This window comes from Apium graveolens, chromosome 4 (genome assembly GCF_009905375.1).
Source record: "Apium graveolens cultivar Ventura chromosome 4, ASM990537v1, whole genome shotgun sequence".
In the NCBI taxonomy this organism is placed as follows: Eukaryota; Viridiplantae; Streptophyta; class Magnoliopsida; order Apiales; family Apiaceae; genus Apium; species Apium graveolens.
Genome location: NC_133650.1, coordinates 98,501,630 through 98,645,808, shown reverse-complemented (window position 1 = coordinate 98,645,808; position 144,179 = coordinate 98,501,630). Strand labels below are relative to the sequence as shown.

Here is a 144,179-nt window from a genome sequence, read left to right as displayed (position 1 = left end):
TGTAGTTGGACTTGTACTTGAACTTGGGATTCCTCTTGAATCTGACATTGGAGAATCTCTTGACAATCAGGGCCATTGACTCATCTTCCAATTGCTCCAGTTCTTCCAAGGAATAAAAATCATCTCCTGATTGATTTGTAGTAGGAGGATCAAATTCCGCTACTATCACATTTTCTTCATCCTTGGAAGACTGTGCCATTCTTTCTGACTGTTGAGATTGTTGTTGTTGTTGTGGTTTTTGTTGTTGTTCTTCAGCTACTAGAGCAGTAGACGTGCTGACCACTCTTCCTTTCCCGTAGACTTCCTTCTGCTGAATCTGCTCCAACTCATAGGTTTTTAACACACCATAGAGCCTTTCCAAAGAAATCTCACTCATATCTCTTGCTTCTCTTATGGCAGTGATTCTATGTTCGAGATGAGTTGGCAGTGTTAAAAGGAACTTTTTGTTGACCTCCCTGATTGAATAGTATTTACCATTAATGTTCAGGTTGTTGATCAATGCATTGTACCTCTCAAACACTTCAGTGATTCCTTCTCCTGGATTGGATTTAAAGTATTCATACTCAGAGGTTAGGATTTCTAACTTGTTCTCCCTAACTTCCTCTGTGCCTTCATTAATTACCGCAATAGTTTCTCAGATGTGTTTGGAATCTTTACAGTTCATCACATGTCTATTCATCAAGGGATCAAGGGAATCAACTAAAATTAATTGAAGGCTAGCATCCAGGGAGGCTTCTTCTTTTTAAGCAGGAGAAAAAACCTCAGGATTCTTTACATAAGTTCTAGCTTTGGTAATCACCACATCATTTTCTATTACCTCTGGTTCAATAACCATCGGAATTTTTGGACCCTTCTTTAACACTTCCAGATATTTGGGATTTGCAACTTGTAAAAACAATAGCACCTTCTTCTTCCACATAACATAATTTTCTTTATCGAATAGTGGAATTTTAACGGTTCCAACTTTTTGTTTAGTCATTATGAATTTTTGAGTAAATAAAAATTTAAGGAGTGGAAGAATCACAAAAGTCTAGGATCTTGATTTGTTCGTTAATCAGTTGGCTCTGATACCAATTGTTAGGTCTCAATATGTTTGTAGAAGGGGGGTTGAATACAAACTATACCGTTTAATCAAATAAAATGCGGAATAAAAAAGTGAAACAAAATTCAAGTTAAATAAAACTATTATTAAACTTGAAAGGTGTTACAACAACGGTATCGTTTACAAGGGATTAATCTCAAATAAATTATTCCAAATCTAAAATAAATTCGATATGAACTTTTTCTATTTTTGAAATAAAAAGGATCAAATGCTAAAAGCAATTTGAGATTAAGTTCTAGGGATTTTGATCCGCTAGATAGTTACACAAGAACAAGAAAAGGATTTCTAGTGGTTTAGATTTAACAATGAATACTAGAAATTAATGATCTGAGAAATTGCAATAAGTTCTCTGTTGTTTTCTTGGTTCTGTGTTCTTCTGTATGTTTGATATTCAATGCACTGTCTGTTGAAAATCAGCTGCTACTTTTATATTAAATCAATCCTTGATTTAACTGGCAAGACAATCATGTTAGCTCAGCAAGACAATCCTTTTAACTCGTAGAACTTTCGGTAGGACAATCTATTAAACTGGCATGACTTTCGGCAAGACAATCTAAATGAACTGGCATGACTTTCGGTATGACTATTGATTATCATACCGATTGTCATACTAATACAAAAGATTGACTTGCTGAATTAATTTTGAATTTAAATTCAAAATCAATTCTGAAAAACCATAATATTAATTCAGAATTAATTAATCAATTAATCCAATTAATCAATAAATTAATCTTTGCAGATATAATTTATTTTCTTAATTAAATTATACGACTTAATTAATAAATAGAGAATTAATACTATTCTTGAACAACAACCATTCTTCTGACAATCTTCTGAAAATCATGAATCCATTTCACCACTTCAATGTTGACACTCGATGTACTGTCTGGTTCATGAATGACTAACTTCTGTGATGTTTCTTCATGTCTTGATTTTCTTCATATTAAATCCCTGTAATTAATTGATACCCTGACAAGATCTTTGTCACTTGATTAAATCCACAATCTTGATTTATATCACTGAGGCTTGATCAATTTCTTGAGCTTCTTCCAGTGAATTAAGTCCTCAAGTATGTAGATGAACAATGTTACTTAATTCTTTGATATATGTTACTTTGAGAGAATTCTCTGACGATAGAACCATTATTTACTTGTTACATCCTTATTTGAGTTGAGTTAAATCCTCGAATAAACAAATAGGCTATGACATATGCCTTTCAAGAAGCTGTCCCATTTGAATTTCAAGATAATGAATGATCTAGTCAAAAAGGACTTAGTTAGAGGAATGCCTCTAGTGGAATTCACAAGGGATGGGCTGTGTGATGCTTGTCAGAAAGGAAAGCAAAAGAAAGCATCATTCAGTAAGAAGCTTGAATCTGCAATTGATGAACCATTACAACTGCTACACATGGATCTTTTTGGACCAGTCAATGTATTGTCAATTTCAAGAAAAAGATATTGCCTAGTGATTGTAGATGATTTCTCAAAGTTTTCATGGACTTACTTTCTTGGATCAAAGGATGAAGCTAGTGAAATCATTATCAATCATATCAAGCAAGTCAACAATCATCCAGATTTCAAAGTAAGGAATATCAGGAGTGACAATGGAACTGAGTTCAAGAATTCAACCATGAAGCTGTTCTGTGAAGAAAATGGGATCATGCATGAGTTCTCAGCTCCAAGGACTCCACAACAAAATGGTGTGGTGGAAAGGAAGAACATATCACTAATTGAAGCTGCAAGAACAATGCTTGAAGAGTCAAAACTCCCAACATACTTTTGGGCTGAGGCTGTTAACTGTGCATGTTACACTCAGAATATTTCTCTAATTAATCAGGCAAAAGGCATGACTCCCTATCAATTGTTCAAGAGAAGAAAACCAACTTTAAACTTTCTGCATGTCTTTGGTTGCAAATGCTACATTCTAAGGAATCAACCTGATCGCAAAGGGAAGTTTGATGCAAAGGCTGATGAAGGAATATTTGTTGGTTATTCTGCTGGAAAATCATATAGGGTCTACAATCTAAGAACCAACATTGTCATGGAATTTGTGCATGTTGTGTTTGATGATAAAAAGATTGATGGACTAACAGATGAGGGGCATCATGAAGGACTCAAATTTGACAACATTGAGATATATTATGATGATAGTGAAGATGAGAATGATGGAGAAGGCACCTCGAAAAGAATTCAAAATCTGCCTTTGGATAATGCACAGAATGCTGCATCCGTTGAAAGTCATAATTCAGCTTCCGTTGATAGAAGCAATGCAGCATCCGTTGAAAGACAAAGTGCATCATCCGTTGAAGTTCATAATGAAGCATCCGTTGATCACAGTATGTCAATGGATAATCATTTCACTTCATCAGTTGATAGAACTCCCAATTCCTTTCAAAGGATCAGCAACTCAGGGGGAGTTTCAACCAATCAACATTCTATCTCACATCATGACAATACTGAGGCAACCTCATCTAGAGCTAATCTACCACCTCAAAGGAAATGGACCAAGAATCACGCTTTTGAACTGATCATTGGTGATGCTACATCTAAAGTGCAAACTAGAAGGGCTACTCAAGATGAATGTCTGTATAATAGCTTTCTATCACAGGAGGAACCTAAGAGAGTGGAAGAAGCTCTATTGGATCCAGATTGGATTTTAGCAATGCAAGAGGAGCTAAACCAATTTGAAAGGAACAAAGTATGGAAGCTGGTACCCAAGCCAAAGAACAAGAGTTCTATTGACACAAAATGGGTATTCAGAAATAAGATGGATGAAAATGGCATTGTCATAAGGAATAAAGCCAGATTTGTTGCTAAAGGCTATTCTCAACAAGTGGGAATAGATTTTGATGAGACATTTGCTCCAGTTGCCAGACTTGAAGCCATTAGAATCTTTCTAGCCTATGCAGCCCATGCCAATTTCAAGGTCTATCAAATGGATGTCAAGAGTGCATTTCTGAATGGGGAATTGGAGGAAGAAGTTTATGTAAGCCAACCTCCAGGATTTGAAGATCCAAATTTTCCAGACTATGTGTATTATCTGTTGAAAGCACTCTATGGACTAAAGCAAGCACCCAGAGCCTGGTATGAGACTTTGTCAAAATTTCTTCTAGATAATCACTTCACAAGAGGTACTGTTGACAAAACTCTTTTCTTTAGAAATGTTAATGGCTCTACTATACTTGTTCAAATTTATGTAGATGATATTATATTTGGTTCTACAGATGATAGGCTTTGTAAAAAGTTTGCTAAGTTAATGCAAAGTAAATATGAAATGAGCATGATGGGAGAGCTAACTTATTTTCTTGGTTTACAAGTTAAACAAGTTAGTGGTGGAATTTTCATTAGTCAAACTAAATATATTTATGACCTTTTAAAGAAATTTGACTTAATGGATTGTTCATCTGCAAAAACTCCTATGGCCACTGCCACCAAGCTTGAATTAAACAAGACTGAAAAGTCTGTGGATATTACAAGTTATAGAGGCATGCTTGGCTCACTTTTATATTTAACTGCTAGTAGACCTGATATAATGTTTTCTACATGTCTCTGTGCTAGATTTCAAGCTGACCCTAAAGAGTCTCACTTAGTGGCTATTAAAAGGATTTTCAGAAATCTCAAAGGGACTCCAAATCTAGGAATTTGGTACCCTAGAGAGTCTGGTTTTGATCTAATTGGCTACTCAGATGCAGATTATGCAGGTTGCAAAATAGACAGGAAAAGTACAACTGGCACCTGTCAATTTCTAGGGAATAAGCTTGTATCATGGTTCAGCAAGAAGCAAAATTTTGTTTCTACATCAACAGCTGAAGCTGAATACATTGCTGCTGGTAGTTGATGTGCACAAATACTATGGATGAGGAATCAACTATTTGACTATGGACTAACTGTTGACAAAATTCCTATATTCTGTGACAACACAAGTGCCATTGCCATTACTGAAAATCCAGTGGAGCATTCAAGAACCAAGCACATTGACATCAAGTACCACTTCATAAGGGAACATGCGATGAAAGGTACAGTGGAACTTCATTTTGTTCCAAGTGAAAAGCAGATTGCAGACATATTTACCAAGCCACTTGATGAATCAACATTCACAAGATTAGTAAGTGAGCTAGGTATGCTTAATTATTCATAAATTCATGTCCTCATTATAATTTGCATTGGAGCCTGAAATGAATTTGTTGCAAGAACAAAGTTGGCTTTAAGTAAAGATTATTCTATCAATGGATATTCCCTATCCGTTGAAAGCCAAAATTGTTCTATCAACGGATGTTCATTATCCGTTGAAAGACAAACACATTTCTGGTAATTTTATCCTTCAACGGATAAAAATTGTGTTAATCTTCAACGGATAACTATTTACCTCATCCGTTGAAGTGTCACATCAGTTACTTTAAGTGAGTCACAGCCGTTAATTCGTTTACTTAACCGTTGATACATATATACACAGTTGTATGTATTTGTATTAAAGGCAGTTTTCAGAATTTCTACAGTTTTCTTTGTTCTCAAACGGCTGTAATTTACTTAAAAGTATCATTTAATCATTTTATTTACGTTTTAATTTGAGAAAGTATAAAAGCCCCTTGAATTCTTATTTTCACTTTACGCTTTCTCGTAAGTTTTATTCTCTTTCTCTCCCAAAACTCTCAATCTTTCTCTGCAACCTCTACTCACAACAATGGCACCAGTAGTCAAGATTATGTCTCAGTCTGGATTTGTTTATGAAAAGAATAATTTCGTAGCTTTTGTGGAAAAGAATGAATCCCACTCAGATTATCACAAAATGATGGACTTCATCAAGAACTGCAAACTAAGCTATGCAATGCTGGAAGTTCCAACTATCTATTGTGAGGTAATTGAGGAGATTTGGACAACTGCAGAGTTCAATTCCACAGATATGACCATTGCTTTCTCTCTCAAAGGTAAGGATTACTGTATTAACTATGATGATAAACAGTCTTGCTTTAAGTTACCTGAGAATAATGCCATGACACCACACACTGATAATGATGTATCTGCTATGTTAGATTCCATAGGCTATTCTTTTGATTCTGCTAGTTTAGGGAGCATTAGAAGGAAGGGCCTTAGGAAAGAATGGAGTTTTCTTGGAGATGCCTTTATCAAGGTTTTCTCTGGGAAGATTAGCAATTTTGATGCCATAACTTCATCTCTTGTTAATATGCTCTATATGCTAGTTTCTGATAGGTACTTTAATTTTAGCAACTATGTCATGCTAGAATTAGGTTCCAGGTTAGGTAACAAAGCTAATAGACCTCATAACATCTACTATGCTAGATTCTTTATGTTATTGGCTAACCATGTTGCTGAAGGTTTGGTCATAACTAATGAGAGCAATAAACTCAAATGCTGGGCACAAGAGAAAAGGGTCCTTGCAAACATTATAAGAATTAACCTCAACAGCCAGGTGCCATTGGTATATTTGCCAATAATGAATGCACTTCAGGTAAGTGAGGTAAATACTTCTGCAACTCCTACTTCTTCCAACCCCATTTTTTCTTTGCCTTCTAGTGTGGCAATGGAATCTGTGTCTTTGTCCCAACAGATTCCTACCAAAGCCACCAAAACTACAATTCCAAAACACAAGTCAAAGAAAACCACCTATGTTGTTTCTCAAAAGACAACAAATGTAACCATAATCCCTGAAGGGAGTGAACAGGGTGTGAGTGGTGAGGGGAGGGTGAACATCAAGAAACCCCCCAGGATAAGGTGGGAGAGGTGAGTGGTACCCTAGCCAGCCAAGCCACAGTTTCTCAAAAGACTGTGGTGGTTTAAAAGGATTCAAACACATCCCTAGTTGCATCCTCCCAAAAGGATGCAGCTATTGAAAATAGTCCCCAACCAGGGACACAGAATAAAAGAGGGAGGGACACTGAAACCACACATTCACCTATCAAAGCCTTTTCAAGAAGGAAGAAGGCTAAAACCCTAGTTTCAACACAAGGGGCACACACTACACAGATACATCCACCTGTATCTTTTCCTTCTCAAATTCAGCTTGATGTGGCTCCAGCAAATGTGGAGTCACAGCCCCATTCTCTCATAATAGACACACATCAATCACCAAATTCTCCATCACCATCTCTGGATGTGGATATGATATTCACATCAATTCCTGATTCTCCCTCTTTAAAACTCAGGGAGGAGCCCCACTCAAATCCTGGTGATCATCATCTTTTAGATGATTTGTTGGATCATTAGCCAATTCTTTCAGACTTAGTTGAAGAATCTGTGTCACCTCACTTAAAATCAATTCACACAGATTCAACAATTATGTCGCTTTCAATATCTACCTCTTTTCCTTCTTCAACGAATATCTCTCATCCGTTGACAAGTGGTTGTTCTTCAACGGTTAAGCTTAACAGCAGTTATCTGTTGATATCATCAGTTTCTACTTTAACGGATACTCCCTATCTGTTGATGGTCTCTACATATATAACTGAATCTATTCCAAGTGTAGAAGACATGGTTACTGTACAATCACTTCTAGGATTGAGGGAAGGGATTGATAATTTGAGTGAGAGGCTGGGTTGCTCCCAGGAAAAAGGAGAGGTTGAGAGTCACAATATGCATGCTATTTCTTCCAGCATGGCAAAAGTGAGTGAGAGGAGTGCCACCTTAGTAGGTGAGGGTGAGGGTGTGAGGGTGTGTATGAGCCAGGGGGAGCCCCTGATGCAAGAATATAGAGAAAATGAGAGAAAAGCAGGTACAGAAGCTATAAGGGTGGATCCAGCCATTGCTAGTGAGTCAATGATTGGGGATGATGCTGAAAAGGGAAGATAATTTCAGCAACATTACAAAGCTGAAATTGATAACATTTCCTTGGATGCTGACACTTTTACTCATCATGTTTCAGCCTATCAACTGTTGGCTGCTCAGGGCAATGTGGAGGCAGAGCAGACTTTGAACATAGTGCACACTTCAGAATCTCTTCAAAGAGATAAAGCTGCTGTTAATAGGATGCCTTCTCAAGCTAGTGAGCCATATGAAGAATTTGAAGTAAATTCTAATGATGATGACTCTATTTCTTTGGATGGAAGCATGAACTTAGGGGGAGATGCAGGCCCAAGTTCTGTTCCAAATTTACCTGAATGGGCATGGACAAAGAAATCGACTCCAGGACAGTTTGGTGTAGCTTTGGTCAAGCAGGTTATGGCTATTCAAAAGGCCCTTCAGGACATTTCAGATGCTGGTACCAAGGTTATTCTTCAAGCTCATCTAGACTCTCTGCATCTCTTGCAGTTGTAGCACATCAGACATAATTTGAGTGTGGATGAACTTAAAAAGGATATTGCTGACTTGAAATCCTACAATTCTGAGAAGTTGGATTCAGTCATGCCTTATGGTACAATGCAAGATTTGTTGCTGAGATTGAGGAGAGAATCTGATGCTGACAAGAGGCTGGCCAAGTTGGAAAACAGAGTTCAAGTCATTGAAGACTCTGTGGTCACCATTCTTCAAAATTAACAATCTCAGAAAAGTCTACTATTGCAGCTGGCAAAAGCACAAGGCTTGACCCCTATCCTTGATGATAACAAAAAGGGGGAGAATAAAGGGGAAGGGGAAGGAGAGCCATCAACAAAAGTTCAAATATCTAAAGTGCTAGTTCCTGCCATCACCACTTCTCCAACACTTCAAATCAAAGGAAAGCTTGATGGAATTGATCTAATCCAGATAGCAGCAGCTGAGATGAAAGTCAAAGAGCAAAGGAGGAAAATTGATGAAAGGATGCAACAAATTTTTGGTTCTACAACTTCAAAATCACAATCTGTGAAGCATAACATAAAGGTGGAGCCAATCATTATGGAGCTCAAGCCAGTAAGGAGGAATAAGGTTGGAGAGACTTCTTCTAAGAATCTAAAACCTATGGTTCTCAAGCCCAACAACAGATCCAATAACGACTCTACAAAGAACCCTCTAAGCCTTGCTCAGTTGAAAGGAGTGGATTTTCCTCATCCAAAGCCTGATGAAAACAAGGTTTTTGGTGGTAATATCATGAAGCACAAGGAGACCAAGGATGTGGTTGAAAAAATGAACATGGCTATTATCTTTAGAGAGGGAAAGAGTATCTGTGTGATACAAGGACATCCCAAATTCTCAATAGCCAAGAGGGAAGAAGCCAGAAGGTTGAAGGAAGAAGCTAAAAAGCTAAAGGCTGACAAAAGAGCACAAGCAAAGCTTGAAAAATAGCTAAAGTCAAGTCAAGCTGAAGAAAAGAAAGAAATTGAAGACAAGGGTGAAGATGTAAGTATGGGGGACATGCTTAGTGATGATGTGGAAGAAAGAAGTAAGGAAAGAAAGGAATGGCAGAAAGGGAACAGAAAGAATGCCAATGCAAAAAGGAAGATTGTAGATGAAACTGAAGAAACCCAATCAAAATCCAAACCACTACCTTCTATTCCTGAACCCATTGTGCATGATCCCTTCATAAACATCCATGGTGAAACAATTACTCCTAAGGAGGAACCAATTGATTGGGACACCATCAAATTGCCCACTTTCTTAACCACTTCTCCACCATCAAAGAAATAGAAAAGAAAAATCAAATCAACACCTCCTCTAACCTCAATCAAATTCACTCAGAAGCCTAAGCCTAAGCCACAAGCCTCAAAGGATGATTATGTTCACATTTGTGACATAAAGGAATTTACAGACATTGAACTCTATCTGGATGAGCTGGAGGAAGTAAGGGGAATAGATGCCTACAGACAGCTTCCAGAAAGACTAGTGTTCAAATATAAAGGAAGTGGGGAAAGGACTTGGCCTCTTTATAGAATTCTGGATGAAGGCTATTCTACCTTGGTTAGAGTCTACTCAGCTATAAAAAGGGATTCTGGCTTTACCAGGACTGCCAAAACTGAGATTCTCAACAAGATTGCCAGCATAAGGAAAACTTGGTGGGAGCCCAATGCCTTGCCTAGAACATTACTCATCCCAGAGAGAGGAATTACAGTTCATAAATCACCTCATTGGTTGATGGAGTTCAGAGACAATAAAGGAGTCAGAAGATTTTTCAGACTTGAAGATCAACTCAAGATTTCCAGTAATGAAACTCTCAAGGATATGCAATCTAAGTTGGACATCAATGAAGAAGATGAAGCTGAATTCTACAGACAACTCCAACTTCAAATAGAGGAGAATGACAGGAGGCTAGGGAAGAAAACAAGGGATCAAAGGAAAAGAAATTAATCTACTCAGGCTAAAGGAGCACCCTTGGAAACAATGTAATTCTTCAATTCTATCTCAGTATACACATTTTTGCAGCACTTTTGAATTTCTACTTTATTTCAGTTCATATGTTTGATAAGTGTTTTGTTATCATCAAGTTAAACCCAAATTTATGCCTACAGTTCTAGTAGACATAAATAGGGGGGATTGTTAGGAATATGTGTATTAGGTTGATGATAAGTTAAACAAAATACTTAAGTAGAAATCTAGTGTTTGTAGCCTCAACGGATAAGACCATTTTGGCTATCCGTTGAAGGAGTAGCTTTACTTAGAAATAAGTTTAGTATTATAGCACATTTCATTCTCTGTATTTAAGTTGTAATTCTTAGATGTTGTGGGAAATTATCAGTCATGTTGACTACTAGTGGATATGCAAATAGGAGGGCTAATTGTAAATATTTCATGCCTTGTAATTTTGTATAAGTGAAGTAGTATCAACTGATATTAAAGGCCTTCAACGGATGAGAAACAAAGCTTCAACGGATGTCTCTAAAGCTTCAACGGATAACATCCATCAACGGATGAGTTCTTCAACGGATAAAGCTTCAACTGCTAATGCATCAACGGATAAAGCTTCAACGGATAAAGTCATCAACGGATGAAAGCTTCAATGGACTCTTAGTTCAATAGCAGTTGATAGTGACAATTCAGAAGCTGACAGAGGCACATGGGTTGACAGAGACAAACTGGAATGTGGCAGCCTCTAGGAGGAATCAAGAAAATGCAGCATTTCCATTCTGGTGCAAACTAGGAAGTATTCAAAGATTCACAGCTAAACCTAAATTGCATTGGATAGAGAAATAAAGAAGAAACATGTGAAGAATATTTTAATTGTATTTTACAGTTTTGTCTTCATTTGTAAACTTGGTGATATATAAACCAAGTAGCAGCTAGTAATTAGTGGTGAATTTTCCAGAGCTGTTTAGAAAAATCCAGAGAGAAAATCATCTAGTTTGTACTAGGATGCAGCTGTGATTTAATTCTTTGAATCACAGATTTTCTGAAATAACACATCTCTGGTGGAACAACAAATTCACCAGAAAAGTTTTTAAGTTCTTTGTGTTCTTTACATTTGTGTTTGAATATATATCTGTCTGTATTAGCTTCAAGCAATTCACACACATTTGTTCATTAAAACACTTAGCCTTAGAAACTGCTCAAAACTTGAAAAAGTTTTGAGATTTACATTTTACCCCCCTTCTGTAAATCTCATTGTTAGTCCATTGGGAATAACAAAGATCTTTAGCAACAAAGAGCCTAGAAATTTTATAGCAAAATATTCTTAATTTTAATATAAAATTAAGTGAGTTTTGAAAGGTTTGTGTTCACTGCTTTTGCTTGTTTAATTTCAGTATTAACACATCTCACTGTAAGATTTAATTTACTTTGTTCATAACCATAAACACTTCAAAAAAAGCATAAAAACACAAAAACACATTCACCCCCCCCCCCTCTGTGTGTAATTCATTACCTAACAAGTGGTATTAGATCAAAATCTGAAAATAAACAGATTCAAGATCTTGGAAGAATAAATACACAGAAAATCAGTAGCATCAAAATTCCTACTTTTGATAAAACTAACTACACTCTATGAAAGAAGAAAATGTTGTAGTTTATCAGGATGGCCAATCCATTATATATTCGGATTCTTAAAAATGGGCATTTCACTCCTATGGTTAGAATTGAGGAATCTACAGATGGAGACATGGTCATCCCAGCTCATTATGCTCCTAAAGATCCTTTAGAGTACACTGAGCCTGAAAAAGAAAAAGTCTCCCTGGACAGTGGCTTGCAGTTGATCCTAATAGAGTCACTTGATAATGTAATGTACAATAACATTGTCAACTGTGACACTGCTAAGCAGATCTGGGAAAAGATTGAAATACTCTGTGAAGGAAATGGGGAAGTTAGATCTAATCAAAGAAGGATACTGATTTCACAGTATGAGGGTTTCATGGCTAAGCCAAAAAAAGTATCACTGATGTGTTTGATATATTTAATAAGCTGATAAATGACTTACAGCTGCATGACAAAGACTATGAAGTTGAAGAAGTGAACTTGAAGTTTCTGCTTACACTCCCTGATCATTTGGAACAGAAAATTTCAGCAATCAGATAAGGGAAAGACTTGAGTAGAATAACTCTGGAAGTTCTATATGGAATCCTAAAAATATATGAATTAGAGATGATTCAAAGGAAAATATTAAGAGCTGGTCAAGGGCATGTTATAGATGGTTCAAGTGCTCTAATTGCTAATAAAAGCCAGACCTCTAATGATGACCTAAGATCCTATACTCCAGTTGCCTCAGCAAGTGAGCAAAGAAACAATAATTCACTAGAACAAGTCATACTTCAATTGGAAGAAAATGAGTTCTACACCCTGGACGAACTTGATGAGCTTGATCACTCAATGGCCTATCTGGAAAGAAAGTTCTCTAACATTAGAGTAAAGAAGCCAAGATTCTTCAAGGGTAAAGGACAATCATTCAACAAAGACAGCAGCTGGAAAGGAAAAGGGAAGTACACATCTGATAGCAAAAATGGTTACAAAACTGGATCGGTTGACAGATCAAAGGTAAGGTGCTATAATTGTGATGAGCTAGGCCATTTTGCTACAGAATACAGGAAACCCAAGAAAGTAAAGAAAGACAAAGCTTATATTAAACTGGAAGCAAAGTATGAAGCTCTTATGAAGAAACAACAAAGCAAAGCCTATATTGCAGAGGGAAAAAGTTGGGATGGTTCTGATAATGATGAAGATGAGGAAGTTGGAAACTATGCATTAATGGCCTTAGAGCAAGTAGAGTCATCCTCATCAAAATCACAGGTACCAACTCTCACCGCTATTGATTTAAATGTGAGTCAATATAAGGAAACTGTAAAAAAGATGAGCACAGAAATATTTCACATTCATACAAGTATGGTTGCTGCTAATGAAGAGGTTAGCAGACTGACAAAGATAAATGAGAAGATTGAAAATGAGAAACAAGAAACTGAGTTGTTGTTGGTAGAGCTTGAAGCTGTAAGACAAGAGAATGCATATCTAAAGAACAAGCTCAAGTGGGCAAGTGAGATTGAAGCAGTGTTAAGGGAGAATCTGGAAAAGAATGACGTCAAGTTAAAGTCCTTCAAGAATGCATCTGAGTTGATTGGACAATACCATGAGAAGAACAAGCCATGTGTAAATATTGATATTGGTCTTGATTATGATGCCTTGAACAGCAAAAAGAAAGATATAGGTGACAAAGGAAAAGCAACATAAAATGAAAATGTTCCAGCTATGCTGAAAAAGGTTGTTTCACCTATGTTCAAGGCATGTGAAGTTAACTTCTGTGAAGAATAGTTGATTATAAAGCAAGAAATTACTGATGAAGACAATGAGAAGAAAAATGCAGAAGCAACTCAATCTTCCAAAGCTGAAGAGAAGCTCATGGACAACCAAGGTTCCAAGACACTTGTTAAAGAAACAAAAGTTGCAGATACAAGAAAGAATAAGAAAAAAAGAAATGGGAAGATTGGGATAACCAAAAGCAACAATTTTGCTTATGTTGCAGATCCTCTAAGAAAGAAATGTGAGAAATGTGGATATATGAATCACCTAACTCACCTTTATAAAAAGGTTGTTAGCAAGCCAGTTGAAGGAGCCTGCAAATACAATAAAGCATATGCAAATGATCCCTACTCATTCTGTGACAAGTTTGATTGCATCCCTTGCAACTTGAAAGTGATGAAAAGCTGCCACAAGCTGAGAGTAGACCTCAAAAAAATAAAAATTGGGTCTACAACAGACAGGAAAAATGCACAACATTCAATGAATTCTATTTTATCTGAAACAACTCATTCTACTTCTGCTAAATCAGTTAATAAGAAGAAAGTGCCTAACACTGCTTGGGTTGCTAAACACACTTAAAACTCATTGTGTGCAGGGAAAAATGAAGAAAGTAATATGGATCATAGGCAGTGAATGTTCAAGACATATGACAGTTGATAAGGCTCTGCTATCACAATTTGAAGAGAAAGTTGGCCCCTTGGTGACCTTTGGAAACAACAACAAAGGATTCATAATGGGATATGGAAAGATTACTTCTGGAAATGTTGTCATTGATGATGTAGCCGGTCTTGAAGTAAATATTCTCAGTGTCAGCTAGTTTGCAGACAAAGGTTTTAAAGTTTTATTTGACAAAGAAGAATATATTTTCATCAGCAAGAAAACCAATTAAGTTGCTCTAAAAGGAGCAAGGAAATGAAGCTTGTTTATTACAGACTTGGACTCAACAAATGAGGATGTTATTTGTTGCTTCTACACCAAGGCATCTATAGAGCAAAGCAACCTATGGCATAAGAAACTCCCACATCTGAACATCAAGGCAATCAACACCTTGGTCAAGAAAGAGTTAGTAAGAGACATGCCAAAATTAGAGTTTGCTCAAAATGAAGTTTGTGAAGCTTGTCATAAAGGAAAAATGAAAAGATTAAGTCACAAGTCAAAAACTGTGAATTCCATAAGTGCACCATTGCAATATATTTACATGGACTTGTTTGGGCCAATAAATGTCTTATCAATTTCAAGGAATAAATATGCACTTGTGATGGTGGATGATTTCTCAAGATACACTTGGGTAGAATTTATGCACTCTAAAGATGAAACTCCACACATCATAAATGAGCACATCAAGAAGATAGAAAAATAGGCTGAAGATCATAATTGTGTAAAGAGATTGAGAAGTGATAATGGAACAGAATTCAGGAATGCAATATTGAGTAAATTCTGCAAAAGCAAAGGCATTGTTCAAGAATTCTCAGCTGCTAGAACACCTCAACAAAATGGGGTAGTTGAAAGAAAGAATAGAACATTGGTAGAAGCTGTTAGGACAATGTTGCAAGATGCCAAGTTGCCAACAAATTTTTGTGAAGAAGTTGTTAACACTGCATGCTATACTCAAAACAGATATCTCACTAACAAGGTACATGGGAAATCACCTTACACAGTCATGTCTAGGAGAAAGCCTACTATAAGGCATCTGTATGTGTTTGGGAGCAAGTGTTACATTTTGAAAGACAACTTTGAATATGTGGGAAAATTTGACTCAAAGGTTTTTGAAGCAATTTTTCTGGGATATTCATTGGAAAGAAATCCCTACAAGGTCTATTTAATTGATCAAAAGAAGATCATGAAAAACACATATGTGACTTTTGATGATGACAGGTGTCCAGACTTGGAATGTCTTGATGATAATGAAGCTAAAGCCCTTGCATTTGAAAACCTCAACATTAACAGTGATTCTGGTGAAGAAGATGAAGTCAATGCACAACATATGATGAATGAAAAGATTACTGATCAAGAAAATCATGGAAATGGAAGCTTATCTCAAACACCTGAATTTGATAGCACAAACTCAAGGGGAGAAAGAGAAGAAGGATTTACTAGTCATACCAATAATGAAGAAAATAATGAAGGCACAAGTCAACAAACTCACACAAGGAGGTGGGATAGAAGTCACACTAGAGAAGCAATTATTGGTGATCTAATTGCTGGTGTGAGAACTAGAAGTGCAACTGCTAATGAGTGCTTACATGCATGCTTTCTGTCTCAAGTAGAGCCTAAAAAACTGAAGAAGCTCTAATGGATCATGATTGGATATCTGCCATGCATGAGGAAATGAATCAGTTTGAAAGAAACAAAGTTTTGGAGTTAGTTTCTGTATCAAAGAACAGAAGTGTAATTGGAAAAAAATGGGTGTTTAGGAACAAGATGGATGAAAATGGTATAATTACCAGAAATAAGGCAAGGTTGGTTGCAAAAGGCTACTCATGGGAAGAAGGAATTGATTATGATGAAACTTTTGCTCCAGTTGCAAGACTTGAGGCAATAAGGATTTTTCTAGCATTTGTTGCACATTCAAATTTCAAAGTGTATCAAATGGATGTCAAAAGTGCCTTCCTTAATGGTGAGCTAAAAGAAGAAGTTTATGTGCAACAGCCACCTGGCTTTGAAGATCCAGAATTTCCAAATTTTGTGTACAAGTTACTAATGGCGATATATGGACTAAAGTAGGAACCTAGAGCTTGGTATGATACATTGTCAGAATTCCTACTTAAGCATGGTTTTACTAGAGGCACTATAGACAAGACTCTCTTCTACAAGAAGCATGGTGATGATATGATCCTAGTTCAGATTTATGTGGATGATATCATCTTTAGTTCTACAAATGAAAAGCTTTGCCAAAGATTCTCTAGGCTTATACAGAGTGAATATGAAATGAGTATGATAGGAGAATTAAGTTACTTTCTTGGACTTCAAGTCAATCAAAGAAGTGATGGAATCTTCATCAGCCAAACTAAGTATGTCAAAGATTTATTGAAAAGGTTTGGTATGGTTGATTGTTCACCTGCATCTACACTTATGTCTACAGCAACAAAGTTGGATGAAGATAAAAAGGGCAAAAGTGTAGATATTTCAAGCTATAGAGGGATGATTGGATCATTGCTTTACTTAACTGCAAGTAGACCAGACATCATGTTTGCTACATGTCTGTGTCCAAGATTTCAAGCCAATCCAAAAGAATCACATTTGATGGTTGTAAAGAGGATTTTCAGATACTTGAAGGGGGTTCCAAACTTGGGATTATGGTATTCTAAGGGAAATAGTTTTGAAGCTGTTGGCTACACAGATGCAGATTTTGCTAGATGCAGGGTTGACAGAAAGAGCACTAGTGGAAGCTATCAGTTTCTTGGACAAAGACTTGTATCATGGTATAGCAAGAAACAATAATTTGTGTCAATTTCCACAACTGAAGCTAAATATATAGCTGCTGGAAGTTGCTGTGCTCAAGTGCTTTGGATTAAAAATTAGCTAATGGACTATGGCCTCGTGTTACACAAAATTCCAATTATATGTGACAATACTAGTGCTATATCTATAGTGGTTAATCCAGTTAATCATTCTAGAACAAAGCACATTGACGTAAGGTACCATTTTATTAGAGAAAATGCCTCAAATGGTACCATTGAGCTTATTTTTGTTCCAACAGAAAAACAATTAGCTGATATTTTTACTAAGCATTTGGATGAAGCAACTTTTACTAGACTTGTAGGTGAAATTGGAATGCTTAATTCTTCATCCTAAGGCACGAACTCAGCTAATGTTTTGCAGAAGATTAATTTCTAGTAAATCAAAATTAATTTGATTTAATTGGAAATTACCTGAAATATGAATTATAAATATTTCAGAAATCTCTGCATATTTATTTTTTTTAAACAAAAATTCAGCTTGGAATTTTTCAAATTCTAAGAAAACTTTCTAGCTGTTAATTTACATTTTTAATATGTAAAATTAACACAAGGTAGAATTAAAATGAACATAAATATATAAAGAACTGAGTTCTCGATAAGTCTAACTGACTTATCGACAAGTCATTCTAAGACTTCTCAAGTGAGTCCTCGATAAGTCAATTTACTGACTTCTCGAGTGACTTCTCGATAAGCTTTATTATGACTTATCGATAAGTCATTGTAGAGTTCTCTAGTAGTGTTAACTCACATAGTTCTCTACAAGTATAAATTTTAGACTTATCAATAACTCAGAACTGAAATAATTTAATTTAATAAATTATTTTGGTAAAATACTTTTGGAAAGATTATTCTAATTTTACTTTGAATTTAATCAAATAAAAATTGGAAACAATTCAGTCCATTTTGGAAAAACTGGGTATTTATTTGACATCTCGATAATTTAATTTTTAGTTCTCTACAAGAATAAATAAAATGACTTATCGATATGTTTTTCACATCTCAAAATGACTTCTCGATAAGTATACCTCACGTCTATTTTTGACTTCTCGACAAGTCATTTGCTTTTACTATAAATACCCAGACATCTCGATACATACATATACTTACACTTTCGAGAACTCAAGTGACCTAGATTTTCAATCCAAAAACGATTTCTCTCTCGTTAACACTCCTTTCTCACTAATTTTTCTTACCCACTAAACTTCATACTCATAACAATGGCAGCCAACAATATTGTACCCTTCATCCCAAAGGAAACTAACTTCCTTGCATTCTTAGATGCAAACCAAGCACCTGAAACTTTCCAATGTTTTGTCAAGTTCTTGTCTGAGACCTACTTTGTAGGGGCTTTTACTGCTAATCCAGTGCTTTACTTGGATGTGTTAGGAGACTTTTGGAACACAGCAGTAACAAGGATGATTGTGCATTAAAACCAGGATGTATCAATTGTAATAAACTGCACAATCAAGGGCCAACAGGTGGAGATCTTTGATGATGATGTCAATATGGCATTAGGAATCCCTACTGACAAGCTGGTGGAGGCTCCAACTCATGATGAGCTGTATGAATTCATGGACTTCATCAATTACTCTGAGAAGATCAATCTATTAATCATGAACAAGAAGTACCTGAGGAGAGAATGGTCCTTCCTGTTTGATTCAGTGATAAGGGCTTTCACTTGCAGGAAGTCAGGATTTGACAACATATCTAGTGTTGTCCAGAAGCTGGTCTACACAATGGCTCACAACAAACAGATCAATGTAGGACACTACATACTGGAGGAATTGAGCACCGGGCTAACAATGCCATTGGAGTCAAGAGGTAAGGAAATTTTTCTTCTTATATTTATTATGTCTACGTTAAATCATAAAGTCAATGACATACATAAGCTTGAAGGAGTAAATATGTCATTAATTGGCAACTGTAAGCAAGTGTCCAAGATTCTATTTGGATCACTTCTTACTAAGAATAAGGTTCTAATGGGTCTTAAGTTAACACCTTTCATGATTGAAAGATTTAAGACATACCCTTATTTTATGCCAGACATGAGAACTAGTGCAAGCCAACCTAGTGCAACAATGGTTCTTGAGACTGTGGAATCACAAACACAGGCACACCCACAGGAACCTACCCATGTTGAGCCTATTTCTTCACAACCATTAGCATCTAGGAAACCAACCACTTCATCCTCTCAAATGGGTGAAGTGAGTAAAAAGAAGAGAAATGAGATAACCTTAACTGTTATGAATATGAATGAGAGTGGTGAGGAACAAACAGAAGCTGAGTCACCATTGGTCAAGAGAACAAAGAAGAGTAAGAAATCTGAGCTGACCACCAAACCACCTCCTCTCCTCCCAAAAGGATGCAGTTTTAAAAATGGGGCCTAAACAGACTCTATAAGCATCCTCTCAACAGGGTGTTTCTATTGAAAGAGCATTGCACACACAGTGAGAGCACATCTATTGAAGCTTCCTCATCCATTCAGGGGGAGTTGCCAACACTCACTACCGAACAACAATTCTTAATCTCCAAAATTTCTTTTTTCACATACAACACTTAAATCAATTCCTCAAGTGCAAGCTCATTCAAGTGACTTGGTTCAAGAAACCTTGCTCACCACCCAGACACTACAATCAGATGGTGAAAGGCTACTAGCTGGGGTAGACCTTGATGACACCATCAAAATCATGGGGTATTTATCAGTTTTTACTGAAGACGTCATGGATGTTACAAATGCACCTTCATGTACAAATCAGCCTTCACAGGCTGTTAGGTTTGAGGGTAGTACTCCTGATGGGGAGCTATCTAAATATATCTAATTCAATTGGAGGATCCTATTACAGGAACAACTCCCCTCAAAACCCTAGCTGAGATTGCCTTGACAATTGAAACTTGGAGTACAATTGTCAATGACCCTACCATGGGAGATGCAAGTTTATCACATTCAGGTGACAGTGCTTTGCAAGAAGCACAAGGGTTTGAGACTGGTGCACATGACAGTAACTCAGTCAAATCCCCTCCAATTCAATTGGAGGTACCCACAACTAGTGTGGAACAACAACTTGTCATAACCATAGAGCAATCTATGAGTAAAACTCTGACTTATGTCACATGTGGTTCTGATCCTTCATAACAACCATATACCTCACAACCTCAACAACCACACCCTCTCTCCACCTGGCTCCAAGAAGCTGCACCTCAATCAAATCTTGAAGAGTTCAGGGTGGATCAGCTTGCAGGACTTGCATAAATTTCCCAACAGTTGCTGACATCAGATATGTCTAACCAGGACTATCAAACCATTATGCTCTCCTATCAAATAGATGTCCAAGAAAAACAAGACAAAATTGTTAATGAAACTGAACAAGATGGTGTTAGTCGCTAAACACGCGGTAATAATACACACAAGTATACGAGTTCTCAAGTTGTATAGAATCGTTTCTAGTTCATTCCCACATAGACTGTATTGGTTAACTAATTAATTCACGCACTTAAGCAACAATGTATGGTTATTATTCAATGCCAAGGGGATAACAATTTAAGGTTGTTTATAGCTAAGATTTAAACTAATAATTATAACTACTAGATTAATATTGACTGAACTAATATATATGATAAACATGAGATTCTAACTTCATTAAATACTTCATTCAATAGCCTTATTGTTCTTAACCTTAGCATGCAATGGTGATGACACTAATCAGATAACAGAAATTTGATAAACGCCAACTTTCGTTGCACGAATACCATACTACCAGACATTCACAAAATAGATAGAAGTTGAATAGACACCAATTATATTGAGACCCTATATGTCTATAGAATTTGACAACATAATGGTTTAAGCACAAGTTATCTATCTTAATTACACAGGGCAAGTAAGATGGTTAAAATTACCTACGAATCATGCATAACAAATACATGAACCTATGTTAGCATGGCAAGTTTTAATCCTTAAATTCACTTTAGCTTCATTAAGAATTAACACACTATCTTATAATAAGACGAATACGCACAACCAATACTATGATATCATACAATCACACTAAGGCATCGAAACAGTTTAACTAAAGAAATCTATAAATAAATCCGCTAGAACCCCACGATAACGATTAGCCCATAATTGGACTCATCATCAACGTGGGTTCCGATGAAAGCATGGTATAATAAACATAGTCTTTATAACGAATAAGTACAACATAAGAGTATAGGTTCAACAAAACAAGAAACGAGCATCCAAAATTACAACTCAAAACAAAGATTCACAAGAATAAACTAGATCGTCTTTGCCTTTGTTGATTCGTGCTATAAGTCTCTTGTTGTCTTCTCCTTAGCTCTGAAGTATCTCTCGCTTGATTAGTTATTAAAAATGACCTAGAGTTGTTTATATAGTAGCCCTGATCAGCATAGAACCCCAGAAAATCAGTCTTCTATTCAAAACAGGATTTCTGCAGCCCGACCTGGCGCGGCCGCGCGCTTGATCAGCGCAGGTGCGCTGGCTCTCTAAAGTTCTGGCGTGGGCGCGCGCTTGATTAGCGCGGGCGTGCTGGGCTTCTGCCAAAAATTATTTCTTTTCTTTTTCCTTTTCTTGCAGCCTCGAGCCGGACTTCGTGAGCTTTTATTCCGACACCATCTAGACACTATATTAGCACCAAAATAATGCTAATTCACCTGATTCATAGATTAATGCCTGAAATGCAAAAAACACTAGAAAACACGTTAAAACACTTAACAACCTGAGTACAAACGCATCAATTCAAAGCTTATTAGAGCATTATAAAGTGTCATAAATGCCACTCAACATACCCCCAAACTTGAATCGATGTTTGTCCTCAAGCATAAACAGACTCAAAGAACAAGAAATAAAAATGCATGAATGCAACTAATATGAATGCAACGATCCCCATAGAATAACTAAACTAATCAACAAGCAACATCTCAGCAAATGTAATTATTCACATTAAGATCAATCAAATCTCACAAATAAACCTACAAACCAGAGACGTGTGTGTGTGTGTGTGTGTGCAAATGCTTACAAATGTACTATCGCAACTAGATCGACAATCATGACTCACTACTTATCAAAATAATCGCAAGCTTATAAATAGAATAAAATCTAGACTCAAAATAACTTATAACACTTCAATTCTTATATCGGAGCTTAACATGGATTCATGCTTTTATTCATAATAAAATAACACAAGTATACTTATTTTATCGTGCAATGAATGAGGTCCACAAAAGACTTATACATTAGTACCCATGTAGCGAGCGTTAGGTTAGCGGATCCCAGACTATAAAAGCCTTAGGTCACTAGGCACAAAATCCCCTAAGAACTTAATAACTCGAGTACTAAAGAGCCCACTCGTGATCAATTATACATAACACTTATTCTTTCTTTCTTTTTTCTTTTTTTCTTTTTTAAACTAATCTCTAAATGAGTGTGTTTCGCTCCATCTCATTCAACCCTAGACTACTCATATAAATATGAGCCGGCTACTAGCCATTTGACACCTAGCCACACAACTAGCAATGAAATCCAATTTTCTCCAATTTTTAAATATTTATGTCTTTTATTATTAAGAGAATATCCTAAATTCTAAATATAAGCAAGTGATTAACCTCGACAAACAAACAAACCATGATCATGATCTAGCACTCTAGCAACCTATAAGACTTAGTAAAATACAAGTGTCTCTAGCATGCAAATCAATCCAATAAGACTCAACATTACTAAATACGACATCACTACACTCACATCAATATCATCAATTAATTGGAAAATTATCTAAGGGATCATGTTATAATGCACTGCATGAACTATATGAACAAACTAACATCAAAACTATCAAAAATTAAAAAAAAAACTACATGGAAAAATATGCAATTATATTATCTAAACTATCATGAAATATGCAACTATATGAGACTCACACAAAACTATATTCCTTCAACTACTACCCCCAAACTTAAAATATTCACTGTCCTCAGTGAAGGTAATAGTAAGGAATCAGGCATACCTACTGTGAATCGGAATCCTCACCCTCAACGGGTGGAGTGTCAGGCATGTCTGGAGGCGGATACACTGAGTCCTCACAAAATACTAACCACTGGATGTCAACTCTGGTGGCTCTAAAAGCCGTCCCAAGTGCCTGGGTGAGATCGTGCGCAAACCGACTATGGATGTCGTGCATAGCATCCATCCTCCTTGTGAGACGCCTATACTGCGTCGAACTCAAACTAGCTCCCATCTCTGCTCCTGCTGCGATGAACCAGCCTCCTCTCCATACTGAGCTCTCTAAGCTGCTCGACGTGCATGCTGAGAACTTCCCACCGTAGCTGTTTCCATAGGCACACCACTTGGCAGATGATCATATGAATACCCAAGCCCCTTAGGATCGGGCTTCCCTCCATACCACTCCTGCATGCTCAACAGTGTAGAACTGTCGATAGGAGCACTGGGAATCTGAAGCTGCTCATGTGCGGGCCAATGAACACCAATTGCCACGCACAATTTCATCACAACGGACGCATACTGAATAGCACCTATAGTACCTCCTCTCAAAAATCTTAAAATCCCCTGATATATCACCATCCCCAAATCAATGTAATCACCCTGAAGAATACCATATAGCAGACGAGCATGCTCCACAGTAATCTCATACACATGCGAAGATAGCATGATGTTAGCACAAATAAACGAGTTCCAAGCTCGTGCAAACCTGTTCATGCACGAGGCAGGGAACGTGGAGTAATCAGTAGTGCCCATCTTGAACTTCCAATGAGTATCAGGCACACGGAGTAGTAACGATGAGATCCAAATCAAAGTCCTCTGGAGTCTTATCGTTCCAAGTGTCTTGACCCACCTTCCTTGTAGGCTGCTCAATCACCATCCTGATAGCTTCATCACTGTACTCTACAGTTCTCCCCCTCACCATCGTGAAACCATTCTTCTCCGCCTTGGCGTTCGTATAGAACTCTAGCACAATACTCATGGGCACAGCAGCGGGAGCCTCACAAAAAGGTACCCAGCCCATCTCAAGAATCATCTCCAATAGCTTACCATCCTTCCCTGATGGCAGAAATCCCTGCTCCTTAGCAATAGGCTTCGAAAGCAGCCTTGTGTACTCCTCCTCAGCCTCAGCAGTAGAAAACCTGGGCCTCATACCACCTGCAGATGAAGAATTGGTGCTGCTGCTTCCAACTTATGTTCTTTATCTCTTGGGTGCCATCGGGATTGCAGAAGAGAGAATAAAAGCTTAAGTGTTAGAGAGAATTTGTGTTTAGAGTTTGTGATATGGTGGAGACGTTGTGTATAAGTGTATATATTTATAGGTGGAGAGGTGTGAATTCTATAAGGAATAGAAGTGGGAATTCATTGCGGGAATCGTGGGAATAATGGAATTGATTAGGAGAGGGAATTATGGATGTGGAAGAGTAAAAATCGGGTTGGAATTGATTTTTGGAGTAAAAGTCTTTACCTTATAAAACTGCTGAAATAAAAAAAATCGAATAGGACCCGGCGCGGGCGCGCGCTAGGACAGCGCGGGCGTGCTCACTCTCTGGAAAACTGGCGCGGGCGCGCGCTAGATCAGTGCGGGCGCACTTGGTTACTGGAAAAACTGCGCGGCCACGCGCTTGATCAACGCGGATGCGCCCAGCTTCTGTAGTTGGCCCTGAATTTTTTCCTTTTTCTGATTTTTTTTGTGTTTTTTCTCCTTTCTTCTTGCTTCTTCTACCTCTAATGTACAACATACTTGGGTTGCCTCCCAAGAAGCGCTTCTTTTATGTCGCTAGCTCGACGTAGAATCTTGAGATCAAATGGATAATAAAACGGCACTAACCACCTCACAGTTTGCCGTGTCACCATAGTAATGCTTTAACCTCTGACCATTTACCTTGAATGCTTGGCCCGGATCATTCTCAAAAATTTCCACCGCTCTATGTGGAAACGCAGTTTTGATTATGAAGGGCCCTGACCACCTTGACTTCAACTTTCCGGGAAAAAGATGGAGACGAGAGTTGAACAAAAGAACTTATTGCCCTGGCACGAATGATTTAAGCACTAGACCCCTATCATGCCACCTCTTGACTTTGTTGTTCTCATAAGCTTAAGTCGAAATTCATCGAAATCATTCAATTAAAGCATCCTCTTCTTTCCAATCGCATCCAAGTCAAGATTCAATTTCTTCAAAGCCCAATATGCTTTATGCTCGAGCTCCACAGGTAAATGACACCTTTTACCATAAACCAACTGAAATGACGACATTCCCAATGGAGTCTTATATGCTGTTCTATACGCCCAAACAGCTTCATCAAACTTCAAAGACCAATCTTTCCTCGATGGACACACCACTTTCTCTAAAATATGCTTGATCTCTCTGTTAGATACCTCAGCTTGACCATTTGCTGAGGATGATAAGCCGTAGCAATGCGATGATTCACATTATACCTTTTCATCATAGCAGTGAACTTGCGATTGCAAAAATGCGACCCCTCATCACTGATTATGACTCTTGGAGTTATAAACCTTGTGAATATCTTCTTGTGAAGAAAATTAAGCACCACTTTCGCATCATTCGTTGGCAACGCCTTAACTTCAACCCATTTCGACACGTAATCAACCACCAACAAGATATACTGATTATTACAAGATGAGACAAATGGCCCCATGAAGTCAATTCCCCAAACATCGAAGACCTCAACCTCTAGAAGCACATTAAGAGGCATCTCATCCTTCTTAGACATATTACCCACACATTGACATCGATCACATTTCAAAATAAATTGATGAGCATCTTTAAACAATATCGGCCAAAAGAAACCTGCTTAAAGAACATGAGCTATTGTCTTTTCTCCACCATATTGTCCTTCATAAGCCATTGAGTGGCAATCTCGCAAGACCCCCCCCCCCGTTTCGCTGTAAGGAATACATCTCCTGATGAATTGGTCAGCTTCTTGGCGAAAAAGAAATGGCACATCCCACATATACCATTTTACTTCAAGTAGAAACTTCTTCCTTTGAGCATAAGATAAGTCGGGAGGCATGATATTACTCATAAGGTAGTTCACAATATCTGCAAACCACGGTTCTTCTTCTTACACTCCAAACAGCTGCTCATCGGGAAAAGATTCATTTATCAATGTCCTATCCAATGAAGTAGCATTAGGATTCTCTAAACGCGAGAGATGATCAGCGACTTGATTTTCAGTCTCTTTTATGTCCTTGATCTCTAGTTCAAATTCTTGGAGCAAAAGAACCCATCTAATCAATCTAGGCTTCGAGTCTTTCTTTGAGACGAGATATTGAATTACAGCGTGATCAGTGAAAACTGTCACCTTAGTCTCAAGTAGATAAGATCGAAATTTCTCAAAACCATAGACAATAGCCAAAAGTTCTTTCTTCGTAGTAGTATAATTCAGTTGAGCACCATTTAGGGTCTTACTAGCATAGTAGACCACATGAAATATGTTGTTCTTCCTCTGCCCAAGAATGCTCCAACTGCGTAGTCACTTGCATCGCACATCATCTCAAAAGGTTCATTCCAATCAGGTGCAGTTATGAACGGGGCCGTGATTAAACTCTTCTTCAATATCTCAAAAGCTGCAAGGCACTCGTCATCAAATTTGAAAGGAACATCTTTCTCTAACAGACTGCACAATGGCTTTGAAATTTTCGAGAAGTCTTTGATGAAATGCCTGTAGAAACTCGCATTTCCAAGAAAACTGCGAATTCCCTTAACAGAAATAAGTGGAGGAAGATTCTCAATGACCCCCACTTTGGCCTTGTCCACCTCTAGACCCTTACGAGAAACCTTGTGCCCGAGAATAATGCCCTGACGCACCATAAAGTGACATTTCTCCCAATTGAGAACCAGATTGGTCTCAACACACCTTTTGAGAACATGTCCAAGATTTTGCAAGCATTCATCAAAAGAATCGCCAAAGACTGAGAAGTCATCCATGAACATCTCCACATTCTGGCCAATCATGTCCGAAAAGATGGTCATCACACATCTATGAAATGTGATTTGTGCACCACATAGACCAAATGAAAATCGTCTGAAGGCAAAAGTACCAAATGGAAAAGTGAAGGTAGTTTTCTCTTGATCTTCTGGAGCGATACAAATCTGATTGTAACCCGAATAGCCATCCAGAAGACAATAGTACTCATGACCGGCCAACATGTCAAGCATCTGATCAATGAAGGGCAAAGGGAAGTGATCCTTTCTAGTGGCTTTGTTTAGCTTCCTATAATCCATGCAAACTCTCCACCCCGTGACTGTTCTAGTAGGAATAAGCTTATTCTTCTCATTTGCTACCACAGTAATACCACCTTTCTTTGGCATACAATGAATCGAGCTTACCCATAAACTGTCAGATATAGGGTAGATGATCCATGCATCTAGCCACTTAAGAATTTCCTTCTTCACCACTTCCTTCATGATTGGATTAAGTCTTCTTTATTGTTCAACGGTAGGCTTGCTACCTTCCTCTAGTAGAATTTTATGCATGCAGTAAGAAGGGCTGATGTTAGTCCCTTAACAATATAGCAAGAATTACAGAAGGGGGTTGAATGGAATTCTTGAACCTTTTCTCGAAATAAAAATGTTCAACTCGAATATAGATATAAGTGTTTTGTTTAGCACAATACGGAATAGAAACTTAATTGAATCAAAATATAAGTAATTAAAAACAAGATTCTTTAAAAACTTTCTGGTGGATTTAAACCATTCCACCAGAGATATATATTATATATCGAGAGGACTCTGTGTGCAAGAATGTTCACAGCTGCTTACAAATTGAACTACTGAGAATACAGGGAAATGCTAAGGATTCTGCTTACAAAGATTTCTCTATTTTTATATATCAGCTCACTCTACTTTTTATTTGCTACGTTCTTGGTTTATATATTACTAAGATTACAAAGTCAAAAAGACCGAATAAATATAAAAACTATCAGTCTTAAGCTTTGCTACTTTTCGTCTTTCATTACCCAGTTAATGGGCTTCCACAGTAGATTTGTATACATCTCGATGGCTGTGCTCAGTTTTCATTGTTCAACTGCTGTTTGAATTCTTTATATGATCATCTGTTGGACTTTATGAATATCCGTTGGATATATGATCATCCGTCAACTTTCTGAACATCCATTGATGGCTTCATTGATCATCCGTCGACTGCTATATTAAACATCCGTTGATAGTCATTTGATCATCCATCGATGGCTTTGTTAATCATCCGTCGGTAGCTATTTTGGCACTTGACTTCATTTCACTTATGCAGAATTACAAGACATCATTTATATACAATTAATCAACCTATTCTGCATATCTAGTTAAAGTCAACATGACTTAAAGGCTACTACAGAATCTATACAAAGATGTATACAGAACTGTGCTACAGACTCATCATTACATAAGCTACTCACTCGATGGATAATAAGTTAACATCCATCGGGACTATAATGAGTTATCCGTCGGGACTATAATTCTTATCCGTCGAGTGCTACATTATTTCACTAAGTAAAATCTACTTAGATGTTTTGTTTATGAAATCATCAAGTACACAACATATGCACAACAATCTCCCCCAATTTATGTCTACTGGAATTGTAGCCATAAATTAAGAGATACTTGATGATAACAAAACATCCTAAACATACAGCTTTAAAGATAACTAGATAATACTGAAAGTGCTTACTCTAGCCTGAGCAGATTTTTCTAGTTTCTTGAAGGTCTGGATCTTCTTCCAAGCTTCCTGTTGTTTTCATCAATCTGATTTTGGAGCTGCCTGTGGAATTCCAGTTCATCAGATTCTGAGAGATCTAGCTTTTCTTGCATTTCCAAGAGAGTCTCATTGCTAGAGATACTCAATTGGTCTTCTAACCTGAAGAATCTTCTCACACCTTTGTCATCTATGAACTCCATCAGCCAGTAGGGCCTTAGATGCACTCTTATCCCTGTGTATGGGATGATTAGAGTCTTTGGGAGTGCATCTTTAACTCTAATACTCCTTAGTTCTTCAATCTTCTTCAATACTAGTCTTCTTGCAGTTACATTGAACCCAAAGTTCTTCTTGAAGGATGAATAAACTTTAATCAGTACAGCTTGGCTTTCTTGAAGAATCCTGTGAAGTGGCCACACAATCTCCTTTCCTCCTTTGTACTTGAACACTAACCTTTCAGGTAGGTTTCTGTATGCATCAATTCTCCTCACTTCATCTAGTTCATCCAGATAGAGGTTTAGATCAGAAAATTCCTTGATGTCACACAAGTACAAGTACTCTCCCCTGTTGACTTTGGTTGAGCTTTAACTACTGATTTGGATTTGAGAGGTGACAGCTTCACTTTCTTGACTACCCTTGACTTTGTCCTTTTTGGCTTGCTAAGGATTGGTAAACTGAAGTCAGGAATTGGTATTTTATCCCACTCTATGGGCTCATCCTTGGGCACAATAGGTTCACCATGAATATTCATGTAGAGATCCACCACCCTTATATCTTCAAATACCACAGAGGGCTTTGATGCTTGAGTTGAAGCTGGTGTGGGTACCTTAGGAAATTGATCTTCCAATTCTTTGTCAACAATATCCAGTTTTCTTTTTGTTCTTCTAGCCAATTCTTTCTTTCTTGGAGATTTCTTCTGTTCTTCAATTTTCTTCTTTGATTCAGCAGCTTCAGACGGTTGAGAGGGAATTTGTTGAGATGAATTCACAGCCTGTAGCTTAGTCAAGATAGCAATCTGCTCTTTCTTTTATTTAGTCTTCTTTGCTTCTAGAGCATCTTGCTTCTTTTCCTGCTTTAATCTGGCTTTTTCTTCTCTCTTTGCTTGAGCAAATTGTGGATGTCCAGCTACCACACAAATTTCCTATCCATTTCTGAATATCTTAGCAATTCTCCTTTTTGAAGTTGAATCAATTGGATCTTTATAGAAGACAATTGATCTTGACAGAAGCTTCTTCTCATCAGGCTTGGGTGTCTCATACACAGTGTCCAAGGGGTTCTTCAAAGATGATTTTGGATAGTTTTCCCTTGATTTAAGAATTATTTCAGCCTTTGTAGACTTGATGCAGGAAGATTGTCCTCTTTCCAGATAATTCATGCTCATCTCATTCACACTGATTTGCTTGACTTGAGAGTGATGGATGGCTGACTTAACTGGCTCCTTGACAAGTTCAAACTTTTTCTATATCACCTCATCAATCTTATCCTAGTTGATGAAACTCAACTTTCCTTTCTCAGCAACTTTCAAATTTGCTGCTGCTGCTTTAATTTGATTTATACCATCTGCAACTGGTGGCTTGGAGACAGTAATTGAAGGTACAATTACTTTGCTGATTTGAACTTGAAGTTTCTCCCCCTCACTTGGTCCTTTCTCCCCCTCACTTGGTTCTCTCTCCCCTTTTTTATTATCATCAAGTTGAGGAGTTAGGCCTTGTGCTTTAGCCAGTTGCATAAGAAGATTTGTCTGAGACTGTTGATTTTGAAGAAGGGTGGCAACTGAATTCTCAATAACTTGAACTCTATCTTCCAACTTGGCTAGCTTCTTTTCAGAATCTGATTCTCTCCTCTGTCTCAATAATAGATCCTGCATGGTACCATATGGCATGACTGAATCCAGCTTCTCAGAATTGTATGTCTTCAAGTCAGCTATATCCTTTTTGAGTTCATCCACACTCAGATTATGTCTTAATTGTTGTATCTTCATGAGATGTAGAGAGTCTAGGTGAGCTTGAAGAATAGCCTTGGTACCAGCATCCGAAGTTTCCTGAAGGGCCTTTTGAATAGCCATAACCTGCTTGACCAGAGAGACACCAAATTGTCCTGGTGTGGATTCCTTTGTCCATGCCCATTTAGGTAAATTTGGAACAGAACTTAGGCCTTCATCTCCCCCTAAGTTCATGCTTCCATCTAAAGAAACAGAGTCATCATCATTAGAATTTACTTCAAATTCTTCAGATGGCTCACCAGCTTGAGAAGGCATCCTATTGACAGCAGCTTTATCTCTTTGAAGAGATTCTGAAGTGTGTACTAAGTTCAAAGTCTGTTCTGCCTCCACATTGCCCTGAGCAGCCAACAATTGATAGGCTGACACAGGGTGAGTAAAAGTGTCAGCATCCAAGGAAATGTTATCAATTACAGCTTTATAATATTGCTGAAATTGTCTTTCCTTTTCCGCATCATCCACAATCATTGACTCACTAGCAATGGTTGGATCCACCCTTATAGCTTCTGTACCTGCTTTTCTCTCATAATCTCTCTTTTGTCGCATCAGGGTCTCACCCTGGCTCCCCACCCTCACGCCCTCACCTTCACCTACTAAGGTGGGACTCCTCTCACTCACTTTTGCCAATCCTGAATAAATGGATTGCTGATTTTCACACTTTTCCTCTCCTTTTGTCTGGGAGCAACCCAGCCTCTCACTCAATACACTCTCCTCTCTCAGTTCTAAGAGTGGTTGTACAACCACTAAATCTTCTGTACTTGAAATAATTGAAGTTTGAAGTTGTGCAGAGATACTCGACGGATAAGTGATATCCGTCGAGTGAGTGGTAATGCTATCCGACGGATAACTGCTGTTAGGCTTATCCGTCGGGATACAATCACTACTCGACGGATGAGCAATATCCATCGAGAAAGTAGAAATGAATGAGGTGGGAAGAGAAACTATTGTTGACTCTGTGTTGATTGAAGATATTTGGGGCACAGATGTCACAATAGAATTTGAAAGAATTGGCAAGTGAGCCAACAAATCATCTAAAAGATGATGCTCACTTGCACTAGATTTTGGCTTCCCCAACAGAGTTAAAGAAGGGGAATCAGGAATTGAAGTGTTTATCATATCCACTTCCAGAGAGTTTGTTGGTGAGTATGGTGTTTCAGATGCTTCTATTATTAGAGATTTTGGCTGTGACTCCACATTTATTGGAGCCACATCAAACTGAATTTGAGAGAGTGCAGGGACTGTGTCTTTAGCACCAGTTTGCACTGTGTGTGTGCCCTGTGCATCCCCAGAGGTTTTAGATTTCTTCTTTCTTGTGTAAGTTTGGGGTGAGCTTGTGTCCCTAACCCTTTTGGCCTGTGCTCTTGGCTGAGAGCTTTGTTCAATAACTGCATCCTTTTGGGAGGATGTAGCTAGAAGTAAGCTTTTATCCTTTTTAAGCACTGCAGTTTGTTGGGAAATTGCAGTGTGGTTAGGCTGGGATTCACTCAACTCTCCATCCTTATTCTTGGGGTTTCTTTGATGTTCACCCCTTCCATCACCTGACTTTCCCTCCTTCACACTCCCCTCTTTTGCTTTTGTGGATTTTTCAACTGGTATCTTTTGAGAGATACCAGAGGGGGTTTTCTTTGATTTAGATTTGGAAATTATAGAGGGTTTGGAGGCTTTGGTAGGCAACTGTTTGGTCATTGGCACAGTTTCCATAGCTACTCCTGAAGTCAAAGAAATAGTGGAGGTTGGAATAGTTGTAGGGATGGATGAACTTACCTCACTTACCTGAGGTGCCTGCATTACAGGAAAATAGAACATTGGCACATCCCTGTGATGGTTGGCTCTGCTCAAATCTGCAATGAGTCTTCTCTCTTGAACCCAACAAGCCAGTTTATTGTTTGGGTTCTCAAGCACAATCTCTTAACATGGATGGTTAGCCAATAACATGAAAAATCTAGCATAGTACACATTCTTTCCTCTTTTAGCTAACTCACCTAGTTTAAAACCTAACTCAAACAAGACAAGGTCACTGAAATTATAAAATTTATCTGTAACTAGCATGTATAGCATGTTAAGCATGGAAATATTCACTGAATCAAAATTACTGACTTTTCCAGAGAAAACTTTAGTAACCACTTCACACAAGAAACTCCACTCCTTCCTAAGACCCAATCTCCTAATATCACTTAGTTTAGTAGTAGGAAGTGTATGGTGCATGGAATTAAGCATATTGATAATATCAGTGTCATTGTGTGGTGAAGTCACATTATTATCAGGAATTTTGAAACATGCTTTTATTACATCATTATTGATACAGAACTCATTACCTTTGATGGTTAGAGTGATGGTCTTGTCAGCAGAGTTGTAAATAGCAGTGATCCACATCTCTTCAACAACTTCACAGAAGATTGTGGGTGACTCCAGCATGGCATAATTTACCTTATAATTCTTCACAAAGTCCATCATCTTGTGATAGTCCTCTGATTGCTGAATACCCTTATTGACCAAAGCAGTGAAGTTGTTCTTCTCATAAATGAACCCAGTTTGAGATATAATCTTTACTACAGGTGACATTGTTAGAGAATGAAAGCTTGAAGAGAAGGAGAATATTTGCTTGAGAGAGAATGAAATAAAAGAAGTTGAATTTGAGAATGATAAAAGAAAACAATTGCTATGAAATAAGGTTTTATACTATCTCAAAAATAACTGATAAAAATAATAAAGTAAAGTAAATTAACCAATAGAAATTGCCTAAAATAGCCGTTTAAAAATAAACTGTAAAAATTCCACCCATTATCCGTCGTGTAATGCTTACAAACTATAAGTATACTCGATGGATATTGTTCAGGAAATTAACGGCTGAGATTTAGCCAATTCGACGGATGAGGATAAACTGATATCCGTCGAGATATAAAGTATCCAGAAAATAATTGACTTTTATTAGCAATTAGTATATCGACGGATGACTAAGCTCGATGGATAAGGGTCATCCGTCGAGATGCAAATTTTTGACTTAGCCAAAATTTCATCCAAGATTTAAAGATCAACTAAATTTCTGGCTGCATTACAACTTGCAAAATAACTCAGATAAATTTAAGAGTAATTAAGCATACCTAACTCACTTACCAACCTTGAAAAGGTGGATTCATCCAGTGGCTTGGTAAGGATATCTGCAAGTTGCTTCTCACTTGGAACAAAATGTAATTCCACAGTACCATTCATCACATGTTCCCTTATGAAATGGTACTTGATGTCTATGTGCTTTGTCCTTGAATGTTGCACTGGATTTTCAATGATGGCAATTGCACTTGTGTTATCACAGAAAATAGGAATCCTTTCAACTTACAAACCATAGTCTAGCAATTGATTTTTCATCCATAAAATATGTGCACAGCAACTGCCAGCAGCAATATATTCAGCTTCAGTTGTAGAAGTAGAAACTGAATTTTGCTTTTTTACTGAACCAGGACACAAGCTTGTTTCCTAAAAATTGACAAGTTCATGTTGTGCTCTTTTTATCAATTCTACAACCTGCATAATCTGCATCTGAATAACCAGTTAGATCAAAACCAGAATCTCTAGGGTACCAAATGCCAAGTTTTGGTGTTCCCTTGAGATATCTGAAAATTCTCTTAATAGCTATCAAGTGAGATTCTCTAGGATCATCCTGAAATCTAGCACATAAACATGTAGCAAACATTATATCTGGTCTACTAGCTGTTAAGTACAGAAGTGAGCCAACCATACCTCTATAACTTGAAATATCCACAGACTTTTCAGTAGTGTTCAGTTCAAGCTTAGTTGCAGTGGTCATGGGAGTTTTTGCAGATGTGCAATCCATTAGATCAAACTTCTTTAAAAGATCAAAAATATATTTAGTTTGACTAATGAATATTCCATCACTAACTTGCTTAACTTGCAAACCAAGAAAGTAAGTTAGTTCTCCCATCATACTCATTTCATACTTACTTTGCATCAATTTGGCAAACTTTTTGCAAAGTTTCTCATCTGTAGAGCCAAAGATAATATCATCTACATAAATTTGAACAAGTATACTAGAGCTATTAACATTTCTGAAAAATAAAGTTTTATTTACAGTACCTCTTGTGAAATGATTTTCCAAAAGGAACTTTGATAAAGTATCATACCAGGCTCTAGGTGCTTGCTTCAGTCCATAAAGTGCTTTCAGAAGATAATAGACATATTCTGGAAAATTTGGATCTTCAAAACCAGGAGGTTAACTAACATACACTTCTTCCTCCAAATCTCCATTCAGAAAGGCACTTTTGACATCCATTTGATAGACTTTGAAATTGGCATGGGCTGTATAGGCTAAGAAGATTCTGATGGCTTCAAGTCTTGCAACAGGAGCAAAAGTTTCATCAAAATCTATTCTTTCTTGCTGACAATAACCCTTAGCAACCAATCTAGCTTTATTCTTGATTACTATGCCATTTTCATCCATCTTGTTTCTGAATACCCACTTGGTGTCTATTGGATTCTTTCCTTTAGGCTTGGGTACCAGCTTCCATACTTTATTCCTTTAAAATTGGTTTAGCTTCTCCTACATAGCTAAAATCCAATCAGGATCCAACAAAGCTTTTTCTACCTTCTTTGGTTCTTCCTTTGATAGAAAGCTGATGTACAGACATTCTTCCTGAGTTGCTCTTCTTGTTTGAACTCTAGAAGAAACATCACCAATGATAAGCTCAAAGGGGTGATCTTTTGTCCATTTCCTTTGTTGAAGTAGATTAGCTCTAGATGAAGAGATCTCATGATTGTCTTGATGTGTGATTGAGTTTTGATTGCTAGAAACTCCCCCTGAGTTTGTGGATCTTTGATTTGAGAAAGGAGAATTTTCTATAGGTGATCTGTCTTGACCTCTTGCTCCTTTTGATAACCCGACAGATGGTGAATTTTGAGTACCGACGGATGAGGCAGGTTGTCTTCCGACGGATAACACAGATTGCCTTCCGACGGATGAAGCATTATGCAACTCGACGGATGTTGAGTTTTGTGCTTCATTGGTGGTAGATTTGTCTGCATTATCCTTAGACACTGTTTCTTGATCACTCTCATCATCACTTTCATTACTAACCATCTCCACATTGTCGAATTTGAGGCTCTCATGGTAATCTCCATCTTTTAGTCCTTCAATCTTTTTATCTTCAAACACAACATGTATAGATTCCACAACAATGTTGGTTCTTAGATTGTAGACTCTATATGCTTTACCAACAGTATATCCAACAAAAATTCCTTCATCTGCTTTAGCATCAAACTTCCCATTTTGATCAGTTTGATTTCTCAGGATATAGCATTTGCAACCAAAGACATGAAGAAAGTTTAGAGTTGGCTTCTTGTTCTTGAACAATTGATAGGGAGTCATGCATCTTGCTTGATTAATCAGAGAAATGTTCTAAGTGTAGCATGCAGTATTTATAGCTTCAGCCCAGAAATATGTTGGTAGTTTAGATTCTTCAAGCATTGTCCTTGCAGCTTCAATAAGTGATTTGTTCTTCCTTTCCACTACTCCATTCTGTTGTGGAGTCCTTGCTGCTGAAAACTCATGCAGTATCCCATTTTCTTCACAAAATGCTCTCATGACAGAATTCTTAAACTCGGTTCCATTGTCACTCCTGATTCTTCTAACTTTGAAATCAGGATGATTGTTGACTTGCCTTATGTGATTGATGATGATTTCACTAGCCTCATCTTTAGACTTTAGAAAATATGTCCAAGAGAACTTTGAGAAATCATCTACAATTACTAGGCAAAATCTTTTCCTTGAGATGGACAATACATTGACTGGTCCAAACAAATCCATGTGAAGCAGTTGTAAAGGCTCTTCAATTGCTGAATCAAGTTTCTTCCTGAATGATGCTTTAATCTGCTTCCCTTTTTGGCAGGCATCACACAGTCCATCCTTTGAAAACTCCACTAGAGGAATACCTCTTACCAATTCTTTCTTTACCAGTTCATTCATGGTCTTGAAGTTTAAATGAGATAGCTTCTTGTGTCATAGCCAACTTTTATCCTGACTTGCTTTACTGAGAAGACAAGTTACAGATTCTGCTTTAGTTGAGTTGAAATTAGCTAGGTACACATTTCCTCTTCTCACACCAGTGAGAACCACTTTGTTGCTTTGATTATTAGTCACAACACAGGCTTCTTTGTTGAAGGTTACTGAATTGCCTTTGTCACAAAGCTGGCTGATACTCAACAGATTGTGTTTGAGACCATCCACTAAGGTAACCTCCTCAATGATGACATTGTCCTTTGAAATCAAGCCATATCCCACAGTATAACCCTTGCTGTCATCTCCAAAAGTAATACTTGGGCCAGCTCTCTCCTTAAACTCTGTGAGTAGGGTAAAATCATCAGCCATGTGTCTTGAACAACCACTATCCAAGTACCAAAGATTCCTTTTGTTTCCCTGCACACATCAAAATCAAATCAAGTTGATTTTGGTACCCAAGTTTCCTTGGGTCCTGCCTTGTTAGCTTTCTTCTTCTGTTTCTTAGGTCTTAACTCATTTGACTTAGGAATTTCAGATTCTTCCTTAGTCATTTGGGTTGGACCTTTGAAACCATTTAATGCAACAGAATTATCATGCATATTATGGCTAACAGGAAATGGCATGCTTGGTGTAAACATGTTATTCCAGTAAGGCATGCTAAATGGCCTTTGAGGCATACTGTATGCAGCATAATATGGATTAGGTGCAAATGGCATATTAGCAAACTGTGCATTCATGTTCTGTGTAGGCATAGCATTAACAGGCATGGGAGGCATTGCATTCATGTTAGGAAATTTAGACTGAACAGACATGGGAGTAGGCATGGCAGATTTGCAATTAACAGACAAATGATTTACACTACCACACTTAACACAGATTTTTCTAGGAGCATATTTATCAGGTGTGTAGTTATTGTGTTTGTTAATCCCTACTTTACCATTCCTGTTGTTTTTCCTTTTAGTCTATGTTTTTATCTCAGTTTTCTCAAGTCTGTCACTTAACTGTTTGACAGTCATGTGACCAACATTAGCCCTTTTTCCTTTCTTAACTTGACTTAACTCTCCTAAAACAAAGTTCTTGGAAACAGACCCATACTTCTCATTCAGCTTGATTAGTTTGGCTTTGCTAATGGGCTTGCTCACAGCCGACGGATGAGGATTTTCATCTTTCGATGGATAACACTTTTTGTTATCCGACGGATAGTCCTCATCATCCGTTGAGTCTACATCTATCAGCAAACCATCTACCAAATTAGGTTCTAGTTTCTCTTTGCTCTTTTTCCAGGGTTCATCACAAAAAGACTCAATTCCTTGAACTTTGGTGATTTGAGCATGGACATCCCTGGATGTTTTCCATGCTTTAATCACCTCTTGTTCACACTCGAGCTGCTTCTTTAAAATCTCTTCCTTTTTCAAGGACTCAGTTAATTCCTCCTTGGCAATCTTACACTCAATTCTTAGTTTCTCAAAATCAACAAACTGAGACTTAAGCACATTATTCCTTTAACTTAAAAACAAGTTGTTTTCTTTGATTTTAGCATTTTCTTTAGTAAGAGACTTAAGTGTAACACGCAAATGATATAATTCTGTAGACATGTCATTTATGGCATCATTACACTCAGCTTTAGATAAATGTGCAAGGTTTGTAGTAATTACCTGATTGCTTGAGGAACTTGTCTCTGTTTCATCAGACTTGGCCATTAGGGCTAGATTGACATAGCTGGCATCTTCATCTTCATCCAAACCATCTGCTGCCCAGTCATTCTCTTGTGTAATAAAATCCCTTTCCTTTTGTTTGAGTAGATCAAAGTATTTTTGCTTATAATCCACAGACTCAAACCTTTTCTTACTGGAATCTGACTTTCTACACTCATTTGCAAAATGCCCTGCCAAGCCACATTTGAAATATTTGAATTTTGACTTATCCACCATGTTTCTATTTGGCTTGGCTGCTCCAAAGTTCTTCTTAAACTTGAGCTTGGCAAATCTCCTGGAAAGAAATGCTAGGTGCTCATCAATGTCCTCCATGTCATCTTGGCTCAATGAATCTTCACTATCTACTGCAAGCCCCTTGCCCTTGCTCTCACAGACCTTAGAAGTTGACTCAACAACTTCCATCTTCACTTCCTTCTCCTTTTCCAAATCAGCAACTAGTGCAATGGATCCTCCTTTCTTCTTTCCTCTCTCCATCCTTTCATCCTGCTCTATCTCAAGCTCACAGGTCTTCAGGATGCCATACAGTCTCTCCAAAGTAAACTCTTTATAATCTTGTGAGTTTCTTAATGAGACTGTCATTGGTTTCCATTCCTTTGGAAGAGATCTAAGGAATTTCAGATTAGAGTCTTTAGTCTGATAGACTCTCCCATGTAACTTAAGAGCATTTAGTAGTTTTTGAAATCTACTAAAAATGTCAGTGAGTGACTCACTTTCCTCATTGTGAAAATGCTCATATTGCTGAATCAAGAGCTGCATCTTATTTTCTCTAACTTGCTCAGTGCCATCACAGATTATCTGTATAGTATCCCAGACTTCCTTGGCAGTTTTGTAATTGATAATGTTGTCAAACATGCCTGCATCAACTCCATTGAACAGAATGTTCATGGCCTTTTTATCCTTCCTGACTTGTTCAATGTCAGGATCAGACCATTCGTGCTTTGGCTTGAGAACTGATGGCTCGTTTCCTGTTACAGCTCTCATTGGAACATGAGGGCCTCTTTCTATGCAGTCCACATAGGCCTCATCTTGAGAAAGCATATGAAGATGCATCATTACCTTCCAATGATGGTAATTATCTTTATCTAGAAAAGGAATCTTGACTCCAACGTCTTTCTTGTTCATCTTGCTGAATTTTTTTGATCTTTAAACTCTTTGTAGATTAAGAGCTTGCTCTGATACCAATTGTTAGTCCCTTAAAAATATAGCAAGAATTACAGAAGGGGGTTTGAATGGAATTCTTGAACCTTTTTCTCGAAATAAAAATGTTCAACTCGAATATAGATATAAGTGTTTTGATTAGCACAATGCGGAATAGAAACTTAATTGAATCAAAATATAAGTAATTAAAAACAAGAGTCTTTAAAAACTTTCTGGTGGATTTAAACAATTCCACCAGAGATATATATTATATATCGAGAGGACTCTGTGTGCAAGAATGCTCACAGCTGCTTACAAATTGAACTACTGAGAATACAGGGAAATGCTAAGGATTCTGCTTACAAAGATTTCTCTATTTTTATATCTCAGCTCACTCTACTTTTTATTTGCTACATTTTTTGTTTATATATTACTAAGATTACAAAGTCAAAAAGACCGAATAAATATAAAAACTATCAGTCTTAAGCTTTGCTACTTTTCATCCTCTATTACCCAGTTAATGGGCTTCCACAGTAGATTTGTATACATCTCGACGGCTGTGCTCAGTTTTCACTGTTCAACTGCGTTTGAATTCTTTATATGATCATCCGTTGGGATTTATGAATATCTGTTGGATATATGATCATCCGTCGACTTTCTGAACATCCGCTGATGGCTTCATTGATCATCCGTCGACTGTTATATTAAACATCCGTTGATAGTCATTTGATCATCCGTCGATGGCTTTGTTAATCATCCGTCGGTAGCTATTTTGGCACTTAACTTCATTTCACTTATGCAGAATTACAAGACATCATTTATATACAATTAATCAACCTATTCTGCATATCTTTTAAAGTCAACATGACTTAAAGGCTACTACAGAATCTATACAAAGATGTATACAGAACTGTGCTACAGACTCATTATTACATAAGCTACTCACTCGATGGATAATAAGTTAACATCCATCGGGACTATAATGAGTTATCCGTCGGGACTATAATTCTTATCCGTCGAGTGCTACATTATTTCACTAAGTAAAATCTACTTAGATGTTTTGTTTATGAAATCATCAAGTACACAACATATGCACAACAACTGATTCCCTTAATATCTGTTATAGTCCATCCAATTGCCAATTTGAACTCTCTTATAATCCTCAGAAGCTTTTCCTCATCACTACCTGAAAGGTCAGATGCAATAATAACAGGAAGAGTAGATGCATCACCTAAAAATGCATACCTCAAATGCTCAGGTAAAGGCTTAAGCTCAAGAGTGGGAGTTTCCTTAATAGATGGCTTGAGGCGTTTAGGAGCTTTGTTCAATTCCTCAATTCCAAGAGATTCAAAAGGCATATCAATCTTCCTTTTCCAGGGAGAAGCATTTAAATATTGCAATTATTCTTCACCTTCGTCATCTTCACTATCCGAATTCCCCAACAAGGCTTTCTCTAAGGCATCAGACCTTAGCAATTGATCAAGTTCCGATGTGACCACCGAATCGACCAACTCCACTTTTAAGCATTCCTTATTATCAGTAGGAAATATCATAGCATTGAACATATTAAAAGTAACATCCTGATCCAGAACTCGCATTGTGAGCTCACCCTTCAGCACATCTATCAAGGTTCGGCCAGTCACCAAGAAAGGTCTCCACAAGATTATGGGAATCTTCTTATCCTCCTCGAAATCAAGAATGACGAAATCGGCAGGGAAGATGAGTTTATCAACCTTGACCAAGATATCCTCCACAATACCTCGTGGATATGTAATAGAACGGTCGGCCAATTGTAAGGTCATATAAGTCGGTTTGGGATCAGGTAAGTCCAACTGCTTGAAGATTGACAAAGGCATCAGATTGATGCTAGCTCCCAAGTCATATAAGCATCTTCAAAAGACACTTTTCCAATAGTACATGGAATAGTGAAGCTTCCAGGATCCTTAAGCTTTGAAGGTAATTTCTATTGCAGCACAACACTGCATTCCTCCATAAGAGCGATAGTCTCTAAATCATCTAGCTTCACTTTCTGAGAGAGAATACCTTTCATAAAATTTGCATAACTAAACATCTGCTCAAGAGCCTCAGTGAAAGGTATATTGATATGAAGTTTCTTGAACACCTCCAGAAACTTTTCAAATTGCTTGTCCAGCTTCTTCTTCTGCAGCCATTTAGGAAAAGGCGATGGAGGATAGATCTATTTATCCCCTGTATTACCCTCAGGCGGAGTGTGCTCAACAGTAGTCTTCCTTGGTTCCACTTCTTCATCCTACTTCTCTACTTCTTTCCCAGCCCCAACTTTTTCAGTCAACTCTTGAGTTTATTTGGGATCCGCAACCTTTCCAGACCTTAAAGTGATTGCATTTACCTGCTCCTTAGCTTCCCTCTTTCCTGCCAATTCAGTGTCACTAGGTAGTGTACCAGGCTGACGATTTAGCAAGGCGTTGGCAATTTGCCCATTTTGATTTTTCAAGGTCTTCATTGAAACAGATTGACTCTTGCACATAAGCTTCAACTCCTCTAATTTAGATTTTTCATTAGCTTGTTGCAGCTGAAGTTGCTGTCTAGGTGCATGTTGCGGTTGCTGAAAACCAGGGGGTTGTACTGCTTAGCTGGATATTACTGATAAGGTTGTTGAACCGCATTCTGAGCATTGCTCCAACTGAAATTAGGATGATTGCGGTTGTTGGGATGATAGGTGGCTGGCATTGGTTGCTGCGATCGCTGGAAGTTGCTCACAAACTGAGCTGATACACTAGAAATTGCGCACTGATCAGTCTCAAGGGGGCTAGCACAAAGCTCACAGACACTAGCGATTTGATTAACTCCATAGTTAGCCAAAGTGTCCACCATCGTCAAAGCCTTAAGTTGGGCAGTAATAGTAGTTGCTGCGTCCAACTCTAAAATTCCTGCGACTTTTCCTTGAGTCGGTCTTTGGGAAGGATTCTGGTACTCATTAGCAGTCATCAGTTCAATAAGTTCATAAGCCTCATCGTAGCTCTTAGCCCACAAGGCTCCTCCTGATGCTGCATCAAGTATGGGTCTAGAAGTAGCACCCAATCCATTATCGAAGCAGTTAATAATCATCCAATCAGGCATACCATGGTGTGGACACTTCCTTAGTATCTCCTTATATCGATCCCAAGCCTCATACAGAGATTCCCCAGTTTGCTGAGCAAATTGAGTAAGAGCATTTCTGATTGCAGCAGTCTTTGCCATAGAGAAGAATTTAGTGAGAAACTTTTGGGCAAGATCTTCCCAAGTGGTGATAGACCCTGCTGGTAGAGAATGTAACCAACACTTAGCTTTGTCCCTCAGAGAGAATGGGAAAAGTCACAGCTTGAGAACATCTTCAGTCACATCATTGAATTTGAAAGTGTCGCAAATCTCGATGAAATCCCTGATGTGCATGATGGGGTCTCCAGTAGGAGAACCCCCAAACTGAAATGAGTTCTGTATCATCTGAATCGTGCTTGACTTAATATCGAAAGTGTTAGCCCTGATGGCTGGTCTGATGATGCTTGACTGAATGTCATTAATCTTAGGCTGAGAATAGTCCATCAAAGCCTTTGGATTTTCTGCTTGATCACCCATCTCTACTAAAGTTGGCTTTTCAACTTTTTCTTCTTCTTCTACCTTCTTTTCTTCCTCGAAAACTTCCCTTCGAACCACCACTTCTTCCTCAGCTTTATCCAGTATTCTCTTACGAGTATGCGAATGCGTATGCATACACCCTCGCTAGAGTACCTGAAATAAGACAAGGAAACAGATAAGTAACAATGTCCGAGTCAATGAACTTTAACGACCACTGATGGAAAGCACATAAACTATAAATTAACATTGCAGTCCCCGGCAGCGGCGCCAAAAACTTGTTAGTCGCTAAACACGCGCTAATAATACACACAAGTATACGAGTTCGCAAGTTGTATAGAATCTTTTCTAGTTCGTTCCCACATAGATTGTATTGGTTAACTAATTAATTCACGCACTTAAGCAACAATGTATGGTCATTATTCAATGCTAAGACGATAACAATTTGAGGTTGTTTATAGCTAAGATTTAAACTAATAATTATAACTACGAGATTAATATTGACTGAATTAATATATATGACAAATATGGGATTCTAATTTCATTAAATACTTTATTCAATAGCCTTATTGTTCTTTGCCTTAGCATGCAATGGTGATGACACTAATCAGATAACACGAAACTGATAAACGCCAACTTTCATCGCACGAATACCATACTACCGGACATCCACAAAATAGATAGAAGCTGAATAGACACCAATTATATTGAGACCCTATATGTCTATAGAATTGACAACATAACGGTTTAAGCACAAGTTATATATCTTGATTACACAGGGCAAGTAAGATGGTTAAAATTACCTATGAATCATGCATAACAAATACATGAACCTATGCTAGCATGGCAAGTTCTAAATCCTTAAATTCACTTTCGCTTCATTAAGAATTAACACACTATCTTATAAGTTCGCGACGCTCATAAGACGAATACGCACAACCAATACTAGGATATCATACAATCACCACATACTAAGGCATCGAAATAATTTAACTAAATAAATCCATAAATAAATCCGCTAGAACCCCACGATAACGATTAGCCCATAATCGGACTCATCATCAACTTGGGTTCCGATGAAAGCATGGTATAATAAACGTAGTCTTTATAACAAATAAATAATATAGTATAACACAAGAGTATAGGTTCAACAAAATAAGAAACGAGCATCCAAAATTACAACTCAAAACAAAGATTCACAGGAATAAACTAGATCGTCTTCGCCTTTCTTGATTCGTGCTATAAGTCTATTGTCGTGTTCTCCTTAGCTCTGAAGTGTCTCTCGTTTGGTTAGTTATTAAAAACGACCTAGAGTTGTTTATATAGTAGCACTGATCAGCATAGAACCCCAGAAAATCAGTCTTCTATTCAAAACAGGAATTCTGCATCCCGAACTGGCGCGGCCGCGCGCTTGATCAGCACGGGCTGAAGTTCTGGCGCGAGCGCGCGCTTGATCAGCGCGGGCGCGCTGGGCTTCTGCCAAAAATTATTTCTTTTCTTTTTCCTTTTCTTGCAGCCTCGAGCCGGACTTTGCGAGCTTTTATTCCGACACCACCTAGACACTATATTAGTACCAAAATAATGCTATTTCACCTGATTCACATATTAATGCCTGAAATGCAAAAAACACTAGAAAATACGTTTAAATACTTAACAACCTAAGTACAAACACATTAATTTAAAGCTTATTAAAGCATTATAAAGTGTCATAAATGTCACTCAACAGATGGCAACTGTGATGCTTGGCCGAATATGGACTACAATCGGGAGATGGAGGGTGTTTTAGCTAAGTTCAGGGAAGATTATTTGACTATTCTGGGCAACAATGCTAAAGCACTGACTCCCAGTGAAGTCTATGATACAATTAATGAAGTTTACAAGGCTCGACTTAAAGCTTTCCATCTCTTTTGATATGCACTAGAACTCAAATTGGTTGGTCATGAAGACAAAATCAGGAAACTGGTAAAAGAGAAGATTGATGAGATCATACCATCACAAGTCAAGATCACTTCTAAGTTCAAACACTTTGCTGATCAAATGGCAAGGATGTATCTGACTACTATTGAAAAGGAGGTCAAAAATCTAAAACAATCCTTTATTGCTCTTCATGATGTGGTCCAACAGCAAATCACTAATTCAAATGATGCAAAGATCAAGTTGGACTAGCTTCACCAATCAAGATATGAGCCTTCTGCATTGCTTATGGATGGCATCAAACAAGCTGTGGAAATAACTTTTGGCTCCTCCACTTCTACAAGTTCACATAAGCCTATCTCAACTTCTACAAATCTTCAAATTCAATCTCTTCAACAACAAGTCTCAGACTTGCAGACTTCCAATATCTCTCTCAATGCTCAAGTTCAAGCCTTGACTTCTCTAGTTAAGAGTCAACAATCAGATATCCAGACCCTGGTGGACTCTCACAAGCATCTCCAAATGTAGAATTTTGTTGCTTTGGGGGCCATCATGGGGAAGCTCAACATACCACTGCCATTTCTACCTGAACAAATAAGGCCATAATTACCAACTCCCCTACTCATGCCTGTCACCAAGACTAAGAGGGAGATTGAGGCTAGGATTCAACAATCTAGGGATGCTAAAGCAAAATCTAAAGAGTCTATTCAGGTTGGTCAAAGCTCTTCTCAAGTTGATGTTGGAAAAGAAAGACTTCTAAAGGCTGCAGAAGGACCAAATCAAGATCATGATTTTAGTGAACTTCTTGCAGTATTAAGAATGTCTCTTCAAAACAACTATGTGACCTACAAAAATAGCTTTGGCCAAGAACATCAACTTTATCAGGGCAGTGGTTGTGAAAATTGATGACTTCTTGGAGAAAATGATTGTTGTAAACATTAATGATGGTGGTGTGGACAGGTGTCTTCAGGTGACTCTTTCAAATCTTCAAACCTTAAGAGCATCTAAACTGGATGTAATGATTGACAGAGTGAATCCAGTTATTCCAGAAGACATTCAACTTCTCCATGAGCTCAAAAAGGCATATATAACAGCTTTTCCTGAAGCCTATCTATATTCAAACAAAGTAGTAGTCTATACATGTCCAACAACCAATCAAGCAAGACACCTCTTTGTTTCTAAACACTATGTGAGATCAAATATGAGGCTGATCATAACTTTGCAGTCTGATCTAAAGTACAAAAGGAATAAGAAGCATGAGGATGTTAAGATGATAAAGATCTTGCTGACACCATGTTGCCAAACACTCAATACAACCTAAGAAATGACAAGGATGATGATGAGCAGAAGGATGACAAATAAAAACCTTCTGGCTCAAATCCAAGTCAATGTTCTAAAGCAACTGGCAGCAAGGACAACAAGCAAGAAGAGAAAAAGGAGGATGAGAAGAAGGATGGTGACAAGAAAAGGAGAGGAGAAAGGAGAAGCAAGCAAATGCATGATGGCTTAGAACTATAACAAACCCTAAAAATCCAAACAACTCTAGCTCAACCTTCAAAGCCAACAAACTCAATCACCAAAACACCTCTAACCTCTAAGCCAAAATTCCTATACAAACAAACTGCTAACACCTTCCTAAAAATACCTATCACCTCAAGCCAAGCATCTCTTAAGAAAATCACAAACTTACCTTATGACAAGCCTTCACTCAAAACTCACTACAAGACTGTTAAGAGAAAACCTAAGAAAGCTAAGGATACTGAAAAAGTACAAGTTACTGAAAGGACCATATGGAATTATTTCAAGCAGAATGATTTTCTACCCTTGAATTGGTGCATCTCAGCTGAAGATTATTTTCAACAACTAGCTGAGGAAATAGTTAGAGTCTGAGTTGTATCTTTAAGGGAAGTAAGAATCTACTATAAAGATAGATCCTTCACATTTCTAGGCTGCAGCTTAATGGACTCTCTCTCTCCCACAGAAATCAAGAGAGTGATAAGTTTACTGAAGGATAAGGATACTGCTACAAGAGCATGGAGATCTATATTGGCTGAGTGGTTGATTGAAAAGGAGGAAAGAAGTCCAAGGAATGAAGCTGAATATGAGGTGAGGATAAGGAAGTATTATGAGGAGATTGAAATGTACATGAAAAGATCAGAAGAACTCAAGGCAAAAGGAATAAGCAGAATCTCTAAGGATGGAAAGTTTCTAAACATTAAAGATGGCAAGTTCATAAGATTTAGGATTGATTTGCTAAATAGTTATCCAAATCCAGACATACTTATACTTATAGAAGCTCTAAGTGGGACACCTATCATAGAAGAACTTGAAATTCTTGTTTAGTTAAGGGATCTCATTAGAGAAGAAGTAGAAGCAAAAACAGTCTTTACCTGATGCTTGTAACTATTTAAACTTTGTAAATCTCCTAATGTATAAAGGTTGTAATTGTGTCAATTTTTATGTATTAATCTTATTTTCTATTATAAGTTGGGGTTAGTCTTGTTAACAGGCATGAATTTGTGTTAAGCAATCTTCTCATAAATTGGGAGAGATTATTGTGCAAGACATGCCTGTACTATAACAAGACTAAGTCAAATTGACAACCCTAAGTAAGTTGTATTGTAATCTTAGTTTGTATTTTGTATTGTAACATTTAAAGTCTGTAAAAATTTCAAAGAGCAGACTAGAGTCTTTTTCTTTAAACAGTATCAAGCCTAAGAATTATATCTAGAAGAAGATCAAGAAGATCATGCCACAGAAGAATTATGAAGAAGCTTGGAGTTGAATAAATCTGTTTTGAGAAAAATATTCTAAGTCAAGATCTCTACAAGTTATAGATTTAGTGTTATAGAGAAGTCATTAGAGAACTCCAGAATGACTTATAGAGAAGTCAGAAAAGCTACTAAAGAACTCAGATATATCGACAAGCCAAATTGAAGACATGAAGATTGGAGATATCGACAAGTCATTTCTTCACTAGAGAACTCGGAGTTATCGACAAGTCAAATATCACTAGAGAACTCTGAGATATCGACAAGTCAAATATCACTAGAGAACTCTGAGATATCGACAAGTCAAATATCACTAGAGAATTCTGAGATATCGAAAAGTCAAATATCACTAGAGAACTCTGAGATATCGACAAGTCAAATATCACTAGAGAACTCTGAGTTATCGACAAGTCAGTTAGACATTAGAGAACTCAGAGATATCTATAAGCCAAAGTGAAGACATGAAGTGGAGAGATCTCGACAAGCTAAATTCTCTTATAGAGAATTTAGATACCTTTACAAGTCAAAGCAACTATAGAGTAATGAGAGATCTCGATAAGCAAATATACTTATCGAGATGTCAAGTTATCTATATATCAAACTAGAGATCTTGAGGTAAAACTCAAAGTACAAAATGCAGACCAGTTCAATATCCAAGATTAACAATCAACAAGCAATCCACTCAGTTGGATTGACAAGTCTACAAAAGGCAGTTTGAGGCGTGCAAGATCAAGGGTTAAGATTAACTGAAAAAGGAAGATCAAAGTTAACAAAGTATGCAAAGATATGCTAAGCTAGAAGTGGAAGATATGTTTTTTTCTAAAATGGAATGATTAGTGACAGTTTACTAAAGTGAATAGCATCTCTTATTACACACTGTGTAAACCAGTAGTTAACTATCATATAAAGTTAAAACTAGTCCTTTGTTAGAAGTAACAATTTAGATAAGAAAATCTTGTATTCTCTCAAAGAAGAAGCTAAGCTCTTTAGCAAAAAAGAGCCTGGAAATTTTGTAGCAAAACATTCTTAATTTTAATATAAAATTAAGTGAGTTTTGAAAGATTTGTGTTCACTGATTTTGCTTGTTTAATTTCAGTATTAACACATCTCACTGCAAGATTTAATTTACTTTGTTCATAACCATAAACACTTCAAGAAAAGCATAAAAAACACAAAAACATATACACCTCACCTTTGTGTGTAATTCATTATCTAACAAGCACATATGTGACTTTTGATGATGACAAGTGTCCAGGCTTGGAATGCCTTGATGAAGATGAAGCAGAAGCCCTAAAGTTTAAAAATCTCAACATTGATAGTGATTCTGATGGTGAAGCTGAGATCAACACAAACAACAAAATGAATAAAGAGTTAGTTGAGCAAGTGAATCATGAGAATGGAAGCTCATCTCAAATACATGAATTTGATAGCACAAACTCAGAGGGAGAAAGAGTAGAAAGTTCTGCAAGTCATGCCAATGGTGGAGAAGATGCAGAAAACATAAATCAACAAACTCACACCATAAAATGGGATAGGAGTCACACAAGAGATGCAATTATTGGTGATCCCAATATTGGAGTGAGGACTAGAAGTGCAACTGTAAATGAATGTCTACATGCTTGCTTTCTGTCACAAATTGAACCCAAGAAAACCGAAGAAGCTCTACTTGATCGTGATTGGATATCTGCTATGCGGGAAGAGCTAAATCAATATAAAAGAAATAAGGTTTGGAAGTTGGTTCATGCACCAAAGAACGGAAACATAATTGGAACTAAATGGGTGTTCAGGAACAAAATGGATGAAAATGGGATTGTCACAAGGAAAAAATCAAGGTTGGTTGCAAAAGGCTACTCACAGGAAGAAGGAAATGATTATGATGGGACTTTTTCTCCAGTTGCAAGACTTGAAGCAATAAGGATCTTTCTTGCATTTACTGCATATTCCAATTTCAAAGTGTATCAAATGGATGTAAAGAGTGCATTCCTCAATGGTGAGCTGGAAGAAGAAGTTTATGTGCAACAACTACCTGGCTTTGAAGATCATTTATTTCCATATTTTGTTTATCAACTTCTAAAGGCTCTCTATGGACTAAAGAAAGCACCTAGAGCCTGGTATGATACATTTTCAGAATTTCTGCTAAAATATGGATTCACTATAAAATTGACAAGACTTTATTCTACAAGAAATATAGTGATGATATGATCTTAGTTCAAATCTATGTCTATGATATCATTTTTGGTTTCACTAATGAAAAGTTATGCCAAAGATTCTCTAAACTCATACAGAGTGAATATGAAATGAGTATGATGGGTGAATTAATTACTTTCTTGGACTTCAAGCCAGTCAAAGAAGTGATGAAATCTTCATTAGCCAAACCAAGTATGTTAAAGATCTATTAAAGAAGTTTGGTATGGTTGATTATTCACCTGCATCTACACATATTTCTACAGTTACCAAGTTGGATGAAGATAAGAAAGAAAAAAGTGTAAACATTTCAGGTTATAGAGGAATGATTGGATCTTTGTCGTATTTGACTGCTAGTAGACCAGACATCATGTTTGCAACATGATTCATTTGATGGTTGTGAAGAGAATTTTCAGATACTTAAAGGGGGCATCAAACTTGGGATTATGGTATCCTAAGGGAACTGGATTTGAAGTTGTTGGATTCACAGATGCAGATTTTGTTGGATGCAGGGTTGACATGAAGAGTACTAGTGGAAGCTGTCAATTTCTTGGACAAAGACTTGTATCCCGGTATAGCAAGAAATAACAATCTGTGTCAACTTCCAAAGCTGAGGCTGATTACATAGTTGCTGGAAGTTGTTGTGCTCAAGTGCTTTGGATTAGAAATCAGATAATGGACTATGGCCTAGTGTTACACAAAATTCCAATTATGTTTGACAATACTAGTGCTATTTCTATTGTGGCTAATCCAGTTAATCATTCTAGAACAAAACACATTGATGTAAGGTACCATTTTATTAGAGAACATGCTACAAATGGTACTACTGAGCTTATTTTTGTTCCAACACAAAAACAATTAGCTGACATTTTTACTAAATCTTTGGATGAAGTAACTTTCAACAGACTTGTTAGTGAAATTGGAATGTTAAATTCTTCATCCTAAAAGCAAGAACTCAGCTAATATGTTGCAGCAGATTAATTTCTAGTGAATCAAAGTTAATTTGATTTATTTTGAAATTAACTAGAATACGAGTTATAAATATTTCAGAATTCTGTGTATATTTATTTTTCAAAATTCAAAACTTAGCTTAAAATTTTTCAAATTCTAAGAAATCTATCTAACTGATAATTCACATTTTCAATATATGAAATTAGCATAAGGCAGAATTAAATAGTTCAAAAGTATATAGAGAACTGAGTTCTCGATAAGTCTAATTAACTTCTCGACAAGTCTTTTTGAGACTTATCGATAAGTCATTTTCCTGACTTCTCGAAGGACTTCTTGACAAGCCTTATTATCACTTCTCGACAAGTCATTGTAGAGATCTCGATATATGTTAATTCATAGAGTTCTCTACAAGAATATTTTAGACTTCTCGATAACTTAGAATTGGAATAATTTAACTTAATAAATTATTTTAATAAAATACTTTTGATATAAAATCGTTTTAATTTTAATTTGATTTATTCAAATAAAAATTGGAAAATTCAGTCTATTCAAGACAAACTAAGTATTTATTTGACATCTCGATAAGTCACTATCTAGTTCTCGATAAGAGTCGGGAAAGTGACATATCGACATGTATCTATTCTCACACGTGACTTCTCGATAAGCAAATCCCAAACATTTATTTCTACTTCTCAACAAGTCATTTACCTTTTACTATAAATATCCAGACATCTCGACATACACCTCTTTACGCCTTCAAGATCTCAAAGTGACCTAATTTCTGCAAATCCAAACCGTTTTCTCTCATTTCAAACTCTTTCTCACTCAAATCTCTTACCCACTCAAATTCAAACACTTAACATGGCATTAAACACAGTTAGAGCTTTTATCCCAAAGTAGGGCACAAACTACCTTGCATTTACAGATATTAACCAAGCTCTTGATAGCTTCAAGAGCTTTGTGAAGTTCCTTTCTGAAACATACTTTGCATGTGCTCTAACTACAAATCCAATTATGTATTTGGATGTTCTCAGTGATTTCTGGAACTAAGCTTTGATGAGGACAACAGTGCATGAGAATCAAGCTATATCCATGATGGTTAACTGCTCCATTCAAGGACAACATGTGGAGTTTTCTGAGAATGATGTCAATTTGGCTTTGGGCATCCCTATTGACAACCTGGTGGAGGTCGACCCAACTTAATAAGAGCTAGTTGAGTTCTTCATCAATACAGTGAGAAGATCAACTTGGCAAGCTTGAATAAGAAGTATTTGAGGAGGGAATGGTTTTTCCTATTTGACTCAATTGTGAGGGGCTTCTCCTGCAAGAAGACAGGGTATGAGAACATTTCAAGTGTTGTTCAGAAGCTGGCGTTCTCCATGGCTCACAACAGATACCTCAATATAGGACTTCTAATAATGGAGGAACTTAGCACCAGGCTCATAATGCCTTTGGCATCAAGAGGTAAGGAAATATTTATTTCTAGATTTATAATGTTTGCTTTAAATCATAAAGTGCAAGATATTCATCCACTTCATGGTATAGATAGGACAAAACTAGGCAACTGTAAACAAGTGTCCAAAATTTTATTTGGCTCACTCATTACAAAGGACAAGGTACCTGTAAGTCTTAAAATCACTCCATTTATGTTGGAGAGATTCAATACTTACCCTTACCCTATGCCTGATATGAGATCAAATGTTCAATCTAGTACAATTATGGCTCATATGCCTGTGGAAGAATAATCACAGGGAACACCAACAAGGGCCTTCCCAAACTGAAACCCTTCCTTCTTTACCATTAGAAGCTAGGAAACCAACCACTTCATCATCTCAAAAGGGTGAAGTGAGTAAAAAGAAGAGAAAGCATGCACCCCTAACTGTTATTAATGAGAGTGGTGAGGATCAAATACCTATTGAGTCTATCTTGATCAAGAAACCAAAGAAGGCAAAGAAATCCGAGTTGGCCATTCATTTGGCTACCTCTACATCCTCTCAAAATGATGTAGTTGAAAAAGAGGGAATGAAACAGACTCTAGAGATATCCTCTCAACAGGGTGTCTCTATTGAACAAAGCACTCTCCCTAGTGCACCTTGTAAAGAGTTTACACCACCACTTGAACACATTCAAGTGTATGAAAGAAGAAACAAGGATGACACACACTCTGAGAGCATATCTTTTGAAGCCCCCTAATCTATTCAGGGGAGCTGCCAACACTCACTTCTGAAATTACAAATCTTGTATCTAAAATTTATCCTACATACAATGAAACACTTGAATCTAATTCTCAAATGTTGCCAAAATTAAGTGACATGGTATAAGAAATTGTGCTCACCACCCATGAACCACATCTAGTTGGTGAGAGGCTATACTCTGGGATCAACCTTGATGACACCAACAAAAATACAGGGGTTTTATCAGTTTTAACTGAAAACCCCGTGGTTGTCACAAATGCACCTTCATGTGCAGATCAATCTTCACAGATTGATAGGTTTTAGGGTAGTACTTCTGAGGGGAGCTATCTAAATCCTCTCCAATTTAATTGGAGGTTCCTCATGTAGGGACAACTCCCCTCAAAACACTAGATGAGATTGCTCTGTCAATTGAAGCTAGGAGTCCAATTGCCCATGATCCAACCATAAGGGACACAGAAATTCCAGATGTTGATTGCTATTCTGATGACGGTATCACTCATTTTCTAAGGTTGAATTGTATTAGATTTAATTATTACCTTTTCACTGAATACCAATTCATTATTTCATATTTCTTAGAGAATCAAGATAATGTTCCGTGGGAATATGATACAAACAATACTGGAGGAAGTAAAGGTAAAAATTTAGAATTTAATACATAAACAATACCGGAGGAAGATAATGTTCCTCGTATTTAAGATTTAATATTGTGGAGTTGTACTCATAAGTTTCCTCATTTTGTAGTGGCCTCAGAATATGCATCGTTAGGGCCTCCAAATGTCAAGTGTTCTACATGTGAAGCTTGGATGTGGAAGGAAGAACGTGTTAACAAATACTGCACCAAAAGAATTCTCCATATGTTGTGGAAAGGGTGAAATTCAACTACCAAAGGAAAAACCTACTCCAAGCTACATCTGGAAGTTGTTGAATGATAAAAGAACAGAAGCATATTTTATGGATTGCATTCGTATGTATAACAGCTTATTTGCCTTCACTTCAATGGGGTAGGGTTGATCATTCTGTCAACTGTGGTGGTGGCCTTATGTCTACCGTTTAAATGACCAGAATCACCATCTTTTTGGTTCACTTATCCCGGATAAAGGGCAACCTCCAAAATTCTGTCAACTTTATATTTATGATATTGCCAATGAGACAAATAATCGCCTGAGATGGATTAATGTGCAAGATGGAAAAAAGTAGAAGCTGATATTATTCAAGGATTAACGAAGATGTTGGATGAAACCAATTAACTGGTGCATGAATTTAGGACTTAAAGAGATTATTTTAACCAAGATCAAGTCACTGAACTTGAAATTACTTTGAAGATATCACGTTTTGACAACGGTCGCGAGAATCACATTGTACCAGCTGATGATCTTGCTGGGATAATGGTTGGTGACCTTGATAAAAATTATGGTACCAGGGATATTTTTATTCATTCTCATGAAAATGGCTTGCAAAGAATATCTGACGTTCATAAAAAATTAATGACATTACGGTACCCACTTTTGTTCCCGCATGGCGATGATGGATTTCATGTCCACCTAAAGTACGGTCATCTAGGCAAGAAGAAATCGAGAAATAGACAACTCATATCAATGAAAGAGTATTATTCATATAAGTTTCAAGTCCATCTAAATGAAGGTATATACTTTCACTTTAAGATTCTTGTATTAGTAATTTAAATGTATGTCAGATTGTTATTGTGAACCAAATATTTATGCAATCTATTCTCCACTTTACAATATATGAATGATTGTTACTGTAACCCAATATTTTTTTATGAACAGGTATGACTCCCCGTCAAGGTGGATGGTTGTACCAACAATATATTGTAGATGCATTCTCCACAATTGAACAAGTATAAATATATATAACTACTAAATGAATAAGTTTATTGAATTATTATTATTATGATTCCATTAATAAGAATTATTTTTCTAGGTTGGAGATGGTGATAAATTCCCTCCCATTCTCACTGAATTTTAAAAGAAGATATATAACATCACAATATGTTTAACCAAAGAAAATGTGAAAGAAGGATCACATGTGTATAGTGCATCAAGAATCTTGGGACCTCAAGAGATGTCAGCGACCAATTCCCCCACTATTCAGGGGTTTTCACTCCGATTCAATAATTGATGAGCAAGATACAATCATAAAGTTCTGTGAATAATCAATTGAAGGGGTACTAACATATCTGTGTAATTTTTTAAGACACAATATCTCAGATAAATACTTAATTTACTTATAATACTATATTCTCCAGCCTTTCGGAACATCTTTTCATCTGGATAACATATCACATATGAGGAATGAAAGTGAGGCAATGGGGTCATAAAAGATCAGACATTGCAAATTCAATTATATTAACTCTGTGATTTTATGTGTTGTACTTGCAGACACTATGCTTATTTTCCTTGTGTTTATGTAATTCTCTAATGTCACTTTCGATAATTCTAAATTAACTATCCCTCCAAAAAAAAATGGAAAGTTATCCCAAATAAAATATAACATAAATAATTAACCATCACACAAAACACAAATACTTTGACAAATTATATCAGTCAAGTAGTTAAATGACATCCTTAATGATTACTTTCAAACGTCACTTAATTAACTAAACAAATAAAAACTACCAGGAATATTAGTTCCAAGAAATAACATAAAGACAAGGAAAGTCATACTCCTTTAATTGATCACGATAACTACCCGCAATATTTTCACACGAAAACGCGTATAGGATGCATCAATCCAAGTGAAGCAACAACGGTCACCAACTTTCAGCTGCAGGTCATCACAGAACTTCATCCAACCGCCCAGAATTGCAGTCCGATTGCCCTGCTTACGCTTTCAGATCTTTAACTCCCAGCAACAATCAGCTTTAAAAACTTTAATCTTCTCTTTCTTCCTCCACAAGATCATAAGATTATTATAATTAACTGAAATGTCCTGCATTATAAAATAAATTCAACTGTTTAAAAAATAACTAAAAAATTGGATGAATGAGATTGCTTAACAAAATTAAAGGAATGTACCACTCCATAAAAATACTCTAACATGTGGAAATTCTGCATTTTAATTGCAAATTTTGAGGGATAATAAAGAGAAAATGATAACTGCCCTGCTTCATAATTTCACACATTTAGCAATAATCCGTCTCAGAGATAAAACAAATAATTTAATATTAAACATATGTATTAACTTACTTGCTGCAAGAACAGAAGGAGGATCAAGAACTATCTCAACATTTGTACTATCATAAAAACTTAACCTAAAAGTCCTTCCAACATCATAGGTGAAAAGCAGCATGTCAAATGACCTAAAATTTAATCCTAAACCACCGCATATATTATTGAAACCCATGAGATTATATTTCAAATTATCATAATAACCAAGGTATTCCACCTCATTGCTAACACATATGTCACAAAACCCGACATTCGTCTGCCAAACCTTTCGATAAAAGGGGCAGGAGATCTGTACAAAAAATAATATACATGTCACATAAGATGCCAAAATAACGAAACGATGACAACATTTTCATATGAAACTAATCACTTCATCAACGATTTCTTCAGCAATTAAAACATACTTCAAACATTTCCATCCTCCTTTATAACTCCTCACTAAGACAAACAATAATAGATTTCAAAGGCACAAATAATTTAAACAAATACCTATTCTCAGTAACCGTATATATTTAAATATTTAATATACAGTTTCATCTCACCGATTGATGGACTCCGATTTTGAGATGCATACACAATGCTTGAATATCGAATCTCAACACCGTCACAACTAATAATGAAAACCTTAAATTTTATATTAGACACGTACTCGAAAACAAGCACTTCACATCCGTTCAAGCGATGATCAACAAACAAATCAATAATGCCACCAAGTTTACAATTAGACTGATCAAATGTGACATACAATTTGTACCCATTCCTAATTTTAAGCATCCAGTTTTGTGGAATACGATCTCCATGCGTAATCACGAAACGAGTGGGAACTACCTGTATTTCAAATTTAACCAAATAATCGATTTAATCCACTATTAAAATCAATTTAAACACACGATATTAGGTACGACAAGTTAAAAACTTACTAATTCATTCGATAAGCAATCATCTGTTCCAAGGTACTTCACAAAAATGGGCACATCACCAGAAAAATCTATTAAAGAGTTATTCTGAAAGAGAACACTTTTATGATTTAGGGATTTCAGGCTTAATTTGGTAATAGTGGAACTTTGACTTTTGAGAGTTAAACTCTCCCTCCTACAAATTAAGTACTCCACCAAATCGGTGAAATGACACTGACTACCAAGTATTATGTCTATATATATATATATCTATAAAAATACAGTTACAAAAGCAAACAAAATTAATGCTTTCAATGCATTAAAAAATTATTTTACGTTTCTTATTATTGGAACAAAATTATTTGGTATTCCAAAATAGGCCCCCTTCACATTAATGATCTTCACAACCGTTATGACAATAATTAACAAAAGCTAAATATATTTAAATAAAATAAATAATAAAAAAAAATTCATTACGAATAATATGATACAAGACCCGCGCCGTGGGCACACCGCACACAGACTAGTTTATTATAACAGTTGTTGCACTTTGACAATCATCATCTATTTTATACTATATATCAGTATTCCAGAAATCGGCGTATTAGCCGATAAATCGGCCGAAATATCGGCTAGAATCAAGTTGCCGACATAATTCTCCAAAATCGCTTCATTATACGTATAGTTGAAGTCGGTCAAAATTCGGGTTAAGAATCGGGAAAATCGGGTCAACTTTTATACATACAAGGAATCTCATAAACACAACATTACACAAGTTCTTTCAGCTTAATAATTTAGGGTGTGATTTAATGAGAAATTAAAAAGAGAAAGAGAAGAAGATTAAAACTTTAGACAGTGAAACATAACTTTCGATTGAAAATATGACGACAAAGACAAAGGAGTAATGAAGGGAAGGGATGGAAAGGCACGAGGGAGAAGAGAGATGACGTGATATAAAGAGTCTAAAACTCATGTTTTTTTAATTGGAAAGAGTGAAAGACACATATAACAAGGTTGTACTGTACTACTATTACTGGTGTACAACTGAGAAGTACAACTGAGAAGTACAACAGAGGTAGTACAATTATTTTAACAACCTAGTAAAAAAAATCACATGGACCATTAGCTTCTTGTCCATATCCCTATAAGGCCCAATTGAGTTTAGTATTAAAATATGTGACCCAACATATATTTAATACATATATATATATATTTGAAAATTTTATTAAAATATATCCGATTTCATATTCCGAAAAATCCCGATTTCTGATAAATCATAAATCGATAGCTGAACCGATTTAGTCCGATTTCCGATTTCTAAAACAGTGCTATATATATATTAGAGATTTTATAATAACCGATTTAGTCTGATTTCCGATTTCTGAAACACTGCTATATATATATATATATATATATATATATATTAAAGATTTTATAATAATAACGAATAAAATGAAAAGGAAAGAAAAGAAAAGAGTGAAAAGGGAATTAGAAAGTGGGCGAGCGATCCAGATAGATGAAATGGATCAAAGCCAACCAGCCCAAATACAGAGTACTCATGGGCCGCCAATGTACATTTAGAGTGAGGTTCTTTTAAAGTTAAAGGCTAGGGTTTCACAGTTCCTCCATTTGTGTTTTTGCAGCGGAGCCGCGTTTTCTCTCCACAACGCAAGATGGTGCGCCTCGCCATCTCTCTCTCCCTTGCTCGCCATCTCTCTCTCTCTCGCCATCTCTCTCTCTCTCTCGATTTGTGTTAACTAACAGACTGATTATGTATTTGATTTGACACAGCCGTCACACAAGACATTCATCATCAAGAAGAAGCTGGCGAAGAAGATGAGGCAGAACCGTCCCATTCCTCACTGGATCCGTATGCGTACTGACAACACCATCAGGTTATACACACACATATATATCTCTCATTAAAATTGCTATAATTATATTGAATTTTAATCGTTTCATTTTATTTATATTTTAGTATATATGTATATATTTATATATGTTATTGTAATTTAATTGTTGTATGTGATTTGTTTATTTATGATGTTCGGTGTACAGGTACAATGCTAAGCGCAGACACTGGCGCAGAACCAAGCTAGGGTTTTAGAGAGGATGCTGCTGCTTTAAGGAGTATTTGCATCTGCTCGCTGGTGTATTATTATTTTACTTGCACTTATGTTTAATTTTGAGATTGTAGTAGCGAATTGACTCGGTATTTGTTACTTTTTGTTTGTTATAACTAGGGTTTTATTATCCTTGTTGTAAACAATTGTGATGATTGATATGCAGTGTCTTAGACTTAATTTTATGTTTCCATGATAAATGACTGTCAAATTTACCTTAATTTGCTTTGCTCTGTCTCGTTGTCTCATTATTAATGTACTTTTAAGTTCAGAGTAGTGTTTAAGCTCTTTCACACATTCCAAATTTCATCAATACTTAATTGACTCCTGTGGTTGTTGTAATGTCTAACATTGTTAAGCAAAGCCTAGGTAATATATAGTGTGAAGTTTAGACTCCTTGAAAGAGATGCACTAAAAGGATTCTTGTGTTTGTTTTTTTAATTAATGATCTGCTCTTTCATTTGAAGTTTGTAATGTTTTCTTGACACTCAAGTTCAATCTGTTGTATTGATTGAGTTTTTAGTACATGTGGTAAACATCTTTGGAGCTTTGATGTAAAGTGATTTAGAATCTGTTTGCCGAGTAATAATATATTGTCTTTTCAAAGTTTTAGAAGTGTTAAATTGCAAATTCATTCACCAGTGTTGATCAGTGACACTAGTGACACTATGTTTTGATTACAGTTTGATATAAGTAGGTGATTTATATTACATTTTTTTCCTAGTGAAAATATATCACAGCCTCTGCATGCCAGAGTTGATATAAGCATAATTCAGTAAGAGTGCCTCCATTAATCCCAGATAAGCTTAAAACTGGTGCTTAATCTGATTCATAGGAGGCCAATATGAATTCTTATGGAAGTTTCGCTGATAACTCCTTCCTTATCTTTTATTCCCTAGAAGGTGTTTACTAGTAGCTCTCCATACATGTCATCTGTAATCTATATATAATCTATTTATAAAACTTAGCAAAAGAAGTTTCTTCATACATTTCATTGGTAATCTATATATGTAATCTTTTTATAGAACTTAGAATTAGCAAAAGAAAGCTCTTCATACTAGTATTCAGATGTTGTGTTCACTTCAAAAATGTTTTTTGGTTAGTGGCTTTCTTCTACACCCTAATTTTTCTTTTATGATGTTCTGCACTGTACCAACTACGAAGGGGGTTTGCTGGGGAAGAAAGTTACTTGGACATTTGTCTATTCATTTGGATGTAAAAGTTGCATTCTTTTGCTATTTGATATTCACCACCATAATCTTTTCTAGATCTCATATTAATTATACAGATATATATATGGCTTGCTTCTGTATTCTGTCCTTTTTTTCATTATTTTGAGACTGTAAATAGTTTTTAAGTAATTTTTGCAATTGATTTTGGTTCAAGGTTGGGTAAGCCTAGACAAAGAGGCCAAGTTATTCACTTGCATGTAGTTGAGCCAGTTCTGTGGGTAGTTTATTTCCAACATAGTTTCTAATAAGAGATTTATTTAGCTGGTCTCATGTTTTTTGAACATACTTACATAGTGGAAGGGGGAAAATAAGTATTTGTAAGAGCTAGGGATATTTTAATGTGGACTTGAACCTGACGAATTATATGTGCCTTTTGGGCTATATGGGCCTCTTGTGCCTTATCGTATTGTAGAAGGATCTTTAGCACAATTAGTGAATATATATAGCAAATAGACCTTGGGTGCGCTTTAATTGCGGACACTGTTGAGATTCAAATAATGTATTTTGATATTAATTCGCAAAATGAACATATATACATTTCACTGAAGTTAATAAATTTTTTAATAAATTTTAGTGTATTTAATCTGAAGCTATTAGTAGACTGGACTCGTTTAAATCATTGAATTACAATTTCCTGTGATGCAAATTATTACTTTACACTGTCGATTTCATCTAGTGAATTAGGTAGAAGCACTTGGCTTAGATTAAGCTCGAAATATTATCACATATTCATCTAAGGAAATAGGTGGTCAACCTACGGCATAGTGCTATCATACATTGTATTAGTGCAACTCCAATGAATCATCTCCCTTGCCTATAATATGTATATATGAGGACAGTTTTAGGGGTTTTACTTCAAAATTTCTCCAACCATTACTCCCTTGCCTAAAATTTTTAGGTGAGAGGAAATGAAACCCCTTGTTTAGAGGGGCGAGAAAAGCAAGCCCCTAAAATATCACATTGTCGCTAATTTCCTATAATACAACTTATATTTACTCCAATCCTCACAATTTTTACATATATTACTTAAAAAATATTCAATATATATTATTTTTTAAATTATAAGGGATTGATATTGATATTGGTAATCTCATTGAAGTAAAATAACTTTTTGATCCCGTATATTTTAGGTAATCTATTATAATTTTTATATTTTAGGGGTTCAAAATAGGGAACCCCGTTAGAATTGCTCCCCATAAGAGTTGCTCTTAGTATTTGTAATGTAATATTCCAAGAAATGAAGCAACTACTGTACTCCAATTTACCAGCAGGTCTAGCTCCATGTTTTCATGAATGTGTTCATAATCCAATAGTTAAAATGTACATAACGGGAATTATACCATCCATTTGTTTCTAAATTTTTAATAACTAATTCAGTATCACACACTAAATGCTTACATTATCTGCAATACAGAAAAATACCCTGCTTCTGCTTCAGTTAACATTTCAGCGAGCTATAATTTAGAGCAACTCAGGTGCATAGTTATAGTTGGTCTTGAAGGTATAGCTATAATATATGACCAAAGCAAAAAAATTCTACTCCAATACTTGGTTATATTTGGTTTTATAAATGCATAAATGAAAATTCTACTCCAATGTATAATTATACTTGGTCTTATAAATGTATAAATAGATAGTTAGTTTAAATATTAAGACTAAAGATATTTATAGCTGTTTTTGCCGCATCATGAAATAAGTGAATTGTATGTTGGTTTGTTTTAAATGGAATTCAAGAGAGAGACAAAATTTTATTAAATTTAGAAATATTTGGTTATAAAATAAAATTAACATTGGTGTTAATTTTTTTTTCAATATCAAAATACATTTTTGGTCACAAATCATAGAAATAATTATAGTCATTTTAATTTTAGTATTGGACTTGTTATTACATAATACATCCCCAGTGTCGTAATTCGAAATTTCTATGGTAAAAAATCTCTAGTTTTTATTTATTAATAATGTTTTAAATGAAGTATAGGCTATTGTTGATGAATAAGATAGGGGCTAGACCCTAGGTAAATAAACTTGTACTGCACTTGGAAAAAATGAAGTTGACATATTTAGTTGTATAAAGTGAAAGTCAGTCAGCGCTATCATATTTTCACATGTGCATGTCAACGTCGGAATTCCGGTTAACGTTAAACAAGTAGGTTGAGGTGCCGTTCTAAGAAATTTCATTTTCGATGAGCAAGAGTGATAATGAGAGTTTATTTCAAAACATATTAGACTCTCTTTTTTTAATCTTGTTTATCATTTTATAGTCTTATGTTTTAAACGGCTTCTTATTGTTAGTGGGCTCTCAACAAAGAACCATATCAAAATCCCTAATTTCTTGTGAGTTGCCGTTGTAATATTCTGGGATCTTTATTATCATCATATATTTAATATTTATACGTAAGTTGTGTTATTTATTTCAAATGTGTTCTCAGAATTTGTTCTTAATAATTTTGTTTTAATTTGTAGACGTTTATGCATGTATAGGTCACATTTCATGATGACAAAAGTTATGAAGTATATACATGGCAAATATAATCAAAAACTACCAATTTATACGGACAAAAGATACGACCCGACCCGGTTGCAATGTTCAAATTTAGCTTAACTGACAATGATCAATATTCAAGTACTTGTACAGAGCACACATTTAATAATTACTTGTACGAAGAAAGAAATTCAGGTCAAGTAGAACCTAATTTCTAACGGCAAAAATGAATTAATTGTGCAATATTGGAAGCAGTACATTAAAGTGATGATATTGAATTTATTCAACTTGTCGAGCGTGCTGCCTTGCAAGACACCTAAGAATCAATGGAGATTAAAGCAAATCGTACGTACACCCTCAATAGTCTTCTTTGCGCTACCAAACACAGTGATGTTTGGTGGCTTATCGCGCAATTGATAGGCTTGCATAGGGTCCGGAGATTTATTAGTTAAGAATTTGTCCCCATAAATTTGAGCTGCGTAATTTTTTGAATCAAATTTTGATATTAATATATATTATATACGGGAACAAATTTCTGGGGGTTATTATTACCAATTTCTGGGGGTTATTATTATGGATCGTTTGTATATCTACACAACCCTAAAGAGGGAAGGCGAGGGAAGGTGCATGCATTTTCGTATTAATTAATATGGTTATTTTTTGCATGTAGTAAGCAATAGACAAAATCAAATTCATTATTTTAAATGAAATCATCTCTATAACCTCATACTAATTATACATCATAATCTCAGAAAACATTATTTTATAATGCTATCATACACAATCAGATTTAAATCAGAATATTTTACCTCTTACAATAGCTTTCTGGTCACCGGAAGTCTCAACTCACCCTTGCCCTATTATCCATAACGCTCTCCAGGCTCCTTTGGATATTCTTTGGCTGGATGCAGGAGTCCTCACACGGTCTCTTCCATATCGCTATTCTTCAAGATATTATTTTTCTGAACCAATTCTGATTGTATATAATACTTATAAAATAATCTGTTTCTATTATTATGATATATTCCTAGTAGAGTTTATAGAGAGTGAAGAAGCTTAGCCAGACATATTCAGAGAGAAAGAGAGAATTGAACTTCAGAAATTTTCAGATATCTTTTCCATTTCATGTCTGGACTTATTTATAGTAGTCTTTCTATATGGTTACAGATTACCGGAATAACCGGTTTCTTTTACATAATTACTAATAATTCAGGAATCTTTTCTTTTCTTTGTCTGCCATTTCTTCTTTTGTCGTCTCTTCATATTTTCTTCATCTTTATCTTTTGTGTCTGTCATGATATCTTGCAGGATCTGTCATCTTTTTCCAGGGAATCTGCTTTTTCTTTTCTTCTTTCTTCATCTTTGTCTGCCATGATATTTTTGGAATCTCCTGGTAATATAACTTTTTGGTTTTCACCATTCAATTTGCAGTGTTCTGGTGTATTACACCATTTTTGTATTATGCAAAGGGATCAGAATTCATCCCTTTGTTATCATCTTTTAGACTGATAATAGGTCTCTTTCGAGGACCTGTTATTCTTTGATAATATTCAGTAGTATGTTTTGCATGATTATATTTCAGGTTTTCTATTTTATCAAGCATTATCTCTAATGCCATAGTTCCTGAATTTTGTGTAATATTATCATAATATAAGGTTATTATACTTTCGGTGAAACCTCCACCATGGCTTTCAGAAATAATTATAGCTTTCCGAGCTCGTAGTATATCTTGTATTTTGGACCTGAGGGTAGCTAGTCCAATGGCTCGTTTTTCACATAACCATTCCTGGAATTTGTTAATATCACAGGGATTTGGCAATTTCAAGCTTTTGGTTTCTCCCACAATATCTGCCATATTCCTTCCCAATTTAAATAGTTGACATATTATTATGGGTTTTCCAACTAGATCGGTTGATGCATCAAAAACTTGTATTCCATATGAGCCTGCTCCCATTTCCCGTATCATAGCTTCCACGGATTTGACAATTATACTTGGTAGCTTTGATATACAATACATGGTTTCATTTGTTAAGATCTTGTCAACAAAACCATGTATAAACAGGTTATAGACTATGTCAGGTTTTGCATTTTCACAACAAATATATCTGGGATATTTTGTAGATTTTGTCAGTCTGCAAACATCAGGGTTAGATTTATAATCATAATATTTCATCATTTGCTCATATGTTTTCACTATCTCAGGTGAGTGTTTCAGCCTATCACTCATTGATAAATTTGACAGAGTAGTTGATATGTTGGTTGAAGGTGATGGCATGGTTACAAGCTTTGATGAAAATGTTATAGGTTTTATTGTAGGGATTGCAACTGAAGCTTGTAGAGTTGTTTTGTCTTTTATAGCTTCCATAATTTGTTTCAGAAAATGTTGGTTCTCCTGAATCAGGGTTTCTATCTCCTTTTGGAGTTTGGTGATTTTATCATTATTGGTTGAGATATGAGAAGTGACATCAGTGATATATTTCTCAAAATTTTCCATATCCTGCTAAGAGCAACAAACAATTAAATTTTCCCTTTACAAAAACAAAATGCATGACATTCAATGGTATTTAATTTTCTAATAATTGATATTAATAATTCATCAATATACCTTCTATTAGGAGTGAAATAATAACCAATGTGTTTTTCTATTTCTAGAAATCCTTTGTATGCTTCTTCTAGTTTTTCTGTATTATTTTCATCTAATCCTTCAAGAGCAAAATTTTTTATAAATTCTACAGCTTCTGAAGTAGTAGTCCATATTATTAAAGATCCCGATATGATTTTCCATGGTTGAGCTTGTCTTCTTGTATATTCTATTTTCATTGTTTATTTTCTCTACTAAGATAGTCAGCTAACACATTTTTTGTTCCTGATATATTTTTTATTACAAAATCATAACAACAGAAAAAAGATTGCCATTTTCTTCTTTTATTTAATTCTGGTAATAATTCTATTTTATTAGTAATAAAGGCTTTTACTTGAGTATTATCTGTTCTTACTACAAATTTAACAGGTAATAAATGATAATGAAACTTTTTAATCCCATATTTTACAGCTAATAGTTCTTTTTCATTTATGTGGTAGTTTGATTCATTAGGTTTCCAAGTTCCTCCTGCATATCCACATATATGTGTATTTTCTTTATCTATGTCATCCTTCTCATATGCTATTAGGACTGCTCCCCATCCTATATCACTAGCATCAGTATATAATTCTAAATGATCTGTTTCTATGGGTATTCTATGTTTTGGTAAATCTTTCACCTTTTCCTTAAGAATTTTTATACAATTTTCATGTTCTTTTGTCCATCCAAAAGGTTTATTTTTTGTTAGTTCCTGTAATGGTTTTCTTAATTTAGGTAAGTCTTTAATATGATCTGAGGCATAATTTATTATTCCTAAAAATTGTTGTACCTCTTTTTTATTTTCTAATTTGTCCTTAAAATTTACAATCTTTGTTACTATATGGTCTTGTAATTGTATACCTTCTTTATCTATTTTGTATCCTAAATATTCTATCTTATTCTTAAATATTTCAGATTTCTTTTCAGACAGTAATATTCCATGCTGGTCTATTGTTTTTATAAATTGCTCTAAATGTTTTATATGTTCTTCTAGAGTTTCACTATATATTAATATATCGTCTACATATACTATACATAAATCTTTTAATTTCCTAAAGATTTGGTCCATTCTTCGTTGAAATATTTGTGGCGCATTTTTTAATCCAAAGGGTAATACTATCCATTCATAATGTCCTTGCGGAGCACTAAAGGCTGTTAAAGGTCTTGATTCTTTGGTTAATTTTATTTGCCAAAATCCACTTTTACAATCAAATTTACTAAACCATTTCTTATTTCCTAGTCTATTTATAAGATTTCTTTTGTATGGTAAGAAATATCCATCAAATATAGTTTTCTTATTTAATTCTCTATAGTCTATTACCATACGGGCTTTTCCCCTTTTCTGTTCATTATGTTTTATTACAAGGAAAGCCGGGCTACTATGTGGACTTTTACTTTCTTGTATTAATTTTAGTTTTAATAATTCATTGATTTGATTATCAAATTCTTTTTGGTCTGAAGGGCTATACCTTATAGGTTTAGATCTTATTATATCATTAGGGTTTAATAATTTTATTTCAGCATATATCTTTTCCTTATCCCATAACCTCATAGGATTTTCTCCGAAGTTGGATTTTAATAAATTATTATATTTTTTAGTTAATTCTTGTAGATTATTATTTCTTTCTATTTTTAGATTGTTTATTCTTATAGTATTTATAGTACTTATTGGCATAATTCTTTTTAATACTATCCACTTATTACACGGAGTTTGTAATGATAGGGTATTTGAAGTTACTATATGTGTTTTAAAATAATCTAAAAAGTTATTTCCTAATAATATAGATTGCTTCATCTTATTCTGATATACAATAGGTAAACTGAATAATGTTTTATTTAGCTTTATTCTCATGTTTTTTGCTATTACATCTAATTCCTTCTTTTGTTCATTAAATCCTGATACCCTAGTTCTATGTGCATTAGATTTTTCCCATCTATATGAAGCTAAAACTTCCTTTTTTACTAGACATAGATCTGCTCCACTATCTATAAATATTTTTTGTTTTAGGAATTTATATTTTTTATATTCTACATCTGCTTCTATGTATATTGCTACCATTCCTCCCAATTGCTTTCACTAGATGATTCATAATTTATAAAGTTTATTTCATTATCAGTTTCACTAATATAAAACTCTTCATATTCATACCATCTATTGTCATCTTCTTTAATTTGTTCTATATCCATTATGAATTGTGATGTATTTATATATTTTACTTTCTTTTCTTTCAGTTTAGGACATTTATTAGCATAATGTCCTTTTTCATTACAATTCCAACATTTACATTCACTTATATCTTTCTTTTTAAAAGGTTTTCTTCTAAACTTTCTCTTATTTTTGTATCTTCTCCTATTTTCTGGTGTATTTCTAAATTTCCTAAATCTTTTTCTCTTATATCTGTTGTATTTATAAGGATAATTATTTCTATTTTGTTTGCTTCTGTACTTATCATATGATTTTTTCTTATTATACCTCTTCTTATAGTTCCTATAGGGTTTTTTATCTTCACATCCAAATACTAATCTTCTTTCAGTGAATCCACATATTTCTCTTAATCCTAGTTTTTTATCCTTTTTAACCTTCTGTTGTACCCTATATTCTTCACATTTTCTCATTAGATATCCTCTTAGTACTCTTATTCTTTCACCCAGAGTGTTCTCACGAGGTTCTAACTTATTATATTCCTTAGTTATCTCAGTATTATAAGGTTCTGGTAAATGATCATAATATAATTGTTGATATATATGTCCTTCTTCGGGTAAGAATCTAGCTTCATAAAAGAATTTAGTAAAACTTATAGTATATTCTGGTAACTTGTTAATTTTACAGCATTTCATGTTATTTAGATTCATTATTATTTCTATTTTTCTTTCTATTAAAACTTGGTCTCTAGCTACTATCCAAGGTTCTCCTAAGAATTCTCTTTTTAATATCATATCAAATATTTGTAACATTGATTTCCAATCCGTTGCATACCTTAGTACTTCAGTTTTTAACTGATATTCTATGGATTCTATCCAATATGCTACCTTTCCAATTAACGTTTTTGAGATCAAGTTATAAGTATATTCTAACTCATCTGTATGAGTAGAATTCATTAATGCTATATACATTCCTAAATTCCAATCAGTAATTCTCCTGCTAATTTCTTGTTCTTCATATACATTATCTAAGTCTAAAAAGTATCCATTCAAGTTTACGCCTTGTGACATTGATCCTATAAATTCTTTAAATTCATTATGTTGTCCTATTGGTATGTGTTTTGGTATCGTGTTCCTATATCTTGTTATAACTTCCATATTATGGTCGGTTACTTCTTCTTCTGGGTAGTTATCCATTTCCTCATTTTTTATTCCTTCAGTTTCTATATCAGTATAATTATCTTTATCTTCTTGGTCACTATTCGATTCTTGTTTTATTACTGCATTTACATTTTTCATTCTTTCTAAAGCTTCTATTATATTTTTATTTTCTATTTCCATTTCAGAATTTTCCTCATAACTACTGTTATATTCTTCTATTATATTCACCGTTTTTCCTAAATTATCTTGTTCCAATTCACTAGTACTTGTATTATTATTTGTAGATACAGTACTAGAAACTTCACTTGTATCTTCTTTTTTTCCTTTTAACTTATTTAATTGCCTTTTCAATATTTCTATTTCTTTTTTATTTTCTTCTGTTTTTTCATTTAATTCCTTTTTTGTTTGTCTTAAATCTCTTTTTACATCTTTTAGTTCCTTTTTAGTTTCTTTATATTTATTTTTATATTTTTTATATTTTTCTAACCATTCTTCATTAGTATTTAATCGTAATTTTTTATTCTCCGTCCTTATTTCTTCTATTTCTTCCTTTTGTTGTTCTAATTTTGACTTTAAATATTTTATCACAGTTGTATCAATCTTAAACTCAGCTTTGCTTTCACTAGTTGTTTCCTTTTTTAATGGTTCATACTTATATTTTTCTCTTTCTAAAATTTCTTTTCCGTGATTCTTTAAAAATGTTATCACGTTATATTCTTTTTGTTCTTTAGTTCCCATTAGAACTTTCCTTTTTTACTAAGTTGTCCCAAATTATCTAATACCTTTCCTATTGGTTCAGATATATTAGGTTTCATTTTACTTATATCTATCATCATTGGCTCATTAACTCTTCTCCATGCATTTATGGCTTTTAGTTCTGGCTTATTTGTAATTTCTTTTTCTGGTATAATTTTTTGTTTTCCTTCTTCTAATTTTATTAACTTGTCTAGTATCATTTTTAAAGTAGGTATTTCAGAATTATTCCATAAGCTTGTTAACTCTTCTCTTATTATTTGTCTCAAATTTTCTTGATTATCTTGTTTTTCTACCAATCTCATTATTGCATTTAGTTTTTCCTTAACTATTATTTCTTCCCATAAATTTTTTATAAATTCTGAGTCTGACATTTTATTATTTGTTGATTCGCCTCTTCCAACCATTTCCAACATCTATCCAATATTTACTAGTATTTTTACTCTGTTCTTCTAATTTCTTAATATCATTTTCTAACTTTGTTTGTCTTTCCTTATATTCTAAATATTTTATTTGTGAATCTTTTCGCTTTCTAACATACTCTGTATTTTCTTTAACTTTTCTTTCTTATTCCTTAATTTTTCTTGTATATTCATAGTTTTTCTATAAATCTTTCTTTTCCTTGATCCACTATCTTTATTCCATTATTATTAATTTTATAATTTATCATTTTTAAGAAGTCGCTTCCTAATAATAATTCACTCGAACTATCATATTCTATTACTCCTATATTTATATTATATTCCAAGTCTAATATTTTAAACTTTAAATTAGTACATTTAGTAATAAATATTTCTCTATCATTTTCTGCATATCTGTAAGTCTGAGGTTCTATCCACTTACAATTTTCTTCATTTACCTTGCTTATATGAATAAAACTTTTGGTAGCTCCTGTATTAATTTCTGCTATACAGTCTCTTGTTATTGTTTCGTCAAATATTATTATTTTTATTTTCAAACTATCAGTATCTATTTTTATTAAATCTATCTTTCTACTCGTCATACTCATTGATCTAATTAATCTTATAGGATTTTGTTCTTTTCTAAAACTTAATCTAGATCCTTCTAATATTGGTTTAATTCTTTGCCTTGGAATCATTTGTCTATTACTAAAATCTATTGTAATTTCTTCTGGGATTGTTATTTGAGATTCTTCTTTATGTTCAATTTTTTCTAATATATCATTATATAACTTTGGTACTATTATTCCTAATTCCGTTTGTTTCTTTACGTGATGGTTTCCAGTCATAGCATAAACCATTTTGGTTTCTATACTAATAACTTTACTTCCTTTTTGCATTTTTATTCCATCTAACTTATAGTATAATGTTAAAGATCTTTCTTTATTTTCATCCCTTAGTGATATACTAAAATCGGGTTGTATTATAAATTTTAATTTCTGATATATCAAGTTTCCTTTTATTACTGCTATTAATGAATCTTGTATATTTCCTATTATTCTATCATCCAATACATATATCTGTATAGGAGTATCGATATTTTTCTGAAAATATGCTTTTATTGTAAATTCTATTGCTCCAAAATATATGTTTTTTAGTTTATTTGCTTCCTTTTGTTTTAATTTGGATAATTCTCTTTTTATTAATCCATCTGTTATTAAATTTATTCTTGTTTTTCCATTTATTGTATCTATATCTATTACATTCTCATGTTTTTGGGCTATATACCTAACTTCCTTATTTCTTTCAAAATATGATGTCTTGAATATCTTTTTTATTGTTAATTCTTCTGTTTCACTTTGAATTTGATTATATATATCTGGTTTAAAACTTAGGGTTTGTGATGTTCCTCCTTCGTATTCATCCATTTGATAATACATATCTTGTTTTTCACTTATTTCTTCTAATGACATTTTATCCATCTGTATTTTATCCAGTTATATTATTTGTTAAAATTATTCTTTTAAGTCCTTGTATTCTTAGTTTATCATTTCTAAATGTTATTATCATATTTCCAAGTTGTTGGTAAATTCTCATAATTTCTTCGTTATTCTCTCTTGTCCATGTTATTTTATTTTTTCTTTTGAGTAATTTTTCCAGATCTATTTCTAATTTTTCTTGATTTTTTATTAATTGCTTTAGTTTTCTATTATTTCTAGTTATTGCATTTGGATCTGTCCAATTCATTTTTTAATTTTTTGTTTTAAATCGTCTATTAATCTATATTGTTCAGTTAATACTTCTTTTAAGTCTTTTATTTCGATTTCTAAATTAGTTTCTTTAATAAATTTTCCTCGTTTTAATAAAAGTTTTTCTTCCTCTAGTCTCCTAATTTTTTCATCTCTTTCTTCCAACATTGTTTGTAATATAGCTATAATATCTAATTTTTCATTTATTATTTGCATGCTTATCTTACAACTTTCAATATGTTGATTTATTAGCCTATTATATGTTGGTTCTTTATCAGCTATATACTGAATTGATCGTATCCTTAAATCTTCCATAAGTCAGATTAATTGTCTTTATAAAATTTTCTTACACATCTGTTGTGTTACTTTGTTTTCTACCATAAATAAAATTAATAGAGTTGCTATTATTTTAGATTTATATCTTTTATTCTTTTCTCTATTTATTCTTGTCGGAGGTCTCATTTAACTATCAAATTTTATTTCCTTTTTACTATTCATTAGTTACTATTCACTGTTTACTATTCACGGCTACTTTTGCTACAGTGTTTTACTGTTCATTTTCCGCCTATTACTAGCTCTGATACCATTTTCTGGGGGTTATTATTACCAATTTCTGGGGGTTATTATTATGGATCGTTTGTATATCTACACAACCCTAAAGAGGGAAGGCGAGGGAAGGTGCATGCATTTTCGTATTAATTAATATGGTTATTTTTTGCATGTAGTAAGCAATAGACAAAATCAAATTCATTATTTTAAATGAAATCATCTCTATAACCATAGAGATGATAACAAAGGGATGAATTCTGATCCCTTTGCATAATACAAAAATGGTGTAATACACCAGAACACTGCAAATTGAATGGTGAAAACCAAAAAGTTATATTACCAGGAGATTCCAAAAATATCATGGCAGACAAAGATGAAGAAAGAAGAAAAGAAAAAGCAGATTCCCTGGAAAAAGATGACAGATCCTGCAAGATATCATGGCAGACACAAAAGATAAAGATGAAGAAAATATGAAGAGACGACAAAAGAAGAAATGACAGACAAAGAAAAGAAAAGATTCCTGAATTATTAGTAATTATGTAAAAGAAACCGGTTATCCCGGTAATCTGTAACCATATAGAAAGACTACTATAAATAAGTCCAGACATGAAATGGAAAAGATATCTGAAAATTTCTGAAGTTCAATTCTCTCTTTCTCTCTGAATATGTCTGGCTAAACTTCTTCACTCTCTATAAACTCTACTAGGAATATATCATAATAATAGAAACAGATTATTTTATAAGTATTATATACAATCAGAATTGGTTCAGAAAAATAATATCTTGAAGAATAGCGATATGGAAGAGACCGTGTGAGGACTCCTGCATCCAGCCAAAGAATATCCAAAGGAGCCTGGAGAGCGTTATGGATAATAGGGCAAGGGTGAGTTGAGACTTCCGGTGACCAGAAAGCTATTGTAAGAGGTAAAATATTCTGATTTAAATCTGATTGTGTATGATAGCATTATAAAATAATGTTTTCTGAGATTATGATGTATAATTAGTATGAGGTTATAGAGATGATTTCATTTAAAATAATGAATTTGATTTTGTCTATTGCTTACTACATGCAAAAAATAACCATATTAATTAATACGAAAATGCATGCACCTTCCCTCGCCTTCCCTCTTTAGGGTTGTGTAGATATACAAACGATCCATAATAATAACCCCCAGAAATTGGTAATAATAACCCCCAGAAATTTTTGATATTAATATATATTATATACGGGAACAAATCATCCCAAATTATCAAGTTACCACAATATTACGTCGTAACCAATTTGATAGATATCGCACAACTAATTTTACAAACCTAGATAAGTGTTTACACGTAGGAATCGTTGTCGTCCCAATGCAATATATACACAAAGTAGTGAAATGACATCAATTCGAAAACTCCGTTGAGCCGGTCGAGTAAGTTGAAAACGAGTATTCGGATATTACTCGGTTTTTGAAGACACTTAACTGAACGATTTACGAGTTTAGAACCTTGCAATTTATACAAGACTGCTCAAGTCCTGATTGCCTCTCTACTTTGAAGTACCAAACAACTAAATAATTAGCTTCACGAACAAAGGTACATATACGACATTGTTGAAATAGAGATATCTAGCATCCACCCTCTAATTTCAGCTTTGCCCCAGATGACATTTATTTCCTTTGGCATTCGTTTTCTCTAAACAAGAACGAAATTTTCACACCACAAACAACCCGAAGAACAATTTGGCAATATGCAAGGACACCAAGGAATTATTGCAGGGACGATAACATTATAATGATAAAAAGTTAAAAGAGTAGTTGTTGCTACAAGAAGCAGCCAAGAAATGATGCCTAACAATGAATCAAGAACAAAAGTAGATGATTGTAAGTCCTTGCTACCCATGCTAACTATTATTCTACTTTTGACAATGGTCTGTGTTGTGTACAGGAGTAGGTGTTGATACTAACAACCAATTCTATCATCACTCTTATGTCAATACCCCTGGACCATCTCATCATGTGGAACATGTATATTTGCCTACACACATCCATGTTTTTGTAACTTCAGCTACAGCACCTTCATTCACTACTTATTATGTACATTTTTGGGAAACTGGGGATCTCAATTATTTACTGCACAGGGGATCTTATAATGTGCCGTGTTGTGAATTAGCATTTGATTGTTATTCAGTAGATCAAGTTTTGCATCTTAGCCAACAAAGGGTTGTGCAAGTGTTGAGCTCTTATCATCAAATGCAAATTACGGGGTTTTAAAGTCCAGACCAAAAAATCCTCTCAAGTTCTCTTAATCTTGCAATACTGATGACTCCACAATAGCTAATAGTAAAAAAAACATGCTAATACACACTTGAATGACACGGGAAGCAAAAAACAAAATCTCCATGTGCACTACATGACTTAAAAACTTAAAAGTCCAAGGATCCAAGCCAACCACTTGGGTGTATGGAATTATATATTTGTCATAGACTTTTCACCAATCTTAATGATCTATACTACAAAAGAAGAAATCTAGTTAAGCCAAGTGCATTATGAATCATATGTAAACAGATACCACTACACCATGCCAAATAAGTTTCCATTCATACACGCAAAGGCACAAAATAGCAAAAGGTGTAATGTCATAGGGAATGCATAAATAATAAAAATTGGCCAAAAGTCCATCAGTTGATGTGTTTTAAAGCCATAAACAAGGCAATAAATTTGAATGCAACTTGGCTACTAAGTTTTCCTCGCCACATGATCTTGCTCAATGCAGAAAGCACATCAATATCTATAATGTGTGTTTTTATTAGTTGATAAATCCGGGTCTTCAACCTTTAAAGTAGGTTTCTTTAGTTTTTGGCAAGTTACTTTAAATGTCGGTTTCCTTAACCTCAAGATAGATGTATAAAATTATTCATATCCCTCTCTTTGGTTGATAACAAAGAGGGGATGGAATTTAAAACTATACATCTTATAGAATGAATCCCTAAAATCAATGGAACTACCACTTTCTAGCTTATAGCTAGTTTGGTGGTTACACAATCTTGAGTCCCTTTTAGAGCTCTAATTAAGCAATCTAAAGGAGAAGTGCATTATATGTCAACATCTGAATAATTGCATACCTAAAAGGATAAAGAATTAAGAGTAAGATCCTTCTGAATGGGATTAGTTAGTTAGCAATTAGCATGTTAGAAAATAATAATATGGGTTAATGCACATGTATGGTGAATTAGTGATCTAGTGGGACATCATGTGCCTATCATGGCTGCCTGTTGGGGCACCACATTCTTGAAACATAGTGCCAAGAAGATGGCTAATTGCAAATTTGCAATAGCATTTAGTTTTAGTTGGTCACTTTAGCCAGTTTCATAGGAACTAAGAAGTAAGAATCTATCGACAATGTGACCACCTAACTTTTTCCACATGCCTACACAACCCTCTATTCTCTACATCCTTTCAACCTTAACTTTATAATCAAAATTGAAAGTGTTGTAGTTATTTATGTTGATATTACGAATAATTTATGTATTCTGCGGTATACTTCATACAACTACAAGAATGAATATGATTGCCATATACAACCTAATTGCATCTATATAGATATAGTTATTCAAACAAGCAGACATCATCCTGATACCTTGTCTTTTGAAAAATTATTCATTTTGTGAATGCTGACCAAATCAATGTACTCATTCGCACCAGGACCTTGAAGTTTTAGCTTATAGTTTGAAAAATTATTCATATTGGTGAATACTGACCAATGTACTCATTAGCACCAGGATCTTGAATTTTAGCTAATAATACCAGGTTCTTCACATTATTAGAAATAAACAAGAAGAAAGGAAGAACAAGCACATGCACGATATCCCGTATACGTAAATATGATTCTAGATGCATAGACTGTTAAGTCTTTTTTAAATATCATGCAAGCAAATTTACCAGATTTTTATAAATTACATAAAACCACATAATAATATAGATTTGTCCTAGGTACAGCACCATATGAAACTGAGCAAAGAAAAGGAACTGGGACAAGAGGTGTATTAGTACTGCAACCTACCAAATAAATCAAGGTAGGTAGACCTCAACTTGACTTCTTGATAATCTAATATTTATCTATATATCAAGGGAAGTTTTATAGTCTAAACTAAGGAGAGTTATAATCTAACGTCTAACTGACTTGAATGTGCTCAATCATTAAACAATCAGGATATAATACAATCCAAACTACACACTAACATGCCACCAGCCACATGCTTTGAAAGTAGAGTATTACTTATCAATAAACACATCTTATGTGAGATAGGCTAATAAATCCAGAAGTAGAGATGCATGTTGTATACAGAGAGAGACAGGGTACTAAGTACTGTAAATATACTAATATATAGGGCTCTAGCAGTAAAATCTATTTTAGTTACATAAAAACTGTCATAAGTGAAAAGAGTAAGGGGTGATTGAATATCCCAATATCCACATAGAAAATTGACTGGCTACAAGTGGCAGACAGTTCTTGACATTGTCTAATGTGGTGGGGAGTCTTGTGTTGTAAATTATATAACACATGCAAGCAGTACCAGCACTCCATGATAGTATATATGCAGGTTTATTTGAAAATATAATAAATATATACAGCATGCATTATTATTGTTATTATTTGTTTTCAGAATTTCAAGCAGAAAGAAAGCAGTTCTTAGTTCATGGATTCAAAAAACTTTTTTCCATCAATTTCCATTATCCACTACTGCTTGAAAAAACAATTTTTCTCCTTACTGTGAAGAAGTCAGAATTACTTCAATTGTGTAAATACATATAATCGACAAATGCAAGAAAACCAAATAGTATTTGGATTGTCATTACAAAACGACCTAGCAAAAATCATTGCTAAAGTAAAAATAGATTTTATTCAAACTCGAATCACTTACAACTTATGAAGGAAGATATTAGCTGTAACTTAGACATATCATCTCTTCATGTATCACTTGTGGAGAATGGAACACTGATACAGCTGTGAACTTGAATTGAAATGTGACACCAGACATGAACTTGAATATCGTAGGTCCTGGGCAGTCCCACCTGCGATGTTTTGTAATGAAGTTATATATATACTCACATAGACATGTCTTCAATATATCAAGTCATGTTTCCCATGCATAATTTTATTAAACAAGTTAAATAGCAATTTATGCCCTAAACAACTGCTCCTCAATTTACCTTGCCCAAGTGCAAGGAGACCTTTCGCCAACTTGAGTTATTGATCAACTAGGGCACTAACGGGATAAGCATCTCCCTATCATGCTTACTGGAAACCCTATTATGTTTTAGATGTTGGACTCAAACGCTTATGGTCCATTATCTCATGTACTTCGAGACCATAGAGATATACTAATATAACAAGATGTTAAAATCAATCACATAAAGGCTTTGCATCATGTTGCAAAGACATTGGTCCATACCACATTTTATTGAAATTAAATTAAGATTAGCGATGACATAGAACTGATACAGAGATGCCAAAGGAAAACACGTGACTAACCCGTGAATTTGCCTACAATAACAAACTGCTAATTCCATCATCTACACTACTTCCAAGTACTTGAATTAGTGCTAGTCTAATGTGATGAATTGCCAAAATCTATAAAGGATGAGATATATATGAATCACATTGTCTCCGGAAAGTGTGCCATAATGTGAAAAAATATAAATTATGCGAGTAATGTACATATTATTGGGTTTCCCTGGCATGTTAAATGACAAACAACATGATTTTCAGCCACAACACACCAGAAACAAGACCCATAACAGAATTATTCTTTCATTAGATTCTTTTTCATTTTCCTTCTAGCTTCACCATTTAGGAGGGTAGTAGTACTATTTTGGAAGTGGCTTAAGGCATGAAATGAACCTTCATTATACTAATAAAACAGTCTGACCACCTTTTAAACATTTTCATTGTTCTTGAGGCTAGTACTGTAATTAGAGAAAAATTGAGCAGCTACAGACTACAGTCAGTCAGTTAACACAGAATACACAGAGGCATAATTGGTTGATATGCATAAAGACGAAAAGAAGCTACCAGGTAAAGAGTACCAACCAGAACATACCATAAATACAGGAAAAGTAACTTAGTAGAGCAAATTTAGACATAAGCAAAGAAAAGAATCATAATACATTTACTGAATATATAACAATTACTCATTTCTAAAGATCATGACAATACTTGTAAGCAACCCCTTTTCCAAAAAAAGTTGACAAAATAATTCAAACTATCAAGACATTCAGTCTCTTGTCCATGATTTGTTAAGGGAAAGATGACTCTAGCCAACTAGATGCAGTGGTTGAACTCTTAACCTATAGCCAACTAGGGTTGGTGCACTGGTTGAGCTCTTGACACCCTTGCGGGAGGTCAAGAGTTTGATTCTCGGAGAGTGTGTGCGCAATTAATTAGGAGAAAAAAGGAAAGATGACTATCTGAGAATCTAGTAAAGAGGGTTAGTTTTGTAATTTTGTCAAGTCAATAGTTAAAAGAGGACTTTAGACTCTGCATCCTTGCCAGTACATAATCCACCTTCCTAATTCTTGCAACCTCTGACAAGCTCCACATGGTTATGTAGAGAGGTCCAGAGCCCACCCACATTTTATTGTCTAAATGAAAGTGGGAGGGAAAATGACTGTGTAGATCTGACCCACAATTCACACTATATCTGGCCCACCAATCTCAATCTTTCAAATGCTTAAAAGATTGTCCCTACTGCATCACCCATAATTAAAATAATTTTAGCCAAATTCCCCTCTCTGCAAATTGATTGCCTATATATTACACAACATCTCCTCCATAGCTCTAGTCCCTAGCAGCCTTTACTTGAGAGAGCCAAAAACAAGAACCATTATTCTCTATTTCTTTTGTGAGAAACTCAATCTCTATCATTTCTAGACTCTGCAGAATCTACCAGCAGTTGGTACTTACAGTTTCATTTAAGCAGAGAAGGTGAATTACATAGAGTTACTGACTGGAGCTGGGTCCAATTTTTTTTTCTTTCTCTATTGCTCAGTCCATGAGGTGAAAAGAATTCGAAAAAAAACTTTAAACAAATAATCCCAGTACCACCATCTCTTTCTTCTTCCTCTCACAAAATCATCTGGACGTGGATGATATAATTTCTACGTTTCAATTGTGATATTAGCTGGAGATACAAACATGTCTTCAAAGCTTCTACGTTCAGTAACAGATGAAAAGGCAGATATACAGAAACAAATTGGATGCATGAATGGAATTTTTCAGCTCTTTGGAAGAGCTACTAGCAACAACCACAAAAGGCTTCCTCCAGGTATTTTCCTATCATGCCAGTCGGTTCATCTAGATACGTGATACACAAGAAAAATGACATATCAATGGTTCATAAAAATTACAGAATTATTGTACACTATTTCATTTGCATAAGACATCTTAATTCTAAGCATGAATCAAACCAAGATTAAAAAAAGAGACCAACCGCTTAATAAAGTTCGTAAACATTCTCTCTGATCGATGTCTTCTGTAACAGGGTCTTATTTCTGTTATATCACAATAGCTTGAGAGTTTGTGTTATGTGTAAACTGCTAAACAATTATGTAGGGTAGACAATCTAATAAGGGCAGCCTCAGAATACAATTAACGCTGGAAACTATACCAATTTTCCAGATATTGTTACATTCTGATTAGCTAGATTTAAGATTTAAAAGAAAGATCTATCCTGCAAATTCAAAAAAGAGTACTATATTCAGATTTGTGATTTGAATTGTTTGTTGAAAATTAGGTCGCATATAAAATCAACAAGAATCTACCCTACTAAGGTATTATATAAAGGTCTCCTATTTAAAATCATCTCCTTGTTATCAACATGGTTTACTTCTAGGCCCCTGTTCCAGATTTTGCTTGTAAAATCCATAATGTCTTGCTAAAGTGACTATGCATGCATATAATGACCGAACAAATTTAAGATTAGTGCAGCATGAATTATAATCATCACGAGCTTGTGTACCAAAAAAGTTGCAGATTTAAGAAATTTATTCATTTTCTTAGGCACATGTCAAAGTAACAATACTGAAATGGAGCAAAACTGTACGAAGCAGGAATCTCTGGTATTATATACAACTTTTAAGACATTATTTATTTTCCAAATTTAGTTTGTTCTACTTGCTAAACATGATTTGAATGTTTTAATTAAGTGTATCTTAACTTACAGAAAAACATCCCAGCGCAGTTCAGGAGAGAGAAGTTAATGACCACTGTGGAATTATCAAGAACCTCCTGTTCATCCTCATGTTCATCCTCAACATTCTCATCAGCTGATTGTAATAAAAATTGTCAATCAGAACCATCATCATCGTGCCACAGCAATTTAGCGGAAATGACATATCTGGTCTCACCTCCAAAACAACCAAACTCCTCTTTGCAGTTGTCTCGGCAATCTGTAGATCTTCGTGACATAGTTAAGGAGTCCATGTACAAACAATCCCCTCGATTATCAGTCAAAACCAACACAAAAGATGAAAAGGCATATGAAGCCATCAAACAAAAAGATTCTCCACGCCCCCTGCAGCAGCACAAACATGTTCAATCCGAAGTTGACAGACGTGATGTATCGCTTCGAGTTCTGGGGAAGCTTCGGGATGGATCATGGAACGCCAACGAAGAGCGGTTTAGTGCTTTACCATTGGCATCACGAGACGGTCCAAGGTACTCTTATGATGAAACAAAATCACGAGATAAGTTGAAATCAGCCACAAAGTTCAAAGAGCTTCCAAGGCTATCACTGGACAGCAGAGAACGCTCTCCCATAATTTCTTCTTCCGAATATAAGAGAAACCAATTGTCCAGGAACGACGAGGCAGCTAGGATTCCAACCCAAATTCTAACCGAGAACCAAGAACCAGGAAGTAACAAAAAACCATCTGCTATTGTAGCAAGGCTGATGGGTTTTGAACCTATTGCAGACTCGGTTCCAAAAGAAGGTCAAGTGATAGAAGTGAAAGCCTGCCTGCTTAGAGATTCTGAAACCATATCACCATCATTAAAAGTTTGTGCTGGGAACAGGAATAATAATGGTTCAGGATCACCAAATATCAACTGCAAGAAGTCTATGTCCCCAAGATTGAAAAATGACAGCTCATTCAGTGATTCAACCTCCGCTTTAACGTATTCAGTAGAACAAAATCCAAGGACACAAACAGTCAACAATCAAGGCTCTCAGAGACAATCAATGAATTACCAAGCAGCATCTATAGAGCATCCACTAGCATCTCCATCTGTTTATAGTGAAATCAAGAAAAGGCTGAGCGAACTTGAATTCAGAAAAGCTGGGAAGGATTTCAGAGCTCTTAAACAGACAATTGAAGCAATGGAAAAGACAAGAGAGGGACTAGACAGCAACAAGTATGAAAAGAAAAATCCAAATTCTGAGCCATGTACAAGTCAAAGCAGCTCAAACGACAGCTTAAATCAGGCATCTACACTGCGAAGGAAATGTAACAGCCCGGTTTCACCCACAAATACTTCTCCAAAAAATCGTGGAACCCAAATTGTAAAACGGAAGCCTGCTAAAGCTACTGACAACACTGTAATTCCAACTGACGATAAATCATGTATCCAGAAGACATTGTCTGGAGACAATGATGAAAACACAAAAAACTTTGTTGAAAGGAGATCACCAAGAAAAATCAGTCCCAGAAACAATAATTGCAGAGACTCTTCTAGTTGGCCTCCACCTTATCTAGTGGAAAAGAAAATTGCTGAACCTGCAAAATTATTGCAGCATCCAAAGGCATCTCAAAGGACAGGTAGAGAAAACCATGCCAACTTTATGAAGAGCTCTCGTAATATAAGCCCACCAGTGCAACAGAAAAAGCATGGGATGGGGAAGCTGCCTGCTTTTACCACACAATTATCTGACATGAAAATGTCTAGAAGACAACCAAATAAGCTGCCAACAGAATCAAGCTTCCCAACAAGAAGACAGGGGCAAAAATTTGCCAATCCACAGAGCAGAGATGACCAAATAAGCGAGAAGAATATGAATCACAGAAATGGTAGAGGCGGTATACAATCACAAAATGTTATCGAGTTGGATGTCCAGATAGACAGAGAAAGCAGAGGCACTTACCCTACCAAGGAGATTACCAGCCCTTACACACCAAAGGACCCTAATAATAAAGTAAGTAATCCTAGGGTGCCGATAAATGCAAGCCCAATGGTGTTGTACACATGTTACAATTTGAGAATTTGTAAATATCGTGCTGCAACGCATTAGTTAGAACTGTCATTTAGGATTTTTAAATATAAGTACCTTAAGTAATTCTTTAAGTGTTCCGATAATATCAAACCTGTTTGTTAACAGTTTAATCTTCTTCTGACAGAAAACTACCCCCAAGTATGCTGAAGAGAGACTGACTGCTGAACTAACAGCTCCAATGGAGCAACCGAGTCCAGTCTCGGTTCTTGATATAACATTCTATGAAGAAGACGCTCCATCTCCTGTTAAGAAGATATCAAGTGCTTTACAAGGTTAGTTTTGTTTCGAACATACTTTGTGGTATCTTTCTTAGGTTCACATTCCGGAATATATTTTTTCACCTTTACATATAATGATTGACGCTAGAGATGATTACATTAGGATAATTATAAGCAAGAACATACAAGATTTTTTATAAACTACACATTGTTGTATACTTGTATTACTGCATAAAATACTTTCCCTGTAAGAACGAGTAAAGTTTCGAGATGTCTTAGTGAATACTTTGGGAACTTTTCTTGTTTAATTCTTCTTGTTCATACAAATTAGTATAAGAGTTTAAAACCAATATTCATTTAAATATTAAGATACCACAAAGTATGTTCGAAACAGATATATTAAGATAAATATTTAAATATATTTAGGTATGTTGCAAATATATTTAAATATTAAGATACCACAAAGTGTTCCTCCGGAATACACAGGTAAATATTAAGTATGTATCTTTCATCAGCTATTTTTACCTGTGTATTCCGGAGGAACACTTGCAGGTTTCAGTATACCTGTTTTTAAGGTGCTGTATTACCTTCTATACTTCAACATATTATTTAAGTCTTATTAGCAAGGATTTCTCGTGACAATAAATAATAAATTGCAATTGTTATTCTTATTACTTACATCCTCTATCTAAATAAACATGAGATTAAATTTAGCATATACATTAAGAGCTGGGTTTAACTCTAGCGATAATCAACTTGTGTCTAATAATGTGTATTTTTTTGGCAAGCAAATAATGCGTATTTACTTGTTACACTACAAATAGTGGTTCCCTAAATAATACATACTCCCGTGCTTTAGAAAGCAGCAATTATTTCAACCTGTCATAGGATGCAATGCTAACACTATTTTATAATGCAGATAATGAAAATTCAAATGGAGATGAATATGAGTTGAGTAACAGCAGAGGCTTTACAAATGATCAAAGAATGTTAAATGATGTTGTTCACTTGGTTCATGAACTTGGAATACTGAATTCAAGTCGAGTTATTGCTGTCACAAATCACAGTGAATCTCTTGTAAATCCAGATCACAAATACATTGCTGAGATTTTGTTGTCAACAGGTTTGCTAAGAGATCTAGGCTCCAGCACGACAACTATTCAGATCAATCCAGCAGGGCTTTCAGTAAATCCTGAATTGTATCATGTTCTGGAGCAAGACACTGAGCTTGCACTTGAATCCTTGAACGAGAAGAGTGTAAAGTCAAAAACAAGGGAGAAAGTGCAGAGGAAACTAGTCTTTGACGCTGTCAGTGAGATACTTTTGGAAGGTTCAGCTGACTTCAGGAGTATCCAAAACAAGTTGGGAGAAAGAACAATGACCGGAGAAAAGTTTCTGGAGGAATTGTGCACAAAACTGGATCAACAACAACCTACTCCGAAAGACAGCCTATACGACATAGATGATGAATTGACAGGCATCTTAAGGTTTGATATAATGAATCAAAGAAGAAATTGGAAATGTTATAGCAGCCAACTTCCAGAACTAGTGTTAGATTTAGAGAGAATGATCTTCAAAGACCTGATTGGCGAGATTGTGAGTGGGGAAGCATTTTCTTAACTAGTACATCCAGGACAAGACGGCAGGGAAACAGTTTTCGCCTAGCATTTCAGAATCTGCTCCTGTGTTTATTCATTGTTAATTATCCTAACCACCCTCTCCTACCAAGAGAAAGTAGAATGAAATATAACAAACAATATTTATAAATTATATTAGACCTATTTCTTTATGTTTTACAGACTAGGTACACAAAATACATAGATGAGATCATAGCTTTGTATCTCAAGGACCTCCTCAAGGGTTAACATATAATAACAGAAATTTATTTTATTAAGAGTTTCGAGCTTTTCTGTGATCTTCATTTCCAACCTTTCCGGACTCTTAACTTCAGCTCAACTACCCAGGTCGAACACTCGACATTATAAGAGCAAGTCCAATGCATAGCTATAGTTGGTCTTATAGCTATAGTATATGACCAAAATGAAAAAAATCTCTCCAATGCATAGCTATAATTGATCTTATAAATGCACTAATGGATAGTTGGTCCTATATTTAGGATCAAAGATAGCTATAACTATTCTTGCCATATCATTAAATAACTACAAATGAAATGTTGTTGGTTTGCTTTAAATGAAATTAGGAGAGAAAGACAAAACTTCATTAAATGTGGAAATATTTGGTTGTAAAATAGAAATAGTATTGGAGTTGAAATCTTATTTTAGCACCAAAATACACTTTTTGATCTTATATTATAGTAATAGCTATAGTCATTTTAGCTTTAGCATTGAACTTGGTCTAACAAGGGTATGGACACTCGAGAGTACTTGATATTCGATCAAAAGCATACAAAATTTCAAATATTGTTAACTCCAACACTTAGACACGTATCACCACTCCAAAGTTGAAGCTGAACGAGTTACATAGTTTGCAACATTCATCTTTCTTTCAAATAGTGAAACACGATCCCTGGGTGTTTGTACTTTGTACTAAAGGTAACAAAATTCTTACATATTCTAAAGCAAACAAATGTAAGGAATATTATAAAAATACATTCCCCTAAAAAATCTTTTGGAAAACAAACAGAGCCTTAAGTTTCAAATGGTCATATACATCAGGGTGTAAGCGGTTGGGATCAGATCGATTTTGGGTAAAAATCGAACCAAACCGCAAAAAGCGGTTTTAGAATATTGTCATCCGTGCGGTTGCGGTTGCGAATTTGCGGTTATTGCGAATTAGATAGCCAATATGGATTTGACAAAGCCAAAAGAAGCTTGAATTAGATACTGAGATTAAACAGCATATATTATCGAGCATGAAAAATAATATGAAAGATTAAAACAACTTAAAATCAATATTAAATACACCAGAATCGATATACATACCGGGACCAGGCTTCTTCTCTTCCAATTGAGCTTTCATTGCTAATTTATATACTAAAGTTTTATTGCTAGTTTGAAAGAACCCAAAGTCTCATTTACGGGCTACCAAAAATTTAACACTTATTTGCTGTAAATATATATAACCATTAAATAAAACCAAGCTATTTTATTTTTTCAGAACTCCACCTTTTTTCTCATTACGATATGCATTTTTCAATTAAGAGGGGTATTAAAAAAAATTACTATCGCCAACACTAAAAAGTAACAACTCACTTTTTTGATAATTTTTTTGAAACACGTACAATTACTCTTCAAATTATGTTATTTCTTGTTTTTAACTTACGAGTGTCATTTCATTATTTACAATTTTTATATATCATCAATTATACTATTCCGTTACTCATACAACACCAGTCAAACGTTAAATTTATGCTCCGTAAAAGTTTGGACTCGAGCCCGAACTATTTAGTCAAACTCGAACTCGAGTCATGTAGTTTTCACTGTTCACCTCAGCTCTGCTTATTTACTACCCTAATAAAAATGGCAAGGGGAAATTGCCCTTTCCTTTTAATTGCTCACCAGTCGGCCTTCATGAAAACCATTGCCATCTCATTTTATTTTGTTCTGAAACTCTGAAGAGCAAATCATTGATATAGTTCAGAGTGCATTTAAACCGAGGCAATTCAAATGCACTTGGAAGTCTGAGCTAATGAATATTTTACCTTGCCTTCAATTGAGCTACCAGATTACATAATCATTCAAATTAAACTGCGGAGGATTAGTGTTTTTCCAATGTGTAAGCAATAAAAGAAGAATATTTATAGAGGCTTCATGACAACTTAAATAAGTACAATCTTGACCCCTATGAGTCTATCACGCATAGGTACCACCATAGTAACCCACAGCACCCAGGTGGTTAGCAGTATACAAGGCTTTAACCGGACAACAATCTTTAATGGAACATTATGGTTATTTTAAACCATTTAAACACTGGTTTAATGTATTTAGTCCTAAACCCCAAGAAAAAAGAAAAATTACACAATTGACACCAGTCAAAAGTCACAAACCTGCAGAAAATTACGTACACAACTGACACCAATTAAAAGTTATATAAACCACAAGAAACATTATCACACGATTCATACCATCAATTGACAATTCTACTCCAATTTAACAAGGGATATGCGGGCGAAAATTCGCTACGCATAATCATATCTTATTCACCACAACAAAGGCAAACAGTCAACTCACAGGATCAACTTGAATTTTTGTGTCCAGATATTTATAAAGTGATACCAATGAACAAAATACAGATACAGACACTGCTGACAAAACTAGCAGTACAATGTTTCAAGTTGCTCAAGCAACAGTTTAGAACTAGTATTGACAGAATTCTTGGCAACCAATAATTCCTTCTCTCTGCAGCTGAAAATCCTGGTACGAAAATATAGATCAATCATGTTATTTCTGTTACCACTGGTGTTTACAGTAGAAAAAAATACGTAAATATCAATCTGCAAATGATGGTTGCTTTGAATTAGTGCATATGATACGATGAAATAATGCATCATTTATCTCCACATAGAACATGAACTTAACACATCATGTTGATGACGCATATATAAGCTACGAGAATCTTCCTACTGCCACGAGGACAACTGAGTATTAACAGGGATCTGTCAAAACGTAAGCAAATCAAAGAGCAGGTCGCGCCTTTCCTATTTATTGAATAGTGTGATATTATCTTCTTTTCTAAAGAAAGAAAAGGAAAGGTGATAAAATCATCCAACTATCACAATAAGCCCCCCAAACCAGCATACAGACCCTATCCAAAAACCGCCCAAATATTCATGGTCTATCAAAACCTCATCCATCATCGTTGTCATCATCACACCCATCATTTACAATACAGTTATAAATTTGTTACCCTCTCATCAATTTATAATATATATAACATATGAGGTGAATTCAGTAGACAACCAACTTAAAAGAACCTAAAAAGATCAAGTTATTAATGGTTGATTTGGAAGTTGAAATCAGTTATTAACCCCTTATTTTAAAAATTGGTTCTCAGTTTCTTAAGGTTCTCATATGAACCAAAGCCTACTATATAATGTGAGTGAGTGTTTACATTAAAATCTCTCTGCAATTCTGCATATAGTGTAACTTTTAAGCAGATCTTAATTTATTTTACGGGAACGAATTTCATGTTTTGATTTTTCAAGAAAGCCCAGCTCTCATACGGGGTTGTGCAAATCTAAGTAATCACAAAAAAGTAGAAAATTTAAATATTAGCCCTGGATTCCTGCTATGCAGCTAATGGGTTCTAAAAGTGTGGGTCAGTTTTTTAAATTGCTGTTTGTTGTATAGGATAATTGGATTACATGAGGGAATTGGTGATTATTAAAGATGGCGGTTGTGTCTTTCTCAGCCCACCCTCTTAATTGCATCTAGGTTCTCATACGGATGATTTTGGTCGAGCATCATTCTACTTGATTGTGTTTCCAGCATAAAAGAGGATTGTTGCTACTTGCTACTTCGTCTTATGAATTGAGAAGTAAACAAAAGTACAAATTAAAGAAAGCATCCGTCCTTGGGTAACTTTAATGAATACTATATAGGCTAATCCTTGTGAATCACAGATTATAGATCTAGCGAAGACTCTTTACATGGACAGTTTAAAAACTGCTTGCTTCGAGTTTTAGTTATGTGCACAGCCTACTCACTACGAATGATCTTATATGAAATGCATGCTACATAAAAGTGGGATTCGACTAGTTTAGTAACTCAATGAACTACCTTTAGCCGTGACATAATATTGACTTGAATTGTCAGTTGATAATAGTTTATAGGAAAGGGCTTTTTACTATATGTCCCGTCTTAAAAACTGTTTTATAAATATAACCCAATTATAATTGTATTTATAAATATGTCCTACTTTCAAAATATCTTATAATTTTAAACTAACCATGGTTGATTCCACTACTTGATATTGGTAAAAGACATATTTAACCTTACATATGAATTGACAATTTTGCAGCTCCCAACTCCCAATATATAAACGAAAAATATAAAAATTCAGAATGATATGGGTCAGTTAAGTTTTAAAATTGAGAAAACTGAAGTTTAGAAAAGATAAAAGTGTTCATCAACCAGTCAACCACCTTAATTTCGCTTAAGGTGACATCGGTGAAGATCTAATAACATTTCTACCATCATAATAAAAGTACTCGGGAGGTGCATCAATATAAATGTTCACAGTAGACTCAAAATTTTATTTTCACTGGGTTTCATCTTCACTGTAACAAGAATAAGGAAATTTAATGTAATACATGAACTTTATAATTCATAGTGTCTCTTAAAATCTAATTTTTCCTGCTTTAGTGTTTGTATGAGGGATTTTAGTCATAATCAATAGACAAATATTCATATTCATAACTTAATTATATTTACATGAGTTATATATGAGTTGAAAGTTAACTATAGGACATATTTATAATTATTGACAAAAAAAGGTACATATTAATAAAAAAAAACTCATTAATTTGGGACATATTATACAAATACCCTATAGGAAAAAGAGGCCAAAGATTTGGGTGCTTTTTTTTGGATTGGCAATTCAATTTGGGCTCACTGTGCTAATTGAATATTTTTATAGAGAACTAGATATAAAATATATAGCATGAACAGCCAATTCAGCAAAAATACAAAAATCCTAATTTCACCATTAAAAGAAAGATGGCCTTCTTCTTCTATCTCTGAAATCAACAGCTAAAGTCCTACCTCGAACTTAAAATTGTAAAAACTAATTCAGTAAAACTAGATTCGGTACGACTAATCCCGAAGAGATAATCCATTGTAAGACGCCTAATTCATACTCAAGATAGTAGCTTTATTCCTCTTTTTTCCTCAATTATGCAATCCCTAAAAAATGAAATGACGAACTCAAAAATAACCAACAATACAAAGAGAAATATACCTGTTACTGAGTATAACCACCGCCACGAGCATTATAATCCTCCTCAACAATCTTAGTCAAATAAACCGGAGGAAACTCTGAAACATCAAACCCGGTCTTCTCCTTCATCATCTTCTCAACATCAGCTTTCTTCAACACAGTCCTGCGTATCGGGGGTCGGTTACGGCGCTGATCGCGAGAAAAGTACTTGATGTCGTAAACAGTCTCGGGATCGGAGGTGGGGATGATTGCCGTCTTGGGGAAACTCGCCGGGCAGTGAAGACGGTAGTCGGTGGCGAGAGGGACGGCCAATTTGTACTCCGGGCTGGAGCATGGACCGGTGATTTCCCAGGGCTTTTTTATGTATTTTCTTAGGGTTTGGACTAGTGATTTTGCTGCTGAGGCCATTGCTTTTGTCGATAGATAGAGAGATCTGTTTGGCTCCTACCAATATATGTTTTGTTTTCCTTCTCTTTTTCCCCAATAAAAATGAAATGGAATTAGGAAACGGTGTGGAGTTTCTCTTTAAGTTGTTTTTTTTGTATTTTGCTAAATTGAACAAGTATACGAAAGAAAATATAAATATGGAGTTTGCGGCGGGGAGGGGACGGGCATCCCCGGGACCGACCCGACCCGATCCGAGGATTCGGGAATTTTTTCATATTCGGGAATTTTTTCATCTTCGATCTCGAAATGTCCCGTGCCTATTCCTAATTGACCCTATTTTTAAAAAAATTTCCTATCTACCTTTTAATATATTTTAATATAAATATGGTATAATTGAAAATTAAATGCAAAACTTGATAAATAGCTTCATTAATGACTGTTTGTTATAACATTTTTAAGCGAAAAAATCTCCAAACCCACCGGATATGAAATTTTATACAAAGAAAAAAGAATATTTTATTTATATCCAGAAATATGGATTTTTGATACGCGGTTGAGTATGAAACATGAATATAAATAATAGGATATATTTTAAATTTTTTAACCAAATACATGAAAATATGTAATACAAAATTGAATTAATAACTCAAAATTATATTAAAATATTATTATTTATATTATTATTATTTTAATTAAAATTAATAAATTAAATTTTTTTTAATTAAATTGATCAGATACATATCACCACTCAACCAAATATCGTATCACCTCAACACAATTCACTATTCCAGATACATATAATTCCGCAAATCAAATGATCCCACACAAGCTACAGAGAGGATTATTTACAATTAATATTGACAAGAAGATTGAGAATAGAAAGCAAGTAAAAGAAGGGCATAAAAATTAATAACTCGTTAAAAATCTAGTAGTTTATGAAGTAAATTAAATCGAGCATGAGTAGCAAACTAACAAGAACTATACAATTTGATTTTAATATCTCTAAGAATAATTTGTAACACTGTTGTGCAATACATGTATGTACTATAACAAGACTAAGTCATATTGACAACCCTAAAAATTAGTTGTATGATAATCTAAATTTGTATTTTGTATTGTATTTTTGAGTCTGCAAAAATGTAAAAGATTGGACTGGAGTAATTTTCTGTAAATAATCTCAAACCTAAGAATAAACTCTGGAATAATTTACAAATTTACATAGCAAGAAGATGTGATATATGAACCACCGGAAGTTCTTAATCCTGCACACAAGTGGAGACCGAATAAAGAAGATTTAATGGCCAAATTTAATTGGGGAAGAGTATTGAAATTTTAACAGGATTAGATATTAAGGAATTATTGTGTTGGTATGTAAATCACTTTAGGCTGAAGAAGAAAAAAGGTAAAACTGGCTGCCCTTTCAAAAAGAAGTCGATTTTCGAGTTGTCGTATTGGAAATATGATCCAATTCACCATAACCTTAATGCCATGCACATTGAGAAAAATATTTAAGTCTTTTGCTCTGTTTTAAAGAATGCTAAACTTCTATATAACTGTGCCTCGAACATTAGTCGGTATGTGTTGGATATATTTGAGATGTCATGTCTAATATGTTTCATGTTTAGTTTTCAGATCTTAACTAACAGGAAATATCAGTTCTTACTGAAATCAGGACTTACTGGAAGTCAGGACTTAAGGATATCAGGGCTTAGATTATCAGAAGATAATATCAGAAGATGGATATCAGAACTTAAGTACTGGAGGACTAACAATTAAGGAAGAAAGCTGATTTACAGGATAGAAGATCGAAACTAATACGGAATAAGATATGCATGGAAAGAGTTCGAGGACTAGAAGAATTATATAAGATATCTGGTTGATATATTTTAGGAGACATAATTATATTCCATTTCAACTAGAAGTTATTTTGTAACTGTGTGTCTATATAAACACATACATAGGTTTACTCTATAAGAGTTACGATCATCGAGAAGATCATATATTGTAACCTAGCAGCTCTCGTGATATTTGTTCATCACTGAGAGAGAACAGTTCCATTGTAACAGAGTTTGTTATATCGAATACATCTATTTTCTGTTACTTGTGCTTTAAATCGATTTGATTGTATTCTACACTGTATTCAACCCCCTTCTACAGTGTTGTATGACCTAACAAATGGTATCAGAGCTTATATGTTAACACACATACTGGAAAGATCCAAAACAATCACGTCTGAAGAAGCGGAAAATCCAACCAAGCCCACTAAAACTGAAGAAACTCCAAAGACTCAAATTCATAGTCGATATGAGACTATCAGGGTTCCCATGCTGAGACCGTCCGAGTATCCCATATGGAAAGTGAAGATGGCTATATTTCTGGAAGCTACAGATCCAGAATACCTTGACAGAATTTATGAAGGACCGCATAAGTCAACCAAGCTCTCTGTTGTAGTTGCAGATCATCCAGCAAAGACCATACCAAAGGAGAAAAGTGAATACACAGCTGAAGATATCTCATCTATTGCCAAGGATGCAAAGGTAAGGTATTTGTTGCATAGTGTCATTGATAGTGTCATGCCAAATAAGGTAATTCAATGCAAGACTGCAAAGGAGATATAGGATGCTTTGGAGACAAGGTGTCAGGGAACTGATGCAATCAAGAAAAACAGGAGGACTATACTCACTCAAGAGTACGAGCACTTTGACTCAAAAAGTGATAAGTCATTAACTGAATTATATGACAGGTTTGTCAAACTCTTGAATGATCTGTCACTGGTGGACAAGGAATATGACATTGAAGATTCAAATCTAAAATTTCTTTTAGCTCTTCCTGAAAGTTGGGATTTGAAAGCTACTATTATAAGAGATAACTATACTCTTGATGAAACCACTCTTGATGAAATTTATGGAATGCTCAAGACTTATGAACTTGAGATGGATCAAAGAAGCAAGAGACATGGGAGAAAGTCAAGAATAATTGCTCTTAATGCTGAGGAGGAATCCCCCAAAGTGGTTGTCTCAAAGAAAGGAAAAGGAAAGGCTCTCATCATAAAGTCTGATTCAGAATCATCAAGTTCTGATGATGATGATTCAGAAACTGAAAGTCTACCTGAAGTAGATGCTGATGAAGAGATGATGAAGCTGCGTGCTCTTATGGTGAAGGGTATCACAAAGATAGCCTACAGGAAATTCAGAAGGGGAAAGAAGTTTTCCAAGAAAGGAAGAAGTTCTGATAGGAAGGGTTGTTAGGTCCCAATATGTTTGTAGAAGGGGGGGTTGAATACAAACTTTACCGTTTAATATAATTTAATGCGGAATAAAAAATTGAAACAAAATTCAAGTTAAATAAAACTATTATTAAACTTGAAAGGTGTTACAACAACAGTATCATTTACAAGGGATTAATCTTAAATAAATTATTACAAATCTAGGATAAATTCGACATGAACTTTTTTTTTGCAATAAAAAGGATCAAATGCTAGAAGCAATTTGAGATTAAGTTCTAGGAATTTTGATCCGTTGGATAGTTACACAAGAACAAGAGAATGATTTTTAGAGATTTAGATTTAACTTTAATTGCTAGAAATTAATGGTCTTGAATTTGCAGCAGTGAGAGATGATATGCTTCTGCGGCTGCTGTTGTTTTTGTTCTTGAGTGGATGAAGTGTATTCAATGTGTGTTTAATGATCTGCTACTTCTGTCTTTAATAATTCAATCAACAGAACTGAATTGAACTACCAAGACAATTTGAGAGTTGGCATGACTTTCGGTGAGACAATCTGATTGAACTAGCAAGACAATCAGTGAGACAATCTGTTGAACTAGCAAGACAATCGGCATGACAATCTGTTGAACTAGCAAGACAATCGGCATGACAATCTGATTGAACTAGCATGACTTTCGGTATGACAATTGATTGTCATACCAGTTCAATTGATTGTCATGCTGAATTAATATTGAATATAAATTCAAAATCAATTCTGAAAATTCATAATATTAATTCAGAATTAATTAATCAATTAATTCAATTAATCAATAAATTAATCTTTGCAGATATAATTTATTTTCTTAATTAAATTATATGACTTAATTAATTAATATAGAATTAATACTACTCTTGAACAACAACCATTCTTCTGAAAATCTTCTGAAAAATATGAATCAATTCTACCACTTCAATGTTGACACTCGATGTACTGTCTGGTTCATGAGTGACTAACTTTCGTGACGTTTCTTCATGTCTTCACTTTGATAACTTGATTTTCTTCATATTAAATCTCTGTAATTATCTGATACCCTGATAAGATCTCTGTCACTTGATTAAATCCACAATCTTGATTTATATCACTGAGACTTGATCAATTTCTTGAACTTCTTCCAGGGAATTAATTCCTCAAGTCTGTAGATGAACATTGTTTCTGAATCCTTTGACAGATGTTACTTTGTGAGATCTCTTTGATGATAGATCCACTATTTACTTGTTACATTTTTATATGAGTTGAGTTAAATCCTCGAATAAACAAATAGGCTATGACATATACCTTTCAATCTCCCCCTATTTGTTTGTTAGACAATAACAACAAATACCTAGAGGATAACTCAACTAACAAATAAGAAAAAGATGTAAACAGAAATGCAAAGTAAATAGTAGAAAAGTTCTGGATTATATTTAACATTTTCCAGATTCCAAAAGAAATCAAGATAGATGTTCCTCTAGACTGAACATATCTTCAAGTAGTTTCATCTTCATTTCCTTGGTTCTTCAAATCTCTGCCAGATAATACTTCTCAGACTCGAAGTAATTATCAGCAGCTTCTTTTGTACAACCACATTTCCTGTTGAGAAGCGCGTATCTCTCTTGCTTCTCCCCCTACGAGAATCAACTGCTTAAATGAGATCACCTTCATTTACCACATCTCCCGTATAATAGGATCCGCAGATAAAACCAATGGTACTCCCCTTTTGGAAAACAGCCTATTCCCTTATGAAGAATAGTGATGAACCAAACCACTTCTTCTGATTACTAGGAAATCACCTTGTGTTTACCACCTCTCCCATACAATAGGATCTGTAGTTACAAACAACAATGGTGTGGTGTAGTTTACATGTGCTTTACCTTTACCTTTTTCTTTCCTCCCTGCTATTTCTCCCCCTTAGTTGAGGAATCCTCCAAACTATTACTTAAGCTTTTATCTCCCCCTTAGAGAAGGAATGTATGCCGTTGTCTGAAGGAGTTCTCATATTCCACTTGGTTGGAAAAGAAATAACAAGTAGTTTCTCTTTCTTCCTCACTGTGAGTGTGTGATTCTGTTTAGTGTACCTCACATGTGTTTCACTCTTCTCTCCACTCATGTTTACACTCATTCTCACAAGTTTATCACTCCTCTCATAGCTCCAAAATTCAGCTGTACCTGCAAGGAAAATCACCTTAGCCATCCTTAAGGAGGTCATATGTGGTGCAATGGGAGTTCGCAAATCCCCATCCTTGTTAAACTCGTCAGATGAATCTAAGTCATAATCTACAAGGTGCTAGTTTCCCTTTTAGGGTTCCAGATTTGAACTCTGGAAAGGTAAACAATGATCCAACGAATTTAGCATAAAGATCAAAGTTCCCTTCTAATGTCTGTGAAGACATTTCCTTATGACTTATCAGGTAATATCTGAATCATTGTCAACAAGTTGTCGATCTGCGCATATGTCGGATCCACTATCCGCAGATGCATCCAGGGGATTTTTAAGCCCGGGGAGGTAGACACTGACTACTAACATATGGCTATTGGATCAGTATATTCTCCTAACACCTGTAAAGGCAATTGGTCCATTAAAGAACCTTGAACAATCGAATCTGACCTTAAAATGGTCGAAACTCTTGTTTCTGTCAACTCCTCCTCTGTGTGTGTAACCTTTCCTTGTGCATCAAGAATTATTTATATTTGAGGTGGTGACACTACATCGGATACCCTGGCCGACAGGCAAATTTCAATAGACGCATCCTGTTGAGAGGATGAATCTAGTAACTGTTTTTGTGCCTTTTCAGCCATTACATCTTTTTTAGAAGATGTATGGGGACTAGCAGTTGTCTCGGTTTAAATACTACTCATCTTTATAGGAGACAGAGCTGTTGGGTTGACTTCAGAACCTTCCTTATGTGGTGCACTAAGGCACTATCTCCCTCACGCTCATTCATACTTCATTTTAGTGGTAAGAGAGTGTTGGTTGGTTCTGTTTCTGTGTTTGTCTTTACAGTCTAGGATAGAAGTTTTGGGTTTTCAACCTCATGACTGTCAATGAAAGAAGGCCATTGGAGGCTGAACCTGTATCACAGAATATATGGCAATAGAGATAAAATGTACTTAAGATCTATAATGAATGAAAAATATACATTTAATCTTTTGAGAGAAATGATGTACAACAGTGATTTTAAAGGATTTTAATGAAATAAAAAATCACTAATGTAGAAAGAAGTTTGATTTTATCCTAAAACTGTTCGAGTGCACAAGTCTGTTTGTGGACCAACATATAACATTATCAATATATCACTGCACATATAAAAAAATATGTTTGTGCCTAGTTATAAGAGAGTTATTAATTTGACGACTCTACTAGTTCATATTAAACTGTAACTTCAGTTAGAGTGCCATACCATGTCCTTGACGATTGCTTGAGTAGTACACTAGTTCATACCAACCTGAAGTGAGATTCTGAAGAAGAGATTGCATAGTCCAATAAATCTGCAACTACAAAGCCCATGAACTGTGGTGCATTGACTTCCTCTTTTGACTCACCAACCAGGAGTGCACTTGTACACATCTACTAGAGTCCAATTCTAAGTGTAATGAACATCAGGTGCCTGATATGTCGTAATATCCTCAAATCTCGTTACTGGTGCTATATGTTAGATACCACTTCCTGATAATAACCTAGCATCCAGTTTGGCCTTGTCCCTCGTAACAATGTCATTGTCATCTAGTTGGACTTCTGGTTATCCTTGTACCAATTACAAAGTTGTCATTTGGTTTGGATACCAGCTTCCCGAGTTCATGTCAGCTACCAACAGATTTCCTTTTCGGATTCCCATCAAGGAGGGTTTTTCATTTTTCTTATACAGGATTTGACACTTCAGCTTGTCGAATAAAACATAGTAGCCCTTGTCACAAAACTGACTGATACTAAGCAGATTGTGTTCAAGTCCTTGTAAAATATACACATTTTCAATGATAACATTTCCAGCTTGCAAACAGCCATATCCCTCAGTTAAGCCTTTGCTGTTATCTCCAAAGGTAACCACTGGGCCAGCTTTCTCAACCACATTTGATAGCAGGGCTCTATCTCCGGTCATATGTCTTGATGATCCGCTGTCAAGAATCCACACTACTGGTTCCACCTGTTTAATGCCCTGTAATACAAATGGATTAGACCTTTTTCAGAACCCAAGCTTGGTTGGGTCCGACATACTTGTAGAATTTGCCTTTGTCAGGCAAAACAACATTCTTAACTTTTATATTCTCAACTTTCTCAATGACTGGACATTTGACCTTGTAAATAGCCTTAACAAATTTCTGTTTAGGCTTAGGCACAAATGTCTCCTTTCTAGCCTTAGGAGGACTAGCAGTCTTAGACCTATCATGTTTCTTATTATTCACATGCTGACGAGGAGCAGTCTTATCACTAGAAACATGTTTACCATTAAAATAAGCATACATCAAATTAAAAGCACAAGACATACAATTAGGAACACCACATACTTTATGAGAGGGATTAACAACAGGCAAATTATGCATGGTAGACATGGCATTTTTGTTATCCAACTCATGTGTGTCTGAGTTAGTCTCAGTTGCTTCACAACTTTGACTGGAACTTTCGACACACTTGGCTTGGAAACAACCTTCTCATTAGCAAGATTTTCAGCACGTATTTCTTCTTGAATAATAAAGGAGGTCTCATCAAATGGTTCAACAATTAATTTTTTATATAGGGGTTCATCAACACCCTTAAGCACATGTGGTACTTCCCTACCTTTAGCACAGACATGAGGAGGGGAGTTTATGCCTAATTCTCCAATAGCAATATTGTAATCAAAACCTATTCCAGATGTTTGATTAATAGCTTATTTATTGTAGAACTCTTTAGCCTTCGAACAAGAATTAAAGTAAGCTTTAACCTTAGTCTCAAGACCGGTGATCTTGTCTTTGAGAATAGTTTCGAGTTGTCTTTAACAGTTAACTCTATTCTCTAGAAAAGATACTTGTTCTTTTAAATTGTCTTGATTAATGTGTACAAGTTTTAATTTATTGACCTCTTTCTCAAGGTATTTGATCTGTTGAATTAACATTTCATTATCACGATGAGCACAATCTAAGGAACCTCCTAGATGATAAACTAATTCAGCATCAGTAAATTTTACCTCTTTTCTTGATGATGAAGTATATCCATCAATAGCCATAAGAGCAAGATTCCCATCTTCTTCATCTTCACTATCAGTATCATCCCAGCTTCTTTAGCATCAGTAAATTTTACCTCTTTTTTTGACGATGAAGTATTTCCATCAATAGCCATAAGAACAAGATTCCCATCTTCTTCATCTTCACTATCAGTATCATCCCAGCTTCTTCCCTTTGCCAGGTAAGCCCTTTCAGATTTACTCTTCTGATTTGAATCATAAGAGTGCTTACTTACTTGCTTTGGCTTCCTGCATTATGTGGCAAAGTGTCCCAACTCATTGCAGTTAAAGCATCAAATGGTGCTCTGATCAACCATCCCTATTTTGTATCCACCACTGCTGGTGTTAGAGGATGAAGATCCACCTTTCTGGAATCTGTTGCAGTTGGACTTGTACTTGAACTTGGGATTTCTCTTAAATCTGACATTGGAGAATCTCTTGACAATCTGGGCCATTAACTCATCTTCCAATTGCTCCAGCTCTTCCAAGGAGTAAAAATCATCACCGGATTGATTTGTAGTAGGAGGATCATATTCTTCTACTATCACATTTTCCTCAGCCTTGGAAGACTGTACCATTCTCTCTGACTGTTGAGATTGTTGTTGTTGTTGACCTTCAGCTACTAGAGCAGTAGACGTGCTGACCACTCTACCTTTCCCGTAGACTTCCTTCTGCTGAATCTGCTCCAACTCATAGGTTTTTAACACACCATAGAACCTTTCCAAAGAAATCTCACTCAGATTTCTCGCTTCTCTTATGGCAGTGATTCTATGTTCAAGATGAGTTGGCAGTGTTAAAAGGAACTTTTTGTTGACCTCCCTGAATGAATAATATTTTCCATTTATGTTCAGGTTGTTGATCAATGCATTGTACCTCTCAAACACTTCAGTAATTCCTTCTTCAAGATTGGATTTAAAATGTTCATACTCAGAGGTTAGGATCTCTAACTTGTTCTCCTTAACTTCCTCTGTGCCTTCATTAATCACCTCAATAGTTTCCCAGATGTGTTTGGAATTTTTACAGTTCATCACATGTTTGTTCATCAAGGGATCAAGGGAATCAACTAAAATTAATTGAAGGCTGGCATCCAAGGAGGCTTCTTCCTTTTCAGCAGGAGTAAAATCATCAGGCTCTTTTGCATAGGTTCTAGCTTTGGTAATTACAACATCATCTTCTATAACCTCTGGTTCAATAACCATCGGAATTTTTGGATCCTTCTTTAACACGTCCAGATATTTGGGATTTGCAACTTGTAAAAACAAGAGCATCTTCTTCTTCCACATAATATAATTTTGTTTATCAAACAGTGGAATTTTAACGGTTCCAACTTTTCGTGAAATCATTATGAATTTTTGAAGAAGTACAAATTCAAGGAGTTGAAAAATCACAAAAGTCTAGGATCTTGATTTATTTGTTAATCAGAAGGCTCTGATACCAATTGTTAGGTCCCAATATGTTTGTAGAAGGGGGGGTTGAATACAAACTTTTACTGTTTAATAGAATTTAATGCGGAATAAAAAATTGAAACAAAATTCAAGTTAAATAAAACTATTATTAAACTTGAAAGGTGTTACAACAACAGTATCGTTTACAAGGGATTAATCTCAAATAAATTATTACAAATCTAGAATAAATTCGACATGAACTTTTTCTATTTTTGCAATAAAAAGGATCAAATGCTAGAAGCAATTTGAGATTAAGTCCTAGGGATTTTGATCCGCTAGATAGTTACACAAGAACAAGAGAATGATTTCTAGTGATTTAGATTTAACTTTAATTGCTAGAAATTAATGGTCTTGAATTTGCAGCAGTGAGAGATGATATGCTTATGCGGTTGCTGTTGTTTTTGTTCTTGAGTAGATGAAGTGTATTCAATGTTTGTTTTATGATTTGCTACTTCGGTCTTTAATAATTCAATCAACGGAACTGAATTGAACTGGCAAGACAATTTTAGAGTTGGCATGACTTTCGGTGAGACAATCTGATTGAACTAGCAAGACAATCGGTGAGACAATCTGTTGAATTAGCAAGACAATCGGCATGACAATCTGTTGAACTAGCAAGACAATCGGTATGACAATCTGATTGAACTAGCATGACTTTCGGTATGACAATTGATTGTCATACCAGTTCAATTGATTGTCATGCTGAATTAATATTGAATATAAATTTAAAATTAATTCTGAAAATTCATAATATTAATTCAGAATTAATTAATCAATTGATTCAATTAATCAATAAATTAATCTTTGCAGATATAATTTATTTTCTTAATTAAATTATATGACTTAATTAATTAATAGAGAATTAATACTACTCTTGAACAACAACCATTCTTCTGAAAATCTTTTGAAAAATATGAATCAATTCCACCACTTCAATGTTGACACTCGATGTACTGTTTGGTTCATGAGTGACTAACTTCCGTGATGTTTCTTCATGTCTTGACTTTGATAACTTGATTTTCTTCATATTAAATCCATGTAATTATCTGATATTCTGACAAGATCTCTGTCACTTGATTAAATCCACAATCTTGATTTATATCACTGAGGCTTGATCAATTTCTTGAACTTCTTCCAGTGAATTAATTCCTCAAGTCTGTAGATGAACATTGTTTCTGAATCCTTTGACAGATGTTACTTTGTGAGATCTTTTTGATGATAGATCCACTATTTACTTGTTACATTCTTATTTGAGTTGAGTTAAATCCTCGAGTAAAAAAATAGGCTATGACATATGCCTTTTAGGGTTTCAGAAAATCTGAAGGTAAAGGAGGAAATTCTGACAGAAGAGATTACTCAAATGTCAAATGCTACAACTGTGGTGAGAAATGCCACATATCTCTTGACTACAAGAAAGGAAAGAGTGACAAAGGCAAAACATTTGTCACAAAGAAGAAAAGCTGGACAGACACCTCAGATTCTGAAGATGAGGAGAACTATGCCTTGATGGCAAATGCTGATAGCAGTTCTGATGCTACTGAGTTAAAGGTACCTCAAACAACTTATGCCTTTCATACTGATGATATTACTGAGTTGAGATTATATCTTAAGACCATGTTTATTAGCTATAGAGATCAAACTTTAACATGTGAAAGATTAACTTCTGAAAATCTTGCTTTTAAAAAGAGGAATGATTATTTAGAAAAAGAGTTAGTTATGTTCCATCAAACTCAGAAGGATAGAGATGATGCTTTCTATGTGAGAGATGAAGTGCTAAAAATGAATAAATCTCTAAAAACTGAGTTTGAAAAGGAGAGAGAGATTATCAGGACTTGGACTAACTCTGGCAGAATAACTCAGAATATACTAAGTAGTGAGAACTGGAAAGATGGCTTAGGTTATGGAGATGAGAAAAGTGAAAAAGGAACTGAACAAGTTAAGCCAATTATTGTTAAACAGACTACTAAGATAAAGGTAAATCATGTTAAATTTGTAACTGAAACTGTAAAGTCTAATTCTGAAAAGATGAAAGATGTTGAGACAAAAGTGATAGCAGAGTCAACTTCTGACAAATTAGAACAGGATAAACCAACTGAAGTTAACATAGGCTTAATGACAAAGAAGCAGCTTAAACATAAGCTGAAAGAGATTACCAGTATAAACAAGGTAAAGAAAGCTAGAAAAAATAGGAATGGAAAGGAAGGTGTGAATAAAAGCAACAATTATATGCCTGTTCCTAATGTTCCTAGAAAGAAATACTATAACTGTGAAAATTCTAACCACCTGGCTTCTTTTTGCAGGAAGAATACGAATATAAACTCCTTACCTTCTAAGTCAGGAGTTAAGAGTCAGTCTGTTAGGTTTAAGCCACAAAATCCTTGTTTTCATTGTGGTAGTGTGTGGCATTCCATTTATACTTGTAAGGAATATCATAGTTTGTACTATGATTATTATTAGATAAAACCTTCTTTGAAGAAAGTTACTTCAATTCTTTCTAGTGTAAAGTATGATGCAAAGTCTGATAATGTTAATATTGATAAGAAAATTATTAGCATAAATTCTGATGTTAAATCCGTTGCAAATGTTAACAAACTTAAAAAGGCCAAATGATCCAAGCAAGTCTGGGTCCTTAAAACTAACCTTTAGTGGTCTTTGTGATTTCAGGGCAACAGGAAGAACATCCTAGTTCTGGACAGTGGATGTTCAGGACATATGACTAGAAATAAAGCCCTGTTATCAGACTTTGTGGAGAAAGCTGGCCTAGGAGTTTCTTATGGAGATGGCAACATTGGGAAAACTCTGGGATATGGCAAGATCAATCTTGGAAATGTCATCATTGAATCAGTAGCTCTAGTCTCAGGACTTAAACACAATCTGTTGAGTATAAGTCAAATCTGTGATAGAGGTTATCATGTGGATTTCTTTGAAGAACACTGTGAAGTTATAAGTAATTTAACAGGCAAAGTGGTTCTGAAAGGATATAGGCATGGTAACATTTATGAAGCCAGACTTTCAACAAGTACTGATGGTTCTGCAATATGTCTGTTGAGTAGAGCATCAATTGAATAAAGCTGAAATTGGCACAAGAAACTCTCTCATTTAAATTTCAACAATATAAATGAGCTTGTAAAGAAAGATCTTGTGAGAGGACTGCCAAAAACAATATTTTCTCTTGATGGCCTTTGTGATTCATGTCAGAAGGCAAAACAAAGAAAATCTTCTTTCAAGAGCAAAACTGAGTCATCAATTCTTGAGCCTTATCACCTACTGCATGTTGATATATTTGGTCCAGTTAATGTCATATCTATTGCAAAGAAGAAATATGTTATAGTTATAGTGTATGAGTTCACAAGGTACACATGGGTGTACTTCTTGCACAAGAAGACTGAAACTGCATCTACCCTAACTGATCATGTCAGACAGCTGGATAAATTGATCAAAGATTCTGTTAAAATCATAAGGAGTGATAATGGCACTGAGTTCAAGAATTCAATCATGGAAGAGTTCTGCAAAGATCATGGAATCAAACATGAATTTTCTGCACCTGGAACTCCATAGCAAAATAGAGTTGTGGAAAGAAAGAACAAGACTCTCATTGAAGCTACACGAACAATGCTTGATGAAGCAAAGCTACCAACCTATTTTTGGGCTGAAGCTGTGCAGACTGCTTGTTTTACACAAAATGCAACACTCATAAACAAGCATGGAAAAACACCATATGAAATGGTGAAGAAGAAGTCAAATCTGAAATACTTTCATGTATTTGGTTGCAAGTGTTTTATTCTTAAGACTTTTACTGAGTTCAAGAATTCAATCATGGAAGAGTTCTGCAAAGATCATGGAATCAAACATGAATTTTCTGCACCTGAAACTCCACAGCAAAATAGAGTTGTGGAAAGAAAGAACAACACTCTCATTGAAGCTACATGAACAATGCTTGATGAAGCAAAGCTACCAACCTATTTTTGGGCTGAAGCTGTGCAGACTGCTTGTTTTACACAAAATGCAACACTCATAAACAAGCATGGAAAAACACCATATGAAATGGTGAAGAAGAAGTCAAATCTGAAATACTTTCATGTATTTGGTTGCAAGTGTTTTATTCTTAAGACTCTTACTGAGCAGCTGTCAAAATTTGATCTAAAAGCTGATGAATGATTTTTTGTTGGATATCCACTTTCCACAAAAGCCTTCAGAGTCTACAATTTAAGAACAAGAGTTGTCATGGAATCTATCAATATCTCTTTTGATGATAAGAAGATTACTGGACTTGAAGATTTTGATGATCATGATCAGCTGAGATTTGAGAATGAAGATTTAAATTATGATTCTGAAAATTTTGATCCTATAAGTTCTGATGGATTAAGTTCTGATGTCATTGAAACTGTGGTAACAACTCCAAAGGAAAATGCACCTGTCCAGGGGGACAAGCTGAAGATCCTACCACATCTCAAGACTCTCGAGAAGCATCAGAACCTGTCACTGGCTCTTCAAGTTTTAATTCATCTGGTTCTGATGAGCCAAAGTCTGATAATTCTGGAAGCTCTGATTCTTCAACTTCTGAAAAATCAAATTCATATTCTGAAGTCTCAGAGAGCATAACTACAGGGGAGCATCAGAAAATGCTGATGGAGACAACATGGATCATGGGGGAGGATCCAGTTCTAGAGATCAATTTCCATCTGCAAGGAAGTGGACTAAAGCACATACACCTGATTTAATCATTGGAGATCCTGAAGCAGGTGTCGGAACTAGAACTGCAACTTCAAATGAATGTCTCTATCATTCTTTTCTATCTCAGACTGAACCAAAGAAAGTGGAAGAAGCTCTTCAAGATGCTGATTGGGTGCAAGTAATGCAGGAAGAGTTAAATGAATTTGAAATAAATAAAGTCCGGACCCTAGTGCGAAGACCTATGTTCAGATCAGTTGTTGGTACAAAATGGGTGTTCTGAAACAAAACTGACAGTGATGGCATAATTACAAGGAATAAAGCAAGACTGGTTGCTAAAGGTTACTCTCAGCAGGAGGGTATTTATTATGATGAAACATTTGCACCAGTTGCTAGATTAAAAGCCATAAGGATCTTTTTGGCTTATGTTGCTCACAAGAAGTTTAAAGTCTTTCAAATGGATGTGAAAAGTGCTTTTCTCAATGGAGAATTGAAAGAAGAGGTATATGTTGAACAACCTCCAGGCTTTGTAGATCCTAAATTTCCCAATCATGTCTACAGGCTTGACAAAGTACTTTATGGCCTTAAGCAAGCTCCAAGAGCATGGTATGAGACTTTAGCTCAATTCCTTCTAGAAAGTGGATTTCACAAAGGCACAATTGACAAGACTTTATTCTACCTCAACCATGGAAAGGACTTACTTTTGGTACAGATATATGTTGATGATATCATATTTGGTTCTACTAATTCCAAACTATGTGAAAATTTTACAAAGCTAATGCAGTCAAGATATCAAATGAGTATGATGGGAGAACTCAGCTATTTTCTGGGCCTTTAAGTCAAGCAAACTGAAGAAGGCACTTTTATCTGTCATCCAAGTATACCAGAAATTTACTGAAGAAATTTGGAATGCAAGATTATTCAACTGCATCCACTCCCATGGACACTGCAACCAAGTAAGATAAGGATACTGGTAAATCAGTAGATATTACTAACTACAGAGGTATGATTGGCTCTTTACTCTATCTAACTGCAAGTAGACCTGATATTATGTATGCTACCTGTCTTTGTGCAAGATTTCAGGCTGATCCAAGAGAACCTCACTTATTAGCTGTAAAAAGAATTTTCAAGTACCTTAAGGGTACAACTGATCTAGGATTGTGATATCCTAGGGAATCAGATTTTAAGCTAATTGGTTACTCAAATGCAGATTTTGCAGGATGCAAAATAGACAGGAAAAGCACTAGTGGAAGCTGCCAATTTATTGGAGGCGGATTGGTTTCTTGGTTTAGCAAGAAACAAAAGTCAATTTCCACATCAACTGCAGAAGCAGAATATATTGCTGCAGGAAGCTGTTGTACAAAGATTCTTTGGATGAAGAATCAGTTACTGGATTATGGGTTAGAATTTTCTAAAATCCCTATTTACTGTGATAATCAAAGTGCTATTGCTATGACAGGTAATCCAGTTCAACACTCAATGACAAAGCACATCAGCATTAGGTACAATTTCATAAGGGAACATGTGGATGAAGGTACAGTGGAATTGCATTTTGTTCCAACAGATCAACAACTAGCAGATATCTTCACAAAACCACTATGTGAAGCTACTTTTATAAGATTGGTAAATGAACTTGGAATGGTTTTAGGTTCTTTCTCTAAATCTGCTTAGTTTTTGTTCTCATGCATCAGACTTTATGATCAGTGTTTACAGACTATATTATCTATATGTAATATGTGCTTAATTTGAAAATTCTTTAAATGCTGATTGTTATTTGATGTGGATTTATATACTCTGATAAGTGTTTTGAATGTTCTGTGACTATTCAATCCAATGAGGATAAATGTGTTAGATGCTGACCTAGTAGTCTTTAACTTACTAGAAATCCCATGTTTGAATTAGTTGTTTATGTGGAAACTCATTAACACAAGCAGATTCTGATATTGAGCTTAGTCAAGTTTACTTTGTGTATCTTATTACTAAGTCACAAACTAGATTCTTGTTTCTTATCTATCAAATTCTGATGTCAGTAAATCTTAAGAATGAACTAGGTGCTGATAAGCCTCACTTATCAAAAGAAAAGAAAAGAAAAGAATAAAAGTCAGGTACTCCTTTGAGATCTAGAGTAAAAATGTGGAAGGGAAGACCCAAGTGCATTGCTGGTATTAAGTAATATGCATTAGAAAAGTAAAAAAAAAATCTTGGTGACTTTTCACACTCTATGATTACTGGAGAAATACTCTGATGATAGCATAAATTCTGATAAGCAGTCGTGACTCACTTACACTGAGAAGCCACTATAAAAAGGAATTTCAAAAGATGCATAAAATGAGCACAAACAGTTGAGGTGGACTCTTGCATAAATTTGTTCTATTGTAGACATCATGACTGATGACAGATTTTAAGCATTTTTCTTAGTTATGCCTTATTTCTAAGATGTACTGAAGTTGATCAGACTTTAATCCTTATATGATATTTTGCTGAATGCACACACTTTCACTCCATATGAATAATGAAAATTACTGTGGTGATTAAGTTGTTTTTGACAAACAGTTAAGTGTCATTTGCATAAATTCTGAGGACAAGTTCCGATGGAAGTTCTGATGATTAAACTCTGAAGAAAACAAGTCAGTATTTGTATGAAGAAGCACAGAAAAAGATATTCACTATTTGAGTACAGAAGCCATGTTCTGATGACTGTTAAAATATGATATGAGTATAGTTCTGATATTAAATCCTGATGGAATTTTTGATGCTTACGTGGCATTTTTCTTTACTTGACTTATTTGTGGTAAAATCTAAAACAGTAATATTTAAATCAGAATAAATTTGGGTAAGTTAAAAACAGTCATAATCATTATGGGTTAGTGGTTAACGTGTATGTCTTGAAAAACTGCATGTGCACAGTAATTGTTAATTATTTCTCGTGCCCATTAACTCTTGCTTTAGATTTTTTACTGACTGTTATTATTACACATCAGTCTAGGGAGTCGAGGGATCATTATTTTTACTTGTAATTGTTAAACACTCCTCGCGTCCCTTGGTATTCTATTGGCTATTTAAACCGACTATTCATTCAGCCAAAACATCTTCCATTTTCTCACAAACTCATTCTCTTTTTATCAACAAAAATGGTTTGTTTCAACCTGTTCCTGAACTATGAAACCTTCAATATCGAGTTGAGTTGTGATGATTGGCAACAGGAGTGGCATGTCACTGCCATTCCTGAAGAGATTTGGAACTCAGTTCCACAAGAGGTTCACACAGACCTCTTGTTCTTTTCGATGGACTACCACCTCCATCTTGATCGTTTGGAAGAGAAAAGGAGAGAAGCTCTTCGTCAGCAAGAACGGATCATCCGTCTTGCAGTGCTCTTCGTCAGCAGCAGAAGGAGCTAGTCGATAGGTCTTATTAGACTAGGACTAAGGTTGTTGATGTTAAGAATCTTAGAATAAAACTATCTTGTAATTTTTGCATATAATTGATAAATTCCATGAAAATGACATTTCCTTTAATGAAATTAATCATCATAACTTCCATCAGAACTTAATCATCAGAACTTTCATCAGAACTTAATCATCTGATATATTAATGAAATTTCCTTTAATTGCAAGATTTGTTCTTTGTTTCTTAAATTATATGACTGTGCATGTTGCAACTTGTTAATCTTTACTTCATCATTTTTTTAACTTTATCCTGTGATGAATGTTTTGATTTAATAATGGTCAATATTAAATTTTGATGATTTGAGGAAACAATTGAAGCACGAGTTCATGCATCTGAACCCGTGATAGTTGAAGTTGAGAATGTTACTTCTCAGAAAGAAACAACAGCTCAAAGTTCTGATACTTTGAAAAGGAAATTTATAAATTCTGATGCTGCTGAAGCAACTCCTTCATTGTCAAGGAGATTGAAGAAAATGAAGGCAAGGAGGTATTTGGCTAAGGCTATATCCGAAAATACTGAAGAAGTTGAGGAAGGGGATCAGGAATCTCTGATCTCACAAGAACCAATTATTATTGCAGCACTTCCAGCTCAAGCCAAAGATACTGCTAATGACACAGTTCTTACCCCTCATGTCTCTCCTATTAAAGCTAAAGATGATGCTAAAGAATAAACTGATATTTCTGAAATAGATATTCATAATTTGAATATACCTGAAGTTCTTTATCTGGAAGCTCCATCTACATCAAAGACACCAGCTCTGGAGATAAATTCTGCTGATCAGAATTTAGATGATGTAATTCCTGAATCTCCAGTTGCTTCACACACTGTTGAGCTCTCAGAACAGAATGAGTCTTCCTCAAGTTCTGATGACAGTGTTTCTGCTGAGACTCCAGTACCTATTCTGGGCAAGGAAGAATTGGTGAAGAAATTTGTTGAAAAGGAAGCACCTATTCCTTGGGAGGATACTCACAGAGGTGTTGAGTGGACCAAGAAGTGGAATGAATCAGATTTTATTCCATGTTCTAAAATTTTGACAGAGCATATTGCAAAAGCTGATAAGTTGCTCACAAATTCTAATTTCAAGACACAACTCAAGATTACAGCTCTGTCTATAAAACATCTTCAAGGTCTACATACTGCTACTCATGAAAAGGTTGATACACTCAGAGAACAAGCTAATAAGCTTGATCAGGTGCTCAAGCTTGACAAAAACAGGTGTATCAGACCTATTTCTGAAAAAGTTGCAGCCATTGAGAAAAATCAAGAGAAGCAACAGACCCAATTGCTGAGGTTCTGGTTAATCAAGCTTCTCAGAAAGCTCAATTGGATGAAATCCAATCTTCAGTTGAACTTCTTCTTTCTCTCTTACTTCCTGGTGATGCCAAAAAGGGGGAGAAGGTAGTTAAGTCCAAATGCTCACCTACTCAAGAACTGAAGAAAAAGGATGATAAAGGTGATGACCAGGGAAACTCTGAAACGAGCAGAGGTCAAAGAAAAGTTCAAGGAAAATCTTCTATTCAGAACAAGTCAAGTTCTGATGCTGTAAATGCTCAAAGACTGAAGTCAGGTCGTGATAAGCAAAGTCTGATGTCAAGTTCTGATATTCTGATTCAGTCAGGATCTGAAGGCACTCAGAAGTTCTTGCAAACTCTGAAGTTAAAGGGGAAGCAGACTACTGTTTATTACAAAGATCCTAAAATCCAGACACTTGATGAGGAGATAGCAAGAAGATTATTTCTGAAACAAAATCCAGGAATGGATTTAGAAACTCTCAAGGAGGAAGAAGCTAAATTTGCTGCTGAGAAGATAAATCCTAAGTCTAAAGCTTCTGATGTAAATAAACCTCCAAGGCCAAATGAAAAGGGCATTGTGATCAAGGAAAAGTCAAATTCTGAAATTCAAAGTTCAAAACTAGATCACAGACTGAGAGTAATCCCAAAGACAAAGGGAAAGGAAAAATTGATGAACCAACCAAGTCACTGGAATTGAAAACTTCTCAATATCTTATGAAACCAGTGTGTAAAATGGTTCAAGTATCTGATGATAATCTTGTTGAAGATGAAACTGTTCAAATTCCGAAAAGAAGAAAGATAAATGAAGATTCTAAAACAACCTCTGACACTGCTCAAGTTGTTGTTCAGAATAAAGGACAGGAAGGTACAGAAGAAACATCAAATTCTGATCAAGCTATCAAGACATCAACTGCTGACAATGCTCAAGTTGATTTGAATAAATTGACAATTGCTGATAAGAAGAAGCTGTTATGGAAGAAAGTTACTCCAGTTGAACCAAAATCCAATCTCATGATTAATCAACTTGCTACATTTGAGTTGAAATCCAAGCAACCTAGAGATAGAGCTGGATTAGGTTCTGACGAAGAGAAGATTCAAACAGGAGTAGAGATTACTCTAGGAGATCCTTTCATATTGACAGACAAACCATATGAACAAATCAAATAAAGGCACCTTGACAATGTGTTGTCTGCTCAAGTTGTGATAGATGCTCATGATAAGGAGAATCTGAAAGAGAAATTAATCTTATTTCTCAATGATGGAAGGACTTATAGATTAGCTGATTCTGATGTATTAAAGAAGTCTATCAGAGAACTTCAACATATTCATTATCTTCTGGAAGTAAAATCTGATGTTACAAGAAGATGGTCAGAATATATTTTGAAGGCTATAAGAGATCTATTCAGAATCTCTGGTACAAAGACTTCTCATTACAGTCCAATGATTACTGAAGGTGATGGAAGAGAAATTCCTATGCTAAAAAATTCTGCTATGGTGGAAGTTATTCTGAAAGGAAGATGCTTATGTTATAATGAAAACTCTTCACATCCTAAGGTTATCAGACTTGGTGATGGACTTGAAAGAACATCCATTCAAGCTCTCAGAACAACCATTTATCAAATTGGTGACAGTAAAAAAGAAGAACTGATGCAGGTCAAAGCACAGTTAGCTGAAGTTCTGAAGAAAGTTGAAGATAATCTGATAAATGATTTTGTTAAGAATCATTATGGATTCAGATTGATTCAGTGATGTTGCTAAAGCTGGATGTTTTGTAAGTTGTAATTTATAGTCTTATTAAACTCTTATTGCATTAGAACTTAAGTGTTTTTGACATCATCAAATCTATTAACTTGTATATTCTTGCATAATTTACAAGTTGGGGTAGATTGTTGGATATATTTGAGATGTCATGTCTAATATGTTTCATGTTTAGTTTTCAGATCTTAACTAACAGGAAATATCAGTTCTTACTGAAATCAGGACTTACTGGAAGTCAGGACTTAAGGATATCAGGACTTAGATTATCAGAAGATAATATCAAAAGATGGATATCAGAACTTAAGTACCGGAGGACTAACAATTAAGGAAGGAAGCTGATTTACAGGATAGAAGATCGAAACTAATACGGAATAAGATATGCATGGAAATAGTTCGAGGACTAGAAGAATCATATAAGATATCTGGTTGATATATTTTAGGAGACAGAATTATATTCCATATCAACTAGAAGTTATCTTGTAACTGTGTGTCTATATAAACACAGACATAGGTTTACTACGATCATCGAGAAGATCATATATTGTAACCTAACAGCTCTCGTGATATTTGTTCATCACTGAGAGAGAACAATTCCATTGTAACAGAGTTTGTTATATCGAATACATCTGTTTTCTGTTACTTGTGCTTTAAATCGATTTGATTGTATTCTACACTGTATTCAACCCCCTTCTACAGTGTTGTGTGACCTAACAGTATGTACATATGAATGAGAGGAAAATATTAGGGTACAAGAGCCATGACGCTCATTTCATGCTCCATTACATGTTACAATATACTGTGAAAAAGACATTAAACCCCGAGGTTGCATTACCACTGATAAGATTAAGTGAATTTATTAGAAGTCTATGGAGAAAGGTCATTAATCTTGATGATATTGAGAAGTTGTAGCAAGTATCGAGATTCTCTACCATTTTTAGATGATTTTTATATCGACATTCTTTTACATAATGGTGCACCTGCTTGCTCTTCTATGCTGAGGAGTTATACTTGATGGACCAGAGCACCTTCGAAATATGTTTCCTATAGAACATTATCTTGGAAAGTTGAAGTCATATGTTCATAATAGAAATAAATCGGAATGTTCCATTACAGAAGGTAGAAGTCTATGGAGCAAGTTCATTAATCTTGATGATATTGAGAAGTTGCAGCAAGTATCGAGATTCTCTACCATTTTTAGATAATTTTTATATCGACATTCTTTTACATAATGGTGCACCTGCTTGCTCTTCTATGCCGATGAGTTATACTTGATGGACCAGAGCACCTTCGAAATATGTTTCCTATTAGACATTATCTTGGAAAGTTGAAGTCGTATGTTCATAATAGAAGTAAATCGGAATGTTCCATTACAGAAGGTTACCTCGCTGAAGAATGTGTGACATTTTGTCCAAAATTTTTGGGTGGTGACGCAGCAACAAGCAATTCTGTGTATTTAACTGATTTCGAAAGATGTGAAACAAAAGTGAAGTATCATATTGAAACAAGGAGGAATAAAGATGGAATAATATTCAATTTAAATGATAAGGAATGGAGGGAAAGCCATAGTTACGTTCTGTTCAATTTTAATAATAAGGCAGTAGAGAAGCTCATCAAGTAAGCTATCAACCTCTGAATTATTATTAATGAGTAATCTAAAATCATTGATTGTTGATAAAAAAAATTAATGTACGTGGATCATCAAGCTTTAGTGGATAATCATTCAAATTCGAAAACATATAAGAGGGCACGAATACACACTGATGAGTTTTGAAAGTGGCTACAAGAAGAGGTCAGAAAAAGGGACAAGGTTTCGAAATAATCTGAGGTTTTGGCATCGGGACCAAATAGAGCAGCGAAGAGGTTTCCCGGTTATGTAATTAATGGTTATCGGTTCTACACAAGGTTTAGGAATTCAAGATGTACAACACAAAAATAATGGCATATTTTTTGCTTCCCAAATAACTAGTTTTGCGAGTTCAAGAGATGAGAACCCTATAATTGGAGATGTCAATTACAACAGATCGATAGAATAAAGTGTCGTTGGTACCAAGAAGATAAAGATCCACGCAGCCATACTCGAGTAAATTTCAAAAAAGTATGCCATAAATCTGATTCTTATGTCCTTGCTTCACAAGTGCAACAAGTATTTTATGTGGAAGATCCAATTCAAAATATGATGCACTATATTAATAAGAAAATGCATAGGGAGTGGTTTGATACTGGAATCAAGAACACACGCAAAGAAGATGGCAATAATCCTGATTTGCACGATTCTGACTTTTTTAATAAGATAGAAAGTCCAATTATTGAAATTAGTTGGTTTAGAGATGATATCCCCTCAACAAGAGTTTCGATTTCGGATAATTAAAATAAATAATATTCTAATTTATATGTTTAACATGTGTATAAGAGATAATGAAAATTTAGTATGATTATGTTTAAGTTATTTGCATTTGATGTAATTTACAATTATCGTTTACAACTTCATGTCCTTACCTTGGTAAATATCAAATCCTAGTTAAATTTTTGTTATATATTGTCTTAGTTAAATTTTAAGAATTGCTTAATGTCGTTGTTTAAACTAGAGACCGGAGACCGTGGTACTTTATTATATTAGGTTAGTATAGTATATTTTCTTAATGTATTTTAGCATATTTTCTTGGTTTAACTTTACATCTGTTGCTTGTTGTCTATGTTTAGAGTATATAGAATTATATTTTTATACTTGTATAGGATGGAAGAAAAAAAAGTCAAGTTTTTCTACAATGGAACTTTCAGGAGGACACATTATGTTGGTGGACAATTTCATGTTATAAACCGCATAGAATTCGAAGAATTCTATTACGCGGTGCTCATGAAATTTGTGAAGGATATCCTAAAATTTACTGAAATTGGAAGAATCAATATAGAATGAAGTAGTATTGGTTGGAAGTTAATCTCAAACGACGGGAAGGTTATTGAACTTGTAGATTTCCAGAAGGATGGATATAAGTTATGTTTTTATTTAGACAACATTGTTGACACTGAAATTGAGTCGGCGTTTCAAATGCAATCACATGTGGTCACAAGGAAAAGGAAAAAAGTATGTTTATTAATTCCGAAGATTGATATATTGATCATTATAATTCATTCATTCTTTATTGTTTAATGATTAAAAGTAGAGTTGCTGATTTTGGATATGCATGGTATATACTATTAGAAATATTAAATTATAACAATTAATTAGCAGAAATATTAAGATTGAATTGTAAAATTAAGATTTTAAATTGAACTGTAAATTTAAGAATGATTTTTTTTTTGTTTTTTTAATACTACAATGAATTCAATTTCTACTTATTTGGTACAGGTTAAGCGAAGAAATCAATTGAAGCTAGGAAACCACAGAAACACAAGTTTGTTACCACACATGAACTACAACAAAAGCAGAAAAAAGGTCAACAAATCAGCAAAGTTGCTAACAAGTGACATGAATTGGGCAAGAGGAAGAACTTACCATTGTCGCCGGATTTGTTGACTAGTCAGCAAAATGCAAATCATGTAAAGGCTAAAGGGTCAGTTAGAAGAAAAATGTACTTACAAAACAATAAAGTGATGGTCAATGTGCTGAAGATAATGATAGTTCTATTGAGGTATTATAAATGTTGAAAATGATTAAAAAAAATTATATGTTTTACGCTAGTTTACCATGTTATTAAATGATAATTTTTTTGAATTAATATTTGCAGTTACCACCACCAACACCGCTGACACAAACTGAATTAGAGAGAATCGCTCGAATGGAACGAAACATCAATATTTGGATGAACTTGGGGTGAAAAGGATGGTTATTGACATGAATGTTTCTAGAACCCAATTAAAAAAGAAAGGAAAAAGAAAAGGTTTGGAGGAATGCGATGATTATATTCCATAAATTAAGGATGGAGATGATAGTGATGATACGTCCGAGGTATGATAATGGACAATGGTGTATTTTTAATTTCTAGTTATTTTGGCCTCACAAAAAAATTTAAAACCAAAATCTAAACTCTTAATTGCAGAAAATCAATAACGTCAAGAAAGATAAGTTGGTACTTGGACCACGAACTCGTTCGCGAGTCAATGCTGCTGCTACTACTCCAACAGAGAAAGGATCGACGGAAGGTGATTTGACAACTGGGAAGAAAATGACAAGTTCATCCCGAGCAAAGATTTTGAGACCAACATGTTGTTGGATTTCGGGGCATAAAACGTAGCGAAAATAATAATGATAAACTGTAAAAATAGAAAAAATGAAACACACCGCATGATCCATGCAAAAATTGATATTTAATTCGTGAATAAGATGTTTACCTTACGAAGTTTTACGATTATGGTTATCTAATAGAGGTCCTTGTTTTAATCGATCACCGTGTATCCCGTCGAGCGATCTATGCCTTATATGTATCCACACGAAAACTTTAGTGGAGGAGGCGTGTACTAGCTTCGAAAATCTGAACTCGTTCTTCTTCTTCTTTTGTCTCCCTCTATAGCTGTTAGGGTTTTGTATATTTTTTATAATAAAAACGTAGCCCACTTAATCATCCAAGAAGAGATTATATATGAGAGAGATAAAAACGAATTATAACTATAATCTAAATTAAAGTTATTAAAAATCTGAAATTCCTAGTTGTTATCAAACTAAGTCTTACTTAATCATCAAGCAACTGAATTTTCATTTTAATAATTGTAAATTTGAATTTCATTTATTCTATTAATTAAGTCCAAATTAATTAATAATAAATAATTCAAATTTTCTATTTAATTCAAATCCGAATTTAAAATAAATATTTCTCTTAGCTTTCTTTGCGTGACCCTATAGGTCATTATTACGTTGGAAATAATTTAGATATCTCATATTAAATTTATAAACAATGAGCGGCATCTAGTAATACATGATTGCTACCCAAGTAATAATCATTAAATCGGTGATCGATTAAACCTTTTGTGAATAATGTATAATGTTATATAATTCATGTAATCATATATTATAGATTAAACTCGAGACATGTTATGTGTCATCCTCTTCATGATTTAATCTAGGTTTTCTTGATCAATGAGTAGACTATCATTTCAAATCAAATTTTAAGCGCGACGTCACACATTTTATAGTCTAGCTCACACAAGATGCCGATAATATCACTCCAAAACTAGGAGGGTTAAATTATTTCTAGATCATTCATATTTTTCATACGATTTATAATAAACTTGAAGTCCAATATTATCATTACCCGGTCAAAGGCAACTTTTAATGTAATCAGATTATATTAATCATCGTATAGAAATATAATGATTTCAAGTTAAAGGATTGTCATGTATGAAGTGCAACACATGGGGTGAATGTGTTTTCTTGATTTTCTTGATTAGACTATCTTAAAAATCAGATTGTGTTTTGGCTTTTGAACTTAAACAGCTAGATAAATTTGTAGTGATAAATAATTTAATGTAAAAGAACAGGTAACTATCAAACCTCACTTGATTTATATTTAAATCAAATTTATTGTGCTACAAATCTGTGTTTTTAAATAATAAGAACTCAGCGATTTCTCTTGAGAGAATACGAGATTTCTAGATATGTTTTTGTTACATCTAAACAAAGGATCTATGACATGTTTTATAGATCAACATGCACATCTGACAAATATTACACTAAAATGGACTAACACATTTTCTAAAGTCTATTTGTTTGTTTCCATTTTAAGTGCAGCATATATGCATGTAATCTTTCAAGTCTATGATCCTCCTTTGCCCAATTTATCTTAGCCCTTGATCTTGCACTCTTCAACCTTCATTTATAGTCTTTCCATTTAAGTGATAAAATAGTTTGTTGATTAATAATCTTGAATCTTCAAGTTAGTTGTATTTTGTAACTTTGAGTTATTATCGAGATCTTCCATAGTATGCAGAGATGTCTCATATCGATATGTGGAATGAGTTATCGATATATGCAGTTTTCTATATACAGATTTGACTTGTCGAGATCTCCACTTCTCTACATGCATTTTTGACTTATCGACATCTCCACTTCTCTACATGCAGTTTGACTTGTTCACATCTCTATTTCTCTACATGCAGTTTTGACTTGTCGACATCTCCACTTCACTACCGACAATTTTGACTTGTCGACATCTCCACTTCTCTACATGCAGTAATGACTTGTCGACATCTCCATTTCTTTACATGCTTTGGACTTCTCTACAAGTAGAATGACATCTCTACAAGTATAATGACTTTTCTACTAGTATAATGACATCTTTACAAGTAGAGTGACTTCTCTACAAGTATAATGGTATCTCTACACTTCTCTATAAGTATAATGATATCTCTACAAGTAGAGTGACTTCTCTATAAGTTATTCTGACTTCTCTACAAGCATAGTCGACTTCTCGACATGACTCCATTACACTTCTTAATATGTGACTTGTCGATATGTGACTTATCAATATGTGACTTAGAATATTTCTCCACAAATAACATTAATCAATCCTAAGCTTCTACACATCTCTCTTAGGCATGATTGGACTTGATCATCTTCTAGAGTTCATTCCTTAGCTTGATGGTTGTTCATAAAAAAATCTCCCAGTCCAATCTCCTTAACCTTTTTACAGACTTAAGAAATACAATTATAAAATACAATGTGATTATCATACAACTAAATCTTAGGGTTGTCATAGTAACTTGGTCTTGTTATGTAGAGGCATGTATTGCGCAACAAGGACCATTACATCATTATCATGGTAAGAATTACTTATGACACAACAGACATGTAGAATATCGCATTGGGTCTATCCAGCACCATGTACATTTACATGTGCCTGTATTTTCGAGTTTAGTATCACTATACCTATTATCAGTGAGATGTGATCATCAGTCAACAAACACACTAGTCTTAATACATTAATATTGCCCCTTAATAATAATACTCGACTAAAAATATTTAGGAATATCGATACTATTCTCATAATCTTATTTATACATCACGTACTTAGAGATATAATTCATATCATATTCCAAGGACATTTATTAATCTAATATTTATATTGAAGTAAATTAAGAAATAATAAATTATAAAGAGAACAATTGATAGAACATAAACAATAATAATCCAAAGGTCATAAACAAAAATATGATAGTGTTTTCTCTAGGGTATAAACACTAATACATGTAGTAAACTTTTGATACATAATTATTTTTTGTGATGAATGAGTATATGATCTATGCATTAATCAATTCTTCAAATTTTGCATTATCAAGTTTAATGTTGATTTAGTTTATCTGATTTGAATTTCAGCCGATTGAGCAAAAAATACAAGCTTCCATATACAACATAATGCATCATGATAAAACAAATGCATAAATGTGAATCTAGAAGATACACTCATCTTGGCATTCATAGAGCTAACTCCCGCTCATAATCCGTATCGTCATTATTGTCGAAGGCAGTGGCGGATACAGGATTTCACCTCTAGTGTGTCAAATATATAAGACATAAACGTTAAAAAAACTGGTTCGTATATTAATAATAAAAAGTACTGAAAGTTATTACAAACCTACAATTGTTTTCGACGAATTTTCATATTTTGTTACCTATCTATAATATCACCATCTTAACATTCCAAAACAAATCTCTCTCTTGATAAGTAATCAAGCAATCGTTCAATATTTGATCTCCCATACTATTGTGTAATTTAGCCTTTTACTTGTGTAATTCCGGAAAATACTCTCTCAACACTTATAGTTGCAACATGATGAGTCAACACTATATTTAAAAGAAAGTACACACTTTCATGAGTCATGGACTTTCCAGTCTCCGCAAGTTTTACCGAAAGCTCAACAAGATTTTTTAAATCCCAAAACTTATCATCTTCTCTAATAGAAACAATAAAATTTTCAAGAGAATGCTTGAAGAATATAATTCAGTAATTGAAAACTCATTTGGATAAAATCCAGCAAGTCTGGTCAATTTACTTTGATCAAAAGTAGCAAATCGATTTACAGGACTAAAGTAAGACATATATATTAATAATTCCTTACTAACCTCCGAAAACCGATTTTCAAGTTCTTACAACTGCTAATCAATGACACTTTAAAAACATCAACTCGAAAATGATGAAAATTTGTTTTTTGCGGGCGCTTACCTCTATACATTAGTCTTCCAGGGACAACGTAATTTGCTTCCATATTTGAAATTTCAACTCCATATTTAACCAGAAATGAAGTGACTTTGTCCATATGAAAATTCCATCCTTCATCTCGCATCTCCTGTAAACTAGCCTTAGTTATGTCATCCATAGTCATAGCATTTACAATGTCTTGATCATGCTTCTGTAGTGCCAAATTCAGCTCATTTGTTATCCCAATTATAGCAACCATCAAGTGTGCAACAAACACAAAATCAAATGACATCAATAAGTTGGTGATAGATTGTGCCTTGTTGGAGTCAGTTGCATCAGAAACTTCTGCAATAGCATCAAGTGACTCAAGTATTGTGGGATATAAATCAAGCACATTCAATATTGTTTTAAAATGAGAACCCCAACGAGTATCACATGGTTTACCTAAACCACGTTCCTGATTTAGACCACTTCATGTTTCAAGTTCACCTATTGACAATGCTTCAACAACTCGGGCATCTTGTTTTTCTCAGAGAATTTTTTTTCTTTTTGATGAACCTCCAACAAAATTTAAGAGAGGTGTAAGTACATCAACAAATAACCAACTATAATCTGAATTCTTCATAGCAATAACAACTTGTGTCAATTGAAGCTGATGTGCAAAGCAGTGTACAAAGTATGCTTGAGGACATTCATTTAGTACTAAAGTTTTAAGACCATTGATTGCACATTGCATATTACTCGCCCCATCATAACCTTGAACACAAACTTGAGAGAAAGTCAACGAGTACTCCATGAGCAATGACTCAATAGCTGCTAAAAAAGTCAATGAAGTAGTATTAAAAATGTGCACATCACCGATACATTGTTCACATACTTCTCCTTTTTTATTTACATATCTCAGGAAAAGAGCCATTTGTTCCTTATCAGAAATGTCAGCTGATTCATCAGCAATAATAGTAAAAAAATCCACCATTTAGCTCCTCAAGTATTGCCTTAGTTGTCTCTTTTGCAGAAGCATTAATGATATCTTTTTGAACTATCGGAGAAGTAAGCTGACAATTACCCGGGGTCATTTTCAAAACAATTTTAAAATATTCAGGATCATGTTCCAAAAGAAGAGTCAACAATAAAATGAAATTACCTCTATTTATTGAGTTTTCAGATTTATCGTGTCCCCGAAATGGCAGCCCCTATAATAAAAGCCAATGAATGAAAGTAATTGATGCCTCCAATCGCTTATCATAAGCACTCACAGCCTCCTCTATTTGCTTTGATAAAGCACTAGCAATACTTCCCTTTTGTTTTTTGAACAATTCCATTGCGACCACTGCATTATTATGTGAACTCATATGTTTGCCTACATGATCCCTGATTGTCCCTAATTTGTTCCAGCACTTAAAACCTTCACCAACAAAAGCATTAGCACCAGCTGTATTTTCAAATTTGAATAAATAACAAATGAAACAAAAGGCTGCATCTTTAAAGACACTATATTCAAGCCAAGGCCTCCAAGTCTCAAACCATTTAACACAGAACCATCGAAGATTTTTCTCGAATAATATTTGAGGAAATACATAATCTTTTGGTTGACAAGGTCCCTTTTGTATGTACGTTCGCCTTACTAAATCCTTCTCACTCGGATGAAAATTAATCAACTTTTTTCTCTTTCCTGGGTCTTGTGGATAATTTACAATATCAAGCTCCTGTGAAGGTAATGTGACTGATGGAGAAGAATCTTGTTGGCTTGGATGAGTTGCCGGCGAGGAAGGGATGTTAACTGTCGGTTCACTTGTTTGAACTTGAGAAACATTTTCCGCATTCAGTTTCTTGGTTAAAATAACTTGAGATATCTCGCGCACTTGACCTTTTCATTGCGTTAATATTGAAGCAAACACTGAATACTAGAAGAAATAAGATATTTTCAAAAAAAAACTCATTACTCCATTTCAACAAACACCTTGTAGGCGATGCTTTTTATTTATCAAATTGCAATTTTTGATGATTCTAATAAAATATGGTACCTGTGAAGGTACTAGAGAATGAATTAGTATTAAAAATTTGGGTGTTTATGGTGTAAAAATGGATATGAAGGATTGTATTTTTGGCAGAGTGGGGATGGCGTTTCAGAAGGGAGGATATTTCAGTGTTCAAGTGTTTAGGGGGAGGAACTGATATATTAAATAATATAAACGCATTTATAATTTTAAAATGATGCACACGTACTTAAAGGGAAAGCCCACCAATTCAAAGACAAAGCCCAATTGTCCACTTATATTTGACACCACAGCTGAGTTGCAATATTAAAAAAATTGAAAAAAAATAATGGTATGTCAAATGACATACCTTGAACACTTACACATCCGCCACTGGTCGAAGGTTTGTTGTTTCATCAAAGCTCCAACTCAAAATTAAAATAACTCAAAAATCCATAATACTGTAATGAGGAATAAGCAAACAAGAAAGATAGACTTGATATGGAACATGTGTAAAGAACATAATTAACACTATACATATATGAAAAGAAACACCATACGTTTGAGTTTCACTGCCTGACTCAAAGCTGATTATCAAAATTTGTAAGTTTCTATTCTTAATTAGAAATGTTTAGCAACAAATATTATCAGTTATACGCATGATATGCACTTAAATATCTGCAATGTATTACAGCTATACACATCGATATATGCATATATTTTACGAGCTTTCTCTCACTTAATAGAGACAGACTGACTCACAAGCACAACCGTATTTACTCTGAGGACCTAAAACGTAATAAAATTCCTCTGGTTTCATCTGTCAGACTTGTGCAAACTAATTGTATACACGTTTAACATAATCGATGTAATGAAATAGTAACCAAAAAATTCAAACACTTATTGATATAAAATGGATTCTGGTGGTGGAAATTTTCACTTTCTTCTTTCTTCCTCTTCCTCAACTCTTTTAAAATATATGCATGATGTGAATTGTTGTAGTCTTCACCATCTGTGTCGCTTAAATTTACTTATATTGAAAAAATAATAAAATATATGTTACGTGACAAGATTGATTTAATGGAGATCATTTGGTATTAAGCAATTTACCCTATAATATATACGAGTTCAATGATCAGTGTTACACCAAACTTATATATTTATCAAACAAAATTTTTTAAATCGCACACTTTGTCGGTCCTTGTTAGAAAGCATTTTCTAATAAAAGAATTGTCTGCATAACCTTTTCAGCTTACATGTACTCTTGATCTGATAGTATATCATAATAAAGATTAGTAATCAAATTTGCTTAGAGTGGTTGGACAACTGATAGCAAAACGAAAAAAGGTCAAGCATTACAACCTTACCAATTTCTATTGAACAAAACATGAACATAAATTGGTATTGTTGTGCAAGACATGCCTGTATCATAACAAGACTAAGTCATATTGACAACCCTAAGATTAGTTGTATTATAAACTTAATCTGAAATTTATACTTGTAACACTTTATGTCTGTAAAATGTAAATGGAGCAGACCGGAGCATTTTTCCCTAAACAGTGTCAAGCCTAAGAATTCTATCTGGAAGAAGATCAAGAAGGTCATGCCTCAGAAGAATTATGAAGAAGCTTGGAGTTGAATAATTATGTTTGGTGAAAAACATTCTAAGTCAAGATCTCTACAAGTCACAAAATTAGTGTTATAGAGAAGTCATTCGAAAACTCAGAAAGACCTATCGAGAACTCAGGAATTGTCTATCGAGAACTCGGGAAATGCTATATCGATAAGTCAGATACCCATTCGAGAACTCAGAGATATCGGCAAGTATACATTCATTAGAGAACTCTGAGTTATCGATAAGCCAAAGTCCATTAGAGAACCCTGAGTTATCGATAAACCAAAATTCCCTAGAGAACTCAGAGTTGTCGATAAGTCAAGTCAACAATGAAGTTTCAGAGATATCAACAAGCCAACATGCCTATCGAGATATCGAGTTCTCTACAGCTTAATTGGAGATCTCGAAGTGAAGTAAATTTCTCTAAGTACAGAATTGCAAAACAGTTCAATATCCAAGGTTGCAAATCAACAAACAGTTCACACAGCTGGATTGACAAGTCTACAAAAAGCAGCTTGAGAGATGTGTAAGATTAGTGGTGAAGATTAACAGACAAAGGAGGATCAACCAATACACAGTGGATGAAGATATGTTAATCTAGATATGCAAATCTCACTTTTCCTTTAAATAGAAGTGATTAGTGACATGTTAGAAAAGTGATTAGCACTTCTTATTGTTCACTGTGTAAACCAAAGTTAACTATCATATAAAGTTAACTGAGGTCCTTTGTTTAAAAAAAGGACTGAATAAATTAGAAATTGTATTCTCTCTCAAGAAAGAAGCTAAGTTCTAAACCAAGAACTTAGAAATTTTGTAGCAAAACACTGCTTGATTTTTAATATAAAATTAAGTGAGTTTTGAAGATCTTTGTTTTACATATTTGCATTGTTATTTATGTTTAACATATATTCTACAAAATCATTGATAACAACCAACTGATAAACCCAAAGTCGATCAAAAAGTAAACATGTAAGCCAAAACACATTCACCCCCGCTCTGTGTTGTATTCATATCTAACAAGTGGTATCAGAGCAAAATCTGAAAGTAAACAGATTAGATCTTGGGAAAATGAATACACAGAAAATCAGTAGTATCAAGATTCCTCTCTTTGATAAGGCCAACTACACTTTTATGGAAAAAGAAAATGCTGATGTTTATAAGAATGGTCAATCACCTTTACATTCAGATCCTCAAGAATGGGCCCTTCACTCCTATGGTTAGAGTTGAGGAAACCACAGATGGAGACATGGTTATTCCAGCTCATTATGCTCCCAAAGATGCCTCTGAGTATACTGAAACTGAAATAGAAAAAGTTTCCATAGACGGTGCTTTGCAACTGATACTAATTGAGTCACTTGACAATGTAATGTATAATAACATTGTCAACTGTGACACTGCTAAACAGATCTGGGAAAAGATTGAGATACTCTGTGAAGGAACTGAGGAGGTTAGGTCAAATCAAAGAAGGATGTTGATTTCTTAGTATGAGGGTTTTATGGCTAAACCAAAGGAAGGTATTACTGATGTGTTTGAAAGGTTTAATAAGCTGATAAATGACTTGCAGCTTCATGATAAATTTTATGATGTTGAAGAAGTGAATTTGAAGTTCTTGCTTACTCTCCCTGGTCATTTGGAACAAAAGATCTCTGCAATCAGAGAAGGAAGGGATTTGAGTAGAATCACACTGAAAGTGCTCTATGGGGTTCTGAAAACTTATGAACTTAAAATAATTCAAAAGAAATCATTAAGGGATGGTCAAGGATATGTAATGGATGGCTCAAGTGCACTGATTGTGAATGATGGCCAGACCTCTAATGATGAGCAAAGATCCCAAACTCCAGAAATTTCTACAAGTGAGAAAAGAGTCAATGACACTAAAGAGCAAGTCATACTGGAATCGGATGAAGAAGATGAGTTATACACTCTTGATGAGCTTGATGAGCTAGACAAATCAATGGCTTACTTGGCTAGAAAATTCTCTAACATTAGAGTGAAGAAACCAAGATTTTTCAAGAGCAAAGGACAGTCCTTCAACAAAGATAGCAGCTGGAAAGGAAAAGGGAAGTACACTCCTGATAGCAAAACTGGCTACAAAACTGGATCTGTTGATAGATCAAACATAAGGTGCTTTAACTGTGATGAGTTGGGCCATTTTGCTACAGAATGTAGAAAACCAAAGAAGGCAAAGAAAGACAAAGCCTATCTTGAATTGGAAGCAAAGTATGATGCTCTTCTAAAGAAGCAACAAGGGAAAGCTTATATTGCTGAGGGCGAAAGCTGGAATGATTCAGATAATGATGATGATGAAGAAGTTGGAAACTATGCACTCATGGCCTTGAAGCAAGGAGATTCTTCATCATCTAAATCACAGGTACCAACTCTTACCACAATTGATTTAAATGTGAGTCAATATAAGGAAACTGTTGAAATGATGAGCACAAAAATGTTCCACATTCATACAAGCATGGTTGCTGCAAATGAGGAAGTTAGCAGATTGAAAAAGATCAATGAAAAACTTGAGAGTGAAAAGCAAGAGACTGATTTGTTGCTGGTTGAGCTTGATGCTGCTAAGCAAGAAAATGCATACTTAAAGAACAAATTAAAGTGTGCAAGTGAAATTGAAGCAGTATTGAGAGAAAGGCTGGAGAAGAATGAAGTGAAGCTGAAATCCTTCAAAAATGCTTCTGAGTTGATTGGTCAATATCATGAAAAGAACAAGCCATGTGCAAACATTGCCATTGGTCTTGATTATGAGGGTTTGAACAACAAAAAGAAGTCTATCAGTGACAAAGGAAAATCAACTGAAACTGAGAATGTTCCAATTATTTTGAAGAAATTTGAATCACCTTTGTTCAAGGCATGTAAGGTGAACTTCAGTGAAGAAGAGTTGATCATCAAACAGGATATAGCTTATGAGGACAAGGAAAAGAAAAATGATGAGACAACTCAGTCTTCCATCTCTGTTGAAACACTAAAAGCCAATCAAGAAACTAAGGAGTCTGTGAAGGAGATTAAAGCTGAAGAGGTCAAAAAGAAAAAGAAGAATAAAAATGGAAAGATTGGGATAAATAAAAGCAATAATTTTGCTTATATTGCAGATGCTCCTAGAAAGAGGTGTGAGAATTGTGGATCAATTAATCACCTAACTCACCTTTGTAAAAAGATTGTTAGCAATCCACCTGAAGGAGTATGCAAGTACAATGAAGCTAAGGCTAATGGTCCCTATTCATTCTGTGACAAGTTTGACTGCATTCCCTGCAACATGAAAGTGATGAAGAGTTGCCACAAATTGAGAATTGATCTCATAGAATCAAAAGTTGGTTCTATATTTGAAAGGGAAAATGCTCATCAGTCTATGAATTCAATTTTATCTGAAATTTCTCATTCTACTTCTGCAAAATCAGTTAACAAGAAGAAAGTGCCCAACACAGCTTGGGTAGCTAAACACACTTAATCCTCATTATGTGCAGGGAAAAGGAAAGAAGGTCATATGGATCATTGATAGTGGATGTTCCAGGCATATGACAGGTGATAAGGCCCTGCTACCACAATTTGAGGAGATGGTTGGCTCTTTGGTGACCTTTGGAGACAACAGCAAAGGATTCACAATGGGATATGGCAAGATTGTTTCTGGAAATATTCTCATTGAAGATATAGCACTAGTTGCTGGATTAGAAGTAAATCTTCTAAGTGTTAGTCAATTTGCAGACAGAGGTTTTCAAGTTGTTTTCAACAAAGAAGATTGTGCTTTTATTAGCAAAAAGACTGGTGAAATTGCTCTTAAAGGAGTAAGAAAGGGAAGCTTGTTTGTTGCAGACTTAGACTCAGTAAATAAGGATGGAGTGTGTTATTTCTACACCAAGGCATCAGAAGAGCAAAGCAAATTGTGGCATAAGAAGCTATCTCACTTGAATTTCAAAGCAATCAACACCTTAGTCAAGAAGGAGCTTATGAGAGACATGCCCAGTCTGGAATTTGCTCAACTGGAAGTTTGTGAAGCTTGTCAGAAAGGAAAAATAAAAAGATCAAGTCACAAGTCAAAATCTGTGAATTCTATAAGTGCACCTCTGCAACTTATTCACATGGACTTGTTTGGGCCAGTGAATGTCTTGTCCATTTCAAGGAACAAATATGCCCTTGTCATGGTTGATGATTTTTCAAGATACACTTGGGTTGAGTTCATGTACTCTAAAGATAAAACTCCAAACATTATAATTGAGCACATCAAGAAAATTGAGAAGCAAGCTGAAGGAAAAGTTAGTGTGAAAAGATTGAGGAGTGATAATGGAACAGAATTCAGAAACTCAACATTAAGTGAATTCTGCAAAAACAAAGGCATTGTTCAAGAATTTTCAACAGCTAGAACACCTCAACAGAATGGAGTAGTTGAGAGGAAAATAGAACATTGGTTGAAGCTGCTAGAACCTTACTACAAGATGCTCAGTTGCCAACTAGTTTTTGGGAAGAGGCTGTTAATACTGCATGCTACACTCAAAACAGATATCTCATCAACAAAGCTCATGGAAAATCGCCTTACTCAATCATGTCTAACAAGAAGCCTACAGTGAAGCATTTACATGTGTTTGGAAGCAAGTGTTATATTCTAAAAGACAACTCTGAATATGTGGGAAAATTTGACTCTAAAGTTTTTGAAACAATTTTTCTGGGATATTCATTGGAAAGAACAACCTACAAAGTTTATGTGATTGATCAAAAGAAAATTATGGAAAGCACATATATGACTTTTGATGATGACAAGTGTCCAGGCTTGGAATGCTTTGATGTAAATGATGCTGGAGCCCTTGCATTTGAGAATCTAACCATTGATAGTGATTCTGATGAGGAAGATGAAGTTGTGGCACAATAAATGACAAATGAAGAGACCTCTGAACAAAATCATGGGAATGAAAGCTCTCTTTAGACACCTGAATTTGATGGCACAAACTCAGGGGGAGAAGGAGAGAATGGAAATGACAGTCATGGTAATACTGAAGAAAATGATGAAGGCACTAGTCAACAGACACACACTAGAAAGTGGGATAGGAGTCATACAATAGAAGCTATTATTGGTGATCCCTGAGCTGGTGTGAGAACTAGAAGTACAACTGCTAATGAATGCCTACATGCATGTTTTCTATCTCAAGTAGAGCCCAAGAAAACTGAAGAAGCCCTAGTGGATCCTGATTGGATATATGCTATGCAGGAGGAGCTGAATTATTTTGAGAGGAACAAAGTTTGGAAATTAGTCCCTGCACCAAAGAACAGAAGCATAATTGGAACTAAATGGGTGTACAGGAACAAAATGGATGAAAATGGAATTGTTACTAGAAACAAAGCAAGGCTGGTTGCTAAAGGCTACTCACAAGAAGAGGGAATTGACTATAATGAGACTTTTGCTCCTATTGCAAGACTAGAAGCAATAAGAATTTTTCTGGCATTTGCTGCACACTCAAATTTCAAGGTGTATCAAATGGATGTCAAGAGTGCTTTTCTTAATGATGAACTAGAAGAAGAAGTTTATGCGCAACAGCCACCTGGCTTTGAAGATCCAGAATTTCCTAACTTTGTTTACAAATTACTCAAGGCTCTATATGGATTGAAACAGGCACCTAGAGCCTGGTATGACACACTATTAGAATTTCTACTCAAACATGGTTTTACCAAAGGTACTATTGATAAGGCTCTCTTCTACAAGAAGCATGGTGAAGATATGATCCTAGTTCAAATCTATGTGGATGATATCATCTTTGGATCTACAAATGAAAAGCTTTGTCAAAGATTCTCTAGGCTAATGCAGAGTGAGTATAAAATGAGCATGATGGGAGAATTGAGTTACTTCCTTGGCCTTCAAGTTAGTCAAAGATTTGATGGTATTTTCATCAGCCAAACCAAATATGTGAATGACTTATTGAAGAAATTTGGTATGATGGATAGCTCACCTGCATCTACACCAATGTCTACTGCAACCAAGTTGGATGAAGACAAGAAAGGCAAGAGTGTGGATATTTCAAGCTACAGAGGGATGATTGGATCATTGCTTTATTTGACTGTTAGTAGACCAGACATCATGTTTGCCACTTGTCTATGTGCTAGGTTTCAAGCCAATCCAAAGGAATCACATTTGATGGCTGTAAAAAGGATTTTCAGATACTTAAAGGGAACTCCTAACTTGGGATTATGGTTGAAGCTGTTGGATACACATATACAGATTTTGCTGGATGCAGGGTTGATAGGAAAAGTACTAGTGGAAGCTGTCAATTTCTTGGTCAAAGACTTGTATCCTGGTATAGTAAGAAACAACAATATGTGTCAACTTCCACAGCTGAGGCTGAATATATAGTTGCTGGAAGTTGTTGTGCTCAGGTGATTTGGATTAGAAATCAGCTAATGGACTATGGTCTAGTGTTACACAAAATTCCTATTATGTGTGACAATACTAGTGCCATATCTATAGTAGCTAATCCAGTTAATCATTCTAGAACAAAGCACATTGATGTTAGGTACCATTTTATCAGGGAACATGCTGCAAATGGTACCATTGAGCTCATTTTTGTTCCAACAGAGAAATAATTAGCTGACATTTTTACTAAACCTTTGGATGAAGCAACCTTCACTAGACTTGTGAGTGAAATTGGAATGCTCAATTCTTCATCCTAAGGCAAGAACTCAGCTAATGTGTTGCAGCAGATTAATTTCTAATAAATCAACCTAGTTTGATTTAATTGGAAATTAACTGAAATATGAATTATAAATATTTTAAAATCTCTGTATATTTTTTTTTTTAAACTCATAAATTAACTTAGAATATTTTAAATTCTAAGTAAACTGCTTAGTTGTTAATTTACATCTTAAATGTGTAAAATTAACACAAGGCAGAATAACAGTACTCAAAGGTATAGAGAACTGAGTTCTCGATAAGTCAAAATGACTTATCGACAAGTCATTCTAGAGTTCTCGAGTGAGTCCTCGATAAGTCTATTCACAGACTTCTCGAATGACTTATCGATAAGCTCTATTATGACTTATCGATAAGACCGTGTAGAGTTCTCTAATAGTGTTAATTCACAGAATTCTCGACAATGATATTTTGAGACTTATCAATAACTCAGAACTAAAATAATTTAATTCAATGAATTATTTTAGACAAATACTTTTGGAAAATTTATTCTGATTTCAATTTGATTCAATTCAAATAAATTAGAATCATTTTTAGTCCATTTTCGGACAAACTGGGCATTTATCAGAGTTCTCGATAAACCATTTCTTAGTTCTCGAAAAGAATTAATAAAATGACTTATCGAATGTACCTTTTTCAAATTCAAAATTACTTCTCGATAAGTTTAATATCAAACGTTAATTTGACTTCTCGATAAGTCTTTTACTTTTTCTATAAATACCCAGACTTCTCGATACATACACTGTACTTACACTTTTTCGAGATCTCAAGTGACCTAGCTTTCAGACAAAAGGCGATTTCTCTCTCGTTTTTGCTCCTTTCTCAAAACTTTTTCTTACCCACTACTTTTAAATACTAAAATGGCACAAAACATTGTTAGAGCAATCATTCCAGAGAAGGGAACCAACTTTATTACTTTTCTTGATGCTATCCAAGCCCCTGATAGTTTCAAGGGTTTGTGAAGTTTCTTTCTGAATCCTATATTGCAGGTGCTTTAACTACAAGTCATGTGCTGTATTTGGATGTTCTTCATTAATTTTGGACATCAGCTATAACTAGGATAATTGTTCTAGAGAATGTCACTTCTATGGTGGTCACCTGCACAATTGGAGGCCAAGAAATTGAGTTTCCAGCTGCTGATGTGAATACATCCCTGGGATTGCCAACTGAGAACTATGGAGAGATGCCAACTGGAGATGAGCTGAGTGAATTCATGGACTTCGTCAACTATAGTGGCTCAATTAACTTGGCAAGCCTGAACAGGACAAACCTTAGGAAGGAATGGTCCTTTGTGTTTGATTCTATAGTGAGGGCTTTCACCTGCAGAAAAACTGGCTTTGACAACATCTCAAGTGTGGTGCAGAAGCTGGTGTTCTCAATAGCTCACAACAGGCATCCGAATGTTGGGGCTCTAATTCTGGAGGAGCTGGCTACCAGGCTTACTATGCCTTTGAAGAATATAGGTAAAGAAATCTTTTTGCCAAGGTTTATTATGTCTACTTTAGCTCATAAAGTAAATGGCATACATTTATTAGCTGGTATTGATAGTAGTAGAATTGGCAAATGTAAGCAAGTATCCAAAATAATATTTGGCTCACTTACTACAAAGAATAAGGTGAGTTTAAGTCTTAGAATCACTCCATTTATGTTGGAGAGATTCAGGACTTATTCTTACCCTATGCCAGACATGAGGGCTCCTCAATTTGCTAGTTCAGCTATGGTTCCCGAGCCTGTGGAAGTACAAACACAGGCACACCAACAGGGACCTTCCAAAGCTGCAGCCCCTTCTTCTAAACCATTAGATGTTAGCAAACCAACCACTTTAGTCTCTCAAAAGACTGAAGTGAGTAAAAAGAAGAGAAAGGAACCAACCCTTGCTATTATAAATGAGAGTGAAACAGTTCAAACTGAACCAGAGTCACCCTTAGTCAAGAGACTAAAGAAGAGTAAGATACCTGAGTTGACCACTCAAAACACCTTTGTGTCCTCCCAAAAGGGCACAGTTGAACAAATGGGGAGTAAAAAGTTACTAGATGCATCCTCTCAACAGGGTGTATCTATTGAAAAGAGCATTCACCCCAATGCATCATGTACTGAGTCAGCACAACCTGCACCTAGAGTGTATTGTAGAAGAAATAAGAATGGCACACACATTGAGGGCACATCATTTGAAGCTCCCTCATCCATTCAGGGGGAGCTGCCAACACTCACAACTGAACAAACTTCTCTAATCTCTCAAATTTCTTCATCATATAGAGCACTTGAATCTGACTCTCAAGTGCACCAACACTCAAGTGACATGGTTCATGAAACTGTGATCACCACCCAGAACCAACATCTAGATGATGAGAGGCTACTAGCTGGGGTAGACCTTGATGAAACCATCAAAAACATGGGGGTTTCATCAGTTTTTACTGAAGACCCCATGGTCACTCTTGCACCTTCATGTGCACAATCATCTTCACAGATGAATAGGTTTGAGGGCAGTACTCTTAAGGGAGAGCTATCTAAATCCTCTCCAATTCAATTGGAGGTTCCTCTAGAAGGAACAACTCCCCTCGAAACCCTAGCTGAAATTGCCTTGGGAGTTGAAGCTAAGAGTACAATTACCAATGACCCTGTTATGGGAGAGGCAAGTTCATCACATTTATGTGACAGTTCTCTGCAAGGTGCACAAAGGTTTGAGGCTGGTGTACATGATAGTAACCCAGTCAAATCCTCTCCAATTCCAATGGAGGTTCCCACTACATGTGGTGAACAACAAACTGTCAAAACCACAGATTTGTCTGTGAGTTAAACTGTGACTTCAGTCACATGTGGTAATCTAGTCATTTCTCAACAGCCATCCACATCTCAATCCATCCAACCACATGTCATGGCACAATGGCTACAAGATATAGAAGCTCAGCCTTCTACAGTTGATGACATGTTGGTAGATCAAATCCCAGGCTTGGCCAATCTCTCTCAGCAATTGCTCACTTCAGACATGGAGAACCAGGACTATCAAGCTATACTGTTATGCTTCAATGAAGAGGTTGAACAACAAAAGGAGAAGATAGTATATGACGCTGAAGAGGATGGCAATGTAGATGCCTGGTTGTCTGATGTAACACCCCCAGATCCGGGGTCGGGGATCCGGGTTGTCACGGTCTTTCTTTCCACAATATCACTTCACTTAATTAATAATAAATAACCTCATGTTGTGACCCCATACTAACACACACCACAACCCGTTATAGTCTCAGAGATGAAATTGAAATAAGTACAAGTCTTTGAATCCACCATTTAAAAGTTATTACAACCCAAAATGATTACTTGATAAATTTACAGTTAATTGCCATTATCTGCCACAAGTTATAATTATACATAATTTGATTCTCAAAAGTAGATGGTCTGAACTACAATGGATCTACCTCTGCAGCTATAGCAGCTACAACATCATCGGGAAGACGCGGGACGCTTCCCACGCGCTTGTGCTGGGTCTGCTGGAGTCTGGCCATCTTTCCTAACTGTTGTTGTGTGATGAAGAAATAAAGCAAGGGTGAGCAGCAAGCCCACCAAAATAATATGTATAATGATTTACAATATATGAGCCTACTCATAATACTCATGAAAGTCTTGGTCAAAAGAAATGAACCAAGTTTGATATCTTAATGCGATGAAGTCGCAAAATATTCAGTATATATACATATATACTTTTCAAAATATTGGAAGTCCTCTTCCATGCATAATATACACAAAGTCCCAGTGTATAACTGTATATATAAAAAAAATATCGTTGCAAGGTGATCTCATATATCTAACCTTGTCTCAACGTTTTTCTGAAAATCTTTGTCATTCATAAGACAATTATTAATTAGATATAAGTTTAAAAGATGAGGTTACCAAATACCCCAATATACTTATATCTTTCCCAATACTACTTGAACTATCACCGTTCAAGTTATAACCAGTTTCAAAAGTTCATCACATAGATGAGACTACAAGACAAGATTTGAATAGATTCAATCTTTGAAATATTATTGAATGAAATAAAGTTATGAGATACTTTATTTAGTCCCGATATGTATATATCCACATATATATATCTCTTAAACATTTCCTGGAACCTCTGTTATATAAAGTATGAACAGAGTTTGAAACATCCAATGAATTTTGGAAAGGAAAAGAATTTTGGCATAAACCCGATATCTCGCTGATCAGGCAAAGATACCAATAAGTAACCTTTTCTACTGTAGATGGATGAATTCCTCACCGGTCATCACCCTGGCCGCATTAGGACCTCGCGCTCGACCGTACCCCGGCCCCTCACGCGTTGATGGACTGCCACCCAGCCACTTACACAATAATAGACCGTACCCCGGCCTGTCGCTTATGCCGACTCAATTAGATGGGCTTACTTCCCGAACATTGGGCAAGTAATCAATTCATTTACCAAAACTGCAACCTCATTGCGAATATAAAATACACCACAGAGCCGGATTCCCCAGGTTTTGAGCGAGTATTTAAATCCCCTTAAAAAAAGGAAGATCTTAAATATAAAAATGAGTTTTGGGATCCGCTCTGACTTTTAAAAATCATTTTGAAGACTCGAAAACACTTTAAAGAGTGTTTGGAGTAAAGCTGATTTAATGAAGTAAATCAGTCCCCAGAATATTAGAAAATATCTGAATATTATTAATTAAATAATATTCCCATAAAGAATAATCTTTATAAAAATAATTGAAGTAGAAGTATTAAAATTTATACTTGAAACGAGTATTAAATAACCAAAGATATACTTATATGAAAGTATTATCTTTATTTGAATAATCAAAAATAAGTTTGATTATTTACACCTTATTCTTTAATAAAATAAAGAATATATCTCAGCAAATAATCGGAGTCATAGATCCTCAAATGAATATTCAAATAATATTCAAAAATAAAATAAGCTGAGTCATAATACCTCGAATGAATATTATAAATAATATTTATTAAATAAAATAAAGGAGTCATACATCCTCAAATGAATATTCAAATAATATTCAATAAATAATATAAAAGAGTCATAAGCCCTCGAATGAATATTCAAATAATATTCAATAAATAATAAAAGGAGTCATACGCCTTCGAATAATATTCGAAATAATATTCAATAATAAATAAAGTTTAAAGTTATCGAATAAACCTTATTCGATTAATAGTTTTGAAAACTATGACCATATATATGTATATATATATAAATAATATATATATATATATATATATATATCCATATCCATATATATACAAAATCTACTCGGGATCCTCGACTCCCGGTTTTAGAAAATATTTTCACCTTTGGGTCCCTATACTAAGGGTATATGCAAGATACCGCTATCCTCTAGCATAGGTATTACCAACTGAACCAACAGATATATATTTCAAGAATATGAAACAGGCATGCATATATACCATATCACATGCTACAATATATCGCAAGAATTTGCTAAATAACCAACATGCATCTATCGCAAGATAATGCATATACATATATACATCACAACAACAGTTATAACTGGTAGAAAACTTGCCTGAGCGACTTGGGGTGATAAAAGGCTCGGGACGAGTCTGGTAACCTATAAACAACAAGTAAGTTGGAATTAAACCAAAATCACTTGTAAATCTATACTTTAACTAACTTAGACTCTAACGCTTGTTTTGCGCTCACTGATTCGCTTAAGTCACTCGGGTACCCTCGGCTCCACCATTTTTAATAATTTAACCTTTATGAGTTTTAAAGCGATTTCTTCGTGAGTGTCTTACCAACTGCCTAACACACTTACCATAAATGTTTCATACATTAATTAACCCTTATTGGTCTTTAACCTATGTTTCAAAGTAAGGCGAGGGGAAAAGTTTCGTTCGCGAAACGCCGTTACTTGAAACGGTCGTTTCTCCTAAACCGTGCATCGGAATCGAACGAACTACATATCAAAACGAAGCTCGTAACATGAGCTATCTAAACATGGCAGTGGTCATAATCTAGCAGGGGGTTCTCGGGTCCTAATGCTATGCACAAAAACAGTCCAAGGAAAATCGGACGTTACGACGGCTATGTTTACGCGATTACCCAATTTTAAACAACTCCAAATCATCTCACAATCAACCCACAATCACAACCCGATTCAACCTCAAATCCAACATACAACCAACATCCATCCTTATCACATCATAACAATCCCAACCAATTCAATTTAATCATTCATACTTATGCCTAAACTTAACTTTAATCATACTTAAGTTCTTTTAAATCAAAACCACAACATTTACCATTCCATTTCACTACCATTCCAAATCCCAAACTCTAAATCACAACAACAAGCTACAATATCATCCTACTAATCAAAATCATCTTATAATATATAGGAATCTAGGGTTTGGAGATGGTATACCTTCCTTGAAGTGGTGGGAGGAGCTAGGAAGCCTTAAGAAGCTTTGAGAAGTCTTAGGAATGCTTGGATCTTCAAGGAAAACAAGAAAAACTTCAAGTTAAAAACTTGAAAACACTATTCATTGTCTTCTTCCTTGATTAAATGAAGAAGATTGAGAAGGAATTGATGGCTTAAACTCATGATATAGCCCTAACTAAGCATGAAGATGATTAGGGAATTAACTCACCAATTTAGGAGGCTTGGATCTTGAGTTTTGAATTTCTTGCTCTTTTGAATAGTAAAAAGCCGAGAGCAAAGATGAACCATGCCTTGGTTGCTTTTTGATTTTGATGAAAAATGATTTTGCTTGGCTTGGTTGGCTTGTTTTTGTGTTTGATTTAGTAAATTACCTAGTTGCCCTTGATTTTGTGTGGTTAAAAAGTCACCACATCTCCTTCCTTTTTTGTCATGCCTATGTCACCTTGCACATGTCATAATGCTCCCACTTGTCCACACCTTGTGGTTTGATGATGTCACAGTCCCTGGCTTCTTGTACAAGCTTGTCTCTTGGTCACTTATTTGTTTTACAGTTCGCTTATCTTTCGTTCTCGTTTATCGTTTGAGGGATCATACCCGGGATCTTATTACTTAGGTTCCCTTAACCTTTCTCAATATATTGTATTCCTTCTATGATCCTCTCTTATAATCCTTTAATTTAAATCCTTTTTATCCTGTTACCTTATACTCAATTCTCTCCGTATCTTGTGGATTTCCGGGAAAAATCAAAGTGTTCGGAATTGGATTCTGACGATCTTTACATACACTTATATACCACATAGAGTACTAATAATATCCCATAAGATCAATAACAGAACCCCTACATAGCGTGGCATGAAAAGTTTTCTCGTTCAGCAAAAACACTATTCACAAGGGTTACAAAAAGTTGAAAAATTTTGGGGTTATTACATCTGATGACCATGTGGCAGAAATGGATGAAGTTTTGGCTAGATTCAGGAGGGAGTACATAACTATCATGGGAAGCAATGCTAAATCTCTCACTCCTCCTGAAGTCTATGATGCCATCATGGATGTGCACAAAGCTTAACTCAAGGCTTTCCATCTCTTTGGAAAGGCCCTTGAAGTAAAATTGACCGGACATGAAGATAAAATCAGGAAGCTGATCAAGGAAAAGATGGATGACATTGTGCCTTCTCAAAAGGACATCAAGAATCAATTCAAGTCTTTCACTGAGCAAATGTCAAGGATGAATCTGGCCTCCATGGAGAAGGAAGTGTCAAATATGAAGATTTCTTTCAAGGCCCTGTTTGATCAACTTCAAGCTCATATCACAAATTCAAATGATACCAGGGTCAAGCTAAATTAAATGCATACTGCTAGGTATGAGCCTTCATTTCTTCTCATGGAGGGTGTCATAAAAGCTGTTGATGAACACTTTGGGTCCTTCTCAGCTACAACAGTCACCACTACCTCTACTCCTCAAATAAAAGAACTTCAAGATCAAATTTCTTCACTTCAAGCTTCCAACTCAGATTTATCTTCACAAGTCAGAGCTCTAACCACATTGGTTGAGAGTCAACAGCATGATATTCAGGCCCTAGTGGAGTCCCATAAGCATTTACAAATGCAGAATACAATTGCTTTGGGAGCCATTATGGGAAAACTCAACATACCACTGCCAGCATTGCCTGAAGCTGTAAGACCTGAGATTCCTACTCCCCTACTCATTCCTGTCACCAAGACTAAGGGGGAGATAGATGTAAAGCTAGCACAATCAAAACTCAAAAGTCAAGTATAAGGTCTAGAACAAGAGAGGCTCCTTATGGCTGCCCAAGGTCCAGGAATGACACAAGAGTTTGACAATTTGCTCACTGGACTAAGGAACTCTCTCAACAACAACTTATTCACTTACAAAAAGACCTTAGAAAAGACTATCAGTTACATCAGGGTGTTGCAGATCCCATTCAAGGACCAGTTTTTGGAGAAAAGGATAGTGATCAATCTTAATGATTCTGGTGTAGACAGATGTATGCAAGTCAATAACAATTATCTAATTTCTAGAAGAGTATCTGAGGTGGATATTTTGATTAACAAGGTCAGGATAATCACCAATGAAGAGAAAATGCTACTAGCAAAGTTGAAGAAGGCTCAAGAAGCTGCATTCCCAGAAGCCTATCTACATCCAAGCAAAGGGGTGCACTATATCTGCTCTACAACCAAGCAACTGAAACATTTCCAAGTACCTAAAAACTGTGTCATGGCCAATAGAAGACTGATAATGGTGTTTGAGTCTGGGCTGAAAAGTAAGAAATTGAAGACTAGTGAAGATGAAGCTATGATCAAGATTCTGAGGAGATACATTGATAACCCTGAAGCCAATTTGCCTAAAACTCAAATCAACAAAGATGACTTGGGTGATGATGAGCAGAAGAAAGATGTTCAAAACCCTTCTGGCTCAAACTCAAGTCAATCTAGCAAGGCAATTGGTGGAAAAAGTGATAGTGAGAAAGAGAAGGAGAAGAAAAGTGGATCTGAGACTCAAAGGAGGGGTGGAAGGAGACAAATACAAAAGAATGATACCTCACAACCCCTCCAAACCCTAAATATCCAAATACCAATTGCTAAACCTTCACATTCAACCTCATCAAAAACTGCTCAACCTCAAACCTCTAAGTCTAAATATTTCTATAAGTTCACTGCAAACTCTCTCCTCAAAACTCAAATCACTCACAGCCATACTTCTCTGAAAAGACTCAAAATTGTACCTTCATTAAAGCCACCCCATAAAACACACTTCAAAACAGTTGGAATAGGTCCAAAAGAAGCCAAGGTCAAGAGAAGATTCAGAAGACAAAGAAGAAGACAACTGATAGCTGAATTTCTCAATGATCATGGATTTGATGAAAAGGCCATCTGGAACAGATATGATCAAGATGATTTCCAACTTCTAAATGTTGTTGATTCAGATGAAGACTACTTCCAACAGCTAGCTGAAAGAATGGTCAGAGTTTGGGTTGTTAACGTCAAAGAAGTTAGAATCTACTACAGTGATGGGTCCTTTGAACAGCTTGGAAATAGACTAATGGATTCTCTCTCAATTGTTGAACTGAAAAGGGTGATAAGCTTGATGAATGGTAAAGATTCAGCCACTAAGGCATGGAGAACAGTATTGGCAGTGTTTGTGGTTAACAGAGAGGAGATGAGAGATGAGCATAGAGCTTTGCTAGCTGAAAAGAGGAGAAAGTATGAGCATGACATTGATGAGCATATTAGAAGATCAGAAGAGTTGAAGGCAGCAGGAAAGAGCAGAATATCAAAGGATGGAAAATTTCTGAATGTAAAAGCTGGCTCTTTGTCAAGATACATGATAGGGATGTTAGCTAGTTATCCTCAGCCAGATTTCCTGAAACTAATAGAGGCTCTAACTGACACCCCTATCCTAGAAGAATTAGAAATGCTTGTACAGATTAAGAACATAATTGAGAAAGGATCAGAAAGCTCAGTCTTTACTTAATTATTGTAAACTTTCAAATGTTCAATGTACAAGTGTTGTATCAGCTTTTGTATTGTTTTATTTTCATTCTTTAACTTGGGGTTAGTCTTGTTAAGAGGCGTGAATTTGTGATAAGTAATCTTCTCACAAATTGGGGGAGATTGTTGTGCAAGACATGCATGTATCATAACAAGACTAAGTAATATTGACAACCCTAAGATTAGTTGTATTGTAACCTTAATCTGTAATTTATACTTGTAACACTTTATATCTGTAAAATGTAAATGGAGCAGACTGGAGCATTTTTCCCTAAACAGTGTCAAGCCTAAGAATTCTATCTGGAAGAAGATCAAGAAGGTCATGCCTCAGAAGAATTATGAAGAAGCTTGGAGTTGAATAATTTTGTTTGGTGAAAAACATTCTAAGTCAAGATCTCTACAAGTCACAGAATTAGTGTTATAGAGAAGTCATTCGAAAACTCAGAAAGGCCTATCGAGAACTCAGGAATTGTCTATCGAGAACTCAGGAAATGCTATTGGAGTTATCGATAAGTCAGATACCCATTCGAGAACTCAGAGATATCGACAAGTATACATTCATTAGAGAACTCTGAGTTATCGATAAGCCAAAGTCCATTAGAGAAACTCTGAGTTATCGATAAACCAAAATTCACTAGAGAACTCAGAGTTGTCGATAAGTCAAGTCAACAATGAAGTTTCAGAGATATCGACAAGCCAACATGCCTATCGAGATGTCTAGTTCTCTACAGCTGATCTCGAAGTGAAGAAATTTCTCTAAGTACAGAATTGCAGAACAGTTCAATATCCAAGGTTGCAAATCAACAAACAATTCACACAACTGGATTGGCAAGTCTACAAAAAGCAGCTTGAGAGATGTGCAAGATTAATGGTGAAGATTAACTGACAAAGGAGGATCAACCAATACACAGTGGATGAAGATATGCTAATCTAGATATGGAAATCTCACTTTTCCTTTAAATAGAAGTGATTAGTGACAGGTTAGAAAAGTGATTAGCACTTCTTATTGTTCACTGTGTAAACCAAAGTTAACTATCATATAAAGTTAACTGAGGTCCTTTGTTTAAAAAAAGGACTGAATAGATTAGAAATTGTATTCTCTCTCAAGAAAGAAGCTAAGTTCTAAACCAAGAACTTATAAATTTTATAGCAAAACACTGCTTGATTTTTAATATAAAATTAAGTGAGTTTTGAAGATCGTTGTTTTACATATTTGCATTGTTATTTATGTTTAACATCTATTCTATAAAATCATTGATAACAACCAACTGCTAAACCCAAAGTCGATCAAAAAGTAAACATTTAAGCCAAAACACATTCACCCCCCCCCCCCCTCTGTGTTGTATTCATATCTAACATGTATCTCTCTAGAGAATTAGTAACCAAACAACTAAAAACTAGCAATTCAGCTACCTTACTGCATTCCGGTATATCTTAAACCAAATAAAAAAAGCTTGTGAGGTCATTCAGACTCTAAAGAATTGAGTCTAATTTTAATTTTCTAAATAAAATTAGAGAATATTACCTTTTCTAGGGCTAATTTAATGTTCCCACCATCATATTTCTTAAAGTTTTTCTAAGTTTTGTATGACTAAGAATGAAGCGGAAAAGTTTAAGTTACACTATTATCACAAACAATATAAGCAAATCAATTTTAATAATGAAACTTAATATATAACTGTGAAAATACAAATCATCACATGGTTAAAAGTAAAGGATTTTACCTTGAAATCATATATTTTATCCTTCACATACTATATCTATGTTTGGTATTGAATGTAAATACTACTGGTGGTATCAAATGTAATTTAGGTATCGGCATGTTGAAAACAACCACTACATAAGTTCTTCAAGTGGATTGGTGAATTAGATATTCTATTGACATTATAATTTCATGAATAAGCAATATACAAATACGTAGTCATGTACAAAATCAATATATTTTAATGTTATTAATGTGTTAGCATCAACAGAGAGCCAAAATATCAAGAGCATGAGATGGGATGCTATAAAGTAGAGAACGAAGTGGATGAGTTGGAGAGTTAGATAAAAGGAAAAGTTTTAGGCTGTTAGGATCAAGTGCTTACCAATACGCCAAAAGCATCTACTTGTGAAGAAGGCGTAACTATAACCCTTATATTGTAGCAGCCAATGCCACCTTTCAATAGAAGGAGATGCTGAACACCAATAATCCCCCATCATATGTCAGCACTACCAAGTCCCCGTCTGAGAAATGGTTGTCCTCGTCTGAGACCATGGTTGCACAGCCTGCCTTTGGCATAAACTTTATAAATATGTGCGACAGTTGGAATCGAACTGTGACTTGATCTAATATCACTTGTTAGCATCTAACACTTACCACTATGCCAAAAGTAGCTACTTGTTGAGAAGGCGCAAATATAACCTTTATAGTATAGCATTCAGTGCCACGTTTCGATATAAGGAGATGCTTGACACCCCAACATAGGCGCATTAAACAAATATTGTAGGATTATGCAAGGGTAAAATTGTAATTTTATTTTAATAAAATCATTCAAAAAATCAATTAATTGTCGTATTACATATATAATAAATTGATTTTTAACAATCTTACTCATCTAAAGTATCATTTATTATCTCATCATTAATAATAATTGGTTGCTCCGATGTCAAGTCCTCCATATATACAATTCAAAATTAAATTTGTTTATAAGGAATAATATTATATATATCAAAATGTTAATTTTAATTATTATAATAGTAATTGCACTAAATGACCAACTTTTTTCAAATTTCTCCATTTTAAGTAAGCTTCTTCTAAAAATTTCTTTCATTTATTTTTTTCTCACTAACCCCACCCCTACTTCCATTTCAAAAGTGTTACCCACTAGTTCAGAAAAATTGAACATCTTTCTATTTTAGACAAAAAACTAGTGGGAGAACTTGAATAGCCAGGTTTTTCATATTCACTGAATAAAGGAAAAAGGAATCATAAAAGTCAAATAGTGAACAAAAAGTGGGATTTACATGTAAAAACAATATACAAGCTCTCTCAACCCCAAACCATATTTTCACCATCCAATAAACGTACATCATTTTTTTATCGGTTTTAAAATTAAAAAAATAAATATGTAATGATTAATCTTATCAATGCCTCCCCAATATTTGTCGTACTTTAACTTCATATGTGAAGTCATTATTCAAATAGTTTCATCTTCATGATGGAGATTTTAGAAAAGTATATAATTAACACTAAAATTTGTATCAACATAATTATTAAAAGTAACATAGAGAAAACATAAAAAATTTAAGGTAGCATCATAAAAACATTTTAGAAATGATTGTTCCAAACTTCATTTGTAATGTCACAACCCACTCTTTTCAATTTCTTTTTAAGAGTGGTATCATTCATAATTAAATTTACAAATGCCTTTTTAAATTTAATAGCAAACTCATGCATTATATATGTCGATTCCATTTAGTTTTAACATCCAAACAAACAAGACGTTTACCATCTAATTTTTTCTCTCAACACTTGTCTTGAATTTTTGTAGCCTAATAGGATGAGACTTTTCATACTTTACATACATACGAGATTTCAAAATTGATGTTGAATGATCATTCATGCCATCTTTCACGACCAAATTCAAAATATGGGCAACACAACTCACATGGAAAAATATTTTGTTAAAATATCATACTCCCTGTGATTAAATATTTTTTTGGGTAATCAAGATCGACATCATTAGCGGTTGCGTAGTTTATTGTCATAGTGAACATATTTTAAAATTCTCGATAGTTGAGAAACCTTTCAACAACTCTACAAATTACTTTTCCAGAGTGGCTAATAATAAGATAAAAGTTGATGATCTATTTATTCAAATTCTAACGATCATCGATAAAATGAGCAATAAAACGCATGAAACTCAAATTTTGGTCTAAGGGCCATGTATCAATTGTCAAACAAATTCTAGATATAATTTACTAAAAAATTCGTTAGATTTTTCTTCGATAAAGAGATTACAACAATCTTTTGCTGCAATGTAACATTGTTAGTTCCCGAAGTATCGTAGAAAGGGGGGGGGGTGAATACGATACTCACTAAATTAAAAAATTCTTTCGAAACTTTTGCGGATATAAAATTTAGTGTTCGGTTAGTGGTTCCGTGTTCTTGAGGTGAATAGTGTTTAGAATAATAAAACAAGGAACACAAGATATTAGGGGAAGTATATATTCGTATATAAATCCTCGAGGGGTTTTGCTACACTCCGGTAAATAAATTAACCGGCTACAATCTAGAACAACAAAGTCCCTAGCTTCTACAAAGATCAACAAATTAAATTCTATACAATGATCTAGCTTTTTTTTGTCTAAGGATTTAATTACCGGGTAACGATTATAATGCCCCTATGAATATACAAGAATT

General features: G+C 35.0%; 3 protein-coding genes and 2 non-coding genes across 6 annotated transcripts; 4 read left to right on the top strand and 1 right to left on the bottom strand.

Annotated features, from left to right (window-relative positions):
- Nucleotides 1–42,823: 42,823 nt before the first annotated feature.
- Nucleotides 42,824–42,930, top strand: LOC141722547 (small nucleolar RNA R71). Its single transcript, XR_012575563.1, has one exon. It is a non-coding gene; the product is annotated as a small nucleolar RNA R71 (small nucleolar RNA).
- Nucleotides 42,931–58,946: 16,016 nt separating this feature from the next.
- Nucleotides 58,947–59,724, top strand: LOC141718529 (large ribosomal subunit protein eL39). The gene is made up of 3 exons (XM_074520912.1): nucleotides 58,947–59,092; nucleotides 59,208–59,311; nucleotides 59,475–59,724. Exons 1-3 carry the CDS (start codon nucleotides 59,090–59,092, stop codon nucleotides 59,521–59,523), a joined length of 156 nt encoding a protein of 51 aa, XP_074377013.1. The 5' UTR covers nucleotides 58,947–59,089; the 3' UTR covers nucleotides 59,524–59,724.
- A 608-nt stretch (nucleotides 59,725–60,332) lies between these two features.
- On the top strand, nucleotides 60,333–60,469 carry LOC141722803 (small nucleolar RNA snoR83). The gene has a single exon (XR_012575805.1). It is a non-coding gene; the product is annotated as a small nucleolar RNA snoR83 (small nucleolar RNA).
- An 18,923-nt stretch (nucleotides 60,470–79,392) lies between these two features.
- LOC141718525 (protein LONGIFOLIA 1-like) lies at nucleotides 79,393–84,991 on the top strand. 2 transcript variants are annotated; one of them, XM_074520908.1, is made up of 5 exons: nucleotides 79,393–79,936; nucleotides 80,671–80,729; nucleotides 80,834–82,801; nucleotides 83,004–83,151; nucleotides 84,017–84,991. In XM_074520908.1, exons 1-5 carry the CDS (start codon nucleotides 79,807–79,809, stop codon nucleotides 84,715–84,717), a joined length of 3,006 nt encoding a protein of 1,001 aa, XP_074377009.1. In that variant the 5' UTR covers nucleotides 79,393–79,806; the 3' UTR covers nucleotides 84,718–84,991. The 2 variants fall into 2 exon arrangements, with proteins under 2 accessions (XP_074377009.1, XP_074377010.1); XM_074520909.1 differs by lacking the exon at nucleotides 80,671–80,729.
- Nucleotides 84,992–87,205: 2,214 nt separating this feature from the next.
- On the bottom strand, nucleotides 87,206–120,539 carry LOC141718775 (uncharacterized). The gene is made up of 5 exons (XM_074521160.1): nucleotides 120,153–120,539; nucleotides 119,488–120,020; nucleotides 119,171–119,318; nucleotides 90,016–90,438; nucleotides 87,206–87,470 (listed from the first exon to the last, which is right to left on the bottom strand). The coding sequence occupies exons 1-4, from the start codon at nucleotides 120,537–120,539 to the stop codon at nucleotides 90,019–90,021; spliced, it is 1,488 nt and encodes a 495-aa protein (XP_074377261.1). The 3' UTR covers nucleotides 87,206–87,470; nucleotides 90,016–90,018.
- Between the last annotated feature and the right edge of the window lie 23,640 nt (nucleotides 120,540–144,179).

Coding starts and splice junctions, on each gene's coding strand:
- LOC141718529 (XM_074520912.1), top strand. Junction 59,312..59,474: donor CGTACTGACAACACCATCAG/GTTATACACACA, acceptor TTCGGTGTACAG/GTACAATGCTAAGCGCAGAC.
- LOC141718525 (XM_074520908.1), top strand. CDS start 79,807: ATGTCTTCAAAGCTTCTACGTTCAGTAACAGATGAAAAGGCAGATATA. Junction 79,937..80,670: donor CCACAAAAGGCTTCCTCCAG/GTATTTTCCTAT, acceptor TCATTTTCTTAG/GCACATGTCAAAGTAACAAT. Junction 82,802..83,003: donor CAAAGGACCCTAATAATAAA/GTAAGTAATCCT, acceptor TTCTTCTGACAG/AAAACTACCCCCAAGTATGC.
- LOC141718775 (XM_074521160.1), bottom strand. CDS start 120,539: ATGGTGGATTTTTTTACTATTATTGCTGATGAATCAGCTGACATTTCT. Junction 119,319..119,487: donor TTGAAAATCGGTTTTCGGAG/GTTAGTAAGGAA, acceptor TGTTTCTATTAG/AGAAGATGATAAGTTTTGGG. Junction 90,439..119,170: donor CAACTATAAGTGTTGAGAGA/GTATTTTCCGGA, acceptor ATATATTGGTAG/GAGCCAAACAGATCTCTCTA.